Genomic DNA, 144,179 nt, shown 5'->3' with positions numbered 1-144,179 from the left:
CAGGCCCCCTGACAGCTCCGAGCCCAGAGAATGTGCAAAAGAGAAGGGGAACAGGAGGCTTTGATAGGTACGGCAGAAGGCAGGGGGAAAGAAAACTCGGTTTGATGTTTGATGTTTCTGCATGAGGTTTGGCTGGAAACGCTATCTTTGTATGTTTTGATAATCAGAATAAATCAATAGTCCAGTCCGTGACTGGGAAGCAGGAAAGCGGCCACCCGTGGGCTGTTTCAGGGGTTTGCTAGTAATTATCACATACTCCAGCAATCCTAAAGGGGAAAAACAGTCAAAAGAAGTCAACAAGCCTTAGAAAGGAAATCTATGCGCACGTCCATAATGATCACCCACATCTGCTTTCGTACTCAAGACCTGGACGAATTACTGTAGAACTGAAACGCTCGTGCTGTATCTGACACGACCTGTATTTATACAGTGGAGCGATTACTGTTTCGGATCTGCAGTCTGCTAGGAGATCTGACAAGCTCAATGTAAAGCTGAGGTCTACGACGCACGTGTTCGGCGTACAAACCTCTCTGCGCTGCTCTTCCGTTCACTGCACACGGCTCACACGGATCCCAGGGGCTTGTGTGCGTGGACATCAAAGTTGCATGGGTTGCATGTTTTGGATGCGAGGTGGGCAGGTATCAGGGGCTTTGACACAAGCCTTCCTCCATATGGTGCCAACTGCAAAGACCTCGCATTTTAAAATACTTGACTTGACGCTCTTGTGACTTCGTGCATGGCAATGTCCCACTACTGAAGTATTACTCGCTGTCACGGTGAAAATACATGGTTTTAATGGATAGTTGACCCTAAAATGAAAATAAAGTCATCATTTAGTCACTCTGGTGTGACTTTCTTTCTTTTTCAGACCACTAAAGGAGAATTTTTTTAAAAAAATGTTCTGCTCACGCTCGTCCTTATAATGGCAGTGAATAGCGACCGGCATCAAGCTTTTAAAAAAAACGACACAAAAGTATCACAGAATGATCCCATGCGACACATGTCATGTATTCCTCATGTTTTGGGGGTATACAGTAGGGTTTGGTGAAAAACAAACCAAAATTTAATGTATTATGTAACAAAAACGCTGACCTTGGCCGTTGGTCTTCTGTGCTCGACTGCGTTCATGAGACTCTATTAGCACCAGTTCACTCCGACTCGCCCAGAAAAATCACACAAGTTGTGAAAAATCAAGATTAATAAAAACGCAACATGAAATTCAATCCATGTATCTTCTTCTCTGAGGTGAATATGTCTGTTGAGTTCGTCGCAACAAGAAGTTATTGCGTTCACATCTGTCAACTGTCATCAGACAACCGGAGTATTCAACTTTTTTGGGATTTCAAGGCGTTGTATTCCATGTTGCGAGTACACAGGGCCGTCGCCCGAACATATAGAATAGGGGGCATTTTGTTTTCATAGCTGGACACATATTTTTATGATCTGAGAAACAAAATCCTATAGATAGTCCATCCTACAAACTACACCAAATCCTTTTGCATTATCCCTATATACTTTGTAAACACGAGGCACAAAACCTTTTTTAATTCCTCTGAAAACACAATGATAAAAACAATATTCTAATATCTGTAGCATATTGATGTGTAACACTGGCTATGTTTCCATCTACCTATTTTTATGCGCATTTTGGGATATTGCATCAAAAACTGCCGGATGGAAATGCCAAGATGCGCATAAATTCTAAAAATGCGCATAAAAAAAACTTACGCGCTCATTTGAGTCGGATAAATTTTCTATCCGATAAGAAAACATGCGCATAAACTATGATGGAAACACATTTTGCATAAAAAAAAAATCATGTGACTTTGTGTGACCAGCAGAAAAATCTTGTTGCGAAGCATCTGAAACACTGTTTTGGTCTTTCAGAAGTCTGTCGTCAGTGTGGTTCGGTATAATTCCTCCCAGAACTGCATCCGCCTCTGAAACAAGATAACATGTTTATTGCGTTTCATCTGCACGCTCTGAGACATGAATAATTTATTTATTATATGAAATTTATTATATACAGTGGATTCTCCTACGTTTCTAAGTAATATTTAGCACCAGTTTATCAGGAAGTAACAATTTTGTTCTCTTTGACTCACTGGATGGAAACGGTGCTTTATTCGCAAATGTTTTATGCCATATTGCAATTTTTCGCACAAGTTAAATTCGCAACTTTGGATGGAAACATAGCTAAAAACTGTGACTGTACTCACCATTAGAATAGTTGAAGGCGGTGGGTCGAGTGATAGTCAATTATAAATATAACCAAATTATGTTTCAAGTTCCATTTTGTGTAATTTGCATTAAATATGAATTTTCTGATCATAAGCGGAGGGTGAACCAACTCCAGGGAAAGTCTAAGGAGATGTGCTTCTTGTTTAAAAACACATTTAAATAGATTTCCTTGAAATAGTTTCAAGTTACTTGTCACCGCACAACCTACACATCCCAACATAAACACTGCTGATAAATTATGCTGCAGTCCTTAACTTTTTTTGGTTAAAAATTATCCAAAATTAAATTAAACTACCTCCTTACCTTAGCTCGATTCACAACGGTAAGCTTGTAAAAATGCTTTATAATAAAATCGGTACTGGTGGGTTTCTGCGGGAAATTCGAGCATGCAGCCGTTCGTCTTTGCGTCATTACGTCACGTCTGTTTACATAAAGAACGAGTCTCAGCTAGCGAATCATTTATACTCTTTTCTCACAGCAGCTGGAATAATTAAACTTATCATTTTTATGGCGGACTGTAATCCAGAAAGGTCCAAATGACAATCATCAGTGACAGCTGGAGATTCACCTGTAGACAAAAGCAAAAGACTTCGGACTTTGGAGTGGCTACAGAAATTGAAATCTCCAGGTAACGCTAATACACACTAAATACACATAGTCACGCAATACTGATGTTGCTAACATTAACAATTTGAGAACAAAGTATAACAATAATAATCATTTGCAGGGTTTGACGTGATCTGAGCCAAGCGATCGTTAGATTTAATCATCATTGGCAGCGCAATTTATTGTAATGCTTCAGAACAAAAGTGGCAGATTTGTTACTTACTTGTTCAGATGACATTTTCCGGTGAAAATTGGCGATGGCGACAAAGAGGCAAAGCTTACGGACTGCAGCTTTAATAAAGTGTCTACGTTCACAAACCACTGTCAATTTTAACAGATTACATACTGTACGCAGGATTTGGCACCTCAGAAAGCGTGCATAGAGTGCTCCCTTTAGAATCACCAAAAAGCTGTCACTCATCTTAGTTCATTGCGATCTTAAAGGGTTAGTTCACCCAAAAATAATTTCTGTCATTAATTACTCACCCTCATGTCATTCCACAGCCGTAAGTCCTTTGTTCATCTTCAGATACCACTACAGTGGTTCAACCTTAATGTTATGAAGCAACGAGAATACTTTTTGTGCACCAAAAAAAAAATAATAATAACGACTTTATTCAACAATATCTAGTGATGGGCGATTTCAAAACACTGCTTCATGAAGCTTTACAAATCTTTTGTTTCGAATCAGTGGTTCGGAGTGTGTATCAAAACTGCCAAAGTCACGAGCCCCAGTGGTGAATTATTGAAATTTCGAAAGACTTTTGACGTAACAAAACCTCGTTTACTGAAATCACGTGACTTTGGCAGTTTGATACACGCTCCGAACCACTGATTCAAAACAAAAGATTCGTAAAGCTTTGAAGCTTCATGAAGCAGTGTTTTGTAATCACCCGTCACTAGATATTGTTGAATAAAGTCGTTATTTTATTTTTTATGCTCACAAAAAATGTTCTCGTCGTTAAGGTTGAATCACTGTAGTCACAAGAACTGATTTAAATATGTTTTTATTAGCTTTCTGTGCACTGAAAAAGGGAGTGTTATTGCTGTCAATGCAGGCCTCACCGAGCCATCGGATTTTATCAAAAATATCTTAATTTGTGTTCTGAAGATGAACGAAGGACTGACGGGTGTGAAACGACATGAGGGTGAGTAATAAATGATAGAGTTTTCATTTTTTGGGTGAACTAACCCTTTAAGCAGTTCTGTTTCAATAAATGAAGCTGACTGCACAGTGAATCCCTTATTTACATAATTGTTTGTTATAATGAGAGGATATTTGCAAGCGCGCAAAACTCTGTATCCACTCACCGCGCAAAACGGCAATGCTAACTTAAACACCTCTGATTGGTCATTGCGTTTGTGATTGGCTACATTGCTCAACAATGAAAAAAACGGGCCTGATTTGCTTTCGTAGCCTTCCTTTTGCACATTATTTGGAGGAAAACATTAGGCAGGATGTGAAATTAACAATTAATTGACCGGTTAATCAATTATCAAAATAATAGTTTGCTTCCAGAGAACATTTTGCGATGTGTTTCTGTACGAGGTCTCTGGATTATTTCACTGATCTTAACTAATCTCTTTCCGTGTGCAGTGTAGCTTTCTGTTTAAGCAACAAATTTTTTGTTTAATGTTTCACTCTAATGTTTTCTTTTGTTTTGTGATTTGCATTTGTTTTTTTTTCCTGTAAGATAAGTTTAGTTTTTATTTGCAGCCCTGCAGCAGTCTCTGCTTTCCTGTCATTATGACCTCCCACGACCTTTTGGCATATGCCACTGGAATATTTTCTATACTTTGTTTTGATGGTCAACTTCAAGGCAAGCGTAGGAGAAACATTGTATCATGTTGAACATAAGCAGCGTGGGCCTCCTGGACGAGAGGAAACTATGCATGCATTTAAGGGCATTCCATCACCGGGATTATTCAACACGGACCTTTTGCGGTCTTATGTGGAGTTGCCATGCCATTGTTTTCCATTTCATGAATGTCAAGTTTGCAAAATATACAGAAGTTCCTTAGACACGGGGGCCACAAAGTGAAAGCAATGGGTTTTGAGACGTTTTGGCTTGGGCACTCTTGAGGTGTTGGAATGCGAGCGGGAAGCTTCCCTTATATACAGTGTGTTTTCTGGGAAAATGGCTAAATCATTCGTTCGTTCAGTCCCCCTTTTCCTAGACCTTCCCTCTGTTGCCCATTTTTTACTGTTCCCTCGGGACGCACAACCCAGACACGTTTTGCTGTTTTGATATGTATTTTGGAACGTGTTAAAAACTGATGTGAGCCTACGACGCATGTTCGTCTAGCTCCAGAGTTGCTAAAATTGGAGGTGTCAAATGTTGTTTTTACTGCTTGCTCTTTTCTTGTCCGCTTTGCCTCTTAGGTTGTGCTGGGAACTGGGTTTAGCAACTGCCTCTGTATGATTTCCCTAAAAGCTGACTTGAATATTTTCTCATTTGTTAAACTGGTATTTGCTGGAAATAAGGGTGCAACGATATAAATGGTGATACAACAGTATAAATGACACAACAGTATAAATGACACAACAGTATAAATGGTGAAAATGTCATGCACTATATGTGTGCCATTTCCTTTCAGGTCTAACGTAACAACACATGATTTAATTTCCTGCAGGATTATAGGGACAGTTCATCAAAAAATCAACATTATGTCATCATTTAGTCAGCAATTTTGGGGAGAATATTCACACTTCTTGTTATAGTTTATATATATAAACAATATATATATATATATATAAACTAATTTGAAATATTGCCAGTATATTGTAGCTTCATGCATTCTTTTTTATCAACACTTGAATGTAGGTAAGTTTTATAAAAAAAAGCATCTTTTTGAAAAAAAAACGTGGGAAAAGTGCATTTTTGTCAAAGACTTATTCCGGATCAGATTCAGAATGATCAAACACAGACTGAGTAGATCGAATCCATCAACACCCCCAAAGCTTCACATTTGTTTCCTCGTCCATTTCATTCTGTAATGTTGGGCGGTTTTGATTTATTTGCTGTTGAATGTTTGATGATCACATTATTTTGCATGTGTGTCAGCAATGCTTCTATCGCTTGTTTCTGCTTCTTTTTCACTTGTTTTTGGATCTGGAGATTCTGTATTCTTTCAGAAGATGCATACTAGCGTCCCCTACCGTATAACAGTGAAAACATGGATTGCTGGAAAATTCCATCAATGGCGGGGGAAAAGTTAACTCATTATATTGAAAATATCAATGTATCAAAAAATATCAAAAAGTCTTATACAGCTTTGGAATAACACCCACTGTCAGAAAAAAAGTACCTTAGAGTACTAATATATCCTTAAGGTACTACCATGAACCTTTTAGGGGTGAAAAAGTCAACACAATCACGGCAATTTGTAACTATTATAAATTTTGCCGAATTGGTGGCTAATTGACATGTTTTCGTACAATCTGCTTTTACAGATTGACAAGTATGATATAATAATAACAATAATAATATTTTGTTAAATTTTTATAGCGCTTTTCTGGGTACTCAAAGTGCTTTACATATGTAAGGGGGAATCTCCTCAACCACCACCACTGTGCAGCATCCACCTGGATGATGCGACGGCAGCCATATTGCGCCAGAACGCCCACCACGCACCAGCTGATTGGTGGAGAGGAGACAGAGTGATGAAGCCAATCAGTATATGATTTGTCACTGGCATTAGCGTAGTCATTGCTCATATATATATCTTCATGAAGTCTTCAGAACAGTGGTAACCACAGCATCTTCAACATAACAAACTCTTTAAATGTCAAACATAACAGCATTAAACACTAACAGGTCTTTCCCTTCACTAAAAACAAATAAATTAACACTTAATTTGAACATTTGTTATTCTTATCCAGTGCTGGGAACTAGAAATCCACTGCCCAGTTTCCAAAGTTATCAAGACAATTTCATTAAGTTACAATTTAATAAAAAATGTAATGATCAACATTATGTCAACAGAACTCAATAAAATAATATTTGCTACTTAAAAGTTATAATTACATTTAAAAAAAATGCATTTATTTAAGTTGTGGTAACATGTCCTCTGAATTACTTAATGAATTTAATTTTTTTGATGAACTAGTCCTGTATTAATGTGAATGTCCCGCTCTCATACTGTATGTCTGTGTTTTTCAGGAGAGGTTCTAAGCCTCATGGACGATCTTTTCTCGGGTCTGGGCTCCTCGTGTGTGGTAGCAGGACGGAGAAGCGGAGAACATCCTCACAGTATGATCTACTCTCTCGTCTTCAAGTGCCTGGAGCCCGACAGCCTTTATAAGTAAGAGCCACAGCAACCAACAAAGGTTGAAAAAGTCATCAGCTCTTCATTTCAATTAATACTTTGCTACAGTTTATTGCGAATATACACTATATTGTCTTGTGTTTTTAAGGACAACGTGCAGCAAAGTAACACCCTGTAGCTATGATATTTAGGAGTGAAAAAATTGAGAGTTTCACTTTATTCCGATGGTCCACTTTATCAGAATGTTGCTTTCTAGAGTTCACTTTTCAAGCTGACTAATGAGTTTATGGTCACTGAATATGTTTTTCTGAGGTAAATGTGACGTTATGTGACATTGTTTACAAGCTGTTTTATTGACGTCTTTCCGAGGTTGAAACACTGATTGAGCTATTACACAAGACATGATACGGATTTCGGTAAGTTGTACTGTATATTTTAACATACCTTCAGATGTTTAGTCATATTTATTTCGCGCTGTAACTGGTATTAAAGCGGAGGAGAGGATGTTCAAATGCGCTCGTGCTGCCGCTTCTCTTTAACTGAGGCGCTAAAGCGATCTGTCACGCCACATTAAACAGCGCCAAAACGGTATTTATTTTTTGAATCTCATAATAAGATGGACGTCATTTGAAATCTGAGACTTTGTTTCATATCAAAAGTAACAAAGCACAAAGATTATTGCGATTTATTGGATGAGAGGCACTACATATTCTGCTCATTCATCAACTGAAAACAGACTAGACTAATCGATTCTTGGGATTTAAGAATTGATATCGGTTTGTAAAAATGAGAATCGATTTTTTTTTTTTTTTTTTACCCAGCCCTACAAGATAGGTGACCTATAGAGATGATAAAATAGTGCTGATATGATCATATTTCTTGGTTCTAGTTTGCATTTTTAACTCTTTCCCCGACATTGACGGAATTTTCCGGCTTTCCGTGTTTTCGCAGTTATATGGTAGGGGGCGCTATTACGCATCTTCTGAAAGAGTACAGAATCTCACGATCAAAACACAGGCAAAAAAGATTCAGAAACAAGCGATAAAAGCATCGCTTATGCATGTTGTAGTCTTTGAAAAACTATGATTTTCTCAGGTTTTTGTTTAAAATGTTGCTTTTTTTATGAAACTTACCCACATTCAAGTATTGACAATAATAATAATAAAAAAAGAATGCATGACGCTAGAATAACATTTTTTGTGAAAATGATGAAAAACACTGGCAGTGACTGGCAACTTTAGAAAAAAAAAAAAAAAAAAAAAAGAGTTAACCAACTGGAGTTGATTTATAGAGCCAGCAGGACAACCGGCGAGTTGCACAATACGATAATCAACTCTAATCCACTCATAATACTTACTGATGTTTGTGGATTTTGTTAATTAAAAGGATTTTATAAAAGACCAAGAGGAAGAAAAGTGATATTGACGACAACAGATTACAGATTAAAACAATATTCCAAAGACAACCTGTTTGGTTTTAAAGATATTGATTAGTGAAAGAAAAAATAATAATAATGTAAATGATAACATTGAGATGGGGACATTCAATGCACTGCAGCTGCAGTCTAATGCAAGTGAGAAATCAGCACAAATCTGATATATTCAGTCTGGATTCTTTGGAAGGACAAATCCTTCCAACACCGACTTAATAGTCCAAAGACCACCGGAAAGTAAATTGATGTGGTTTGGAGTTGGTAATTTAAGTTTGCTAAGTGTTGTATTACTCATTGTTATTTCTGTAAGTTGTGTTTATAGAGCTCTTTTTGGAGAGGGCCCAGACAGGTAATAAAATGGCTTTTTCTTTGTTGGTTGTTTAGGCCTCTCGTGACAAGACATGTCAGAACATGGTTGAGTTATGAACAGGATGAACCTCATCAGTGTCGAATTTAATTGTGCCGCCTTCTTCTATTGAGGGTGAGGGGGTTAAAGAACACTGTGTGCATTTTTGTTCTTTCCTAAATGTTGTGTGATTTTCCGTCTTATTGCCACCTTGGTTCCTCACCAATCTTTCCCAGGCCTTTGGTTTCCATTTCAAGGAATCGTTTACCCAGAAATGAGCATTTTTGTCATCATTTACTCACCCTCAACAATAGATATAGTTGTTGTTTTCGTGTCAGCTCTTTTCCGTACTATGCAATGGATGGAGACTTAAAACCAAGCTTGTCAGACAGTATTTGTAGTATGCGGAGCCATAACTCAACACTTTTTACAAGGGTCATGTTCGTAGATGATCTTTATAAACTTGCACCAATTTGTTTTGCAAAGTGCATGCAATTTTGTCAGCATTCTGTATGTTAATAAGGAGAATTTGGTATTTAGTCATCACTAATTCAGTCAAGGTCTCAAAACAGGTTATGTTTAAAAAATTACTTAACAATCAACCTAAATGAGCAGCGTAGCATGGTTGACTCATGGGAGAAGGTTAGTGGTGAAACTTTGAGAGCAGACCCTGAAAGAACGATCCTTTGAGGACAGAATAAATCACGGCCACTGACACAGCGAAGCATGATAAACCTGGTATGACCCATACCGTGGCGTGAATTATGAGATGCCTGAATTATGCATATGCTCTCTAAGGTTCAGGGTCCAAATCTCTGTTTAGCTGTAGACTTGCTATATCTTACGTACATCTATCTTCTCCTCAACCACGTCTGATTGCTGTTCTGGTATATTTCACAGTTTGTGGGAAGAGTTGAAAACAAACCCTTCAAACTGAAGGAAATATCTGTTGTTTTAGCTACTAATGCTTTTGATGCCTGGAAGGCAACCCATTACGAGAATACTGACTACAAGATCTTTAAATGCTTCCATTAAACCTGATTTCTGTGTCCTAAATAGCTGATATTAAGATTAGCATAGAAATGAGCATTTTACTTCCAAAGTATTTTCTTAAATGTGTCTGTGCTTCAGAATAGCCACATGTTTGGCCAACAGGATCAGCCCAGATGCATATTTTCAAGCCCCAAAGAAGTCCTAAAAGCCATATGCAGTGATTTAGCAGAGCTTCACTGTGAAAATATCATCTCAGAGTTCATTATTGTTGGTGGAAAATACATAAGAAAAGCTTTAAGGTATGGACTGAAAGGCTTCCACAGAATCACAGTAATGGTAAAATGTTTGATTTAACTGCACTGACACTATCAGATGAGAACAACATTTAAAATGAATTAAGCAACATTGACGCTGTTATTGAACTAAACTGAATCAACACTGAACTGAATTGAGCTGAATAATCACACTATTGTCTTCTGTAGAGATGTCTTAAAGCTTTATTTCATGAATTTCATGAATATTAACACTGTTGTTTTCCTGTTTATTGCTGTGAAGCTGCTTTGAAACAAGCTGTATTGTATAAAGTGCCATATAAATAAATGTGACCTGACTTGGCACACCAGCATCTGTAATTCTCGTGACATCTCGTTTGTTCTCGAGATTAAATTGTGAACAAATGGCGATTTTTGCTGAAGTCTACAGAAAACAGCTATTCATCTATCTTATGTGTCTTAGAAAAGATCTCAACAGTGTCTCAATCTGTGCTCAGATTTGCCAAAAGCAACTCATTTAATGGCTGAACTATAGGTGCCAGAAATCAAAACAGCCATGAGCTGAGAAAAGCCAAACATACAGGAGTAACCAGAGAATGGTGAAACTGAAGTGAGAAAAAGAGGGATGTAGAATGTGTCAGCCAGGCAGGGGAAGAGAGGGAGACAGAGAGAGAGAGAGAGGGATCGTTCCTGGGGGGCGAAGGGGAATGTGTGTTTCACCGTCGTGTTTTGACATTCCCAGCGATGAGCCAGACCACTTCGCCTTTGTTCTCCTGGGTGATCTTTATCACTGCCAATTGTTCGCAGAGCTCCTCAGACTTGGAGTTGGATTTAAATGGCATGTGACATCCAGAGAGAGAAGCAAAGATAAGAAACATGAAGTATTCTGAAGAAAACTACAGCACCTAAAAAAGGCATTTGAAAGTCTAAAGAGCTGCACACCATTCTTTATTTGCATCGAATGTTCCAAAAAGAACCTTTTTCATCCATGGAACATTTCCATTGAACAAAAGGTTCTTTATAGTTGAAAAGGGTTCTTTAAGGCCCGTTCTCAGCTATATCGATAACTATATTATACCGTCCACACCAGCGCATTGTCACGTATCGTGGTATCAAAGCTCACGAAGACGATGACTCTACAGAATAATCTTTAATAAGAACACACAGGAGATACCCAGGAGAAACACCACTGACATTAATGCTTACACTGACAAGAACGGACCGAGAATGAGAGAGAACAAAGTGTTTAAATAATCAGGAGAACTAACAAGATGATTGACAGAACAGGTGAACATAATGACTAATTAGACACACTAGGAAAACTAGGTCACAGGGGAGAACCAAAAACAAAGAAACACAACATACACGTTACAGAACATCCCCTCCCAAAAAGGTGTGTCCTCGCAAAAGAAAAAAAAAAACAGTCCGGGGAACCTAATACAGTCAAAAGGGGGAGTGGAGGGTGGGAGGAGCCAGGGGAAAGCCAGCAGCAGGAGGAGCCAGATGTTGAGTCAGAGGCCAGGTCGGAGCCAGATGTTGAGCATGAGGTCCCAGGCTGGAGTTAAAGGTAGGAGAAGCCATGGTGGAAACGATTTAATGGAACCTAACCCTAAACCTGACCTGGGGACGACCGACAGAGAAGCAGCCACCAATGATAGAGACCCAGGTGGAGACGATGAGCCATAGAGCCCATGCGAAACCAGAAGGACTGGAGACCACAGCGACGAGCGTCCAAGGTGTAGCCATGGAACCAGAGGACGGGGCAGAGCCGGTGGGACCGAGGACGAAGGCGCAGCCAGATGGAGCCGAAGGCGCAGGCAGGACGATGTCCGACCAAGGCGGAGCCGGAGGGACGAGCGAGCCCAGTGGAGCTGTATGGCTGATGGATTCCGGTGGAGCCGAGGGAGGGAGGAGCCAAGGCAGAGCTGATGTGTCGACAGGCCGAGGTGGAGAGATGGGCACAGAGGATGGAGGTGAAGACAGGGGATCCTCTGTGTTGGATGGAGCTGGTGGCCTGAAGACACTGGGCAGGTCCTTACAGAGTGGCTGAGGGACACGAGCGAAGGCGGGGCTGAGGAACTGGCAGTTTGAGGAGGTGGGAGAGGGAGGTTGGGTGGGCAAACTGGAGAAAAAGGAAATGTTGGAGATACAGGGGACGCTGGAGAAACAGGAAACGCTGGAGAAACAGGGGAACTGGAAATGATTTCTCCAAAAAGGTCAATTAAATTTTCCTCAAAAATGTCCTTTAGTTCCTCATCATATCCTCCAGAGGCCAGATCGTACTCACACATAGCGGCGGGAGTGTGGGTGGGGCTATCCTCCAAGCCGTCAATCTCCATTAACACTCCCTCTGCAATCCACGGTGTTGCCAGCTTGCGCACCTGGTCAGACACATTATGTGGAATGGCTCCTTGGATGACTCCTTCCGACCTCTTCCTTGGTTCAGGCTCGTCCATTGTGGCGGGCTGGTCTCCGCAGTCTGTAGTGGGCACATGCAACTTCTCCATCGCGTCACTCGCTGGTGGAAGGCTGGTCTCTGGAGGTGCTGGGGTGGGGCTGGTGACGATGTCATCCTCTGCGGGGCCGACAGTGAATGGTGAGTGGTTGTTCACCAGCACCCACTCTAAGAATGAGGAAATGAGCGAAGAACACTCCCTGGGAGGCGTGCCTGGATAGTGCGTCTGGCACGCAAACTCCAAAAAATCCCTGGTGTGAGGCTCCAGAAAGCTGTTATGCTTCAGGCATAAAAGATGGATTGGTGGATGGATTCTAAAGGATAAAGGATGGATTCTGATTATTATTTTGAAAGTGATTCCAATGATATTGTTCCTTTGTGTCATTATCATTATAGTTGTGGTGTATCATCATAAAAGTGGGATGATTATTAAAACTCTATAGTTATCGTTATATATACAGGCCTTTAGACTATTAAGATATTCTTCACACTATGAACAAAAAGGTCCGTTTGGTTCTCTGGGGAACCAAAAATGGTTCTTCACAGTCATTGCTGCAAAACCCTCTATTGGGACCTTTATTTTTAAGAGCGTAAGGTAGAATGAGAGACCGTGTAAGCACAAAAAAGTACCTTTGGCATTTTTGTAACACCTTAAACAACCCAAAACAGCAACTAGTCTAGAGTTCCCCTTCTAAAGTCCTTAAAGCAAACTACAAATTGTCTGATTAAAAAAAAAAAACCACTCCAATAGGCAACCACACAACCACATAATTCAAACAATGTGATTGTTCAAGCCAGTGTTGTTCTGATGAGATTGGCAGGGGATGGTGGCTGGCCTGCATTTGGAGTGATGTCTTTTGGTGAGGTTTAGGAAAGGAATGCCACACTCCTTCGATGAATAACAAGATCAGGCAAACTATGCAAGCCATGTATAAACAGACCGTATTACAAACAAAACAATCAGCTGGTGGTTATTGAAATATGGATTTCCAAACAAAGGAAGAGTCAAAGTGTTGAAACCTTGCCGTGTAAAGAAATGTCTCCTTGGAAGTGGGGAAAAGACATCTCTGGCATCCTTCCGTTGACTTATGTGTAGTCAGAAAGCGTATCCATTTCATCGGATTCATCAGATGGCAGCGATGACTGTTATACAACAATGCTGGAATGAACAAATGTCTGCAACTGGCGTCTTGGGTTGGATGCATCTGATGTTGGTTTACGGTATGACTGCACAACACCATTTCTGGTAATGAAGGAATTTTAATAAATATATAAAATGTGCTTTGCAATTTAATCTGATGCTGGCACATTGCATTTAAACATGGAAAGTCTACTTAATGTATGTTTACAGTGCACTTGATGTTCTGTACAATACCACTACCCAATACCTAAACTTAACAACTACCTTACTAACTATTAATAAGCAGTAATTAGGAGTTTATTGAGGGAAAAGTCATAGTTAATTGTTAGTTAAAGGATTAGTTGACTTCAGAATGAAAATTTCATGATAATTTACTCACCCCCATGCCATCCAAGATGTTCATGTCTTTCTTTCTTCAGTCGAAAAGAAATGAAGGTTTTTGAGGAAAACATTCCAGGATTTTTCTCCATATAGTGGACTTCACTGGGGTTCAACAGGTTGAAGGTCCAAATGTCAGTTTCAGTGCAGCTTCAAAGAGCTCTACATGATCCCAGACGAGGAATAAGAGTCTTATCTAGAGAAACCATCGGCCATTTTCTAAAAACAATAAAATTTATATACTTTTTAACCACAAATGCTCATCTTGCACTGCTCTGTGATGCTCCACGCATTACGTAATCATGTTGGAAAGGTCACGCGTGACGTAGGCAGAAGCACCGATCCAGTGTCTACAAAGAGAACGTACAAAGACTAAGTCAAACGCCCTTTACAAAAAAAAATAGTAAAACAACGATGTCTGACGATTTTGAAATTGGAGGAGAAAACGCCCTACCACGGTACTTCCGCCTACGTCACGCGTGACCTTTCCAACGTGATTACGTAATGCGTGGAGCATCACAGAGCAGTGCAAGATGAGCATTTGTGGTTAAAAAGTATTTCATTTTTAATTTTTTTAAACTGGCTGATGGTTTCTCTAGATAAGACTCTTATTCCTCGTCTGGGATCATGTAGAGCTCTTTGAAGCTGCACTGAAACTGACATTTGGACCTTCAACCCGTTGAACCCCAGTGAAGTCCACTATATGGAGAAAAATCCTGGAATGTTTTCCTCAAAAACCTTCATTTCTTTTCAACTGAAGAAAGAAACACATGAACATCTTGGATGACATGGGGGTGAGTAAACTATCAGGAAATGTTCATTCTGAAGTCAACTAATCCTTTAAGAGTGAGAATTGGACCCTAATCTAAAGTGTGGCAAATATGGGATTTTATTGTTCTATTAAGACATTAAAATATTGGTTGGTTTTGTACAAAACAAGAGTAAGCGATTGTCAAAATGAAAATAATATATTTTTATACTTTCTCAGGTGAAAAGTCTGAAAAGTCTGACACTTTGGCACACGCCAAATAGCATCTAACTACTATTTACACTTGTGGTGTAAAGAAAATATTTTTCAGATGTGCAAAAAAAAAAAAAAGCCTAAAAATAATAATTAGACATAGTCATGTAAACTACACATAGGCAGTCAAACGTAGTCAGATAGTCACCTCAATGACCCGCGTGTCATTAGCAGCAGAGCCAGGCCTGTTTAGTGCAGGTTGATCTGGGTGGTCTGAGAAAACGCTGAGCAGCAGCTTTAATGTGTTTTGTATTTGCCAAACGGAACTCCGTCATTAGAGGAAGTGGGAGTCCCATTTAAGCTGCTATTAGCCGTAATGACTGTTTTTTTTCTTTCGTTTTTTTTGCTCGTCATGCACGCAATTTCCTAACGTAACAGAATCCGCTGGAATCCCTGCCTGCGTGTTTTAGTGGTCTGTGGCTCATAAACAAGAACTCCAGAAACACTCTTTCAGGGACACCTTTCGGTTTTAATGATTTTGTCGTAAGATTCAGTGTGTTTATTTTGCCTGAGCCCAAAGTTATTTGGGTTACTTTGCTCTATTTGTTTATTTGCGTAAATGTTCCATGTAAATGTTTCAGTTACATGGAGCTTAAAAACAGAGATTAGGCAACACATTGAAACAGACTTTTCCTCACGTCCACCCCATCCTCTCTTCCAGGTTCACTCTTTATGCTGTGGACAGCCGTGGTAGTCGGTCGGACGCGAGTTTTGTGGCCGTCCGCACGTCCTGTCCGATGGTGGATGACAGCAAAGCAGAAGGTACAGAGCCATTCTCCTTCACTCCATTCACACGTGTGAGTGAAGAGATGTGTCATCATGTCATCATCGCACCCATCTGAGGTGGCAGCTTTTCGTGTCCTGTCTGTTTACGATTACGTCATCCGTAGTGGCTAGAAGATTTTACTCGAACAGAATTCACAGGTCTGGCAGCAGTATGAATCACAGGGAAGTAAATCGATAGCAAAGTAAAAATGGGATTACAGAAAGTTCACTCAAAGAAAAGGAAAAGTAGGACTTACCGTGCAAGTCATAAAGTGATAACATGTTAGCAAATCTCATTTTTAGTCCTGATTCTCTTGTGAAAAAGAAGTGTGCTTACTTGTATTAAATGTGCACTTGTAGTGTACTTCAATTACTGAAAGTATATTAAAATCTGTACTTGTAGATATGATATTAATGAAGTAAAAACTCTCACTTAAAGAGAGAGTACACTTTCATGACATGATGTTTATGCTACTTCTTTTTCACAAGGTTTCACAAAATACAGGCAGAATTTCATTTGTCACCAGAGATGAAAGAAAACACCAGAAGATTTTGTTAAAATGTTTGTTTTTTGAATACTATGGAAGCTTTTTTTCCGCCACGGAATAAAAAAATGCAAAAGGTAATTGCGACTTTATCTCACAATTCTGACTTTTCTTTCTTGCAATTGCGAGTTTACATCTCACAATTCTGACCTTTTTTCTCCGAATTGCAATTGCGAGTTATAAAGTCAGAATTGCGAGATATAAACCTGCAATTCTGAGAAATAAAGTCTCGATTGTGAGAGAAAAAAAGTCAATATTGTGAGAAACTCGCAATTGCGAGAAAAAAGTTGCAGTTACCTTTTTGATTTTTTTTATTCAGTGGCAGAAACAAGCTTCCATAGAATACAGACAGTTCAGATTTGGAAGTCAGACCTTCTTTCCCCTCAAACAGAGATCGCAGACAAAGTGTACAACCTGTACAATGGCTACACCAGCGGGAAGGAGCAGCAGACGGCCTACAACACCCTGATGGAGATCTCCCCACCGCTGCTGTATCGTGTGCAGCATCACTACAATTCCCACTACGAGAAGTTTGGAGACTTTGTGTGGAGAAGTGAGGATGAACTTGGACCCAGGTGAGGAAGAGAATGACCAATCACTTCTGCAGTACTTTGTCTGTCATTTGCTTTCATTCTCTCATAATCTCCATCTCCCACCCTTTACTCACTTCTTTGCTAAGAACAATCTACAGGTGATGATACATGGGGCAACTTTTTCAGCAATGTCGCTGGGCAATTTTGCAGAGTGATGTTGCTTGGGGACTTTCCCATTGAGAATAGGCTGGATACTTTAGATTGATATTTGTTGCCTATTCTCAATGGGAAAGTGCCCGGCAACATTGCTCAAAACGTTGCCCCGTGTATCATCACCTTAAGAGACATTTTAAAGCAAGATAGCACACTTTTCAAGCCAAACGTTTCACAACAAGAAAATATGTTTAGTGTACTTCAGGTTGTTCTCACTGTCATCCAATTAACAACACCAGATCACATTGAGCTGCAGTGTGAACGCAGCCTTTTAAACATCAGTGGATCATGTTGATAGTGATGACCCTTGTGAAAAAGAAGTGCACTAATATACCTTAAAAAAATACACTTAAGAACAAGTGAATGTAATGTTTTCGGATGCTTAATTGTGTGTTAATTGCACTTACATAAAATGTATTATATTTTAAATGTTTATTAAATGCATTTAGCTGAACTTTAGAGTTCTTGTTTCATCCACTTAAGTAGGACTTAAGTACTTTATATGGTCAACTAAAATATACTTCAGTGTCATTTCTAATGAAACTTACAGTATATGTCATGCATTCCTATATAGTCGTAATTACACATTTGTAATGAAGTTGCAATTTAGTACATTTAAAATAAGTGAACTTTAATGCCCGGTTTCACAGACAAGGCTTAAGTCTAGTCTTGGACTAAAATGCATGTTTGAGCTATTTTACAAAATATTATTCAAAAATAATGCTTTAAAAAGTACAACTTTTAATTTGACTATATTACAGAGTGTACTTAAGTGTGTTAAAAACTTTCATAAAAATGTACTCTTAGTACACTTAAGTTGGCTTTTATTTCATTACTATTATATTTTATGCAAGTATAGTTTTTTTAAAATATACTTTTAATATTTGAAGTAAACAAGTGTGCATTCAGTACACTTACTGTAAGTGCACTTGTTCACAAGGGGAACTACACCTGTGGACACCTGCATGAACTTGAGAAGAACTGACTTACTGAAATAACTTTTAAAACGACAAAAATTACTTCAAATGTTTTTGATTGAAGACATTCTCAATTCTTGATTACAAAAAATGACTTGAACAATGAAGATAGTTTAGGTTGCAGAGGCTACTTGAGTGTTGTTTGAGAATTAGTAGGTTTTTATGGAACAGCTTGTGTATTTTTAAGCAATCACGAAGAGGAAGTGTGCGCAGTCCCTCACACGGGCCCCTGGTTCAGCTCTTGGCTGGGGCCATCAGAAGGTTGCCATCCTAAACTCTCTGTGAATGTTTGTGTAATCTGTTCTCTGGCAGAACTAGCAGGGGAATGAAACAGAGACCACCAATTACAGTTCATTTTCCCTTTTTCGTAAGAATCCAATAATCTTTATGAATATCAACACAGGCTTTGCATTAGGATTAAATATAGTTGGAGCAGTAAGTAATGCTTACTAAAACAAATCACTTCAAAACACATTTAGATCATATTGCGAGTTAAAGATATATATATATATATATATATATATATATATATATATATATATATATATATATATATTGTATATGGGTCATTGACGGATAAAGTTTTTAAAACCAAAACAAATGGAGATATAATTCATTTTGAAGTTTTATTAAGTGTCAACAATAAGATTATGTGGTTTTTATAATCAATTATCACTGCTTTTGTCATTTTTTACAAGACGGACAACATTTGTCACTAAAAAGTCATTCGGTTTAACCAAAATTTCGGTTTTACCGAATGACACTTTTGGTTATACCGAATGACGATATTTTCAAACAATGCTAACAGGCTGATATCTAGCTAGCTAGCAAAAGGATAATCAAACATTTTATATTTAGTACAAGTTTTTAAAATATTACAACATTTTCCATGTTTTATAGCGGTTGTACCGAATGACCTGATGTTTCGGGACATGCGTATGATCAAGTGAAAACATGAATTATTCAAATAGTTAAGAGAGAGTGAGTTACTTTGCTTCACGACCATGTGGTCCTTTGCAGGTGTCTGAATGTTGTCACATCCTGTCACATGATACTGACCGCATGACTTGATCCAAAATGGTCCCTTTATATTGGTTACTCCGAATGACATCAGTGAAATTAATTTTTCCGGACATTCTTTCTCATAACAAAGCAACGACTTCTACACATAATTTTAATATCATTTTGCACTATGTTGATATATGATGTTATAAAATCATGCCAGAATAAAAAATATGTACATTTATTACATTTTAACATATTTTAATCACAAATGAAATGGCTGTATTGGCCTTTGGACGGTTAAACCGAATGACCTTTTGACACTTCAGAATCTTTAAAATACCTTTATATGAAGCAAAATATAATTAAAACCTTTTGGATTCAATAAAAGAGATCTAGTTGTACTACCTTACATACTTTAGATGTCATATATTTGTTTTTTATTGTTATTAAGGCCTTTGGACAAAAAATGACCCGTCACATCATTGACCCATTTATATATATAATTGCTGAGCAGACACAGTTTTATAATGTGTAGTTTAACCACTTTTTACCACATTAAAATCTTTCTTTTTTCACCACCAAGCTCATAGTTTTCATTATAAGAAATAAAATAACAATTTATTAGGAATTAGGCATGATGTATATATAGTATAAATTAAAGATAAATATATTTTAATGACGTCAAGATGACACTTTTTACAGAAGACCATTTTTCCCCTTACACTTTGAAAACCCGTTCACATCCTATTACATATATTCAAATAAGTTTTCAAAATTTTTAAAGTTATTATTATTATTATTAATCATTGGTAAAAACATGACTCAGGTTCAGCAGAAATGTTGGCAGAGCGGTGTATCTCCTGACAGCACTGACAGCTCTCTTTCTGGCCACCACAGGAAGGCCCATCTGATCCTGAGACGAATGGATCGGATCAGTCTGTTCTGCCGCTCGCTGCTCCGCAGTGGCTTCATCCAAAGCCGAACGGAGAGCGTGCCGTACATGCTGTGTCGCAGTGACGACACGAGACCCGGTGGCACGCTATGGCACAGTTCACTTCACGAAACCCGGCTAGCCTGTCTGGAGAAAGTCATATCAGTGCAACGCAACATATACGGAAAGTCAAAGTTACGATGAGACTTGACCTTCTCTCTTATGGTCTCCAGCTTGGCTGTTCTTTTTCTAAACCCAAATGACTTTGAGACTGTGAGAGGAGGTTTTGTTGTTTCTTTACTTTTCTTTTCTTTCCTTTTTGGAGTTTTCCAAATGCTGACAGCAGCCTCGGATGGGAAGAATCGATTTATTTTAAATTATTTTTGTTCATTGTTTCTGCTGCAAGGACATCACTACTGAAGGACTGTTTACGAATGTAAGAATTTAACTGCATGGTGCTGCAGAACTCCGAACCAGGTTCCCTGATGCTCATTTTGCAAACATATCTCTTGGAATACCTAGCCAAGCAAGACGAGAATATGATCTCTCAGCGGTTTTCCTTCTTTTCTATTCAACCCTTTTTGACATCGAGTCTATTAATCTTTTTATAGTTTTGCCACAATTAATTGAGAAAACTGTATAAGAATATCGTCAGGGTCACAGAAAATGCTTTTGAGAACAAGTATAGTCCTGTCACACATATTATATTTAGCCAAAAGAATGTTCCTTTACAGTGTCCAAAGAAATGAATGGGGGTACTGCTGGCCAATGAGACCAATAGATTTCATCAAAGTGAATCATCTAATGTATTTGGCGAAGGGTTGTGGTACAAAAGAAAGCATTGTGCAGAACTATTCTGTAAATGATTGTCCGGGAACAATGTGTGTTTGTTGAAAACGCAGTTGAACGAAGGGCCTCGACACATTTTCAGTAAGTAAGTTGCTATATTCCATGCTATATTCATTGTGATAGTTAATTATGCTATTGTACATACAATTGTAAATGCAGTATGTAATAAGTGAATATGATTTTTTTTGTGTGTGGGGGTGGGGGGAAGGGTCTATTAAATATGTATATAGAATCTCGAGAAGTTTTCTCAGTTTTATCTAAAATATGTGAAGAATCAATTAAATATTTAAAAATAAAAACCTGTTACACTACCTCACTGGCAATCTCTAAGACAGCCCTGAACTCGACACCTGTAGCAGAATCTGTAAAAAACTCAAATACACTGTTCATATGTTAAAATGTCCTTGGTCCATAACATTGTCTGTTGCCTCTTGAGCATTGGTGACTGTTTACGACATTTGGGGATAGTTGCAAATGAGTTACTTGATTGTCTTAATGGTAAAACTGGTTGCCATTAAGTCCACCGTCATTGAGAGGGAAGAAATCGATTTGTGGCGGAAGAGTGACGTCTGACCCGATGCATGACGCAGTGACGAACGTGAAAGCTCAGAGGATAGAGCAAAACAAAACACCGGTCATGAGTTAGAAGTCTAAAACGAGAAATTTTATTTCGATATAAGAGAGGAGGAGCTTGAGTTTGATGCACAGCCCTATCAATATAACCACGAGAGGCGTCTAAGCTTACAATACTCCAACATCCTACGCCATACATCGCTTCAGGGGTTACTCTTGTGCCGCAAGTCGACTTGCGCAGTATGCTACAGTCAGGCTATTTTTGTGGCGTGTTCCACACGTCGGCCCTAGTCAGACCCCCGTCGTCAGTATGTTGAATCGCCGTCGGGTTGCCGGTAAGAGAGATCACTCGGATTGGCTGTTCGGTTTAGCCAACGAGTCAGTGCACGAGAATTAAAGTGAAAGTGATGAAAGCGAGCAAAGAAGTCGAGACGGCACAGACAGAAGTCTGTTACCTGAGCATTGCAATACGCAAATATTTTTCATACGACATGAGCCGCCTGGAATGAAGAAAGTGATCAGCACGATTGATATTCAAAATGGTAAGCAAGTGCTGCTTTACGGTTTGTCTGCAGTCCTAGTTTCAGTTTCCCTTTTTGAATGACGAACACTACTGATTCCTGCTGATGTACACAGTTACTTACATGCAGGTGCAGAACACACATGCTAGCTGACAGACGGATGTAGTCTTAGTGGTGTGTTCAGTCGCAGATTTTTGGCCGAGACACAGCCGACGCGAGGCGACAACACAGTTGGCTTTCGTCGTTTGGCTTGGTGTGTCCTGGCCTTAAGTCTGAAAATATACACATAAACACTACATATTCACAACTTAACATGCAAAACATAATGTTCTGTGTTAATACAAGTGATTTGCACATGCATGTGTTGAATCATTTGAAATCTCTCAGTGAGACTGGAACAAATGGTCTCATTCCCACAACAGCAAATATCTGAGAGTTCAGGGATATTTTGCTTACTGTAAATGGTGTCCTTTGTCAGGGCCTTCCATGTAAAATGACCTCCTGTACCCTGCGTGAACCCATAGGTCCAGGGTCCTGTTTATTTATAAGCTCTAATTGTTAGTTGTCTCGATTTGAAGGATGTGTTTTTTGATCTGGGTATTTAAGGAAAGCAAAAGGGTTGAAGGAATTTTGTAAGCAATTGAACTCAACATAGCATTGTTTCTTCTAAATTCCTCACACTAAGCCATTTGACTTGAGTTGAACAAAAGTCAAACTTAATTTCAAACTCTGAGTTTCCCCCTAGGATGGGACAATATTGTTTATATCGATATACTTGATGTTGCGAACATATTTAAGGAAGCACACAGAGCTGCTGCCTAATAAGTGCACGATCCAAGAGGTCTAAAACATGAGACATGCTTTACATTGAGTGCTTCAAACTAAATTATAAACCTACATGGCTTGCCCTACTTTTCTTCAGCGCACAACGTACATATTACATACATATAATATGTATGTTGTGTGCACATAACGTACATATTGTGTACTTTTGATATATTGCATGTTCAGATATTCATACAACAAAATATTCTGGGGGCCATGGACGTTTTGTGAAAATGCTGGCAGTAGCTGGCAACTTTTCTAAAAAAAAAAAAAAAAACTCTGGCAGGGAAAGAGTTAATTTTGCGTCCTTTTTTTCTTTCTTTCTATTGAGAGATCCATCTTAAACTTGAGACTTCTCTGTCTATCATTATAAAGTGAGCAAGCCCTCATAAATTAAAGGCTTTTTAAATTGCTCAAGATGAATTTATAGGCTCAAATATCTACATTTTTTTCAGTACGCATTAAGAAGACACAAAAGGGTTATATGACCGAAGAAAAGGTAAGTGATCAATCATTTTCAGTTGATCAAAGTTCTTGCTTCTACAGCCATGCCAAGTCTGTGTGTTAAGAGAAGAAATATCTATGGTCTGTTTCTCATTGTGAAACATCTCAGGGACCAAAGCAATGAAATCAGTGTTCCTGAATCAGAGTTGCACTTTCTGTAGTGAGTTTTAAAAATGGCTGGTGATTTATGTTCATTCATTGAGTACCCTAAGAATATTCTGCCTGCCTATGTCAGTGGTGTTCAACCCTGTTCCTGGAGCATAAGTCACTAGCATGCTTTAACACATTGATAACATGTTTTTAGCAAGTTGCTAGCATGTTTTAGCACTCTGTTAATGTTTATGACGTTTTAAAGGGTTAGTTCACCCAAAAATGAAAATAATGTCATTTATTACTCACCCTCATGTCGTTCCACACCCGTAAGACCTTCATTCATCTTCGGAACACAAATTAAGATATTTTTGTTGAAATCCGATGGCTCCGTGAGGCCTACATAGCCAGCAATGACATTTCCTCTCTCAAGATCCATTAATGTACTAAAAACATATTTAAATCAGTTCATGTGAGTACAGTGGTTCAATATTAATATTATAAAGCCACGAGAATATTTTTGGTGTGCCAAAAAAACAACAACAAAAGAACGACTTATATAGTGATGGCCGATTTCAAAACACTGCTTCAGGAAGACTCGGAGTGTTATGAATCAGCGTGTCGAATCATGATTCGGATCGCGTGTCAAACCGCCAAACTGCTAAAATCACGTGACTTTGGCGCTCCGAACCGCTGATTCAACACGCTGATTCATAACGATCTGAAGCTTCCTGAAGCAGTGTTTTGAAATCAGCCATCACTATATAAGTCGTTCACATTATAACACACATTATAATAACACATAACACATTGCTAACATGTTTCTGGCATTTTACGTTAGCATGTTTTAACAAAATTATAACATGTTTTAGCACTCTGTTAATGTTTATGATGTTTTAGCATGTTAGCATGTTGTAACCCATTGCTAACATGTTTTAACACATTGCTAACATGTTTCTGGCATTTTATGTTAACATGATTTATCACACAGCTAGCATGTTTTAACAAAATTATAACATGTTTTAACACATTGATAACATGTTTTAGCACTCTGTTAATGTTTATGACGTTTTAACATGTTAGCATGTTGTAACCCATTGCTAACATGTTTTAACACATTAACGATTTAAAACCTTGCTAACATGTTTCTGTCATGTTTTCACATACTAGCATGTTTTACCCATTGCTAACTTGTTTCTGGCATTTTACAATGTTAGCATGTTTTATCACACAGCTGTTTTAACATGTTAGCATGTTGTAACCCATTGCTAACATGTTTTAACATAATTAAAACCTTGATAACATGTTTCTGTCATGTTTTTACATGCTAACATGTTTTAACACATTGCTAACATGTTTCTGTCATGTTTTTACATGCTAACATGTTTTAACACATTGCTAACATGTTTCTGGCATGTTTTCACATACTAGCATGTTTTAACACATTGCTAACATGTTTCTGGCATGTTTTCACATACTAGCATGTTTTAACACATTGCTGTTTTTACATGTTATCATGTTGTAACCCATTGCTAACATGTTTCTGGCATTTTATGTTAGCATGTTTTATCACATAGCTAACATGTTTTAACAAAATTATAACATGTTTCTGACCTGTTTTAGCATGTTAACACATTGTTACACAATGCTAACCTGTTTAAACACATTACTAACATTTTAAAACCTTGCTAACATGTTTCTGACATGTTTTAGCATTTTAGCATGTAACACATTGTTAACCTGTTTTAGCACATTACTATATATGAAATGTGCTAAACTTGCTAACATGTTTCTGACGTTATAGCATATTTCAAAAACTTGCTAACATGTTTCTGACATGTTTTAGCATGTTAACATGTTTTGACACATTGTTAACATGTTTCTGGCACTATACAATGTTCGCATGTTTTAGCAAATTGCTAGCATGTTTTAACAAAATTATAACATGTTTTGGCACATTGATAACATGTTTTAACACTGTGTTAATGTTTTTGACATGTTTTATCATGTTGCAACACATTGTTAACCTGTTTTAACACATTACTAACATTTTAAAACCTTGCTAACATGCTTCTGCCCATTTCTGACATTTTACGTTTGCATGTTTTAGCACATTGCTAGCATGTTTTAACAAAATTATAACATGTTTTAGCACATTGATATCATGTTTTTAACAAGTTGCTAACCTGTTTTAGCATGTTGTTAACGTTTCTGGTGTTTTAGAACATTAGCATGTTTTAACACATTGCTAACATTTTTTAACACGTTACTAAAGTAAAAGGTTTGACCCACTCAATGTAACTCTATGGGATTGTTCATAGATTTGATCGCCCAATTAAAAAAAAAAAAAAAAAAAAAACATAAATCTGATCAGTTAGAAAAGATATGGCATAGAACATTCAGGTGGAGTTTGGTGGTTACAGATTGAAAGCTCTGGGAAGAGCAACTGTAATAAATTTGGTCTCAGAAGAAGAAAAAGAAGCAGCAGATTAAATAGTAGATCGGTACACTGGCTTTGTCAAGTCAACATAATAAATGTAAACATGCATGAGTGCATTGAATTTCTGATGTTCTATTAGCCACAAAACAACAACCAACCATTAACAATAATGTTTGCGAACCTGAATTTCTTCAGGAAATGCTTCTTTAGCATTCAATTAATGTTCAGGTTCTTCCAAGTTGGATGAAACCTAAATGTTTATTCCTGTTTATTTTGAATGTCAACACTAGTTTACATTTTATCTAAATTCCACATAGACCACAAAAACTGAATCCAAACCTGAAATGCTGAAATGGTCAAAGAGTGGACGATACTTTTGAGTAGTTACCAGCGCTTTATTTATACACAATACATGACGGAGAAATAAAGTTACTTGCTCACCATTTTAATTCATTTTTCAAATAGTGATATGTATGCAATAATCCAGAGCACCAAAGTATAACCTTACAAAAAATTAGTGCATTTTACAACAGCTTATTAAAACAACTGCAGCATTTAATAATCTAAAGTATTGTTAATTTATAAATATACTACTGTTCATTGTTATGTTTGTTCATAATGTTAATTTATGCCACTGTAAATGTATTAGTATACACTAGATTAATGCATTCTGTAAAACTATTAGTCCTTGTTCTTTCATGTTAGCGATTGCATCTAAACTAATGTTAACATACAGAACCTTACTGTAAAGTGTTACCCCAAAAAACAAGCGTGTCACAGCATATAATCTAAGGAAATGTGGCATGTGTCCTAAAATGCATCTTGTTTCTTGAGACGAGATCTCTGTGTGAAATCTGAATAAATTCAAAACTGCAATTCTGTTCGACTGGATTGGGAATCCCCTCAACTGAAAACAGCTATACATATGAATCAAACAAAGATCAGAATATTGACAATTTTGGTCATAATTTATTAGCAATATGAGGTCAAGAGCAGACATGGCCAGCATCACCAAACACAGATGGGTTTAACAGGCACAATCACGTCTGTTTCAAGAGAATTTGAACACTGGCTGAAATTAAAGGACACTTGAAGTACAAGACTTGATGCTGATGTAACTATGGCGCATTTTCAGATTTAAATAACTGTCATAAATGTATCGTTGTGTCTAATGAATCTCTTTAAATATACAAGGCAATTTACTTTCACATCACTATTTACATCTTCATAATTGAGACATTCATATTAAACCGTTATAAAACTCTTGATACAATTCCATTCGTTTGTTTTCATAGGTTTTTTCTTCTTCCCACCAACCAACCAACATCTCAAAGACATATATGTCACCTTTAAGGACTCCCAATAGTGAGCACTAGTCAGGGAAGAAACTCTGACTCATCGAACACTGATGTTTTACAGTCGTGTCCATATTTTGACACCTGGACAAACACATTGGCAGGCCAAAAACAGCAATATGTTTTCTTCACCTGTCCAAAGCTGATGCATGTGAGCTCTGGATGTTTGAAAGAGACATTCGAAATGTTTGGTACAGAAGTTGATTTTCATTTTTTTAAAACTCCCATTCTCCTTTTGCAGGGACTGCCATAGAATAAATGTACTGTGTTAACAAACAATTACATACATATATTACAACATTGTAGTTACAATCATGTCCCGACTGCATCAATGGCAGTATTTCCAGAGTGACTGAATGACATTTTGTTTTCTATTTGTTTTTTTTTTTTAACTCTCTTGCAAAAAAAAAAAAAAAAAAAAAAAAAGTGATTATTGAATTTATATTTCTGAGTTATTGTATTTGTTCTTCAACTTCAGCAATGGATAAAAGAATAAAAGAAAAAAAAATAATACAAGAGCCCCTATAACTAAATTTTACATTTATAAGACCATTGTACAAATAACTTACATAATAAAAAATATAACTTACAAAAGTATAACACTCTCAATAAATAGTTCTACTATGTACACTACTATATGTCGCTAATAGACGCAAATCACTAAAATATGGAAGCAGCAAACATTACAGGCATGAGGTACAGCAAGAAATCCTATGGTGCATACAGTAGTGTGTGTCAAACATCCCACTGAAAACTTCATTAAACAAGCCAACGGACACTTTTAGACCTGTACGCGGATGAAAATGAGGATTTGGTGTAATTCCACTCCGGGATCTGATTTGCACGCAGTGATGGAGAAACATATAACAAGTGTGAGAAGAGTGAGAAAATGACTAAAAAAGGAAACAGTACATTTCGGCAGCATTCAAAACAAACGAAGCATTGGCTGACAGGCCTGTCCGTCACAAGCGCCGTCAGAAAGTTGGCAAGTTACGTGATGTTCGTGCTAATTTGGCAACGTTGATGCTGATCAGTTTTGCTGTCCATCTTGGCAATAAATGCTGAATATTGTTATCTTGAGTATAATATCAGGTATTTGTTCTCCCAAGAATATATAACAAACAAAATCTTCATACATTTTCACTATTATAAATCTTGTACTCTCGTGCATTGTATAGTATTTGATTTTCTCTCTCTCTCTCTCCGTGACATTTTTCCTACACTTATTTCATCTTTGGGTGCTGTAGTTCCTTAATAATAATAATAATAATAATAATAATAATAATAAATCTTTTAACCTAACTCATGAGATGGCTGATAAAACAAACAAACAAACAAACAAGAAACCACAACATACATATAGACATACATATATACAATGATCCAATCGAAGACTTAATTTTCACACTTTCAATAACATAAATATTAAAGCCAGTTTTCCATGATCCCAAAGGCTTGTTCTGACAAGGAATATAAATCCAATAAAATCCACACTGTGTCCACACGTCACATTGCTCGATAAAACCAGACGTGAAGCAAGTGGAACCACAATAATCAATCACAGAGGCATATGATAATATCATACAGTAAAAATGAACATAAAACATTACTGTTTCCACCACAAACACTCTCCCTCCCAAATTTTCCTGCCTTTAAATAGCAGCCATTTTAGAAGTTTTGCCTTTAATTCAATGGGCTACCCAAAAGTGCAGCAACTGAGGTCCATTATACAAATACTGACTACTGGTACATACGATTATTAATTATTATTATTATTATTTCTTTCTTTTTTTTTTCTTTTTTTTTACTTTTTCATTTTATCGTTTCTTTAGAAATATAAATAACTGCACCTGTGACACTACAAGCACAATAAAAAGAAACTATTGACTTCGGCATCTCATGATGAAGTCTTTATACATATGAGGACTCGATATTACTGTAAATGCATTAAAAAAAATAAAAAATAAAAAAAATGATATGGTTGTCCGACTTTCTACTAGGTGTTTTTTTTTTCTTACTTATAAATGTCATAAAGTTATTATACTTTAACTACGATATCTACAATTGCACAAAGTGATGCCCGTTATTAAAACATTAGGCAGAATAATGCTTTAGCATGTTTCCATGCCATGAAAAGTGTTTTCTTCAGACTTGTGTCCCGATCGCATTAAATTCATAACCTCAAGGACAAGAGGACAGACCTGATCAGAAAAGATTAGTTGTTCAGTAACACTTTACAATAAGTTTCCACTTGTTAACATCAGTTAAATACATCTGTTATATGAACTAAATGAAAAACGCATCTAAAGCATTCATTAGCTACTACATTATTAAAATCAAATGTTGTATCTGTTAATATTATTTATTGGCCTCAGCTAACATGAACTAACAGATGTATTTTCATCACCTAATGTCATCAAAGATTAAATACTGTAACAAATGTTTTGTTAGTTCATGTCAGTCAATGCATATACTAGCAGGACCTTATTGTAAAGTGTTATTAGTTGTTCTGCATAAGCGTGAAGTTTTGCACCTGGCAGAGGAATACCACAATGACTTCTTTCTTTACCACGTGTCTCAATATTATGCCGTGTGGCATTTTGAAGGAACAGCCAATGCAATGGGGCATCAGTTTAGATCAGTGTGTCAAATTCAGCTCCTGGAGGGACACTTTCCGGCTACAACCGTTATTAAACACACTAGAACCAGCCAATAAAGGTCTTCAGAATTACTGGAAACTTCCAGGCCGGTGTTTGTTGCAACCATACACTCTAAAAAATACTGGGTTAAAAACTCAAGTTGGGTTGAAAATGGACAAACCCAGCGGTTGGGTTAAATGTTTGACCCAACCTGCTGTACAGTTTTATTTAACTCAACTATTGTTTAAAAATGACTGTATTTCTTGCTTAAAATGAACCCAAAGTATGTTGGAAAATAACGTTTATTAATATGTTTAATGAATAAAAATTAAACAATAAACATTTATTAAATTGCTTATTAATAAATGTTCACCTTTTGATTATTATTGTTGCCTCTAGTAATTATGTGTCTGATTTTTAACTTATTTACAACATATTTTGGGTTCATTTTAAGCCATAGTCATTTTTAAACAATAGTTGAGTTAAATAAAACTGACCAGCAGGTTGTTGTTAATCGCTGGGTTTGTCCATTTTCAACCCAACTTGGGTTGTTTTTAACCCAGCATTTTTAGTCTTCAGGAGCAGGTTTGACACTCCAGATTCAGACAGTGAGAAACTAGTCAAAACAGTTTAAGGCCATGAGGGGAAGAGGTCTGTCTGAAGGAAAAGTTCACAGTTGATAGCCAAATATTGAAGAAGAAGAAAAAGTGTACATATATTTATACGCTGCTGAAGTTCCTTTTTTCTATACATTTTTTTCTATATGTAATAATAATTAGTGCTGTTTTATCATGATTTTGTGTATATCAAGTCATTCTGATTATGCTGAAGCTATAATATTTTCAGGTTTTTTGGCAGCACATCCATGGCACAAGCGCCCATTGCATTTTAACCTCAGTTTCAAAGGGGCTAAAAACACTTACAAGTGTTTAAAAAGTTGGCACATGTGTTAAAAAGTGGTTTTGACTGGCAACGTTCATTGAGATTAGAAATAGTGTGTTTGTTTTCTGTATTAGGTTAGCAGGGTCAATTTAATAAAAGTACCACAATGGCACTCGTGTAGTCTTCTGAAGCTGATGTGTTGGGTTGTTTTTAGTTGCTGAAAAGCTTCCCCTTCATCACAAATCTCTTTGGTGCTTGCGGTCAGATTTAAGTATGGCACCTTTGGATGTCATTGGCTCCCATGGGTGTTGTAACCAGAGAATGAGACATTTGAGAACTGCAGCAGATGGAAGGATTTCCTGTGAATAAAATCACACAAAGCTACAGCTTCGGAAGACTACTTGTATGATGCTTTTGAACTCATTCTATGGATATGCTTATTTTTTTTATGTTTTCAAACTCAAAAATCAATCAATAAAAACCGAAAGTGAGTAAATGATAGTGGAATTGTCAGTTTTTGGGTGAACTAACCATTTATATTAAATAAAAGGTTTCTGACAATGGCCTCTACATTCAGTATGTTGTGTCTATGATGCAGATGAGTTACACTTCAGCACTGGCCCGGCGCTGTAACGGGAGGTCTTCGGTCATTGGCGGTCATATTGATCAGAGGTAAGTGTTAAGGCAGACTGACGACACACTAGATCATGGCCTGCGTATTCCTGTTGTCTGTTGTTTGACTAATTAGCAGCAATCGTAGCAGCAACAACAGCAGCAGCCATGCTAAAGAAACCAATTCATTCTCACCGCATTTATGCAACGACCTATCCGTGTGCATTTTACATAAACCTCAAATTATTTCATAAATAGCCGTTGCGTATTTATATTTGATGGATTGTTTCATCGTAGGAACATCAAAAGAAGTGGTGATTAATCTTTAAAAATGACCTGTGATCATGTGAGCCAACCGTACCATCCCAAGTCCGTTTTACAAGGGACGACTGAGGTCAAAGTAAAGCAAATCAAGCCCACTAAACTGTGGTGTTTCGGCAGAAAGTTCTTTCTTCTTTTGAGATGATGCTTTTTTGGCCTTTGGTCAAATCACATCAGTATCTCTTGCTTCACTTGCTTTATTTTTGGGGGGAGTCGTGAGTGATGTTGATGCTTCTACACAAACCAACTTTGGTCCTTTTTTGGGGTCATGGCATTGGGATCCTTTTCCAAACGTATTGTAAGAGATAGCAGGTAGACTTGGAAAGGATGAACAGCTCTAAGAGGAGAGGTACAACTGTGAAGCAGCAGCATTTCTGGGAAGAATATCTCGTCCTGTCCCAGTCCGAGCGATTTAACCGAGTGAGTGCAAGTGCTCGCCCTTTCGGTTCTCCAAGGCGTTGGGGTCCCGGCAAGCGCACTCTCTTCGGATATCACAAGACATGGGGAACGGAATCACCTTGAAGGAGAAAAAGAAACACATGTTAAGACATTGGTCAAGATGTGCTCTGCACTTGGACTTGAAAAGTTGACGAGCCCCTTGGAGGGAATGAAAATAGAATTTGAATGGCGTTTGGCACTTGACGTCACGACTGAATGTTGGCAGTGCGTCACTGACACCAGCTGCTGCGGTGCGGCCTCCCTCGAGGCAGGCCTCAGCTGCTTTTCAGGATAAAATGCGTCTCCAGTCGCTCAAAACTAGGACCATATGTGCAGTTCGCATTTGCGCATTCGCTTAACGATTTGTCTTAGCCGCAGCGGCTGAACAGACTGATTTGTTCCTGACGTGAATTCATATGCCAATTTATCTTGTTGCACAACAAAGTGAAGTGTCTAATTCATAGCATCGATTAGGGAGTAGGATCCTGTCTATTTGTACCAACAGATGAAGGTTTGTGGAGTCACCTCAGTGTGAAATCTGGCCAAAACTAAAGCATTCGTAGGTTGAAACTGTAAACAGTTAATTGTGATTATGTTAATGTGATTATGCTCATAATAGGAGTGACGATATGTGGATTACTGCAATTTTAATCACATTATACAGGTAAAGAAAAACATAGTTCATCACTGTGTACAAAACAATCAACCTGCAACAAGTTGAAAACTGCACCAATATTACAGTAATGTTAATGATTGTGTTCTCAAAGGTCTTCACTACAATCAATAATGTTTGTAAGAAACCAGTGTTAATTTTGACAGCAGATTTTGATTTAGTTTTAGTCATATTTTAGTCATCTGAATTGTTTTAGTTTTAGTTAACTAAATATCATAAGATTTTAGTGGACTAAAATTAGATTTAGTCGACAAAAATCGAATGGGCTGGGTTGCCAGGTTTTCACAACAAAACCTGCTCAATTGCTACTCAAAGGTAGCACAATCACGTTTCAGGGGGGTCCCTCGGTAAAAATTGCATTCCGGGGGGTAAAATCTGCATTTTTGGTGGGGTTCCCCTGGTAAAATTCGCATTCCAGGGGTTAAATATCATGTTATTTGGGGTCGCTTCAACTCGCGGACATGAAAAACAACCCGTGGCAAACAGTGTTAAATGCAGACTTTGCAACACTGCTAATGAGTTTAGTTACATTTTAATGCATTAATCAAGAATTTCTCTAAAACTCATTATATACGTCTGGAGAAAACATCTATTAGCCTGTTAATATGAATGATATTAAAATTTGAACATGCAATATAGACACAGATTTAACTGCTGTGACATATGAAAGAAATATTATCTTAAAAATAAAACCACTTCTCCTAAAGGTCTTCTTTTCAATGAATGACAGGCTATTCTTTATAACAACTTGCATACAACATTATTCTTTTAAGCAGACATGTTTATTCGTTTAAAGGAAATATAATGAATCCTTATTAAAGCTATTAAAGAGCAGTGAGTGATTTTCTCTGTCTTTTGTTGTTTGATTAATATTAAGGGCACAGACGGCAGCAGGTTTATTAGGCTACTGTCACTTTAAGACCGAAGGCACGGATCCAATACACTGATGCACATCCGATATTCTCATAACGGTTTACGTTTTAAGACATAACTGGCCATGTTTATGTGAATACTCTCCATTTTGACAATGTTGTATGTATTTATCCGTTCAGGCGTTAAAAGACACAAAAGAGAACTCACTTCAGTACTCGTACGCTGTCTGAGAGGCTGCGCTCCGGGTGTGTGCGCTCTCGTTTGTGTCATCACATTTTTCAGATCTATCTATCCATATGTCTGCTCTTCCCTTTCTCCCAGACGTTTACATTTTTTAATGTTTTATGAGAATGCAACAAGTGTATACCAACTTGTGTTCCGCCGGGTAGATCAGCGCGTTTCAGTTCAAATGTTCACATCTACAGCGCAGGACATCATTCTGACTGGATCTCTTCCCAAATTGTCCCTTCCTAACATTTCCATCTTGTATTTATTCATTGATGAAAATGCCAATAGATTTGGTATAGTTATTTGGCATTCAAAGCTGGATTTATTTAGTCAGCGAAAAAATGTCATTGACGAAAATTATTCGTCAATGAAATGAACACTGTATGAAACGAGAGAGAGCGAGTCTGCAGAGTGATTTGAGAGGCATTAAACTTGCACTAGTTTCAGTTGCGACATAAATACTGGAATATTATAATAATGTAATGCAAAGTATAAAAGTATTACAGAGAGCTTCATAATAATGTGCTATTTTGATTTGATTTTCATTATTTGCATATAGCCTATTAATATAGGCTATATGACTGCAATTCATTAACTATGAATTAACTAATAGTTTGCAAATTATTTGTAAATATTTTATTATAAAGGTATAATAGTATACTTTTATTTTAGTTCTAGTAATCTTAGTACTTTACCAAGGCAATATTTCTCAAGTTTAGGCTTTTCTTCTAATACTTGTAGTTTAATTTATGTTTAGCTTTATTTCAAATACAGAAAACAACTTTTAATAGTTTTTGTTTCAATTTTAGTTAACAGTAACTACTCTGATCTTATTATCTCACACAGTTGTGCTTCTAAAAAAATATGTTTACATGAATAACAAGACAAAAGTAGTGGTTAAGAAAAAGCTTGTAGTGTGAGAGTGCAGTGATCCAGACGGAAATGGCACGTATGAGTAAGTAATGAAAACAAAACATGTTTGTGTGAGCAGCTCTTAGTCGTTCCAGAGCCTCTTACCTGTGAAGCTTTTACAAGCATGAACCGGACACATATCAAAACCAGCCGTCACTGCCCTGCATGGCATTTCCTGTCCACCCGTTCGAACACATTCAGACTGGCTTTTGCTAACTTTGCTGAAAAAACACCCTAAGGTCGTTTACTGGCCAGGCTGGTTTCCCATCCTGACCAGCTGACAAGTGCCCTCTAAAACCATCAAACAGACCAACATAACCAGCTCTGGGACGCCAACGGTTTCAGCTGCTTTTTTAAATCAAGGGATCGTTATCAACCACCCTAATGAAGGTGCACACTTTCATTTTTTCATGTTTCTTCCCTGCCATCTCATGACACACAACCTTTCCCAGTCCTCGTTTGGCACCCTCTCTTTATCTCACCATCAGAGTAAGATGTGGGTGGCAAATTTGACATGGTTTCCTCTGCCCTTGACCCTAGGGTGGCTGGACCAGCTGCCACATCTGGGGCTCATCGATGGTGGCTGAGAATGTCAGCATGGAGCAGAGGCCAGTCCAGAACACACACACACACACACACACACACACACACACACACACAAGTTCCCTGACAGACCGTGTACGTCACGGCGCACGACCCCCCACCTCCGCAGGAGCCTGGCAGAACGCATGTATGTGTCAGACTGCAGTTGAAGGGGGCTGGGGATCGGGGCGCAGACGGAGAGCTTCACAACACACCACAGCATAATGTTGGTCTGCCGCTCAAGAACATGATTTATTACATTCAAAACTGAGAGAGGATTTGAATGACATGTGTTTATTGTTTGAGAAGCAACAATAATTTGTTTTACTCTTGCTGTTTTAAGATTATTCATCTATTTTTTATCAAATGAGAAATATAAGTTTCACTCAGCTTCCACCGTAAACTCAAGTTCATTATCGTTAACTAAAACTAAACCATAAAAATTCTTTACTTGAAACAAAATAAACGTTTCTTAATGAACTGAAATGTTTTTTTTTAAAACTTAAAACGTATTTTATTGTTATATAGCTTTATTGTAACACTTTACAATAAAGTTTAATTAGTTAATGCATTTGTTCACATAAACTAACTATGAGCAATATATTATTACAGCATGTTACCCTTTATAAAAAACACAATAGTTCACTAATCATTTATGTTAGTTCGCAGTGCATTAACTAATGTTAACAAATACAACTTTTAATTTTAAAGATGTATTAGTAAATTTAGACATTAACGTCAACTAACATTAACAGATGCTGTAGAAGTAGTTTATTGTTAGTTCATGTTATCTAATGTTAATTATGAAACCTTACTGTAAAGTGTTAGCAACTAAATAAAACAAAAACTATATAGACATAAAAAAGAAGATATAAAACTAAAATCCAATTGAAAAATTAATTAATTAAAATAAACAAAAACTATAGTAGTATATCAATGACTAAAGTAAGTATCTAAAGTTAATCGTCTACAGTAATTGAAGAAGTCAGAAACGAGTTGTTTGATAAATGTGTTCTAGAAGTTGTCTGAATGCAGTAACAAATCCTGATCCACTGTATTATTACAGAATATGACCTAAACCGAAATTTAGTAGAATAAAGTGTATTCGTTCACAAAAATGCAACCACAAAAAGCAAATGTTTTGAAATGAAGAGGGTTCAGCAGATTCACCAGCAGGAACTCTTAACATTGTTAGAGCGTCACAATAAAACAATATTTACAACATTAAATATAGCTAAACCTCTATTAATTCTAAATGACAACCATTTGCAAATCACCATCAGCCCCCATGCTTTAGTTAACATTTACTGACCGATGAACACTTTATTTTACAGTATGTGTACTTAAAGTGTACTTACCCAAGAAAGCACTGAGTGATATATGTTAATTACATGGTCTTAACATGGGTTAAGGTTACTTTCAGGTGAAAATTCCTACGTTCTTGTAATTACATTGCATGTAACAATATGTACTACTCTTTATTTTACAGTCTTGTTCCACATGCAAATACTATGTACTTATATTAACTGCAATAACTGGGTAATAACTAGGTACAAACCCTGAACCTAACCCTAAACTTAACCCATGTTTATACTTTGCAGGTAAGTAACAAATAAGTGCATGTTCTGTAAAATAAAGTGCTACCAGGATAGTAAACAGTACTCTTCTAAATGTATATCCATGAGTCAAAGCTGATAATGTTCATAAAATGCCCCTTCCACTTCTTTCAGATAGTTCTTACATCTCTGCAATTAACTGATCTTAAACGCACACCTGTGACCACATTCATTTCCACCTGGCTTAACAGGCCACAATTAGGTAGATGAACTATACTATTTGGTGGCAAATTGGTATATTTCGATTATTAATATATACTATGGATTGATCATTGGTTTGCTGGTGTGTCCATAACGCTCACAACATGCTTTCCTTCGCTTGAACCTGGTACTCGTGTGACCAGGCCATTAAACATGGAAAGTGGAGTCATGGGAGGCACAGCCTTCAGTCTCAGCCTCGATAGGGAAACCTTGTTGTGAAAGTCTCGGAAACTCTCTCACCCTCATTTTTGCTGCAGAAACAGCAATCTTGCCCCAATCTTGCACGGTTGGCACTTCATTGACACTTTTCCCTAAAAGGGCTTAGATTAAAGGAAAGAATTTGGAAAACTGAAAAGCTCATTTGGAGATGTGGTTTTATAGCCATAAACTTTGCAGGGCAAAAACCAACATGCGTTGATAATTATGTCTTATAAAAAGGTAGGAGACACACATTTGCGAGCGCCACGACTGCAGGCCGGCCCCTGGAGGAGTTCCCCTCCTTCCATTTATTACCTTGGCACAGTTTTGGGTGTTGGGAATGCAAACAAGAACCTACTGAATTTGGGTTGTCCTTCATACACCTTAAAAGGCCACTGAGAATCTGAATTTGGTAGTTTAGAATTGTTGGTTTTATTATTTTAATGACACCTGCTGCATTATTTGAAGATAAAATGGAATAGATTGCACAAAATTATTTTTCGAGGTTGTAAATTAAACAAAGATTATCTGAGCATGTTATACAAGAATATACAATTTATTTTTTTGTACTTCAAAATGTCATGTTTAATGCAATGTGTCATTCCGGAGTGAAAACGGTTTCATGGTAAATCCTACAACAAATTGTATTGAGTGTAGATGTACAACAAGCTATGTGTTGAAACGCAATGTTTAGGGATTTGTTGACATTTCTAAACCATCCATATAATCATGAGTAAAAGTCATCAATGAGGCAAAGCTGATCCACTAACCTTGTAAGCGATAACATTACAAGGTTAAAGGGTTAGTTCACCCACAAATGAAAATTTCTGTCATTAATTACTCACCCTCATGTCGTTCCACACCCGTAAGAACTTCGTTCATCTTCAGAACACAAATGAAGATATTTTTGATGAAATCCGAGAGGTTTATGACTCGTCCATAGACAGCAATATAATCAACACTTTCAAGGTCCAGAAAGGTACTAAAGACATCGTTAAAACAGTCATGTGACTGCAGTGGTTCAACCTTAATGTTATGAAGAGACGAGAATACTTTTTGTGCGCAAAAACTAAACAAAAATAACCACTTTATTCAACAATCTCTTCTCTTCCCTGTCATTATCCTTACACAGGTGACGCAGTGAAGGCTTCCATGTTTACGTCCGAATGCCGGCTCAGTATTGGCTAAAGCTGATCACATGATCAGCACGACGCATGCGTGTGATGCTGACGCAGGAGCCGGCCAATAATGAGTCGGCGTTCTGACGAAGAACCTGGAAGCGCTGGACGTAAACAACGTATGAGAATGACACAGAAGAGAAGAGATTGTTGAATAAAGTGGTTATTTTTGTTTTGTTTTTGCGCACAAAAAGTATTCTCGTCTCTTCATAACATTAAGGTTGAACCACTGCAGTCACATGACTGTTTTAACGATGTCTTTAGTACCTTTCTGGACCTTGAAAGTGTTGATTATATTGCTGTCTATGGACGAATCATATACCTCTCGGATTTCATCAAAAATATCTTCATTTGTGTTCTGAAGATGAACGAAGGTCTTATGGGTGTGGAACAACATGAGAGTGAGTAATTAATGAGAGAATTTTCATTTTTGGGTGAACTAACCCTTTAACCTTGAGAGCTTAAAGGTGCAATAAGTAACATTGACAGCTTTTAATATGCCTCTGGTCATAGACATATTTAGATGGATTCCGAGGTTTTTTAAATCAGGTAGAATCTGTTATCTTTGACCCAGCTTGTTTGTTGGCTTTCATGGCTGCAATAATGTGTTTTTCACCAACTGGCAACCGGGGGTGTTGAAATACTATTGGATAAATTGGCAGTGGGCAGGATCACACAAACCAAAACAAAACAGACATTCCAACACGGAACGCACATTTCAAAGTAGAATAACTGGCTGTACAATTGTTTTCGGAGAAACAAGAATGTGAACTTAGCATGTCTCCTAAATATCTGCAAAAAATATTATGGTATTTTTATGCTTGACTACTTAAAAAAAAAAAAAAAAATACATACAGCACCTTTAAATTGAAAACCTAACTTTTGACTCATTAAAAACCTCCCATCCTCAGCCAGAAAGGAATCTCCTCTAAAGAAAACTGAAGGCTCTCTCTTTCTTTGCCCTAATATGCCCACTGGCCTCCTTCCTCATGCCAGCAGCTTGTAGTGATTAGTAAAGCATCCTGCAGTGACCTTAGATGCTGTTTGACTCGCACCTTCAAAGTCCCTGAGAGGAATAATACACAGCCAGCCATCCAGAACATCTTAATACGCAAACCTTTCAGAGAACACGACGAGAGCCGGGATAAAGTGAGCAGGGCAGGGTGAGATAAGGAAGAGAAACAAACACACAAGTGCCTCAGCTTCCTTTGCTTCAGGGTCATCGTGGTCAAAGAGAGGATCGCCCAAAGAGAGACATACCTCATTGCGGGCATTGCTTCGTTTTTAATGCGCTTGACGAGAACATGGCCAAGAGTCTGGCTGAGTCCACATTAACTATGCATTTATCTCTGCATTATGTAGCTGTTGGAGCTTGGCAGATATGTTCACTATGAAATGTCACTCTATGAAAAGAACCAGACTTGCAGAAAAGACAAAAAATAATAGCATTCACGTTTAGAACGACAAGAGGATGAATAGATGGAGAAATTTGGGGAGTATCACTTCTATCGCGATTATGCCAGTGTTTCTCACGGGCTGCATGCAAAGATAAACACAGTGTAAGTAGCCCAATTCATGAACAAATGCCTCATTTTCACTTACATTACCGCTTTGAATCAATCTGACAAATCCATCACTGCATTAACTCACTGAATCACTCCAGTTCAGTTCCTGAATCTGACCCATGTAACTGCAAGTTATCATTACTCTCAATGATGTCTATCTCGAAATGTGCTTGAACTGATGCTGTCGAACACAAGCTATAATTGATCACACTGGGTAAATGACCTCAAGAAATGATGTGTATATCTAGATTAACGATGCATTTACATCAAGAAATGCACATATAGTCACCAAACAGGCTATCCAAAGCGTGAAAGTTGGTGGGAAGTAAAAAGAGAGAAAAAAGTTTGCATGTGTTATGGGTTAGCTATTAACTTCATGAGCACTGTGCTGTTTTGTAACACATTCCCACCATTCAGGGGTGCGTTTTTTTAAAAAGCATTGTTAGTCATTTATGGTCGCAAGATCCCGTCACTAAACTAAGTCAATGATTTGGTGTTTCCCAAAACAAGCTGTGGTTAGAAGGATAGTTTCTTGTTAAAATGACATATGGACTTAAATAGGTCATGCTCTTGGGTACAACAATGCACATGACGTCATTAACAACAGTCCTATTTTGTTGAACCAACGTGGATCAAACGACGGAGGTGCGACCATGATATTATGGTGTCGGGAAATGGTCGTGACTAACTAGTTTGTTTCTACAAAGATGCATTGCACTATGGTGATTAAGCAGTGAGTTCTGTTGTTGCACAGGAAACAAACCGGAGCAGCTAGGTGTTCACATAGACCTTCACGCGGATCTGGAGAGACATAGACTTGAACCTGCTGATTTATTACCCAACGTTTTACCTCCTGAGCCACTGTTGGCATCTAAAGCTGGGGTTTCCAAGTAACATGAAAAGTAGAGAAAATGCTTTAAATCAAGTATTCTTACCCAGCACTGATTTGAAATAACTCGACCATGTAGATTAAACGAGCTGTTGTTTTAACCCAGCATATGTAGAGTGAAACATTTGGATAAATGGCTAAATAAACACCTTATTCCATACAGAGACCCTGTAGATATCTCTGTTAATGCCTTTTCTAATGAAATTTCCCTAATTCGATCAATTCTTCCGAACCTCAGATTGTGTTGTACTGCAATTTCCTCTATAAATCCTAAACATGTTGGTCTTCCCGATTTCAGTCGCTCTTTACAAAATTCAACTGATTTTTTTTTTCTCACAACCCCCAAGAAATCCTTGTCTGTTCTTGAGATAAATGAAAATCAGGTGGTGAGGTCACAAAAGTTCTTGGTTGGGATGACTAGGAGCCAATTTCAAGGGACAACAAACAGTCGCATACTATCTCGAGTGATTATCTCATCAAAATACTCCAGGAATGGCGCAGAGAAGTTAAGTGCAATTTGAAATCAGAGGCTCATAACAAAGCAGGCCGCTGCTTATCTGTGCACTAACGCGTGAACTCCATTGATCTGCACTTGTGTTTGTGGCCCTGACCAGGAAATGTATGAATAAGTTTGGGAATTTAAACAGATAAAGCTAAAGTGGTGCAAATATAGGACACATTGGGGGGGAAAAATGGATGTGGTGAAACTCCTGGAGCCAACAGTCAGATGACCGACAGTAGAACTCAGATGATAGTTGCTGAATTTCCCCTCATCACATCCAACTCTGGCAATCCATCAATCACAATATGATTGCTTCTTTCAGAGTCATTTTCTACAGTTCTTCCCTAAACCCTGCCTATTTCCAGGGACAGGATGTTTTGCAAAACCCTGCTGATATAATTTGCTTCAAGGACTGCCAGGACGCCGAACAAGGCTCAGGATTCCAGGTGATTCTCATATCATTTGCAGCTTTCCCAACATCAGACACAGACTCAAGTCTTTTGAGTCCAGAATTTTGGTTTTCAAGGGGTATAAGTGGGCATTTTGGCTTTCAAGTTCCCAAAAGCCACTGGATTATCTAAAATGAGAAATATTTACAACAAAGTTTCTCAAATAAGTATCTAACACGTGCTTGACATCAGGAGCGAGTGACTAACTGAAGACTATCTCCGGCTACGCAAAGCAAACCGATACTGTTACAATGCGATGCAACGCAACCAAAAAGCTCTAGCTCATCAAAAGATGACTTTATCTCGTCCCATCCTGCTGTCGTTCGCCTGCCAAGTGTGTGACATACTATCAGAAGGAAGGAGGCACCAGCAGTCTGGCTTATAGCTGCAGAACAATTTAACCTTCTATCAACACTGGCGCATGGTCAACTCCCGCTAAGATCCCTGTCTGCTCATTGACGTAGGCTGAAACTCCCAAAAAGATAGACTGGATTCAATGAATCATCGCTGTCCATGCATATGCCAAATATTTAAGACAATGACAGTGCCCAGAGCCGCCTAACTAAGCAGACAGAACCACGGTGACAAGGCAAAAGGGAAATGACCCTGGATGAGGAGTGACTTTGAGAATAAACAGAGCAATAACAGAGCCTTTTCTCTCACAAAGCTAATGCCCTCGCTTCAGACAATGAAACTTGGGAATATTGTAGCTGCTCATATAAAACATTAAATACATTTTGATTGGCTGTGACTTCGCGTGAGCATTTCACTTTCATTGAACATAATTTACATTTCACTAATACGGAATAGTCCACGTTTACTAGCGGACAATCTCGATCATGTGACGCCATAAACAGCGCTGCGAGATCCAGTGAGAAGCACTTGAATTCACCATTGAATTATCTGTTACAAAGACCATCCAAACGTGAAGCGAATCTATCCAAAGTTCACAAAAAAATAAAAAACAAACAAACAAATGCGAATTAGGTGCGTTTCCATCAAGTTGTTCGAGCGGATGACGGTGGTAACCTAGCAGCCAACAGTGAATAAAACACCATCAGCGGAAACAGATGATTAGTCATGTGGGTTTAATGATCTAGGTTATATTAATAAATATCCTGACGCATCCAAGCTTCATAATGACAGTGAACAGAACCAACGAGTATGAAGCTGAAGAAGGTGCCTCCATCCATCATAAACGTACTCCACACGGCTCCAGGGGGTTAATAAAGGACTTCTGAAGTGAAGCGATGCATTTGTGTCACATCAGTTCTGCTTTAAATACGGAAGTCGTAGGATGTAGCGTAAGCGTTTTGAACTGTTACACTTTCTTCGTGAGTTGAATATGGAAGGCGGTCTGGCGGAAACTAGATATTTTACTTTATAACTTGTTAAATATGGATATTTTTTCTTTCACAAACGCATTGCTTCGCTTCAGTAGGCCTTTATTAACCCCCGGAGCCATGTGGAGTACATTTATGATGGATGTATATACTTTCTTCAGCTTATATTCATTGATCCCGTTCACTGCCATTATAAAGCTCGGATGTGTCAGGATATTTATTAATATATCCCAGATTGTGTTTATCAGAAAGAAGAAAGTCATATACGCCTAGGATGGCTTGAGGGTGAGTAAAGCTTGGGGTCATTTTCATTTGAAAGTGAACTAATCCTTTAACTCTTGTAATACTTTTGTTTCATTGGACTTTAAACTAGTTTAAATAATTTTAAAGCGAACTAATCCTTTAAGGAGTATAATTACAGTGTTTATTTATTTTTTGCATTTGTATTTATGCCAAATGAGTTGTAATTTTATAGTTTTATAGAAACTATATAGTTAGAAACCAATGTACAAAAGTATGGATACTGTGGAAGAACAGCAGCAAATTTCACTGAAATGTCACTGTTCTCAGTCAGAATATTCAAATTTTACACTTTGAAAATGAGGTATTTATACTTTTTACATACAGTTGAGCTCAAAAGTTTACATACCCCTTGCAGAATCTAGAAAAATGTGAATCATTTTAACAAAATAAGAAGGATCATGAAAATTGCATGTTATTTTTTTATTTAGTACTGTCCTTAATAAACTATTTCACATAGCAGAAGACAAAAAAAAAAAAAAAAAAACAGAATTTATAAAAATGATCCTGTTCAAAAGTTTGTGAACCATTGATTCTTAACACTGTGTGTGGTTACCTGGATGACCCACGACTGTTTGTTTGTTTTGTGATGTTGTTCATGAGTCTCTTGTTTGCTCTGAGCAGTTAAACTGAGCTCTGTTCTTCAGAAAAATCCTCCAGGTCCTGCAGATTCTTTGGTTTTCCAGCATCTTTTGCACATTTCCAGCAGTGACTGAATGATTTTGAGATCCATTTTTTCACACTGAGGACAACTGAGGGACTCAAACACAACTAATAAAAAAGGTTTAAACATTCAGTGATGCTCCAGAAGGAAACACGACACATTAAGAGTCGGGGGGTGAAAACAGAATGATGGATGAACAGAATAAATTGTACATTTTTGTCTTCTGGGAAACATGTAAGTATCTTTTGTAGCTTCCAAAGGGCAGAACTAAATGAAAAAATATGTTCTTTAAACAAAATTTAAAAAAAAATTTGCACATCAACTTCTTGTTCAAAAGTTTTCACCCCCCGACTCTTAATGCTTCGTGTTTCCTTCTGGAGCATCAGTGAATGTTTGAACCTTTTTTAATAGTTGTGTTTGAATCCCTCAGTTGTCCTCAGTGTGAAAAGATGAATCTCAAAATCATTCAGTCACTGCTGGAAAGGGTTCAAATGTGCAAAAAATGCTGGAAATCTGAAGGATCTGCAGGACCTGGAGGATTTTTCTGAAGAACAGAGCTCAGTTTAACTGCTCAGAGCAAACAAGAGACTCATGAACAACATCACACAGCAAAAAAAAACAGTCGTAGATCATCCAGGTAACCACACACAGTGTTAAGAATCAAGGGTATGTAAACTTTTGAACTGGGTCATTTTTATAAATTCTGTTATTTTTTTGTCTTGTGGACTTTATGTAAACAACTGTTATGTGAAATAGTTTATTAAGGACAGTACTAAATAAAAAACAACATGCAATTTTCATGATCCTTCTTATTTTGTTAAAATGATTCACATTTTTGCAGATTCTGCAAGGGGTATGTAAACTTTTGAGCTCAACTGTATGTTACAGTTTTTAATGAAAGCAAATTTACATCTGCGCCCCAACATAAGCTCAGTGCTTTTCCAAGAGACAAAATGTGCAATATTACCAAAGTGAACACTTATTTATTATATACAATAGTTATTTTATGATTATACAATAATCACCATCTGTAGAAGTTCGTGGCACTGGTGCTATTGCTCTGTTTAGTGTTTGAACTGAAAGGGAAAATGATGCAAAATCCAAAGATGTCTGATATTTAATATACAGCTGTGTGGATGTGAAACCAGAAACCAAGCAATTGTTAAAATGTGCTGTCAGTTGTTGTGGCTTGTTAAGATGAAAAGATAGATGGATGAGATAGGATTGTCACTCTTGTCACTTCATGCCATTTCCATCATTTTTAAATATTAAATGAATGTGTGTCACTTTATAAGTACAGGAATTCCAGTGTGTGGAATCTTGGCATTCACACTTTATTTTAGCACAATGCTGAAAAACACACCGCCAAATCCTAGGATAACAAAAGCCAGTTGAAAACAAGACGTGTCTGAGAAGGAAGCAAACGTGTCAGCTGTACAAGAGAAGCTTATCAAAGGGCATCAAACACTGCTTTAAAATCATGACAATTGTGAATTAAATATTTATTCTAAATGTTTTAACAGGATTTCATGATACATGTTCTTTCCTTTTAAAATATTATTCTGGCTGTTCTAGAAGTTAAACATGAAGTATGACTTGTAAACGGACCGATCACAGTTTGTTTTTACAAGTGGTTTAGTAGTTTTATCTTAAATAGATGATAGCATAATAATAGACAAGTGTGGAAAAAACTCATTCAACTCACTCAACTGCTATCCAGTTCATGTGCAAAAAAAGAAATTGTGGGAAATGGGAATGTGAAAAAGTGTATCAAACAAAACTCTGAATAGCTTTTAAAGATTGCATGCCACTAACCTGGCAGACATGGGTAAATCCAGGGATTAGTTTCTCAGAAGTGGTCATCGTAACAACATGATACTTTGTAAACATAACTATACTTCCAGGCGCACTGATAAATACAAGTCCAAGAAATTATGTATAGGCAGCCAATCAGATTAGAGCTTGCCAGAACGTGTTTGCCGTTTTTGTGTGCAATAAGTGTCAGACGGTCAGTGCGTAACATCTGGGATCTCATACTTGTCAGCAGCTGTTTCCATCCAAATTTGTCAATTTAACTTGTGCGCAAAATTGGAATGTCACATAAAACATTTGCGAATAAAGCAGCGTTTCCATCCAGCGATTCGAAGAGAACAAGATCGGCCCTTGCTGATGAACTGGGGCATTTTGGAACGCAGTTGTGTAAGACAGTTCTGGAAGGTAATTATACCGCTTTGATGACAGACTTTGGCTCAGAATGACCAAAACAACTTTTCAAATGTTGTGCAATGAGATCGGTCTGCCGGTTAGTCCAGTTATCTCATCCAATCGCGTTGACTTTCACATGACTTTTTTTTAGGCGCATCGAGGAATTTATTCAGTAAATGTGTACTTTATGTGCCTGTTTTCTTATTGGATAAAAAAAATGTATCCGTAAAACTTGAGCATATACGTTTTTTATGGGCATGTTGGCATTTCTGTCCAATGTTTTTTTTTTTTTACACAATATCCCAAAATAAAAATAGGTGGACTTTCGTCTCTAAACTGAGTCAGTCTTGGTGAGGTTTTGATGTTAGATATGCATAATAGACATGAAATGTATAAATGAAAAACTGCTGGGAGAAATTAGTCACCTTCTTAGTCTTGACAGTGGAATGACAGCAGTCACCTCCATCGTAGTTGCAGTAGGCTCTGTTGTTGATGGCGTCACAGTAATTGTCACCCATGAAAGGCTGAGACAAAAACAGAGAGAGAAACTCAGAGCACCACTAACATGAGAGATGGAGAGACACTGATCTGCTGTTGGGTGAATTCAGGTTGATTAGGACACTTTTTCCCAGTCATCTCAATGGCAAAATGTGTCCCAATCAACCTGAATTCACCCCATAAGATGAACACAGCTGTTATCAAATGAAATATATTCAATGCTTCATCGCTTGTGTGTCATAAGTACGGCCGTGGGCTCAAGTAAGGCCTGGTGGGTCATCTTCTCCAACACCCACTATTTTGAAGAAAAACAGACTTACTTGAGCTTGAACTCAAAGCTTGAGACTTTACACTTCAAACTAGAACATATGTCTGCTAGTGGGGTAAGAAAAATAAACAAGTAAAAAGGAAAACTATATTATTTTTCTTACCGCAGTTGCAGATATATTTTTTAGTCACTTTTTTTCCTCAGTAAACAAGACGTAATATCTTAAGTGATTTTGCTTCTCAAGTTTGATATAAGAATGTGTAGATGTTTGTAAAACAAGAAAGGATGAAAAAAAAATCTACTAAGGAAGAAAATATTTTTTGTAGTGTTTATAGCAGTACATCCAATTGAAGAGACTGCATGCCTTATAGCTTTTATAGGCTTTTTTAACACACTAAAGCATAGTTGAAATTATTTTGTGATAAGGATTTTGTCAGCATGCAGATGTGTTTTGTCTCCATCCAAAGTGACCAAAGCTGTAGTTAACCTAGGATATTTCTTTAAAATAGGACGTCTTTTCACCCTGATAACACATTGTTATAATATTTACATTACCATATTAACAAGCTCATGACAAGCTCACATACTTGTCCTAATCTGTACATGTATTTGTGAATGATGAGAGTCTAGAATCAGATCATGTGTCCTTATAATAGAAAAGTTTACCAGTTTGGGCTAATCTGTGGCTAGTACTTCACAGGCTAGAATGCAAGCCAATTAGAAGCACATTAGGAAAAAAATGCTTTAGTTATGACATAAAAAAATTAAAATGATGAGATAATAAGTCGTCATAATGAGATCAAAACTTAAAAAAAAAAAAAAAGCGTCATATGTCATAATTATGAAATAAAAAGTCTAAATTATGAGCTAGAAAGTCAAAATGATGATACCAAGTCATAATTATGAGATAAATCAAAATTATGGCATACAGTAGTGTCAAAATTATGACAAGAAGGCAAAATTATGATATTAAATCAAAATTATGAGTCATAATTATGACATTAAAAGTCAAAATGATGTGATACTATGTCAATTACGAGATAAGGTCAACATTTATGACATAAGTCAAAATTATGAAATAAGTCAGAATTATGAGATAAGTCAGAATTATGCCATAAAAAGTAAAAAAAAAAAAAATTAAAAAAAAAAATTAAATACCGTAGTGTCAAAATTATGATACTAAATCAAAATTAAGCAAAAAAATTCTGTCATAAGTCATAATTATGACACAAAAAGTCAAAATTAAGTCATAATTATGAAAAAAGTCGAAATTATGAGCTAGAAAGTCAAAATGATGAGATACGTAGTAAATTATGGAATAAAAATTATGATCTAAAAAGTAAAAATTACAACAGTAAGTCATAATTATGACAGCTGAAATTATGAGATAATAACATACAATCAAAATGATGAAATAGTATGATGAAAGTCATAATTGACATTTAAAAAAAAAAAATCAAAATTAAGACATTGTAAGTCAATTATGTGTTTGAAATTGGCTTCCATTAGCTGATGGACTTCTTCCAAAGTGAAACTTTTCATTGGCAGATCCTTTCTTATCAAACAAGAAAGAGCACGAATGGTGCCGGTGAGAATTACTTAAACATTTGTAGAGATCCGTACTACAAACAGATTGCACCAAGTGACAGGTTTCCACAAGCACAGAGGGGAAAACAAAGACAGGAAGAGCACCGTACATCACAGTCACTTGTACATGTACTGACTTTAGTGTAGAGTTCCTCTACATCTTCATCTTCATAAATCTTCTTGGGCCTCTGCAAATGGAGGTCAAGGCAAGAGTGTCGCCAGTGAGGGAGGGAAGACACAGGATAGAGAGCCATTTGAGAGCATTTGGACGGATGTCTTACCTCACAGCCTTTAATGCAGCGCAGGACTTCCGGATGAGGGTACCACCTCAGGCCCATGGTGCAGACTATGAGCTGAAAAGAGAAACGAAACAGAGAGGTTTTCAGAAAGACAAGAAGAACATGCAATTTTGGTGTACCATTATCATCTGTAGAGATGCTTTACACAGTTATTGAACTGAATAGAATCAACACTGAACTGAACTGAGCTGAATAATGACACTATTATCGTGCATTTCAGCTGAATGTGAATCCGTCTCATATTTGAAGTTTGGATCCTGAAAGGGATGGTTCACCCAAAAATGAGAATTCTGTCATCATTTACTCTCCTCAAGTAGTTCCAAACCTGTGTGAAGATAATTCTGTTACTGTCCTGTTTATGACAGTGAAGCTGCTTTGAAACAATTTCTATTGAATAAAACGCCATAAAAATTAAGGTGACTTGACCAATCCCAGGAAAATGACACACAATGATGCTCAGTTACTGTAAGTATTGTGTTCCCCTCATACACCAACCACAAAAAAAAAAAAAAAAAAAAGCCAAAACAAGAATGTTTACCTTTACAAGTCTCTCAACTCTGGCCAATTCGAAGAAGAAAAAAAAAATAATTAAAAATGGAACCCATCCAGATTCAACAACTTGTGAAACGTTACCAGTTTCGAAACATGTATAATTGCGTATAATAAGTTTCCAGCATGTTCATCATCCAGTTAAAGGGGGGGTGCAATGCTATTTCATGCATTCTGACTTATTTACACTGTTGAAGAGCTGGATTCTCATGCTAAACATGGCCAAAGTTTCAAAACACGAGTTGGACGTATATGACGGAGTATTTCTGTGACAAATGACTACTTCCGGTTTCGGTACAGGATTCGGAGAGTTTTCTTCTAGTATGGCCTTTTATCACGTAACAAAGGGCAGAATTCCTTGTATAGGCACTTCTCCCTGATAAGCGTGCACACACACACACACACACACACACACACACACACACACACACACACACACAGAGCAAGAGCCGCCCATCAATGCGTTTCCTTCGGGATACGGAAGCCAAGAGATTTTTCAACAATGGCTGTGTCCCAGTTAGGGGTGCAAAGGGGCAGAAAGTTTCCGGTAAATTTCTGTAAACTTTTCGGAAACTTTCCACGGGAACCTGGGGAATTTTGGAAATATTCCAATTTGGAAACTTAACAGGAATTTATGGGAATTTATGGGAATTTATGAGAATTTATAGGAATTAATTGGAAATTTTGGGAAATTTATATACATTTATAATATTTATATAAAATGTATCATATAAAAACATAAAATAAACATTTTGTTTGGTCAAAACATTAAATAACAGTTATTTATTCCATTAATTCTAATTTAGTAAATATGTAAAATAAATATATTTTTATTGCAGCAATTGTTGCGTGTTATTTATTTCAGTGTCACATGATCCTTCAGAAATCATTCTAATATGCTGATTTGATACTCACTTATTATCAATGTTGGAAACAGTTGTGCTGCTTAATATTTTTTTGGAAGCTGTGATACTTTTTTCAGGATTCACTGATTAATAAAAAGTTAAAAAGAACATAATTTATTCAAAATAGAAATCTTTTCTAACAATATCACTTTAATATCACTTTTTATCAATTTCACACATCCTTGCTGAATAAAAGTATTAATCTCTTTCAAAAAAAGGAAGAAAAAAAAATTTACTGACCCCAAAATTTTGACCGGTAGTGTATATTGTTACAAAAGATTTCTATTTTAAATAAATGCTGTTCTTTAAATTTTTATTCATCAAAAATCCTGAAAAAGTATCACAGGTTATTAAGCAGCACAACTGTGACATTGACAATAACTGAGCATCAAATCATCATATTAGAATGATTTCTGAAGGATCATGTGACTCTGAAGACTGGAGTAATGATGCTGAAAATTCAGCTTTGATCACAGGAATAAATTATATTTTAATGTATATTAAAACAGAAAACCATTATTTTAAATTGAAGTTATATTTCACAATACTACTGTTTTTTCTGTATTTTTGATCAGATGTGTATGTTATGGGCAGTGCATGCAGGAGGTGTGGCCTCAACAGCCCTGCAGTTAGTAGTGTGCTGTGTGAATGTGATTTAGGAATCTGCAGGGTAAAAAATCAACTGAAATTGCATTAAATCTGGTTGTTTTAACCAAAATTATGCTGCAAGATACTATATTCAACTACTCCTGTTATAGGGTAACCTGCAATTTTGCAAATTCCCTGTTTATTCTCATTAATTCCTGTTAATTCCCATATATTCCCGTTAATTCCCATGGAAAGTTTCCAGCTTTGAAAATTCCCGGAATTTTGCAACCCTAGTCCCAATTCAGGGGCTGCACCGTTTGAAGGATGCATACATCATCGAGGTATTCTCATTTAAGAAAAATAAGCGTTAGATTGCAACGTAAGGAAGAAATTACAGTGTTTTACACCTCACAAGGAATATCAGTCAATTTTATTACGGTTACTTTTCTTAAATATGACATCCTTGATGAAGTATTCAGCCTTCAAATGCGATCTCCGAAGGACACAGGCTCCGAATGAGATGCAGCTCCTGTAAACAAAGGAGTGTGTTTTTGGTTGTGAGGGAAAGATTACCTTTTTCAGCTTCCCAAAGAACCCAGCGTTAAGGGAACAGTGGATGAAGTTTGTTTTTCCAGGGCAGCAACGGAGTTTCGCACATATGTTTGTTTGTTCCCGGGAATTCGGTGATGAATACTTTGTAAACAAGTCCCAGTTCGGCGCTGGATTTGCAGATCGCGGGCGGTGAGAAAAGCTGCATCAGATGTCTGTGTTTTGTTGGCAATCGGCGCGCAAGTGCATATAATATAAACAACACGAACGCTTTTGTTCCCTTTTCATTATAATGATGTCTCAGCTAGCAGACGATCTCTACGCAGAAGCTGCGCGCGCTCGTGACTCTTTAGCTCCGCCCACGGCACTGACGGCAGACACGCCTCCAGGAGCTCGGCTTTTTCCCGGAAAGACTCGGTTTAGCGTATCTATCTTTTATAAATATGACAAAACTAAAGACTTTAGATATTGTTACTCTAGATGTATCCAAGATTAACATGAGATTGGCAGGAACTGTGTGTGATACCCCCCCTTTAAGGAGAGATATTACAGAGAGAGATGTGTTCACACATATATGTTCATTAGCACATGCTCTCATGAAATAAACCTGACATGAGGCCGGCCAAAACTAAAGGACTGTCTGACCTCTACAGCTCCTAAACATTCCCTGTCCCGGTAACACACGCACGGCACAAAGCACCTGCCTCTTCTCTCGCTGTACCCTCCACTGCAAACTAAGGTGTTTCTCATTTCATTCCAGTCAGCAAATCAATGCAATGAAAAAAAGAGAAAAAATAATGGTAGTGAAGGAGAAGGAACAGAAAACACTGAAGCATTTCAGGACAGATGGGAAGGGTTTACTTGCTAGTGCTAATAAATAAGCTGCACATGTAGGGGTTGAACATGCCAATGGGATAAATGCAGGAACAACAGGAAACCACTGTATATAATGCACACAAAGTGCGTTCAATACATTTAAGTGCACTTATTTTTCACAAGGGCTCAAACTTTATTGAACCCCACCCCTTCAATCAATCGTTTGACAATCCAAATCAATTCAGCCCAATTCTTGAAGAACATCAGACCGCAGAAGAAACAAGGATTTTCACCATCCAGTATGAAGACGAGACTTCACAGAACTGACCCTGACTGACCGGTGGGGAAATGTACAGTTTTTCAGTCTTGAGTTTTTCCCTCTAGGGATGGTGGTGAATAATGGTGAAGTCCATGATCCAACCCTTACTGGGGTCTGAAGGGTTACCAGCCCAAAATATCACGAGATTCTGCACGCAGCAGACTTTAGTGAACACATTATGTGCTGTTAGCCTGAGTGACCTCACGTATGATAAAATGCAGGTCGCTTTGTTTCCCTCAGACTAGCATGCCATCTTCGTCTATATCATATCAGATGGCCACGCTTTGTTCTCCCGGAGCTCCTGAGATCACATTTAGCTCTCAGGCCTTTAATAAAGGTTTGGTTTATTAATTAGAGGTTAATATTAGTACTCCCCTCAGCGGACCCAGCATGAACAATCGACTCTACGAAGAGACGCCGACATCACGTAAAGGCCACGGTCTGCCAAGGCAGCCTAATGCATCAGCAATGTGCGCAGTCATTTTGCTGATGTCAGAGAAGCAAATAAGTGAGAAAATAAGATGAGCTTCTTAGTAGGGCAGCGGTGAAACCTGAAACGAATCGCTCTCGAGGGCCGATTCGTCACAATAAGCGATTCAACCGACTCAGCAGGAAACATAAAACAAAGAAAGTGAGAATGGGAAACGAGACTCTGGATTTGTACGGCTACCAAAGCTTCAGACAGTTTGCTTTTCCACTTCTCCTCGACGCCTTGGCCGGTGTGGATTTATAGGACGTTCTCGCAGCACCGGCCAACAAACACAGCACGACCATTAGCATTAGCGCAGGTGTCAATCAGGGCAGTCCCGGGACGGATTGTGCCCTTGCGCGGCGAGCAGAAGGGAACAGGTGCTGTGGAATTCAAACAGCATCGATTGACACAGGCTGCTGAGAGAACAGTTATTGATCTGACCTCAGTCAACCCCCCTGGAACATTTCAGTCGCATCGATTTGGCCTCCTCTTCCCCTCACACTCTGTCTCCAGACTCGAATTACCACCCAGGGAAGATCATATCAATTACACAAATCAATCAGAAACGTGTTGTTTCATTTCTCTGCCGAAAACCACCTGACTAGACACAAATGCCCATCTAAACACAACAGCAGTGGGGGGACGCCGTTCAGTTTGATCACAGAGAGTTTGTTTCCAACTTTCTAGCATCAATCCTGAAATTCCCTCATCTCAGGGTGTGTTCACACTTGTAGTTTGATTCTCTTGATTCATGATACATCAAGGCTACGTTCAGACTGTCAGTCCAAATCCGATCATTTGTGTATCCGATTGGAATCTGATCTAAAATTATTGACGTCCACACTGTGTATCGCAACTGTTCAGATCTGATTTGTGTGTCCATGCTGTGTGATGGGCAACATCACGACTATGACAAGAAAACCCAAGTATGCTGGAGCATTCTGTCCTTTTTAAGGTGGCATTTTGTGACATCACGTCCTGTTTTACATGTCTTTGGTGCATGTTGCGTTCATATCTCAGTCGAACCGCACCAGAGTTCATTTGAAAGCAGACCGAGACACATCTTTTCAGGGGTCTCGATCCACTTGTTTGGTGTGCACCAGGGTTCAGATGGCAACGCTCACACTTCATCAAATGAACCGCACTAACAGAGCAATCGCACCAGAGTTCGTTTTCATCTAACCAAACCTGAAAAGTATGAACACACCCGTAAAGGGATAGTTCACCCAAAAATGAAAATTATCCCATGATTTACTCACCCTCAAGCCATCCTTGGTGCATGTGACTTATGTATATGATATGATGTTCTTTCAGACAAACACAATCAGAGATATATTTAAAAATATCCTGGCTCCTCCAAGCTTTAAAATAACTAGCCTCCGCCAAACGACTGGATGCTGCGAGAGTCGACTTGCACGAAAAGAGTAACCCGTGACGTGACGCAGTATCGTAAGCTTAGACGCCTCTCGCGGTTCAAACAAATACAGCTGTGCAACAAACTCAAGCTCCTTTTCTCTTACATCGAAATCCTCCAACATGTCTCATTTTAGACTTCTAATTCGTGACCGGTGTTTTGTTTTGCTCCATCCTCTGAGCTTCCGCGTTCGTCATTACGTCATGTGTCGGGTCAGAGGTCATTCTTCCACCGCAAATCAATGCGTACGGCCATCTGCCGGAAGCTAGTAATTATAGTTAATAAAGTTTTAAGCATGGATATTTTTCTTACAAAACCCAATCGCTTCGCTTCAGAAGGCCTATTATGGATTATATAATAATATATATGGATTATATTTATGATGGATGGATGCATTTCTGGGGGCTTCAAAACACTACCATTATAAAGCTTAGAAGAGCCAGGATATTTTTAAATATATCTCTGATTGTGTTCGTCTGAAAGAAGATATATACACCTAGGATGGCTTGAGAGTGAGTAAATCATGGGATAATTTTTATTTTTGGGTGAACTATCCCTTTAATGCTAGAATACACTACACAAGATGCTACGGTTCCCTATCCACAAAAAAAGTTGCATTATTATTTCTACTCGTTATAGTATTGTACTGTTAAATGTATTATTTATTTGTTTATTTATTTTATATTATATATGTAATTTTATTATACATTTGTTCATATATAATTTTAATTTATTTATTTATTTTAATCAAATTTAATCTATTTAATAGAATAATAATTAAACATTTTTCTCTAAACTTTCCTGTGGACTTGAAAACCCCTGCACTACATGACTTTTGACCTGATTTACAGTCTGGAGGAGTCGACAGTTGGCAAAAATCTGAGTCAGTCTACAGATAACGGGCAGTTGAAGTTGGCAGATTTCACTGAAAATCGTGCAGTATATGATGGGCACAGACTGAGTTTAAGCTTCAGACTATGAATCCGTCAAACATTTAGAACACTTTTAGAACACATATTGTTTGTATTTGTCATGCGTCTAGGCCCATATTTCTGCGTGAGGTTGGAATGTGATCATTTAAATTATGATGCCCAGTTTTTCTCTGTAACCATTTATAAAGTCAGCAAGTATATGATGCCTTCAGTAGTGTTTTAAAATACGTTCAGACTTTTAAAGTCATGTAGTGTATTCCAGCCTTTAGATTAATTGAGCAAGGATCGAAGATCGAATGTTCCTGACAGGTGTTCAGCAAAACAGCCATCATAAAACCCCTAGTGAAATCCATCAGTCACCGCTAAAACACTGCAATACTTCTGACAGGTAAATTTATATAAAGTCTTTCTACTAATGTCTGTAACAGGGTCATTGTTGAAATTATAGTGATTACAGATGGCTTTTTAAGTTTTATGACTTGGCCTCAGCCTCGTTGCGGTTCAGATGAGTTCAGAGATTACTGTAATCATACCCTGTTTTACCAATGCCAGGTAATTGGGAAAGCCATGCATGCCTGAGTCTGTGGCTAATGAGCAGTAATTGGAGGACTGCGACATTCAACGCAAAGTTACAATCGCTGCATGTGTTCGCTGAGCAGAGCCTGAACTTCACTTTTTACAAAGGACGTGAAAAATGCAATGCTGAACATATACAGTTGCTTCCAATATCCTGTGTGTGTGTGTGTGTGTGTGTGTGTGTGTGTATACTGTATATATATATTAAACATTTTGGTGAATTGGTGGATATAATTCATATGAATTTGCTCTAGCATTGCCTTCCTAGTATTATACATTGCCGACTGAACTACCAAGTTTATCCTGAATGAACTTTTCGGAGAAAAGAAATACTATGGTAGTCAATGGGGGCGAGATCTGCTCGGTTACAAACATTCTTCTAAATATCTTCTTTTGTGTGCAGCAGAACAAAGAAATTTATACAGGTTTGAGTAAATGATGACAGAATTTTCATTTTTGGGTGAACTATCCCTTTTACGAAAGCATCTGATCATAGTGATGTGGATGTCTGCATGAGCTCTGCAATTCGGCGCCCCAGTAAAGTCACGTCATGTTTATTTATTCACCACTTTATACAACAGATTGTGTATAAGCATCCAACTTTACAATGTTAAACATGAAAAACAGTGTCAGTGTCTCTGTTGTAATTAGAATTACAACTTCATTTTCAACTACAAAGCAGCTCTTCAGTTTGTTCATGTTTTTACTCGTGGACGTCTGACCTAGATGGACTCAACAGAGGAAATGAACAGGAGAAGAAGGCGGAGTCTCAGAGCCACACCCACCTATTACATAATCGCCACAGGACCAGTGGTAGTTCAGAAGTGTTTACCAGCCAGAAAGTTCACTTCGGCAATCTGTTCTGAACTCCCGAAACGAAAACAAAATGACGTCACATCAGACCGTTCTTCAATTTCGCTTGAAGTATATCGGGGCCTTTAAGCGGAGTGTGAAAAGCCATATAGAGGAACTATATGAATGGAATCACTTTCAGAACTTTTTTTTTTTCAATTGATGAATGATTAAAACATTTAAAAGCGGCAGACAACATAACTGCAGTGTACGCTTGTAATAAACAGAAAATTATTGTCCGTTGGTATACTGTAGTTACTAGGGCTGGGTGATTTTTCTGATTTTTTCTATTAATTCGAATGTAATGTTTTGCCATGATTTTATTATTTTGAAATTGAGAAATTGCGGTTTTGAATAAAAATGTTAGCAAACGTTACAATTAGACAATTCAGCAATGATAACCGTTAAGACAAGAAAATGATCCGACCACATGATGGCGCCCCTGATCAACCGCTCTCGTAGAACACATCGCTAGTCTTAAGTGGCTGTTCGCTCAGAAATGCGTTATTGCGTTGAAAAAAACGAGACGCGGGCAGTGGAATGGGAAAAAAGCAAAGTTATTAGACGCAAGTTTAACTTTTTTTTTAACTCGACTGTTTCATGGGTGAGACGCTGCAAAAGACACGAGACACGAGTGGAACAGCCAAACTCGTCCACCAAATATAAAACAATAGGAAAATTAGCTCAATGGAAAGCAAAAACCTGTAAAGAACTAATGTTTCATGTTTGCATGATGGTGACAGGTGTTATTTTCTGTTTTTACAAAGCATTTGCTGTTAATAATAGCCTATTACTGGTGTTATTTATTGCTTTTACTTTTTGGCTAAGAAATATTTAGCATTTTTCTTATTTTTATATTATTTCTGAGTATATAGGATATGTTTAAGATAAGTTTGTACAATATTTGCCTTCATATTTCATGCATATTTATAAGTCATTTGTTTTACATTTACACCATGTTAATTTCCAATGCAATAAATCACATTTTAGAGGTGAATTCCTCATAGACAATGCCTCTGTCTGACCCGAAAGTCCCGAGCCTAGACATTGACAAATGACACTGATGAATCATCAGGCACAATCCAATATCTGCTGTCCGACCTGTGTCACCTCAAACATCGAGTCACTCTCAGGATCAGCGTCCCGGTGCGACATTCCCTGCCAGTAAGCTGAGCGGCTGCACACTGACTGAAAACACAAACCTTGACTTTGGAAGGGTTCATCCAGTGATGTCTCATAATGCTGCTGACCGTCATGTTACTCGGCAGAATGACCACATCATTGCTGATGTCCCTGCAGGACAGCTCGCACTCCTCTCCTGTGGGAAACAGACGGAGGAAATCAGCTCGTCTCTACAAACACTGAAGAAAGATGTTCTAGACTTTATTATACATTTTAGATCAATATTAATGTTCTGATGATACACTTTCAAACTTGAGATGAGTTTCCTGAACTCTGATGGTGTGACAGGCTGAACACAACTAAATTCTGCATCATACATTCAAATCCCAACGTGAAAAGCTGCACAGCTCTGAATGATTCGGACAAAGAAAGAGACGATGTTTCGGGGAAGAGTTCGCACCTATGCCGTGGCCCTTCTTGCAGCTGATGCGGATGCTGGGATGCAGGTTCTGAGGTAGAGAGCATTGGCCCTTCAGCTGAGGGCATAACCGGAAGCTTCCGGTCCAGTTCCCGTCCTTTCTGCAGCGGATGACATTGGTGCCAACAACCTGTGGAGACGGCAAAAGGCGCACATCAATACCACATTATAAACACACAGCCAATAGAAATGGCAGATAAAGGCACGCATTTCTAAACGCACCATCTATGAATACATAATTAAACACTTGTTTATATAGCGCTTTATATAATACAGAATGCTTCAAAAAGCAGCTTCACAGTAATAAAAGAGAAAATAACAGTGTTAATGTTGTAAAGTTCTACAAATATGAAGTGAACAGAATTTTGGCTCTAAAAAATTACCATTCAAAAGTTTGTGGTCAGTAAAATGTTTAATAGTTAAAAAAGAAGTCTCTGTTCACCAAGGCTACATTTATTTGATCAAAAATACAGTAAAAATTGTGAAATATTATTACAGTTTGAAACAGCTGTTTTCTATGTGAATATATAGTAAAGTGTAATTTATTCCTGTGATCAAAGCTGAATTTTCAGCATCATTACTCCAGTCTTCAGTGTCACATGATCCTTCAGAAATCATTCTGATATGATGATTTGCTGCTCAAGAAACATTTATGATTATTATCATTGAGTGCTGCTTCGTATTTTTGTGGAAACCATGATAATATTTTTCAGGATTCATTAATGAACAGAAAGTTTAAATAGAAATCTTCTGTAACAATGAATTGCAATTTTAAGCATAAATTGGTACTTTATATCTCAATTTATGTTTAAAAATTGCAATTCATTGTTACAGAAGATTTCTATTTAAACTTCAACTAATATATATATATACACATATATATATATATATATATATATATATATATATATATTACATTTTTAGACATTTTTAAGTCATTTTCCACCTCAATCAAATGATTTAAGAATTTTTTGATATTTGTACTGGAAAACAAGATAAAAATACTATGTAAGAAAATCATTTTTGCAGAGTATAAATGTATTTATTGCCACTTTTGATCATTTTAATGCATCCAAGTAACTTTGCAACTACATGTCAATTAACTCTCATTAGAGTATTAGTAGACTGTTAGGTTAGGGTTTGAGGTTAGTAGAATAAGTTGATATGTAGTTGCAAAGTTACTTATAGTCAGTAGAATGTCTGACCCCAAACTAGGTCAGTCTAGGTTGGTCAAACATCACAGGGCAGCACTAACCATCATCAGCCATGACCTTCATGAAAATACATATTGGCCTAAGCTGGTATTTTCAGCAGGAACATACAGTAAGCCATCAGGAACGGAACAATAGAACAAACAAAAAAATAAGTCAGACCTGTTTGCATGGTGGCGGCTGTCTCAGAGTGTGGTTGGTGCGATCACAGTGGATCCAGCAGGTGCTGTCGAACCTGAAGCCGTCTGTGCACTGGTACATGCCATAGAAGACCGATGGAGGAGGAGGACAGGTCACCGGCTCACACGAGCCCTCCAACCAGCGGCCGTCTTCTGTGCACTGCCGCTTGAAGGCTCTCCTACGCGAAAAGAAACATGAAAGATACTGTTGTTGATAAAACACAACTCATGATGGTATGGACCGAGTGCATGAGAGTGTTATTCAGTTCCTGTGAATAATCGTATGCACACCTCTTTGGTTTGTTGGCCACATGGTATCCAGGTTTGCATTTGTATTTGCAGAGGGTTCCCACTTTCAGGCCCGTTTCATTGCAGCGTTTGGTCTGCAGCATGGCGTTGGGCACGGGAGGCGGCGCTGGACAGCGGAGCTCACACAAAGCCTCCGGGAACGACCACAGACCGTCCTCCATACAGGTCAGAGTGTTATTAGTGCCTGCAGATGAGCGACAGACAGAATAACATGGCTCATTAAATTAAAAAAAATCCATCACAGTTTTCATGAAGCAGCACAACTATTATCAACATTGACAATAATAAGAAGAAATTGATAACAGTTTAGTTTAGGGTCCAATTCTCACTATTAACTAGTTGTTTATTAACGTGCATATTGGCTGCTTATTAGTACTTATAAAGCACATATTGATATCTTACTCTGCATGACCATATTCCACATCCCTTAACAACTACCTTACTAACTATTAATAAGCAGTAATTAGAGGTTTAATGAGGCAAAAGTTATATTTAATAGTGAATATGTGTTCCCCAAACTACAGTGTGACCAAGAGATGTTTCTTCAGCAGCAAATCATCACAATAGAACGATTTCTGAAGGATCATGTGACACTGAAGACTGGAATAATGATGCTGAAAATTCAGCTTTGATCACAGGAATAAATTACACTTTACTATATATTCACATAGAAAACAGCTGATTTACATTGGAATAATATTTCATAATTTTTACTGTATTTTTGATCAAGCCTTGGTGAGCAGAAGAGGAAAAAAAGAAGAAAAAAAACCCTTTTAAATGGTAGTGATTGTTCATATCACTGCAAAATATGATTTTCTTACTCAGTATTTTGGCATTGTTTTCTAGTAGGAACATCTAAACACTCTTAAATATAGATACATTTACTTGAGAAGCAAAACGGCACCAGATATTAAGAATTATTTAATAAAAAAAATATCAAAATTAAGTGACTAAAAAAAAAAATAATAATAATAATAACAAAATCTGCCCAAAAGTTTATTTCTCTTTTCTTTCTTTCTCTTTTCTTTCTTTCTCTTTCTTTCTTTCTGTTTCTTTCTTTCTTTCTTTCTTTCTTTCTGTGTTTAAACAAACTCACTCACTTCTGATGTAATGCCATGACATCACTTCTTAAAAACTACATAAATCCCAGTGCAAATGTTTCCTGACTATCAGTATTAGCTGGTAATAGTTGTTTACTGAGAAGACTTAAAGTCTTATAAAATCGATAGCTCCTCTAAATTCTGACTGGATGAGTCACATATCAAACCTCTGAGAAATACCTGTGACCGCACATAACTGTAATTCCATCTTAATGCGCTATGTTGCAATTGCAAACAGCTGCAAGTCACAATTTACTTGGCGGAGGAATGGTTTATTCTGATTATTACAATCAGAGTTGTTGTTTTAAGTTTTATTCTTCATTTAGTTCTCGTCATTGCAATGAGACATTTATCCTGCTTCGTACCGGGGAGGCTCATAAGAACCGAGTACATACATTAATGTGCCTACATGGAAATTAAAAATGGTCAAGACCCAAGAGGACCTGTTTTACCAGGTAATCTATTCACTGCAGCAAAGATTTTGCAGCGTTTCTCACCCACAAGCTGAGCAGGCTCCTTGCACTGGAACGTGCTCTTCTTGCCGTAGGTGGTGCCTTCTGGGAAATCAAAGTGGGCAGGGTGCACATGGTACTTATCTGGTAGCCCACAGTCAACCGGCTCACACGATACTTGCTTGTTCCATTTCCTATCAGCACAGGTGATGGTCACGGTTGAGTCCGTCTGCAGAGAAAAGACGTCAGATTTTCAACTAGTTCAGTAGAGTTCAATATGTCATGCTGACCACACAGTACACTTGGCTGATACCACAGTAGGGAGAGGTGGGACTGCAAAAGGACACATTTGTTCCTCTCATGCACGGGTCTGAAAACAGTGCGTTATTATTTTGCAAGAGGTTTGAAGTGCCGATTAGTCATGCATTGCACCAAACACCCTTTGCAAGTGATACTTGCAAGTGATACTCCTTGAATCTATAGACATACAAATAATTCATATTTATCATTTTATTTACTCTGAATTGTCCTGCAGATAACAACATGGCAGTAGATCTCTTCCAGAAACCTACCAAATCAGACAACATTTCTTCCCTATATAGACAGCTCTATCATATTTGATACGCAAATGGCCTCTAAAATATCAACATGATGAAATCTTTACTGAAAAAAACTTCAGACTACCTACATGCCTTCTGTCGTCTGATTGATAGTTTTTACTTTTTAAACAAGTAAAAGGCCTTTTGGTATGATTGCAAAAACACCCCCCTTCAGCTCATGGTTAAGCTTCACTTCTTCACTTATTTTTATAAAGTAAATATAAGAATAACGTTTACTTGAGTAAGAATAGGTCTGATTATTTATTATCCATACATAATTTTTTAGTAAAATCATGTTAAAATGTGAGTATCAAATATGATCATTGGGCTTCTGAGGAAGGTTTATTTGTTCATCTCTCAATCATCTTTGTATTGCATTGTATTATACACCAATCAGGCATAACATTATGACCACCTTCCTAATATTGTGTTGATCCCCCTTTTGCCGCCAAAACAGCCCTGACCCGTCGAGGCATGGACTCCTCTAGACCCCTGAAGGTGTGCTGTGGTATCTGCACCAAGATGTTAGCAGCAGATCCTTTAAGTCCTGTAAGTTGTGAGGTGGAGCCTCCATGGATCGGACTTGTTTGTTCAGCACATCCCACAGATGCTCGATTGGATTGAGATCTGGGGAATTTGGAGGCCAAGTCAACACCTCAAACTCGTTGTTGTGCTCCTCAAACCATTCCTGAACCATTTTTGCTTTGTGGCAGGAGCATTATCCTGCTGAAAGAGGCCACAGCCACCAGGGAATACCGTTTCCATGAAAGGGTGTACATGGTCTGCAACAATGCTTAGGTAGGTGGTACGTGTCAAAGTAACATCCACATGGATGGCAGGACCCAAGGTTTCCCAGCAGAACATTGCCCAAAGCATCACACTGCCTCCGCCGGCTTGCCTTCTTCCCATAGTGCATCCTGGTGCCATGTGTTCCCCAGGTAAGCGACGCACACGCACCCGGCCATCCACGTGATGTAAAAGAAAACGTGATTTATCAGACCAGACCACCTTCTTCCATTGCTCCGTGGTCCAGTTCTGATGCTCACGTGCCCACTGTTGGCACTTTCGGCGGTGGACAGGGGTCAGCATGGACACCCTGACTGGTCTGTGTCTATGCAGCTCCATACTCAACAAACTGATGCACTGTGTATTCTGACACCTTTCTATCAGAACCAGCATTAACTTCTGGAGCAATTTGAGCTACAGTAGCTCGTCTGTTGGATCGGACCACACGGGCCAGCCTTTGCTGAGCCTTGGCCGCTCATGACCCTGTCGCCGGTTCACCACTGTTCCTTCCTTGGAGCACTTTTGATAGATACTGACCACTGCAGACCGGGAACACCCCACAAGAGCTGCATTTTTGGAGATGCTCTGACCCAGTCGTCTAGCCATCACAATTTGGCCCTTATCAAACTCACTCAAATCTTTAAGCTTGCAAATCAGTCACTTATGGTCCCATTTCAGTTCGAAAGCTGCTTATGTAAAGAGTAGTCATCTTCATTTAACGCTCCACGTGATGCAGTGTTTTGATAATGTGTGTAGTTTGGACACTGCTGTGCAAAAATGCTGGCACATACTCTTGACCAAAACTCTGTTATTCCAAAAATGCCCCAAAACGGCCTGACATCTGGTTAGAGCGCCTGAAACATCTTTGACCCAGGTTTTTGTTGTTATGCCTCATCTCGTAACTTCACCATATAATGTGCTTTTGAAATACCTACAGAGACTATCTTGTGGGATCTGACTTCAATAAAATAACAAGCAGATAATATCCTTCCTGGTAGCTTTCAGTTGCAAAGAAGAAAATATGACAAAAATGTGACAAAAACATCTTCTATCCATTATTTTGATTAGTTGCACCAAGATAAACCTATAAGAAAATAGAATAGAAGGTCTAGATAATATGGATCGGCTCCCTCCTTCACTGTAAATGGGAAAGCTGTTCGATTATGCGTAGACTGTAAAAAATATATATTTTTCTCAAGTTCATGTAAATCTTTGCAACATTTAAGCAATTTAGTAATATTCATTACTTGCAAATGTTGTTCTATCCCATAAAAGAACTTATACTTTGATAATAAAGCACTGAAGAGCCGTTTGCTTGAGTTGGTAAAGGAGGAATACACCACTAAACACACAAGTTATTGATAATCTCGGGCAGATATTCTTGCTTTCTCATATAGTTCAGCTTTTTCTTTGATTATTTGAAACACCACAACACTATCTTCTTACCCAGCCATTACTCACTTTCGTATTTCTCCACATAAAACATATGCTTTCCACATGATAAACTCAATCAATATGTTTAGAATATCTGCACAGAATTCCCATAAGTGCCTGAACTGAGAGCAAGTGCTGTATTACAATAAATTATCACATCAGACAAGGTCATTTATACTCTTGTGAAGGACACGCGGGTGTATGCAGGTAACTGCTGACCTTTAGGCATGAGTGAATCAGAGCGCAGCTGAAAACAACTCACCAATGGAAAAAATAGGCTTTATCAACATTACATAATATCCTGCCCTTTCTGAAGAAGTCTGAATCATGCAAGAAACTTTTCCTGTTCGGTATCTGTTCAAATACAATTCAATTCAGTACATCTGGAGTTATTATAAACCAACCATAAAAAAAAACAATTGTGTTACTAGAAACAAAATAAACGTAAACTGAAATAAAACAAAAATACAGCCACTTTATTAGGTACCAGGTCGGACCTCATTTTGCCTTCAGAACTGCCTCAATTCTTCTTGGCAAAGATTCAACAAGGTGCTGGAAACATTCCTCAGAGATTTTGGTCCATATTGTCATGATATCATTCATCACGCATTGCAGATGTGAATCTCCAGTTCCAGCACATCCCAAAGCTGCTTTACTGGATTGAGATCTGCTGACTGGAGGTCATCTGAGGTTAGTGAACTCATTGTCATGTTCAAGAAACCAACTTGAGATGATTTGTGACATGGGTCATTATCCTGCTGGAAGTAGCCATCAGAAGACAATTCTCAGATAGTTGGTTCTGCATCAAGCATGGACAAGTTTGTGAAAGGATTCAAACGTCACAACTACAAAAACAATGTCTACACCAGACGCGAGCGAACAAAAGCAAAACCATTATAATCAGTGATGCCGTCTACACTGGATATTGCACGATACGACACGACAAATCCCGAAAGTTGCACTTGCGCAACTTCCGACACAAAGGACAAACGGATTTGTACCGTTTGCTTTGTTGCATCCAGTAGACAGCCTCAAGCTGTACACACGGTGAAAAGACAAGAAAATATGATGAGGCATATCTCGCCCTCTGATTCACCAGTACAGCGGTGAGTAAAGAAGAGAGATATTCACTTCTGACAGTATGAAGCCGGGCTGATCTGAAGAAACTCTGTCCACTATAAAGTACATTTTGTGCAATGGAAAGGTTCTATGGTTCTTCATGGAACCATAGATGCCAATAAAGGTTTTTTTTTTTTTTTTTTTAAATGGCCGATGGTTTCTCTAGATTAGACTCTTATTCCTCGTCTGGGATCGTGTAGAGCTCTTTGAAGCTGCACTGAAACTGACATTTGGACCTTCAACCCGTTGAACCCCAGTGAAGTCCACTATATGGAGAAAAATCCTGGAATGTTTTCCTCAAAAACCTTCATTTCTTTTCCACTGAAGAAAGAAAGACATGAACATCTCGGATGACATGGGGGTGAGTAAATTATCAGGAAATTTTAACTCTGAAGCGAACTAATCCTTTAAGCACTGATCAGATGAGATGCATTTAATCTTGTTATTGCTGTTGAAGAGACGGGATTTCACATTGGTTATCCATTAAACATCTGAGCATAGTGTTTGCAATGATGAAAACAAACAAGGACACACAAACAAGTGGAGAGAACAGATCGTTTTGAAGATAGCACCATCTAAGGCAGATTTCCTGGAAGCCTCGTGACACAACTGAAGCGAGTGCACTTTCTAATGAAGCTCGACAAGATGCAACTTGATAGCACTGTCCTTGCTCCCATGCTGATGCCACAGAAACACACTGTTCTGACATTCTATTGCATGACCTCGTCATAATCACTGCTGAGATGAAGAATGAAGAAATCAAAGACGAGGGCGTGATCATATCGCTCGGGGCAATGCTTGATCAAACTATTACGTCACAGCATTGACAACCGATGAAACCCTAAGGGGACATTGTACCTGCATGGGAAACAGAACGCTCCTCGATGTTTTGGAATATATGTTTGCGTTCACAATTGCAGTGAAAAAGCAACCGGTTTCAGTGACAGTTGGCGATCTGAGGCATCTTGAACAGGCCCACAGAGAATTGGCACAAAGAAAACAGAAAAGCAGAAATGGAATAAATTGGAAGTGCTACACGTCCACCACTCGTTAGCAATGTTTCCATGCAAAGTTGTGAATTTATCTTGTGTGCAAAATTGGAATATCACATAACAAATAAAGCACTGTTTCCAACCCATGTGTTCAAGAGAACAAAATATCTCTAATAAAAAAAAAAAAAAAATGGAAGAGCCATTGTGGCTCTTTTTCCTTCCATCATAAATGAGTTTGTCTCACAGCGGCAGATGAAACACAATAAACGCTGTCATGTTCTCTTGCGTGTTTGGGAACGCAATCGCGTGAGACGCTTCTGGAGGGAATTAAACCAAATCATTCCGATGACAGATTTTGACTCAGGCGTTTCACAACCACCAAACCAACATCTGAGATGCTGCGATGCGATTGGTCCGCTGGTTTGTCCAGTTATCCAATCACAGCCTCTGTTGAGTCATGTAAGTTTTTTGTTGCACATCGAGAGATTTATTTGGTAAAGGTGTTTCCATCATAGTTCCTGCACGTCTTCTTATCAGATATATATATATATATATATATATATATATATATATATATATATATATATATATATATATATATATATACACCTTAATCAAGTGTATACGTTTTTTTTTATGCACATTTTTAGAATGTATGTGCATCTTGGCATTTCCATCCATAGTTTTTTTTTTTTTTACACAATAACCCAAAATGTGCTTAAAATAGGTGGATGGAAACAGCTATTGTTTATTAAATATTTTGGCTAATTCAATTATGCTTTCAGAAATAAGAGTGTAGTACTCTTAGCTCAGGTTTTACTATTACATTTATTATGCAGATTACTAAATAACCAATTTGCAACGAGAGTGAAGACTATGGACCACATCGTATTAGAGGACCAAATTCAAGATACACCTTATTGAAGGACACCTAAAATGCCCCTTTCACAAGATGTAATATAAGTCTCTGGTGTCTCCAGAATGTGTCTGTGAAGTTTCAGCTCAAAATACCCCACAGATCATTTATTATAGCTTGTCAAATTTGCCCCTATTTGGGTGTGAGCAAAAACACGCCATTTTTGTGTGTGTCCCTTTAAATGCAAATGAGCTGCTGCTCCCGGCCCCCTTTCCAGAAGAGGGCGGAGCTTTAACAGCTCAACAACAACAAAGCTGGAGAATCTCACGCAGCCAAAATGAGGATTGTCAGTAACGGTGTTCAGCCTTACATTGTTCAAACCGGAGTAAATTTATGTAGTTGCTGTGGAGTTGATTCAACTCATCCACTAGCATGTGCCATCATGTTAATCTTCTGTGCAAATCCAGCATTGAATTGACACTCGTTTGTGAAGCAGTCCGGCGTAAAATGACGGCATGACAACAACACTCTACTACAACAGCTCTTCCTCTTCTCTAAAGCAGCCCAACATGGCCCCGCCCCCTTTGTTGTGTGTTCTCGGGGGCGGGGTTTATGTAAATTTTAGGGGTTGTGATGTCACTAACCCAGGAAGAAGCTTGTTGTAGTCCCTACCAGCCGTTTGTTGTAGTCCTTAAACAGAGAATTATTTAAAAGAAAATATCTCCCTTTGCATTGAACTTTGAGTGTCGTAAGTTTGCAGATGTTGTTTATGATCAAACAGCAACATTACACACTAACTAAAGTTACAAAAGTGAAATCATAATCAACCACCCCTTTAATAAAACACACATACAGGCAAGCAGATGACTGCAGAACATCAACCCAACGCGCAAAGTTTCACAGTGAGTGTTTTCCCATTACAAAGAAAACGCTTAAGATGCAATGTAGAGCATAGCGTTCATATTCTGGGCTCATCTGCTTGCCTGTATATTGTATGCATCATCAATAAAGTGCATATTTAATTTGGTCTTTTAATATCACTGCCTTAGTACATTAAGTTACTTAGTACGTTTGATATTTAGCGTTTAACAATGTCCCACTGTTTTTAGCAATTGTAATACTGAGACAGGTGCTTTATATGAATCGCAAGAGCTCAAAACTTGCAGTTTGTTCACATATTTTTGCTTTCCTTCTTTTGAGAGGTGATCAAAATATCCTTGGCTTGAAACAAATGGAGAAGTGACAGGCCTGTGCTGCAGTTCTATGGATGTTTTTACCCTGCAGGGGTCAGTTGCACCAGCTGTGTATGTAAGTTACAACGTAAAGGGACACTTACACACTTTTAATGTTTTTGCGTTGTGCCATTAAACTACAAAGAACCTCCCTTGCATTGTTCTGTGCGACCAGCTTTAGACAAACCCCACATCTAATCTTCCTCGCTCTGTCTATACCTGGCTCTTGATGATGTCATCGTCCCGGTGGATTTGTAGGACGTATCCGCTGTTGCACATGACAGTGCAGCGCGCGCCGTTGAAGTATCCCCCGTCGCTGCACTGCACCTCTGCGTTCCGGATCAACGGCTCTTGGCAGTCAATGGCTTCACAGGAGTAATGAACACAACTGAAACCAGACAGATGCAGAGGAAGGGAGGAGGTTAATAAATGCACTACAATCTGTGATTCGTGACAATATTTAAATATTTATTTATGTATTTATTTATTTATTTTTATTATTTATTTTTTTTTTCCCTCCCCTGGGATATCAACATTATTAATGCAGTAGTTCTCGTCCATTACTCCATTATCTATTAACGCACCTTATAATGCATTGTATGATCTTATGAATGATTATAAACACAGTTATAATATTTATCAATTCATTGTAGGGCTGCAGGATTAATCAAAATTAAACCGAAATCGCTATTTGGCTTATGAATTCGAATTATGAATTTGGATTATGAAATCGCAAAGGCTTTTTTCGGTTTTTAATTATGTACACAGTGTGTTAGTGAAGAGCTGATCTGTGATCAGCAGTAAAAGACGCTCCATCTAAACTGCATTTGCAAAAGCAACAGAAGTCAAACAAACATGAGAAGCGTTTATGAACCTCTTGTCCAACAGAAAACAACATTTAATAACGTGTTTTCACTCCAAACTCACTTCATAACTTCAGTCGAGTGTTTGAAATAGCATTTTGATTAGCATTGCATTATAAATACACTTTATAATTATGAAAGTACCTGAGAAGGCTTGAAGAACACAGATAAACGATGTATTGTCGTAGTAGATTGTTTATTATATTCATGTTTAATCAATCAAAGCGTTTCTATCTTCTTTTTATTCAGTTACAGCGACAGTATGATGTCCAGAGGGGATTTCCTGGAGAGACGCGTTAACTGTTACTTCTCAGAGGCATATTTGGAGTTTCTGCTCAACGGCGCCATCCTATTCTGGGTGAAAATAGGAAAAATAATACTTCTCTCTGAAGAACTGTGAGGGAAACAAATACTCAGTATTTTCTTCTCCAGTGTACAGGAGGTTTTTTTCGCAGTGGATGCGTAAGAAGCACATGTTTCATATTAAATAATCCATTTTTGATTTTGCATAACTCCTGACAAAAATAAAGAAATTATTGTCACGGATTTGTATCATAATAATAATAAAATATTTAATAATAAATAGACCTTCTAATTATTTATAGTCATATGCTGCTTGCATATTAACAGATAACCCCGCAGTTTTTCATACAAGTTTTCTGTAAAATAAAAATATTATTATTATTTTCTAATTATTGCAGTTATATTTTTATTTTTAATAATGAAAGTTATTACAATAGTAATATTTCTTATTTGGTTTAATATATATTATATATATTATATTTTATATATATATATATATATATATATATATATATATATTTTTTTTTTTTAGCAACAATGATAATAATAATAATAATAATAATAATAATAACTATTCGTCGTCAAATTAATATATTAGCATGACATTTTGGGTCAAATTGCGCAGCCCTACAAACAAGCAAAACAAACATGGCATTGTTTATTTATTTATTTATTTTCATTTGTTTTATAAATGCCATTTTAAATCACCAATTGCAATTTTAACCAGAAAAATTGCAATTCGATTTTCTTCTCCAAATCATGGAGCCCTGTGACAAACACATGACAAACATCCAGTTTCAGATGTAACAAGGGATCTGCTAATATTATAATGCATTTTAACTTTGGTAACGATTATTTATGAAAAGACAAATTCTAATAATTCTCTTTATAATGCATTATACTTAAAGGCTTCAAGTAAAGTGTTACCACTTTTCATTCTGACTGAGAAGTGCAGACATTGAGTCAGAAATTTTTATCGAATCAGTCAGCTCTGGATATTTATTATTACTTACTGGGGGTTAAAAAAAAAAAAAAAAAAAGAAAAGAAAAGAAAAAGGTAATAACAGTATTGGTACCCGTTCATGAAACCACAGATTTTTAGCACATTTACAGTAATGCAGTTTGACCGGATGCCTTCAGATGCTTTCATACACTTATATTTCACATCAACACTTTTCTTTTCTTTTTTAATGAAAGTCAATATCTATCTTTCACAAGACAAAAAAATGTTTGTTAGGAAACTGAGAGGATTGTGGGGGAGTTTTGGTGTCTGATGTCTACACGGTTCTTTAAGAGTAATTCATGTGGCCAGATGAACAATGCTGGACAAATTGAGAGCTAAACTCTATCCTCAGAAAGAGAGAAAAAGCCAGTGGGAAGGAAAAATAAATCTCTACTGGAGTCAGTTTGTAAATGCAGAGTTGGCATTTTTCAACTCTTAGCTGACCAAGTAGAATCCTGGCAGATCTGGTGGTGGTCATAGGGGCAAACATGAGGCACTGGACCTTTTCAGTAAGCAAGAAATGAAGAAACATGGTTTAAGGTTTCAGGCACATTTTTTTAAAGCAGGAGAACATGAAAAGCAGCTCCTGTCCTGTACTTGGAATCACTCAATTGTTTTATGCAATCCAGTTGTTGTTTGAGCCATGTGTTTAATTACGTAATCAAAATCTCATGACATAAAATGTCACCTATAAAAGTTCTTTGTCTACCCATTTACTCCGATAGCTTATTTTCTCAATCATTTTGCGTCTTAATTCTTATAGGTACAAGATATCAAAGCACACATAAAACACACATGATGCAACATTTTGGCATTCAAAAGATAAATTGACTCGCATATAAACCGCATGTACGCATGTGTTAAGCAAAGATTCCAAAACACTGAATTTTTGAGTTTGCCATTGTTAGTATTGGCCTAAAATCCTCTTATTAGTTTGCAAATTAATTTATGGTACACCCATTATCCAGTGAGCCAATTCCCAGAGCCAAACACGGCCCTCTGAACGCATTAAACTAATGCTTTAGTGGCATACAGTACTGAAAAGGGGAGGGACACATTAAACCAAACCATGTTAATGGACCCTGTTGTTAACAACACTGGGAATAGGGACATGGTGTTTCGTATCGGACGGTATTACGGGAAATATGTTGTTAGTGGTCAAAGGCCTCCGCAGATGATTCCATATGAGATCCCGGCTGGTAAATAGTTTGCGAGTTCTGAATATTCAGCGTGCCTCTGAGCATTATTTGAATAATATCAGTCACTCAATAAAGTACGCTGTGGACCTGAAGCAAATCAAACTGCTGTCGATACAGTGTCACTTCACATTCGAAGGGCTTTGGGTGGCAGATTATTCATGACCAACAATTCAAAATTAGCTCATTCTATAAATCAAGCAAATTATGTTTATTGCACATTCTTACATGAGCTTCAGAACAGAATGGATGTATTCAGAGTGGAACGACATATACATGAGTAATTTTTATTTTAGAATTTATTTGTTTAGTTTTGTTGTGTTTTTGTAGTAGTGGATTGAAAATGTGATACAGCCAGATTCAAATGAAGGTTATGCCTTGAAAAACATCAGGAAACAATGTAAAACAGATTCTCTTAAGAGTTATAATAACTAAAATTCATATTTTAGTTGTTCATGACCATTTTCCAGCCTTTCTCGGACCAATTAAACAGGCTGAGCAACAGTGTTTTGCTTGCTGTTGGGTATAATACAGTTAAAGCAAGATATTTTGGCAGTGGGGTAGAATAATAAACTTGTTTTCCCTTTTGAATTATGTTTATTTCTCTTACCCCTTTTTTCCTTCTTGTATTAAGCATCAATGTTTTGTTTTAAATGTCTCTGAAAACCAGACTTTATTTCATTTTCCTTCTCTAATATATCTATATTGTCTACAGATACTAATTTTATTTTACTCTTCTACTGTTTGGGAATAATTGCATCTGTCCTGCTTTTATTACCGACTGGGCCAAGTTTCCGAACATGGTCATAAATATTAATGTGTCTGTGACATCAGAAACTTGAGGATTTCAAAACCTTCAGCTTTGTTTTCAGTGAATGCTCTTTTTGGACTAGGGAGAAAGTTCTGAGTTTTGAACATTACAGTGTACTCTATTAAAGGTGCAATATGTAAAATGTTCTGTCCGCTAGAGGTCGCTAGAGGCCTATTCAAAACAAAGGCGTAGGTTGATGACGCCAAGTTTGAGCGCGGAATCTTGTGACATGTGGTCTTCACATCACTGCCGGTGGAAAATAATCGGGATAGGACTCAGGAAGAAATCATGTTCATGGATGCGATTATTAACGTTACTGTAGTATGAAGCAGAGCAGGACCGAGTGTTGTGGGAGCTGAACGAGGCCGCTGGAGCGATTGCGCAACACACGCCTCACGAGCAGCGGGACTTTTATTATGCCACAGTCGCCGGCGCCGCTTCCGCTTTTCCGGTCATGAGTATGAGGTAACACAGCTCTGTTTATCATATGAGATACATTTGAGAGTGTTGAAAATGATGTTATAACGTTACTCTGTGCGTTCGCTCGGCGGCTGCTGTGAGACACTGTTACACACTGCAGTAAGATAGATCGATTTTAGAATATCATATTAAATGCTGGATGGCTTGTGTTGATAAATGGCATGCAATTAATTTTAAAACGTATAGCATGATGGAGAAAATGCTGTATTGCTGTTACTAAAAATAAAGCTGCATCTGATTATGCTATGTTAGCTACTTGACAAAATAGTGTTTTTCTCTGAGGCATGGTAAAGCATGGTACTCGCAAAAAATCAAGAAAATTAGATTTAAACAATAAGACTAAACGTGTTGAGCTATATAAAACAATTAGTTTTCTGTCTATAAATGTATCAAAACAGTTGTTCTCTTGTCTATTAAAACATGTAAATATTAAAGCGTCTTTGGTGTTTCCATGGTTTCTACAAAATGAAACCGAGGGTAACGCGGGTATGACGCAATTGACAGGCGACTCCTCACACGTCCCGGAGCCTTGGTTAAAATTGCAATTTTCTCACGATTTACAAATAGTTGGAAACATTTGGTATATTGTAAGTACTCAAGTGAACAAAATATATAACACTGGCCTAGTGGTTTTTGGATATTTTACTGCAAATATCTTACATATTGCACCTTTAACACTACAGACTGAGCAAATATATTTCCTCATAAAACTCATTTAACATTCAAAACCAAATTCATAATTCATGCTAAAATGTTTCAGATTTTCTTCATTATGTTGGATTGAGAAAGTCGACATACTGTTCTACTATTTAAAATTACAATCCATCCACCAACCCATCCATCCATCCATCCCTCCATCCATCCACCCATCCACCCATCCATCCATCCCTCCATCCATCCACCCATCCCTCCATCCATCCCTCCATCCATCCACCCACCAACCTACCCACCCACCCATCCATCCATCCATCCATCCATCCATCCATCCATCCATCATCTACTGTATCAATCCATCCATCCATCTAAATTTTTAGTGTTTACAACTAAAAACTATTTCAAACTTAAAATCTTTAAACTTAAAACCTTCAGAATTAAAACTGTTAAAACTACTTCAAAAGTTCTGTCTAGGCTTTCTCAAGCCAACATCAAAGTTTGTGTACACACTCTACTGTCTAGTTTTACTCTCTATTTTAAACTGCATGGATAGTGAGGAACACAGGAGCACCTCCTACACTCTTAGAAATAAAGGTTGGGGTTCTATACAGAATGCGGTAGGGTTCTTGACTCAATTTTAAACAACTCTTTATTGCCAAAAAGGTCTTAAATATCTGCACAATATCTGCATGTTTAATGGGATATTTCTTTTTTCTTTTTTTTTCCAACTGTTTCAATTCATAAGATGTAATTAAAATTAAATTAAATTAAAACTAAATCCTTAAGATGATCCCATGTTGGGAACCTCTAAAAGGTTCTATATTTGCAGCAGCTGGCTGAACTCTTTAAGGTTCTATATAGAACCTTTTCTTCTAAGAATGTGAGAGGTCTATGAAAGCAGTCGTTCGACTCCAGGCCTGATTGCTCACCTCTGCCCCATGGGGTTGTATATTTCATTGCTCTGACAGCCGCTGATGGTGATTGGGTCAAAGAACTGGAAAGAGCGCAGGCCGACACCGGAGATGGCCACGAGATCAGAGCGGAACATGAGGAGAATGGCTTTGGTGTGGTAGAAGGCCATGCTCAAGTCATGACTCACTGGGATGACCAGAGGATTGGTGCGGCAGCTCAAACGCCAGTCACCTGAACATGTCAGGGGAAGGAATAGACACATGTGGCAGTGACCGGCATTTAGGAAATTGTCAATATTAGAATCCAAGTCAAATAGTTAGACTCGGCAGCTCTCACCTAAGCTGTGGATGCCCTCTTTGGTGTCGATCAGCTGGACTGTAATGTTACACTGGGCTTGATCGATGTAGCTCGTTCCATCTGCAGCTAAATGGATGATAACAGCCGCAGCAACCATAGGATGTGAGAAATATGCCTGCCGGAGACAAGATCTGGTTTACATTCATGCAGAAGTCTTGTTCTACACTGTAGTAAGAGTCACTAGCTGCATATAAGTTGAGACTTGGGTTTAACCCTTAGAAAACCACTGTATGCTTTAATGTACTGTGAACTGGGGAAGTATAGTAAGTACAGTAATAATTTAAAAAAAAAAATTATCCTATTCACCGGTGGTGTCTTGCCTTAAAGCAATTAATAAGCCTTTAGCTCAAAATCTGAAATGTATCAACTACTGTACTTTGACTTGAAACATATTAACATTTGAAATCTCCCAACATGTCAAATAAAATGATAATGATTAAAAAATAATCTCACCTTCAACCAGTACTGGGGATACCAGGAAACACCCTGAGCTTCTCGACATGGAAACCAGGCATACTGAGACACTCCATCAGAGAGGTCAAACACCTTGGATTGGCATGTCTGGGGACAGGCAACATAAAAACACAGGAAATGGCATCAAACCATTAAAGTTCAAAGCTTTTTAAACTTTTCTGAAAGACTTTTTTCTTGCAATTACGAGTTTATAACTTGCAATTCTGACATTATATCTCACAATTCTGACTTTATATCTCGCAATTCTGACTTTATATCTCGCAATTCTGACTTTATATCTCGCAATTCTGACTTTATATCTCACAATTCTGACTTTATAACTCGTAATTCTGACTTTATAACACGCAATTCTGACTTTATAACTCGTAATTCTGACTTTATAACACGCAATTCTGACTTTATAACTCGTAATTCTGACTTTATAACTCGCAATTCTGACTTTATATCACACAATTCTGACTTTATAATTCACAATTCTGACTTTATATCTCACAATTCTGACTTTATATCACACAATTCTGACTTTATAACTCGCAATTCTGACTTTATATCTCGCAATTCTGACTTTATAACTCGCAATTCTGACTTTATATCTCGCAATTCTGACTTTATAACTCACAATTCTGACTTTATAACTCTCAATTCTGACTTTATATCTCGCAATTCTGACTTTATATCGTGCAATTCTGACTTTATATCTCGCAATTCTGACTTTATATCGTGCAATTCTGACTTTATATCTCGCAATTCTGACTTTATATCACGCAATTCTGACTTTATATTTCAGAATTCTGACTTTATATCACCCAATTCTGACTTTATATCTCGCAATTCTGACTTTATATCACGCAAGTCTGACCTTATATCACGCAATTCTGACTTTATATCTCGCAATTCTGACTTTATAACTCGCAATTCTGACTTTATATCGTGCAATTCTGACTTTATATCACGCAATTCTGACTTTATATCACGCAAGTCTGACTTTATATCACGCAAGTCTGACTTTATATCTCACAATTCTGACCTTATATCACGCAAGTCTGACTTTATATCTCGCAATTCTGACTTTATATCTCGCAATTCTGACTTTATATCTCGCAATTCTGACTTTATATCACGCAATTCTGACTTTATATCACGCAATTCTGACTTTATATCACGCAAGTCTGACTTTATATCTCGCAATTCTGACTTTATATCACACAATTCTGACTTTATAGCTCACAAAAAAAGTCACAATTGCAAGATCGCAATTACCTTTTTTTATTTTTTTATTTCATGGCGGAAACAAGCTTCCATATGTTGGTAATGTTAAACTTCTGGAAAAGTGTAAAAATGTTACACTTCTGGGGGGGTATTGCTAGTTTTCTGGTTTTACAGTAGCTTGTCCCCCAGACAACCTAAAATACAGGATGACTGTTTTCACTGCAGTTCCCTAAGAGTCTTTTTTATGCCTTTTTCTGTTTGTTCCTCTGTAAATATGCAGGGCCAAGGACCAAATTAATTTTACGGTCTTAAACACGTTTTGACAAATTGACTGGTAAGGAAGAAGCATGTGGTTGGTATCAGTGTTGTTTTGCTGGCTGTAGGTGGACAGCTCTGGAAACAGTGTCTACCCTGAACTGATCTGCATTGTGTAATGTGTTGAGAAAACTGTGAAAGTGATTTCATCGAACATCACTGAAAAAAAAAGAGCTGTACACATCATGAAATTAGACAAGGACACCATGTTTCGCCCAATCTCCTGACCATATGAAATATGATACATGTAATTGGAGATACTATGGAAACTGCACGAAAAAATAAAGAAGCATCTGACCAAGAGATCTGTTGATGTGTCATGTATGATCTGGTCCCTCAAGGAATAAAGCTATATTGCATTTCCAAGCACTGCAACCGCAGGTGGCACTTTTTTCCCTGAATGCAAGGAATGCACTTTTTCATGTTCGTGCAAAGCAAGAAAACTTGGATAAACATCATACGCTAGTGTAATGGAGAGAAAGCCTTTGTGATGTGTGCTTAATTGTTTTGAATGTGCACATGTAGCTTCAAAACTGAAAAAGTATATTTTAAAAACCTGTACATTTTAAAGAATGTAAGGACCCATTTTATATTAAGTGTCTGTAACTATATGTACTAACATTTGAACTAATCATTTTATACAATGCAGTTATTGTGCACATACATGTTTTTACGTTGTGCTTATATTGATACCTGTATAAAATACCTGTATATCTGTAATTAATTTCTATAATTACATCAATAATTACACTGTTGACCCTTCCCTAAACCTACCCATATGAAAAGGTTATTAGTCAGAAATGCCTTATTTTCAAAAATGTCACTTTAGTCAATTCATTGGTATTTAACAAATTTGACTGTCTTTTTCTGCACCTCTTTGGACAACAAGACATAATAAAACATCTCTTTCTGTGAGTTTACAGCAGCAAACGGAACACTGTTGTGTTTACTTGCTACTCGCAAAATTGTTTTGGCCACTTAAAGGTAGGGTAGGCAATGGACAAATGGACAAAACACCATAAAAACTCGCAGTTCTGCAATTGAAAGCGGCTCATACGCACACCGTCATTCATCTTGAAATCATATGATTCGATTTGCGTCTTCCGATTGATTAGTCTGTGGACTTTTGCCATTTAGCGGTTTCTGCCAACAAACCAGTATTTCTGAATGGGCTGACGCTGGGATTTATCATTTGATGAATGTATACTATGTGCGGAGAGCATTCACTCAATATCATCATCTCATTTTTGATGGAGGTGGCACTTTCTGAACTCTTCATATTCTTTTAAAAGTTTCCATAATGAGTATGCTAAAATGTACTTGTTTTCCACAAGGGAAGGTACAAAACTGTACCTTTACCCTGGCTTCTGGGCTCATCCACGTGTATTTATCATTGATTTGATGAGGTCATCGGAGGAACAGCTACCTATCAGTGGGTGGTGGAAGTCTCCCTGCGGATGCATAGCAGGCCTGTGACATCACTGTAAAACCACAACTCCACCGCCAGGAAAGACCACCGATAGCCCAGCATGAGGGGCTAAATAAACCAATAAAACAAATGATCTACAACTTATTGACTCAAACCACAGGTTACTGGAATGCGAGGACAGGCTGTAAATTATAAAAGGAGCTGGAAAAATCAACACTCAGTGCCGGTTGGAGAAAACCGATCTGAAAAAACTCGATTGAGATCTTGTGCAGTGAGGCTGGTGTCGTCAGTAAGGTGGATCACTGACAGCTGCAAAGCTGAACTCGGTGCGGTTTGCCAGGGCAGTCTCGAGTGCAGAAAGTTGTGCTGTGATGTAATTGCGGCTGTTTTTACCACCACGTCCCACACTGTGTTAAACAGAGCAGGCGACGTGCAGAAATACTGCACTTATAACCCAGCTCCAGGGTCGACCCAGCAACTGGATGTTTCGATGTGAAGTTAATTATAAGCAAACAACCTCAAGCGTTCACTCCTGAAAACAAAGTAAGCTTGGGATGGTTTGACAATTGTGTCCAAGAGCTAATGTGTACCAGCTGTGTAGTTCTGGAGTGGAACGCCCCCCCTACCACCACCTTACTACAGACACATATACACAGAACCACAACCAAACCCCAAGATTTTGTTTGTAAATCACCACTTAAGATAAAAGGGAAATGGAGAGGAATCATTGGGAGCCACAGGGGGAGGCCTCCTGCCTCCTGCCTCCTCTGACCGCACGGGCAAAACTCTTCTTGCTCAGTTCAGTTAAGGCTTCACTGTCAGGTTCCAGCCTATGTTAAAAAGCTCCATATGGACTCAGTGGATTCCTAACAAAAGTTTGGGAGGAACATGTTTATGCAGTCTGATCAATCAACGCCTGAACAAGCCACTGCTTCTGTCCTGCATCCGCCATCCTTCCGCCACTCCACCTTCACCTTTTCTTGGCTGGTTACCACAAAAACCAATCAAAAGAGACCTAGGGGGTACTCCGGGCTCGGGTGGAGTCTCAAGCTTGAACCCTCCATCATAGACAGCAAGACAAACATGTATATCTCTTCTTCATTAAAAAAATGAATGAGCATGAACTAATCCAATGATTCAGGCCTACCAAAGTTCACTAGTGTCCATGTTTGCTGCACCAAAGAAGAGCATGTTTTCAACAGTCCTTCAGAAAAGATGTGGATATGCAACAGGTGTCCTCTGCAGAGGTAAAACAAAGTACGCAGTCACCGCAAACCCCAGGATTCTCAGAGGAACCCATGCTTCTCAGTGCAACAAACACACAGTCAGCAACAAATCAGCCCCTAGATAACTTGACTAAACCACTATAGTTTGCAGATTTGCAACCAGCTTTGTATTGTTACACTGTATGTAGTGTAAATTAAGATTGTGCAGTCTTTTTCTGTGTTACCTGCACTCAGATATCGCCATTTACAGTGTTTGTCTGCAAAAGTCAGTCGAATGACATCAAACGTATAATTTTGAGTCATCCACCAGACTTTTGACAACTCTGGGGCTTTTGTTAAAACTACAGCTCGAACTTTGGCATTTTTTAGTATTCCAGTCAGATTGACAAAGTGATCAAAAGTGCAGTATGGGTGTTGAAGTTTTTGGTAAAAATGAACAACACAGCCCTTTTCTCTGTGTTTCTACTGCGTAGACAGCCAAGTTTTATTAAAGCCCATCTTGCCAGCGGTGAACAGTGTGGCTTAAATGAACCAGAAACTGTTGTTTTAAGTATTAAGTGTCATTTTGTCTTTGAGCAAAAATGCATTTTTTAAGGGAAAAATCATTTATTTTGCAAGATCGCTCAAATGAGAAGCATTTCCCTCAATTGGCTACAAAGTGATGTCCATGAAGAGTGTTCATGCTAACTATTAAGCACATTTTGGCTTCGTGTGTCACTCTGAACATTTAGAGGCATTTCGTCTTTGTTTTCCAAGCTTAAAGACTTTTTAACTGTACTATTGCTAAAGGATTTTCCTCTGCATACACAAACCATTTTAAGGGAAACGAGTGTTTCTTATTTGGAATCTATTTGCATATTTGCTTGTTTATTTTCCCTGCCCACATTGGATAAACTTAAACTTGTTTTTCCAGCAAAATTGGGACAAATATGATGAGGCTTTGCCAACTAGCCAACTAACATCTGCAAGATATTCATCGAGAGACCTTTGTGAGGTTCAAACCACCATCCCAAACATGAGGGAATCCTGCGCAAAATTCGCCATGTGAGGTTACATCCTTTAGTAGCCATGCAGAAAGGCTCAAAAATGTGCCACGAATGTGCTCACAGAATAAGGGAAATGTGTTGGGAGTGGGTCCACATCTAGGTGCAACCTCAGCCATATCAAGTTCTCCCAGATGAACTATGACAGTACTGATCTCATAACTGGGATTGGGACTGCACCGGCTATGGCTTCATCTAGGGTGTCAGGCCTGAAGCGTTGGCTCTTGCCTCTGTGGGCATACAAGGAAAATGTGCGGTTGGCCAAAGGCTTCCCAAGAGCACTCCGTCTGTGAGCTACCTCCACATCACATAAACAGCCCTAGTTCAACAGGCTCCCAAAAACCCTGACATGTTAACAGCCAGCAGTGCAAATGGAGGTTGCCCTTTTAAAGTCCAGTCTTTACCATCTGGAATAATTGAAGCAGGAGAAGACTCAACAGCGTATGGCAAATCCTTACATTTACATTTATGCATCTGGCAGACGCTTTTATCCATCGCATTTAATTCTATCATTACATGCAATCCCTGGGAATCAAACCTTGGCATTAGCGCTGCGCTCTACTGGTAGAGCTAGAGAAATCAATGGCCTCTTTTCTGGTTGCACAGAGATGACTGCATTGCAGCAATCAAAGCATTGCTGAAGACGATTAGTGACCCAACAAGAAATGGGCGTGACTCATCCGACTCTCCCACCTTGCAAGACCTTGCCAGCATTTTGCGGTAGAGTCTGTTCACACGCAGACTCCAGCAGCACAGTGCTCTCCTGTATGCCGTCATACATCTCCAGGGCAATGGAGTTTGCGTCATCGCTCGCTAAAGGAACATGGGCGCCTTAGAGATCAGCTGGCTGTGTTATGTGACCTCACTATGCTAACATGTGCTTACTTACAGTTAACTGGTGAATTCCCTCTGGTCCAGCGTCAGCTAAAAGCAGAATCCTAATGGTGCCACTACATGAACAAGATGTTCTGTTCAAGCATTATTACAGCGGAGTCCCATTTGTGCTTTGCCAGGTGTAAGAAGTACCTCAAATGACCCCGCTAGCAGTTTGCCCAGGAGACAGGTAAAATTAGGAGCAGGTAATTATTTAAATAATTCAACAGTAATTCTCATGCCCGATTAGCTGGTCTGTGTAACAACCCGAAGACTTTCTTCCTATGCTTTTAAGCACGCACTGCTGTGACCATGTACTATATAAAAGCAAATGCAAACACTTGCCAAATTATAGTAGTTTAAGTCATTATTCTTACAAAATACAAGTAGCACACACATTGCATGCTATTATGCAAAATAGGGATGTGCCCAAAGCTGAATACCCTATTCAGAAAGGCACGAATCATGCCAACAAAATAAATAAATAAATTAAGTTTATATTGGATTAATGCATTGAAATCTCTTATTAATGTGCATGTTTTTAGAAATCTGAACTTGTCAATAGTAACATTAAATAAAGATACAAAGATACTACAACAATTTTTACAACAATCTCGAATTACATCTAAAAATTGGCTTTTCTTTTAGTTTTGACACATCTAAAATTGGTATATTAAAGATATACAGTATATAGTGTCTATATAAGTCTATGCATTAATATTCTTCATTTTTAAATATTGCCTTGCAACAATGCACAATGTGCCAATTGGAGTAATTGCAGTTATTGTGCAAAAAGTCTACTCAGAAAATACTGTCCAAAATAAAGTATTTAAGAGCATTTTTTTCTAATACCCAAGATTAATCTTAATGCGTATGAACATTGTGAAACATGAAACAAGATAACTGCTTTAACTGAAACTGCAGCTTGTCAAGCTGCACATAATTTACGCTTCCTCTGCACTCGTGATGTAGAAGAGAGATGATTGACTGTTCACTGGAATCTCTTTGATTAATTGGTATTAAATGTTAATTAGAGTTCAAATGGATGAAAATGGGGTAGTGTTACTGCAAATGACCTAAATCAAGAGCATCTCTTCCAGGCCACACATAAAGAAAAGACATTGTGTTCTCTCTTGTTATAAGATACACGGTCTTTAAAATGTCAGGTGGTGAGCAGAGACATTACAGTGTGTAAGTTTTCAGATGTGGCTTTCATGTGAATGAAAATGTGCTCCCTTGACCTAAAGATTGGTTTGTTCTTCATGGCAAATAGTTTGAAGCAGTGGCTCCAGGCCCACTGGCATCTGATGCTCCAGCACAGACCCATCCTCCCCTTCTGCGCTCGTCTTCTCTTCTCTTCTGAAAACATCCCAGCAGATCCCTATCGGCTACACTCATGTCCCTACAGGGGTGAACGGGCCCTTGAAGGTACAGGACATGTCCAAACCCTTCTGAAGGAGAGGACACAACAAACAGCCGAAGAAAACAAAACAACACAAGCATTTCAAAGCATTCAAGAGCTCTTTAAGTAGCCCTGATAGAGGTGCCTTGGGTTGTGTTTACTGCAGGGCCACTTCAGACCGCTCCACAGACGGCAGATGGCACTCTAAGAGCCAGATGAGGCTAGAGCCATGTATGAATTAAATGGATCGACCCATGAAAACATGTTCAGAATATATTCTACCTATTGATATTTTTGGGAATGTTTACTTCTTGGACATTTTAGGAAACAGCCATTCCTCAGAAATACTTTACACGTTCTGTTCTTAGAAGGAAACAGGCCAGGACATCATGCACGAGGGCTGCTTGACACCGAGGTCGGCGTGTAACTTTGCAGACATCTTTACGGTCTACTCAGCTCTGGAGATTTTATCTCCAGTCTTACGGAAGGAACTACGGCAAGTATTTGTTGCAAGCCAAAGTTCTTCCATGAAAAGGACCATATTTTGCAAAAGTCCACAAGATTTCCAAAAGGCCCAATTTTGAAAAAAAAAAAAAAAAACAGATGCACACAATTCTATGCCTTTTGTCACCTGATCTTTTAGAATGACTGTAAAAACGTCACTCTTTAGGTTGTGGTTCACGTGCCTTTCTGCTGTGAAATCTTTACTGATTTTTATAAAGTAAAGAATAACTTTTATATTGTTAGTAATATTTCAAGTATTGTTTACTTGACTATCCATACATCATTTTTAATGTGAGTTGAGTATTAAATTTGATGCATCAGGCTTTTAAGGAGCATTTATTTGTTCATCTCTCAGTCATCATTGCATTGCATTATATGTTTTGCCAGCCACAGTAAAAACTAAACAGTAAGATGATATTTAAATGCTTAGTTTTATGATCAGTGCGGTTTAGTTTTTATTGTGGAGAGCAAAACTTATAATGCAATGCAATACAATGATGTTTGGGAGATGAACAAATAAAGGCTCCTCAAAAGCCTGATGGATCAGATTTGATACTCAACAAAAACACAAACGCAAACTTTTTTTAATATGTTGTCTAAAGGTTAAATAAACTTTTCCATTGACTATTAATTCATATGGCAGGCTTAAAAGTCTCAAATAGTTTTAGACCATTTTGTACACAAACAAATTAGATATAAACTATTTAATACATTCATGTATGTTAGAATATAAGAAAATATGAATGGTGTTTTTAGGTTATTGGATGTCTGGATGTGTTGGATTTTTCTGGCATTTCTATGCATTTGCTTGCATCTTCTGAATTGTTACGAGGGAGTTTCTAGGTTTCTAACTTGTTGACACATTTACTATTTCCTGTATGAGGAATGTCACATGCTGCACTAAATAGAGGATAGTAAATGTTTCATACTGTAAATATGCTTTCTATTGGGGTGAAGGAAGTCTGTTCCCTTTCGAGAGAACTCGAGCTGTGTCGAAGACGACACTTTGGGGAACGCCTCCAAAGTAATAGCGTCTGAAGCACGTGTGGAACTAGTCCAATCTCGATTCGTGTTGCGTCATAACATCACATGTGACGGCATACATGGAAGCTACAAAAGGGGAGCACAACTGTTAACTGCTGCTTGTCAGCAAGTGTTCTTTAGTCTTATTTGGTGTTGTCTGTTCCAGTTGCAAATCATATCTATATATTTCAAGTGAAAATAATGCAGTGAGGCAATATAAGCAGTGTGCGTCTCCCTGTCCTAGATACATCATGGATGGGGATGCACACTCTCTCTGTGTCATGTGCCTCGGAGCGGAGCATGCACGGGCAGTGCTCGAGGGTGCTGCTTGTGAGTTGAGAGGTGCTGCCGCTCAGAACGCTCCACTCCCGTCTGGCCCTGTTTGATGAGATGGGCCAGACTCGTGCTCCCTGTGGTTCCCACGTCTGCTGAGGCAGTGCGGCGTTTACAATCATAGGGATCGCAAATGAAGCTGTTGCTAGGTCGAGATGGCTTCGGGCCTTTCTCAGCTCTCATCGGCCAGCTCTATTGTTCCCATTCGGGTGTCGGAAGCCTGCGCTGTGGCGTCTTCCACCCTGGATAAGAACCTAATGCTTGAATTATCTAGGTCGGAGAATATAGATGTTCTAAGCATCGAGGCTGGAGAGATTGAGGATTCGCCACCTCAATCACCTGCTTTTGGGAAGCTGCTGGAGGTTGTGACCAGAGCAGTGGCCTAATTAAATATTAAATGGCCATCAGAGAAGCAGGAAACACAAAAGAAAACTTGATGAGCGCTTCCTGCAGGCTTGGTCACAGCCTTCATGTCGGGGTCTGCCTTTCTTTCCCGATCTTCACACTGAGGTGTTGAGATCATGGAAAAGGCCATTCTCATCAAGAATTTCAAGCATCGGTGAGTCTGCCAAGGAGCAGCCCCACATATCAGCCGCCAGCTCCTCCTCACACCTGCAACAGCAGAAGGAGAGTGTTGCTTTTCGGGCCTGCTGTACATGAGACCCCTGCAGTGGTGGCTCTGGCCCAGGGGTTTTTCCCAGAGGGAAACCCATTCCACATTATCAAAGTAACATGCATATGCCTTTGTTTCTGGCTATGTAGAAGAAACCGTGGTTCCTGTCCCTGGGTCCTGTGTTGGAAGAATCCTGTCAGCGTCTTGACTATGGACGTTTCCCTCACAAGCTGGGGAGCGGTCATGGAAGGCTGCTTTAACAGAGGTCTGTGGAGAGAGCATCATCTTTCATGGTACATCAATTGCCTGGTGATGATGGCTGTGTTTCTAGCCTTGAGGCACTCCCTCCCAGGCCTTTAGAGGCCATCATGTTCGGTTACGAACAGACAATACGTCGGTGGTCTCCTATATAAATCGGCAGGGGGGCCTAAGGTCACACCCTCTGTGCAGACTGGTGCATTAGATTCTTCTCTGGTCCTGGGGACCAAAATTTGGGAGCAGACATCCTGTCGAGGCAGGGACTGAGGCCCGGGGAATGGGGACGGCACCCCGAGACGGTGGAGTTGATTTGGAAGAAGTTTGGCCAAGCGGAAGTAGATCTGTCCGCCTCTCACAAGAACACCCACTGTCTGCTTTGGTTTTCCCTCATGCATCCAGCTCCCAGTGAACATTTCCACTGATCGCTCTGCTCCTGGGAGTTCTAGAGAGAGTCCTTCAGGACTGGGTCTGTTTACTTCTAGTAGACCCATGCTGGCTGGCCAGAGTCTGGTTCTCAGACATCATAGCGCTCTTAGCAGGCACCCAATGGGAGATCCCCATCAGGCAGGACCTGCTCTCGCAAGCCGGGGGCCTAATTCACCACCCCTGGCCGGAGCTGTGGAAGCTATGTGTCTGGCCCCTGAGGGGGACCAGCTTCTGAGCATTCTAAACTCTAGAGCTCCCTCCACGAGGAAACTTTACGCCTTAAAGTGGAATGTGTTCACTTTATAGTGCAGAGAACGGCAGTTGGACCCAGTTAACTACTCGGTGGCTTCAGTGCTGGAGTTCCTCCAAAGCCGTTTCTCTGATGGTCTTTCCCTGTCCACACTTAGTGTCTATGTGGTCTAGCGGTGGTTCTCTGGGGAAACACCAACTTATCATTCGTTTCCTTCATAGTGCTCAGAGGAAGAGATCTGTCGCCCAAGCCAGGATTCCTGTTTGGCCTGTCGTCCTTGAAGGGTTATTCCTGGCACCCTTCAAACCTATTGACGAGGTGTCAGAGAAGTTTCTCTCTCTTAAAGTGGCCTTCCTGCTAGCTATTACGTACCTTAAGAGAGTTGGGAACCTGTAGTCTCTTTCTGTTGCTCCCTCTTTCTTTTCCACCCTATGCCAGGCTACGTGCCCAAAGTGCTGTCTAATGTGGGACGGTCGGTTATCATTCAGGCCTTTCATCCTCCACCACATGTCAGCTGATCAAGGAAGGCTACACCTATTATGCCCTGTCCGAGCTTTGGAGGCTTAGGTATGTAGTTCCTCGGGTTGGAGGAAGTCGGATCAGCTACTTGTGTGCTTTGGGTCACTTAAGAAGGGTTCCCCTGCCTCTAAGCAGACAATTAGCGGGTGGATTGTGGAGGCTATCTCTTCATGCAGTTTTGTCTCACTTCTGATAAAAGCCCACTCGACTAGAGGAGTGGCATCTTCTAAAGCCGTGCCAATGGGGGGGTTCCCTTCAAGCGGTCTGTGATGCAGCTGGCTGGGCCTCCCCGCACACCTTCATAAGATATTATAGCTTTAATCTGCCCTCCACACAGGGTTCTTAAGTCCTTAAGTCCTGAGTTGAGCCTGACAAGCTTCACACCAGGACAGACACTAGTAAGTGTGGCGCAGTGGGTATTTCGTTCCCCAAAGTGTCATCTTTGACGCCTCGAAAGGGAACGTCTTGGTTTATGACTGTAACCCTTGTTCCCTGAGAAGGGAACAAGATGCTGTGTCCCTTTGCCACACCTTCTGAATGCCTGAGAATGACTTGCTTCGACCTATGAGAAGCTGACACTGTTGTGTGCCAGCTCCCCTTTGTAGCTTCCGTGTACGCCGTCACGTGACGTCATAATGCAACACCAGTTGAGATTGGACTAGTTCTACACGTACTTCATACACTATCATGCTGGAGGCGTTCCCCAAAGTGTCGTCTTCAACGCAGCGTCTCGCTCCCTTCTCAGGGAACAAGAGTTATAGTTGTAACCCGAACAGTTTCTCATCAGTGTCACAAAAAAAAAAACTCTAAAACAATGATTTTTGACTGGTAAATATCTCTTATCTTAGCATAAGTTGTGACAAGTCAGCCAATAACATTAGAGCTTGTCAAATTAAGAAAGGTTTTTTTTTTTTTTTTTTTTTGTGAGAAACATGCATCAGATAGCTGGTGAATAGACTGTGGCTGGTCCATGAACATGCAAAGCGTCTAAAGGTAATTCAAGCTGACCCCACTTTATAGCAACAAAGCGACCATTCAATGTCAATAAGAATTGTTCATTTGAGCAACCGTTGGCAATACAAAGTTGAGCAATACAAATGCATAATGATGTGATGCAGTGATGACAGTGAGTCGACATGATTGGCCTCCTTATAAAGTCAAGCTGAAACACCCACAAGCAAACAACCTCCATTGCTGTCGGTGTGAATGCATCTTAAGGAGGAATATAGGTGGACACAAACACATCTATATATAGGAATATAGGTGGACACAAACCTTAGTAATAGCAGGATATCCCGCTGCCACGTCGGCTGGGCAGTACAGCCTTTCTTCATGGGACACTTCCACTGTGGTGGCCCACTGGTCCAGAAAACCGTTTGGTGTGTACAGGCCACAGTCCTTCACGCCTGTCTCCCGCTCAAAGTCTTCACAGACGCCGTCACCGTCATAATAGTAACACATGCTCGGCTCATCTGCACATACACATACACACACAGGTGTACATATTCATGTTTAAGAAAGACAAAGTTTTTCATGTAAGCATCAAATAAATTCTCAACACTATGGGCCAGATTTACTAACAGCTTGCACCAGCGCAAAGCCTCTTTTGGCGTTAAAAAAGCCACTGTCAGGATTTACTAAAGACACGCAGTGAAAAATTAGCACTGAAAAAGGTGTGAACACAGTTATTTTTGAGGCTGACCTTTCTGCATATGCATTTGTAATAGTTTCCCTTTCAGACCTAAAATTTATGGGAGGAGAGTATTTAAATGAATCATGCAAGGTGTTTTAGGTTTGCGCTAGTCAATTTACTGGTATTTGCACCATTAATTACCACCCAAAAAAGCATGTCTTAAACCAGACGTGGTTTGTGACATGCTCTTTGTAGATTGCGTCATTATGGAAATGATCCAGCTGCGTCTGTGTTCTTTAATTTGCACGCCATCAATAGATCATGCGCAGAACTTTCCACTTCCATCGGCACTTTTTTGGAATTGCGCTCTCACACTAATTTGCCCTATTCGATAAATCTGGTCCTAAATGTAATGTACATTTTTTTTTTTTTTTAAGTTATAGAAAAAAGTACTGTTTAATGACCGTAAATAAAGCCTGAACCATTGACTCAATTGCCAGAACAAAAACAGCAGAACTTGTTGCTTTTCTGGAGTTTTCTCTTGTTTTCCATGTGCAGGGATTGAAAACCTCTGTCCTCACAGTTCCATCTTAATCCGAATAAAATTCAGAGGAAATAAAGATTACAAGGGTATATGTTGAAAACAACTGGCATTTATAAATTTATTTTTTCAGCAGATCTATCACATGGCCTTTTTATTCAAGGTTATTAGTTTTGAATGTAGTTTTTATTTTTATTTTATTTTCAATTATTCATATCAATTTAGTTTAGATTTAGTTATTTTCACACTAAGTTTTTGGTTTCCTATTTGTTTTTTTGTTTCTTTAGTTTTAGTATTTGCATGTTTACGTTTTAGAAAAAGAAGGAAATAATCAATGGCCTTATAGACCTCCTGTAAACAAAGTCATTGACTGGTTCCTCTCTCTTGCAGTCTATCCCGCTTTTTCTAACAAATGGAAAACACACTTTGTATGTAGTGTTTATCATCTGAGATAATCTGGCAGTAATGTTATGCAGGGGGCTTCAACAGCTATTACTGCATTCAATTCCATTGTCCCTCTGACATTACATTGCACCAAGTAAAAGTCAAATTTAATGCATGATCATATGACTCAATTAGATATACTGCTATCACTATATCCCATCAATAATAATTATTTTAATGGCTTTCAAATGTAAGTATCATAAATTATGTATATACCTGTTACTATACTCATGTTCTTATGGGACAGGCTAAAATGTTACTCTATCCATCAAGGGATCCTTGGCCTGAAAAAGGTGTCCTGTTTCAAATTACGAGTACCAATAAAATGAGTTGGGTTTAATAATGTTATCAAATGTAATAAAATGAATAGGAAAATGTAAATTAAAAGTTATGTTTACTGCACTATGTGAGTATATTGCTTTAAATAAAATTCATGCACCCCAGGCTTATTGTAAAAATGTGCCAGTGGCAACATTTCTGCTAAATGATATCACGCTGCTGCTTCTTTCCACAACACAAATATCTGGTGAGTAGCGCTAAAAGCATGTTCAGTTTTATCCAAAACAGAAAGCTATTCTGTCAGTGTTTTATTATGTTGGTTGTTATTATACGCATCAGAAATATGTATTTCCATTTCAGAAATGAAACTGGAAATACGGGATTAGGGGAAGCATGTACAATGAAAATAACAAGGGTCCTAAAATTGACCCTTGAGGGATACCATATTGTAGCTGAGCCAATGTAGAAGAGAAGTTTGAAATAGAAGTTGGTGGTGTTTTACTGCCACTAGTATTAATTTCAGCTGGAAGCTGCAGTGAATTGCATGTAGGCCTATAAGTGAGACAGTTTATTAAAATGTAGGTATAGACACTTTTTCCCATTAGCCTATAGGTTGAAAGTATGTATATATTAAACAAATTATTATGGTGAAAAAAAATGGTGATTTTGTGTACAGAAGTCAACTGAAAATATGTGATGATCTGTTAAAGTTTAGTACTAAGAGTTGCCCAAAAGTGAGTTTAGGAAATCACGATAATGTATTTTATGCGTTTCCAATTTCGCTTTAGCTTTGGCTAACTATAATGGCCTTGTTTGTGTTCTTAGACGACGCACACACGATTGCTGGATATCATTAGGCAGTGAAGTAAAGGACACATCCACACCTGCCAATGACGAGTGAATTCAAAAATAAATATTTCTACTAGCCATGAAACGGTATTTTGCATTTTGAGGACAAACAGGTCATTGTGTTACACTCGCATACCCACTTCAAGAATGTGAAGACTCGTGATTTTTCTCCGAAAATGTTCACTTTGATGGCTTAATGTGAGCAATATTCAACATATGTGTCACCACATGGAGCTCCAAAGAATGGCAACAGATGTTTTGTTTAGCAGACGGCTTGCATGCCTGATCTGAATCACTCACGTAATCTACAACAGTGAGGGTCAGACTGTCCTTCTCAAATATAACTTAAACCATCACGCTGCAGGTCCTAATAAGGTTACCGGCCAATTGCAGAGTAGTTTCTCAGATTTGCCACTGACGGGTGTTAATTTTGGACCCTGGACACATCTATACTGCCTTCAGAATCCGGGCAGATGAAGGCATCTTAGCAGACAGGATGTTGCGCAAACATTGGTTTCAGATGTGCCTTCATGCTTTCCTACCTCCGAAGGCAGCGTTTTTCAGGTTTCGGATACATCAGGTTTTCCAGGGCCGTGAGTAAGACAGGAGAGCTGTTGAGTTTTGGGATATTTGGGATGAGTTTTCCAGGCCTTGCAGCCGCTGTTCCTCATTCAAGAGTTTTAGCCTCTCTCCTTCAATATTCCTCCTCACTATTTCTCATTCTCTAAGTTACATTTTCTCTCCCACATTGTGTCTCCATCCACTCCTACTCTGTCTGTCTATCTGGCATTTTATCAACAAACTGAATATTAGTTCTGCAAATAAAATGATTTATATCAACAGTGCGCAATACACTAAGAAAGAGACCCTTTACAAATTTACAGAAATGAACCATTTTAAAACAAATTTAAACAGAATTGAATGGCAACACTACACAATAAGGTTCTGTTTGTTAACATGGACAAATGATGAACAACACTTCTAAAGCATTGAAGGGGACCTATAATGCCCTTTCACAAGATGTAATATAAGTCTCTGGTGTCTCCAGAATGTGTCTGTGAAGTTTCAGCTCAAAATACCCCACAGATCATTTATTATAGCTTGTCAAATTTGGCCCTATTTGGGTGTGAGCAAAACCACGCCGTTTTTGTGTGTGTCCCTTTAAATGCAAATGAGCTGCTGCTCCCAGCCCCCTTTCCAGAAGAGGGCGGAGCTTTAACGGCTCACGCTTCGGTCGCTCAACAACAACAAAGCTGGAGAATCTCACGCAGCCAAAATGAGGATTGTCAGTAACGGTGTTCAGCCTTACATTGTTCAAACCGGAGTCGACACTGATGGAGAGACTCAGGAAGAAGTTACAACTTTTAGACGTTTCTGAATGGTTAGTGGATAAATTTATGTAGTTGCTGTGGAGTTGATTCAACTCATCCACTAGCATGTGTCGTCATGTTAATCTTTTGTGTTGAATTGACCCTCGTTTGTGAAGCAGTCCGGCGTAAAATGACGGCATGTCAACAACACTCTACTACAACAACTCTTCCTCTTCTCTAAAGCAGCCCAACATGGCCCCTGCCCCCTTTGTTGTGTGTTCTCGGGGGCGGGGTTTATGTAAAATTTAGGGTTAGTGAAACGGTTCGATGAAGGATTCAGTTTCTCTAAACTCCGCCTTTCCGAGAGCCTGCTCTGCTCTGATTGGTCAGATGGCCCCTCTGCTGTGATTGGTCGACTGTTTACAGCGCGTGTTGAATACCAAACCATATCTGAATTTCAGCTCCGGAAGCTTGATAAATGCGAACAGTTTTACAGTATCAATTTAAGCGCGAGTCTCATCCTTTGGACGTGCGTCAAAGTGGATTTGCTTTGGCAGCAGAAAACAGCGTCTTCTCGACATGAACTAAACTCTTCCAGTCTCAGATACAACTACAGTGTTTGAGGGCGGGGAAAAGCAGACACTTTTCAAAGGCAGCCAATGAAGACCATAGGCTGGCATTATGCAAATGCGTTACAAAATTACATGGGTTCATGCAGGAAGTGAGACTGGATTTACTGACGACTCGTTACTTTCTTTTCAGAGACAATAACTCTGTTTATCTGCACTTTGATCCTTGAAACTTTGCAGACCTTTTACATTCACAAATAAATATATTTCACATTACACAAAAGGTAATATCAGAAAAAAAGCATAACAGGGACACATTAAATGTTGATTAATGCAACGGGACCTTATTGTAAAGTGTTACCAATTTAATCAATTAAAAAAGCCATGTCAGTCGAGCACATAATAAGAGAAAAATGAACTATGTACAGAATAAGACCAAGCCAAAAATAGTGATAATGAGCATATATTTAGTGATAAAGAGACACAGGCTGTCTCTCTTTCTGCCTGTCTGTCTCTCAGTGTAAGGGTTTCCAGCAAGGAGGACGGAGGCATGCCGTGCCAAGTTGGCTCGAGCCTTCACATAAATTCCATAGCTCCCCTCTGCTCAGCTCTGCTGATGTTGAAACGAGGGGCTGCAGAGGGGGACAAACACACACACACACACACACACACACACCTAGCGTTCACGTGGCCTTGCACACAGCCATATGCACGTCTGTGCCACACCGACCATATACCCGTGATACCGTTATATTCCTCAGAGACAATGAGACGAGCAATTGTGCTGTCTCTGGACAACCTAATTCAAACACAATATTGAGATAAGGAAAACCAAACGCTATCTTTTGGTTCAGCGGAATCCAGCTATAAAAACAATCAGTTGCACAGTCAGAAAGACAAACGGTTCATTCATGATGGTGCCTGATGGTTCCACACAAAAACACAAATATTTCAAGCTGCCACACAGATGTGGCTCCTTCAGCAAATGGTAGAAATAAACTCTCAGACAAAAACGTCAATGCCTGATATTCTGAAAATGGTGCTTGTATATCACTAGCAGTCTGAAAAGAGGAATCATATCAATCAAGTCTCTTCTGCTCACCAAGGCTGCATTTATTTGATCAAAAATGCAGTAAAAACAGTGAACTATTATTATAATGTAAATCAGCTGTTTTCTATGTGAATATATAGTAAAGTGTAATTTATATCCTGTGATCAAAGCTGAATTTTCAGCATCATTACTCCAGTCTTCAGTGTCACATGATCCTTCAGAAATCATTCTAATATGATGATTTGATGATCAAGAAACATTTATGATTATTATCAATGCTGAAAAAAGTGATTTGTATTTTTGTAGAAACTGTGATGCAGGATTCTTCGAATGATTAGAAAGTTCAAAAGAACAACACATTTGAAATAGAAATCTTTTGTAACATTTCCATGTCTTTACTGTCACTTTTGGTCAATTTAATGCATGCTTTCTGAATAAAGGTATTAAATTCTTTAAAAAAAAAAAAAAAAAAAAAAAAAAAAAAATCATCTTACTGAACAAAAAAAAAAAGTGTATTTATCATTTTATTAGCTGTATTCGTGTTTATAAACTCTCTCTCTCTCTGACATTTGGGATAAAATGGCCTTTTTTTTTTTTTTGGTACTGTACCTTTAAGACTTCTACTGAATATCTAAACATTCTGTGTTGTGATTGGCTAACCCTTTCGCATGTGAAATAAGTAAGTACGTCCACTCACAACAAGTTGGCTGCGCTGGTCCATGGCGAGCCAAGCTGCTGAACACTGATGTGCTCTATATCAAGAACAGTTTTACACTTATGAGAGGCTTTGCATTTGTTTCTAACAGTAAACAAAATTACCCTACTGCTGTCTTTCAGTGACGTAACCTCTCCTTTCAGAGACCTGAAAGCATTCTATTATTATTAATACAGAAATGGAGAATGTGCCAAGACATCCTTCCCCAATTTGATAGTGTGTTCGTTTTGAATTAAATGTCTTACAGATTTTACAAGGATGTCATAATGCTACAGATAAAAAATAGCTTTGGCTCTGGAGGGAGCGAATAAAAGAGCTCATCTAAGCTATAACTCCTAAAGTGCTGCTCTCAGAGATGCTTTTCTCTGAGCGAGACGGTGACACATCTCGCAAAACCGTCAACCAAAACTGACGTACAGCATTGAGTATGTTTAAAAGTGTGCCACGCTTTTGTCGTAGCCGTATGACAGATGGCTGTAATGAGCTGATGATGCACTTACGGTTTCTCTCGACACTTACCAATACAGTTAAAAAACGGCTCCTTCTTACAGTGGCCGGAGCAGCCGTCTCCATTCATAGTGTTCATATCATCACATTCCTCTCCCTGGGACCTGAAATAAATCAATGTATACATAATAAACTTAATATTGATGATTTCCCTTGGTGGATATAAATCTATGTTGCTAAAAGCATGAACCTTTATATGAACATTTAAAGCGTGCAGTGTGTATATATGACAGTATGTTTCCCAACAACTTTAAAATGTTTTGTTGAGGCACTGGACGAGCCTCAAGGTTAATGTGAGGATCCTGTAAATCAGAAGTTCTCATTCTTTTTGACTCGAAGGCCCCCCACCATCCAATAAATACAAAATATATTAACAGATTCTGGGAGAGTTGATAAAGGTAAATTAATTAACCACAATTCATTTTGTGATTCCAGATTCTTCAAGAACTTTATATTATTCAACAGTAGCTCAGGGTAAAAAGTCTTGATATGCTCCAGTTTACGTTTTGTATGTTTTGTATGTCTGATCTCACCTCTGGATGAGACCGTCTCCACAGTACGGCGCTCCAAGGCGGTGTGTGAACGGAGGTGATGGCTCGCTCTCGCTCCGACTGGAGATGGTTTGGACCTGGTATGTGTACACACCACCATACTCAACATCCCTGTGGAAAAATGCAAGAAACCATCACACATCTGTCCAGGGTCAGGAACGTACTTTGGATTAAGGGGCAATATTTGCCACTAGGATTGATTCTTCTTGTAGTGTGAAATACTTTGATTTAATGAATTAAATAAACAAAATACTATAGACCGCTACCAATAAAATTAGATCATCAAAAGCAATCTTTACACTGCAAAGGTGGCACAGAAGCTACATCTGACATGGCATTTATTTTTATTCACACAGACAGCATAATACTGCTCAAAGGTGGCATTCAACATGTAATTATTAAAAGGGACCTATTATGCTCCTTTCACAAGATGTAATATAAGTCTCTGGTGTCTCCAGAATGTGTCTGTGAAGTTTCAGCTCAAAATACCCCACAGATCATTTATTATAGCTTGTCAAATTTGCCCCTATTTGGGTGTGAGCAAAAACATGCCGTTTTTGTGTGTGTCCCTTTAAATGCAAATGAGCTGCTGCTCCTGCCCCCTTTCCAGAAGAGGGCGGAGCTTTAACAGCTCACGCTTCGGTCGCTCAACAACAACAAAGCTGGAGAATCTCACGCAGCCAAAATGAGGATTGTCAGTAACGGTGTTCAGCCTTACATTGTTCAAACCGGAGTCGACACTGATGGAGAGACTCAGGAAGAAGTTACAACTTTTAGAATGAAACTGGACATTTCTGAATGGTTAGTGGATAAATTTATGTAGTTGCTGTGGAGTTGATTCAACTCATCGACTAGCATGTGTCGTCATGTTAATCTTTAGCGCAAATCCAGTGTTGAATTGACCCTCGTTTGTGAAGCAGTCCGGCGTAAAATGACGGCATGGCAACAACACTCTACTACAACAACTCTTCCTCTTCTCTAAAGCAGCCCAACATGGCCCCGCCCCCTTTGTTGTGTGTTCTCAGGGGCGGGGTTTATGTAAATTTTAGGGTTTGTGATGTCACTAATGCAGGAAGAAGCTCGTTGTAGTCCCTACCAGCCATTTGTTGTAGTCCTAAACAGAATTCTTTAAAATAAAAAATCTCCCTTTGCATTGAACTTTGAGCGTTGTAACTTTGCAGATGTTGTTTATGATCAAACAGCAACATTACACACTAACTAAAGTTAAAAAAAAACTGAAATCATAATCAAAGACCCCTTTAATATAATTATACCAGCCTACACTGTAAAAATTGTTATAATTTTTCAAAGTTTAATTCAATAATGACAACTCTCAAAAGAGTTTTGAATTGAAAGTCATTGAATATGGCAGTGTTAATGTATTTTATCTTGGCAGAATAGATCTGCTGCTGCTGTTGATTATTGCTGCTGCTGCAGATCAAGTATGGAGTTGATACTGCTGATAGATACACGTGATCATGTAAGATCTGCTGCTGCTGCATAAATAAACATACATCGATCCTGCAGCAGATCTAGACAGGTGGAGCTGGGGAGGTGGAGGGTTCAGAGGAACTCTGATAGAGCTGCAGGACTAGATTACAGCAAACACTGAACCAGACTATTTAAATGTTGAGCAAACAATCTCATTGGCTACAGGATCAGCAGAGGCATATACAGAAAACAAGCCAAGAACATTCCCCATCACTGAAGCGGTCAATGACTTGCAAAAACTCCTGTTATAATCACTGAAGCTGTCAACACTGCAGACTGAATCTCTTACTAGTACTGTATTGGCACATTGCTGTTTATGATGAGTGTAGAACTCCACGCACTTAACAAAACTCAAGCATTTTCAGTTGATTTCTTCATCAACAGATACTCTATGTGTGTGTCAAAAAACAATAAAAAGAAATGTAATGCAACATGAGAAGATCTAAATGTAATTTCGCTTTAATCACGACAGTTGTAATACATTTTGTTTAACAGTGCAGGAGCATTTTTGAGCCATTCTGGAATACCTCCTTGAAGTTGACACCCCATAAAATGAAATAATCCCCAAAACTATGCCATTCATTTGTGATACTTCCACAAGCCCTGATTAATTTATGACCCTGCATCTGTCTTAGACCAACAGTTCACTGACTTTAAGGCAGGGGTGTCTAAACCTGCTCCTGGAGGTCCACTGTCATGCAGAGTTTAGCTCTATCTTGCCTCAACACATCTGCCTGGAAGTTTCTCTTGTTCAGGTGTGTTTAATTGGGGTTGGAGCTGAACTCTGCTGGACAGTGGCCCTTCAGGAGCAGGATTGGACATCCCTGCTTTAAGGTGTTCCCTTAATGCACAATACAAGTGCAAATAGCTTCTCAGACACCTCATAACAGTGGTCAATGAGAGCTCTCTGATCATTCCTTGCTGAAAAAGTCAGTTAAGGATGCTAACACAGCAGAGTTTACACTACAGGTAACACTGTCAATCCGACCCAACTCCTCCTACACCCTGAAAACTTGTAGTACTGGTTTAGTGCTGATTCTAAACATATGAGCTGTCGCTTTGAACCATCAGCTGGTGGTGGTTGAGATCAGAGATAAGAGACATCTGATCTTGTGTCAGTCTGAAGAGGAAAGTGGATCTATACTCAAGCTGAACCATGTTGGATGTCATGAGGGATGAAGTTGTGCTGAGACAATGTAACCAAAACCCGCTCAGTTAGCACTGAGCTTTGAGGAGAGGGTCACGGAGCTCTGGTGGTGAACGATTGCGGCGGCTGATAATCAGCAAAACAGGCCAGACATGTTTCCTCCCTCACAGGACACCTGTAAACAAGCACAAGTCGTATCTTCTCTGAGTGAATTGGAGGGCTGTCCACCTCAAATGTGTCTTGGAGGACATTTGCATTTGGTCAGTAAAACTGCATGAAGAGACTGAAGGTAAATACCCTCTCCACTATGATACTCAATAGAAGCTAAGATTTACTGTCGGCCCTTCACAGGAACCAAGTGAAAAGAGCCCATGCTCAGGTCTCTGGGGTCCTTGTGCAAAAGAAGCACACTTTAGCTTACTTTTAAGTGCAAACTGTAATGGACACAACTAAATGAAAATCTATTATAGTTTAAAATGATATTAAATGCATTTAGGTGTTTAGAGTGAGTTGTTATGGAAGCTTGTTTCTGCCATGAAAAAAAATAAGAAATAAAATAAAAAAAAAAATGTAAAAAGCTAATTGCGACTATATATATAACGCAATTCTGACTTTATATCTCGCAATTCTGACTTTATTTCTCCAATTCTGGCTTTGTATCTCGCAATTCTGACTTTATATCATGCAATTCTGACTTTATAATTCACAATTCTGACTTTATATCTCACGATTCTGACTTTATAATTCACAATTCTGACTTTATATCTCGCAATTCTGACTTTATATCTCGCAATTCTGACTTTATATCTCGCAATTCTGACTTTATATCTCACGATTCTGACTTTATAATTCACAATTCTGACTTTATAACTCGTAATTCTGACTTTATATCACACAATTCTGACTTTATATCTCGCAATTCTGACTTTATATCACGCAATTCTGACTTTATACCTCGCAATTCTGACTTTATATCTCACGATTCTGACTTTATATCACGCAATTCTGACTTTATATCTCGCAATTCTGACTTTATATCACGCAATTCTGACTTTATACCTCGCAATTCTGACTTTATATCTCACGATTCTGACTTTATATCATGCAATTCTGACTTTATATCACACGATTCTGACTTTATATCTCGCAATTCTGACTTTATATCTCGCAATTCTGACTTTATATCTCGCAATTCTGACTTTATATCTCACAATTCTGACTTTATATCACGCAATTCTGACTTTATATCTCACAATTCTGACTTTATATCTCACAATTCTGACTTTATATCACACAATTCTGACTTTATATCTCACGATTCTGACTTTATATCACGCAATTCTGACATTTTATAACTCACAATTCTGACTTAATATCATACAATTCTGAGGAAAAAAAAGTTAAAAAGTGGCAATTACCTTTTTTATTTATTTATTTTTTTAATTTATTGGCACAAACAAGCTTCCATAAGTTGTTGTGACCCTCTTGAGTGGGACATTAATCTTTATATGTTATTTCATAATTACTTCTATTGTCTTTGAAATATACAAATATATAAAGTCTGGACAAACCCCACCACTAGAAAGGCAAAGAAAGCCATACACACAGAACTTCCATCTGCATTTTTTCTACACTCATATCCACTAACTACAAACTAATTCTAAACTACAACCCACCCACAAAGCTACAAAACAGCATGTGCATTAACTACTAGACAGGAACCCCAAGTCTCTCAGCTTTCCATCTCCAAAACTACACATACACAGGTCATTAATAAAAGAGCCAACATGAGCGAGAGGAAAATACACAAAGCCTTCATTATTTGCATTTACGTTGGACACGTTCCCTGAGAGAAACGCAAGCACATCTCTGCTGATTAACAAAACAACACTGCCAAATTACCAGAGTGCCACAGACATTACGTTTATTATGAACGCCGCAGGTTCACGTGAGGCCAAGTGTTTTTGTGCTGCCGTCAGCAGAGTTATAAGGTGCCTGTTCTAATGGGCAGGGAAGCAGTAACGTTTAATGAGAGGCAAAACAAATCATTCAAATTAGCACTTGACATGAATGACACCGGCAATTTGCCTGTGTTTTGGAAAAGAGGAAAACGTCTGTGAAAGTCCCATAAAATGAAACAAGAAAAACACAAATAAGCTTTGCACAGAGAAAAGCAACTTACTCAATATTCAACATTCACATGAGACATATATACACAAATGGAGTGTATGTATATGTATGTATTATATACATTCCCGTTGACAGTAGTTAGCTTTGCCACATTAAAAGTTCATAAAGGTAATTTAACTATGTTACCTGTCATCTTCAGTGTAGAAGTTGTCTATGATTGTTTAATTAAGCAATGTAATAATGTTGGATTACATGACTCTGTATATTTAAATGCTGTATGCGCTCAAAAACATGAGTAAAAGAGAATGAGGATAGTTGCAATTAACACTTCAATTTATTAACATCAATTAACTTTGATATAATATTCCCACATTTTTCTGGAACAAATTGAAGCTGTTCTGAACATGTCTAAGTGTGTAAATAAGTTTTAATTTAGTTAACTTAGTTTCATCATACAATATTTCCTCTTTAAAGAGGGACATTGATTTTTGCTGGAATCTTGTCATATCGCACCTGGTTAGGCCATAATGTGAAATGACATGGCATTTAAGGGACAAATATTACACCTCAGCCCTGTTTAGCTAACAGACACGTTTAGGCGTGAAAACTAAATTTGCAAGATGCCAGTTGCAATATGAAGGCTGTACCATGTGTTGTTGAATGAGGTTTCTGGGATGAGTCAGGCCAGTTGCCACACAGAGATCACAGCATTTTCACAATAGACCTTATTCCAGACCAAAAGTTCAAATGAGGCTTCCTTGATACTGTCTGCCAAGATCAACAAGTCAACATTCAGTCTGACATTTTAAAAAAAAAGAAAAGAAAAAAGCTGGAATAGTCAAAAATAAGAGTGTGCATGCAATGAGGGAAAGACAACAAACTGAAGTAAAAACAGAAATATGTGGAAAAGAATACATAAATAGGAACAGAAAACAGATTTTAGGGAAGGCAACTCTCGATGTTGTTTGAAGAGCACTTTCACAGTATGGTCCTGTACACTGTGGCCCTCAGGCCTTCATTCAGGGCTGTGTAACAAAGCTTGTACTTCATACGTTCGTGTACTACCTGTAGTTTAGCTTACTCCAGCAAACACACAATTTAACCTGTAAATTTGCTATTTAAAACAGCTTAAAGTAGTTCACATTTTGGTGAAGTCCACAGATATCGGCATCAGCCATTAAAAAAACATCAATATCGGTCGCCCACTAGACTATAGTAAATGTTGCGTTGCTCAGTGAACAATATGTAATAATGTGTTAATGCCAATGCAAGACCTTCTTCTTACTAAGCTTTAAGGAAAAAAACACCCTTTGTATATAATACTCAAATTCACTCCCTACAGAGCGTCGAACCGTGTTGCTGCCCCGGATTGAAAGTTACCATGTGCTGTCTGACAAACTGGAAAATGCATTTTATAATTCAACTAAAAAGCGATCAGATCATTGTGTAAATGATCCTTGCTTTCACTTCTGAGTGCTCATGCCTATTCCCATGGAGAACCACTTCCTATTGCATAAAAAGACATCTGCCTCCAGACTTTCTATGTCACACATGTGCTGAGGTGTTGAAGAATGCAGTCTCAGAGAATGCCATCATCGTCTGCTCAGCATCCACCCTTCAACACAACTTCATCTGTGTCTTATTAATGCACATGTCTCATTGTATTCTCAACTGTTCTGAACTGGTGCAGCTGATGATATGTCATATGATGTCATGTGAGCCTTTCACTCTTGACAGATCAACAGGCCCGCCAATACGCTTATGGCATTTTTGTTGATGACATGGCATGAAATAAGTTAACACGTCAACAGAATCGCACTCGCAGCTCATCGGTCAAACGCTGGCGGAGTTCAACGTGTGATGCTACCATCTGTTTGCACCTCAGTGTTTAACTTATAGAACCCGTGTTGAAGTTATAGACGGGAGGAAGAGAAAGCTCAGGAAAGCTTCCCATTCAGACAATACTTCATTTAATAGAAAGCCAACCTGGAATTCTTGATTGCAAAGAAAGAGGCTCAGTACTTGTTGGAAGACTTCCACAGATACACATCAAGACTTATGAAGTGCTCGAAGACAAGAGAAACAAGAGACCTCCTCAAGAGAAACACCAAACGCAAGCAACAATAGCACGAGTGTTTTCTGCGAAAGAATAGACAAGGTTTAGTTGCTTTCTGGGCGAACGGCAAGTGATGGTCTTAAATGAGATGCCCTCATCTCGGCAGGCCGTCAGGAGTTCTCTCTAAACAATCTACACTACAAATAACTCCAAATCCTCCTGTACCCGCATGTAGTCATATTTCCGAAACCACAGAAGATTTGGTTTTCCTTGTATTTCTAGGGATTCAGTTGGGGATGATGACACTGCAGTAATAAAGTGAACACACCAACGAAGATAAATCACTAGTTGGGTCATCCCTAGTTGTTCTGGTTGAGAAATGATGTCAATCACGTATAAAGGAGATCAACTCATATTGCTGAATTTACAGAGAAACTCCAACATTTCCACAGTGCAAATCTTCCCTCGGAACATGACTTCTGGTAAACAGGGATTACTGCGGTCAGCTATGACGTCAAAAGCTCTACAGCGGTGTATAGCACATGCACATTCCCTATGCAACTTACATCGGTTTACCTATAATCTAGGCCAAACTCTTGTACTTAATGGAACGTTTTGGTCCGAAACCAATTAGGAGTTAGGGGGATCTTCAAGGAAACGTGAAAGTTGCCTACACAAGCGCTTATGAAATAACCGTGTTCGAAAGGTCACCTTCTAGCACCAAAACCATTGAAAAACTTCAAAAGTAGTCAAAGGATGCGTTTTTCATAAGCGGATCCAAAATATGCAAAAGCAATGACTTGCTTTTTAAAATCTAGAACTGTAAGTTGGTTTCGATGCAAATTGCTCTCAAATGTACTTATCCCGTAAGCTGGATAAAGCAATTTTACAGTGAGATTAAAGGGCACAACCTCAAACCACTGAAATCATTGCATCATTAGCTGGTAGGAGGTGGAGCTTCTGGAATGCCATAACCAGTGGACTTGACATGATAGTGTCATGAGGTGAGAGTCTTAAACCAAGGGGGACCAGGATCCAGGAGGTTGGGGCCCCTAAAGCGGATGAGTTGGCCAGTTGTCTTGGCCTCTTTCTCATTGGCAGGGGGGTCCTGTCAGCTCAAGGCAGGGGTGCCCTTTGAAGCCATGACAGCAAATAGGGCCAGGTCAGGGAGAGGAATAGCAGATGGCTGGGGGGTTTCGGAGGGCCAGTGTGTCGCACACATGCAGGGTCAACACTTTTCCGTGATTTACTCCTATGTTTTAAAGCTTCAACCCTACTCTCATATTTCCGAACAGACCTTAATGTTCCATATTGTACAAATCCAAAACCAAAGACTTTCTATTCAATTTAACGAGCGAGTGCCAAGAGAGACATGGGTGACCCAAATTAGGTAGAGGTGTCAGAACATATTTACCAAAGATCAATATCTTTCTTGGATCAGAGCTGAGGTAATGAATGCATTCAGCATGGGAGCTCACAAGAAGTGATTGTAATTGATTCAGATCTCAGAATTAACGTCACTCAGAAAACAGACTCTCAAACCCCAGCTGTGAGCTGACCACAGTTTACTCGAGCCAAAACCTTACCTACCTCAGATCAGATCAAAAACACGTCTGCTTTATTCAGCTACAGTATAGCAAAGAAAAATTCCTATAAAGTGGAAAAAGATGCATCTGCAAACCTGCACCACGCAACTTGCACAGTGCTGTTGGTGCGTATGTTTATCCTAGGTATTAAACGTGGCTGCAGGTGGAAAGATTTGGTCAGTGGAACAGACAGAACATTTGCTTAATAAGCTGTTTTAATATTTTTAAACATATCATCAAAAACAGCAATCATGTTTGAGGTTAGTTGCAGTGACAGACGGAATTTGGTGGCTTTCTCTATTTCTGAACTGACAAAAGATGTTTTGTTCGGAATAGATGTGATGCACATGTAAATTGATGCAAAGTTTAGGGTAGTACATTCGAATTGGATTCATTCGGATTGATGAAAATCAGTGCATGTAAACTTTTGCACTGTGAGATGTGATTGCATTCAATTTCTACAGTAAATGCTTAAACCAACAGCATTAATTGACCCCATGTTACAACCATCCCAATCTCCGATGCAGGTGTGAAGAAGAATTTCGTATTTTGTTGCTCACTAAAAAATAAATGAATACAGAAGATTCAGCATTACTGTTCATTGTGATAATTGTCTGTGCAAAGATAAGCAATGCTGGTAGTAGATAAATCTGTGATCTGCACATTTTCACATAGCAGTGGGTGGCAAGTTAAACTCTTAAGTTCACATGCAGAAGTGGCCAATACAGAAACGCTGACCAGAGACCCAATATCTGGCCTTAAATAGGGAAGCATTAGTGTAATACTGCCCAAACCAGAGGTGCCTGGTCGAGGCCAGAGCAACCTCAAGATGGCAGAGCATGTAACTGGCATTCTGATGCCAAGCGCTGGACTGAAATCAACCAGCAGCTGCATCTTTCTCTTTGTTTCTTTTGGCTTCATTCGAGAATTGAAAAAGAACAGAGAGACACCACAAGATTTGAGCGGGGATTTGCTGTGCCTAATACTGACCAGGCACATTTCGCACTCCAACTTTGAATTACGTTAGTTTTGTTCTGTGGTAAAACAGTTCCAAAATCGAAGTTCCAAAGTCAATACGACTTTTTTTCTGGCAGGACAAGAGTATCTAAATACTAGCCAGGACTTAGAATCATGTCATAACAGTAAATAATTAACCAGGAATAGAGCAAAAAAACATTTTGAAAGAACTGTTCAGTGTGTCAACATTCATTAATGCATCAGGTGTAAATGAGCAATTTGTTGCAGCATTAATGAATCCAAAAGACTCACCTATCCACGTATCTTCGCATCGAGTCGCTCAGCATGATGCCCTGGGGTGCGTGCATGAACGCCGGCTGCCGTAGAAGCCGATAGTGCAGCGGCTCACATTCTCGACAGAAAGGACAGTCAGGTTTAGACGTGAGCAGAGTAGCATCAATTTCCAAATGTTGCTCCATGGTGAAAAACTGCACGCCGTACACCTTCTCATGCACATCCAGCTTGATGGTCAGTGGTGTGTCGCAGAACAAATTGCTGGGACCCAGAGACAGGTTGTTGCCACCTACAGTCAATAAGATGATATTGTGGATGGCAGGCAGAACTGTTTCCTCCTGGGAGGAGAAGGTCACCCACACCGTGAGGGAGTCAGGGATCACCGGATGTGCAAACTCCAGCTGTAACATGCAGCCTTGCAGAGGGCAGGGAGGGGGCACCATGCCCAGATCCATGCCGTTGTGCGGACTCCACGTGCGGACGCTGGGCTCGCATGCCTGCTCCACATCTGGTGGTCCTAAGAGAAGCATCAATTGCATTAAAATCTATTAGAGTATTTCAAAGCAATGCTTAGTTTGAGAGAGCTTTAACTTGTGGTACGCTGTCTCCTTTTCAATATTCTTTTACCAGTTAATGACAGGAAAGGCTACTATTTACGATACAGATAAAAATGAAGCAGTTCTTTTGATCTTGTAGAAGGGGGGACTAACTTGAGGCTTGCAGATTTCCACAGTTTATCTTGTTCGGTGAAGGATATGAACCAGATTTTCAAACAAGAATAATAACTCTACGGCACCGAAGCCAAGCTTTTGCAAACAGAGAGTACCGGCCTTAAATTTCGTGGATAGGATCGCATACAAATTCTAGAAATATGCATGCAAAGCACATTTCATTAAAATCACTCCAGTCTCAGAAGGAAACAAAAGTGCAAAACTTGTACATTTAACTGTACAACATCTTGTCAATGCGGCAGTACCCTTAAAAGGACAACTTTGTATCTTATTTGCCCATAAAAGTTCATAGTAGTACCCTAAAGGGTATGTGTTACTACTCTAAGGTACTAAAATGCACCTTTTAGGGTCTGACAAGGTACATAGTTGTCCTTTTAAAGGTACTACCCCAGCGACAAGCTATTGGACCACCTAAAGGAAATACATTTCTGACAGTGTACAGTGCTGATGTAAGTAAACATTTCAAGGGAACATTGCATCATATTATCAATAAAATAAGACCAGTAACCCGGTGCAGGAATAGTAAATCTTAAGGTACAGCAGCAAAAGGAGTTATGCATAATGAGAAATGCAGTCACACACTTGATGCATGGAGTTATATGTTGTTAAACTTCATCTTGTCTGTCCATTTCTCCTTCACATTCTCGCTCGTTTCTGTGGCAAGAACCAGAAATCCGAGCGACCTGAGGATGAGGCCCGCACAAGGCTTTCGATTTCAGCCTGGCAATTACCTCTCATGTGCTGCAGTCCAGCCATATTTGGAGTCAACAGCAACTCATTTTACGGGGAGTGACGTACCCCAACATTCATCAAATGTGGGGAGAAGCCAGGGCACTGTAGACAGTGTGTTCTCCTGCTTTTCCTTTGTGCACTTCCAAACTGGAAACAGCAAAAGCCATTTGCTAACCTCATTTCTGGGCAGTGCACAAAATTCCAGTGTTTAATCAACTGAGCACTGAGTTTTTGGCTTTCCAGGCCACATCATCTCAACACGTTTATTATTGTGAGTATGTGTGTGGCCAGAATAGAAGTAAACATACAATAAAAATGTCTTCGATACCGCAGGTTTACGTTCTAACCTTGCTTACGCTGCATTTGACCGGCCACAGAACTTTTCAAGATGGGAGCATATCTTCTTGCGAGCACATTTAAAAAAGAGTGTATAAACGGCTGCAGTGAATGTATCCATCAGGTAGTCACTTCACAAGTTGAATAACTGTCATCTTTTATCTAAATGACTCCATGGTGGACTAATAACCCTGTCCCGGGGTATTCGAGTCAGGGTTCAGCCGCCACAGCAGCGGTGGGCTGATTTTCAAGGTGACCTGACAATTCGCCTATGAATTAGTGCCTTGCATTTTCACTTGATTAGCTAATCCCATCAGGGTATTAGCTTGTCTAGGAAAGTGCTCATTCATGGAAAAAAGGGAAGGTGGGGGGGCTGGCGTTATATGGCTGAAAATGCCCCGCTTAAGGTAATTGCAGTACGTTGAACTGTTAGCACAGGTTTGCTTCAGTGAGCCTCCCAGTACGATGTTGGAACAAGCCTAGTGCAAACATCTGAGATCAAGCTGAGTAAATGAAACTGATAAACAGTAAACAGATTCTGATTGAAGTGAGCTGCATATTTCCTAGAGCCATGTGACTGATAGTGACCAGTATTAATAAACTAAAATTATAAATACATTAAAACCCTTAAGGCCCCATATACTCATGGCGAAGTTCTTTTTCCAGAAATGAACCAGAAAAGAGTTCCACATGAAAGAGGGCGGAGCCTCAGCGCACACCTACCTACTACACAATCGCCACCGACCAATGGGAGATCAAAGGTGTTTATCAGCCAGAACAAACTTCTCTGAAATGTTCATTTTGGCAAGTCATTTCGAACTCCTGAAACGAACACAAAACGAACCTCGTTTTGGCCTGATTTTGTTCGAAATTACGTCAGTTTGTTCTTCAATTTTGCTTAAAGTATACCGGGTCTTTATTCTTCACTTGAAATAAAATAAACGTTAACTGAAATAAAATAAAATATATTAAAAAAACTTAAAATTTTATTTCAGCCAGTTGCCAAGGCAACATTTCTCATTTGCATTTTGTGTAACTTAATGTACTAAAATAAATAAAAAAAAATAAATAAAAAAAAACTATGACAAAAAGACTTGTTGCCGAAATATTTGTGAAAATAAACTTTTAAGTCTGTGCGCAGATATATTTTTCTTTATAAACAATATCAATGCCAAAATGAATCTGCAGTAGTCATGTTGTTACAGAGTGTAGGTTGCGGTAGAGACGAGACGTTTACGGACTTAATAAACAGGGTATTTATTATCACAAAGGAAACAGAGAACCATACACACATATAAACTAACAATAAGAACGGGCCGGGAGTGCTAGGAGTGAGTCCAACTAAAAGGGAGTGCTGACGATGACAACAGGTGCAGGGAATCCAGGAATGGCGGGAAGGCTGATGAGGGAAGTGCAAACAGGTGATGAACAGGGAGGATTCTGGGAAACGGAGTTCGGGACAGGCATGGATGTAACACGTGGTACAAGGCAGAACTTTCAGAAAATTCCAAGTCTACAAGTTGTAATTACGAGTTCTATGAGAATGCTTTTTACAAGTCAGAATCTCGTAATTACGGTAATTCCGACATGCCATGAATACACTTTTATTATTGTTTGCTATTATTTTCCTTAGGATTTATTTATTTATTTTTCCTGGGTTTTTGGGGGCCCTTAACATGCTCAAAAACTCTTAAAACTTTGCACACGTGATGGAAAATACGATCATTATGGCCGGTTCAAAGCTGGCACAAGTCATATGCTCCGCCCAACAGGAATTCCTCCATTTTGGATTGTTTGAAAGTAAGTGCATGCAGTAAACATTTAAATACTCCTAGGGGAATCATGCTTTCATCACTAAACTTGATCAGTGATGGCCAGCCAATATAGCCCTACATTTAAACAGGGTTGTGCAATACTTTGTTGCTAAGAACAATGTTTCAGACATAATTACTTCCTTTTATTAGGTATTGCATTTTGAGATTTTACACCTTTGAATGTTTTAGAGTTTATCCAATTCATTGCTGTACACTTTTTCCTGCATTGTGGCTGAATTAATGTTTTTTTTTGTTTGTTTGTTTTTGTTTGTTTTATGTTTTTTTTTTGTTTGTTTTTTTGCAAAATTTATTTAAAAATGTATTGATTTATGACATGACAAAAAAGGGAAACAGGAAAAGGCTTATATATAGTGCATTATCTGATTTAGATCAAACTTAAGCTGTATGTTTGCTCATGGGGCTGATGGGTGTGTCACATCATAGCGCCACCTACTGGCAACAGGAACTGAATGTATATATATTTTCATGCTCAGTTATCATCTATTATTGGTGCTCATTTATTAATAATGGTTATTATTATCAATGTTAAGACTAACAATGTTAAGAAATTTTAAAAAGAAAATTCCAATTAACATCAAATATTTTAAATATAAATTTTTGTAACATTATAAATGTCTTTACTGTCACTTTAGATCACTTTAATGCATCCTTGCTGAATAAAAGTATTAATTTCTCTTTCTTTCTTACCCTAAATTTTTTACCCTGGTAGTGTATCATGGTTTCCAGCAGCAAAAACATTGTTTGCAGCATTGATATTTATAAAGAAAAATGTTTCTTGAGCATCAAATCATCATATTAGAATGATTTCTGAAGGATCATGTGACACTGAAGACTGGAGTAATGATTTTAAATTGTAATATATCTCCCTGTTTTTACTGCATTTTTGGTTAAATAAATGCAGCTTGGTGACATAAGAGACTTCTTTCAAACTTTCCAAACTCTTGACTGGTAGTGTACATTAGGTATATATCAGAGCACAAGCATGGAGGAGGAGCACTGCCTGTTTGTGCTCTGAGCCATGATTAAAACATGCCTTAAACATATGGTCAAATTGCTCCACAATGTAGATTGACCAGATTTCACTCTTCAATCAGCCCAACCAACCCTTCAGTCTGGTAGTTTGCATCCTTTGTCTGCAAACGGCACAAACCGCATGTGCCTTTCTGTGGCCTGAAGTGCCAAGAGTGGCTTGTATGGTTTCCCCAATCTGCAGTTTTTTTCCCCCTCTAACTTTCTCTCGTGCTTTTTTCCTCTGGCTGCCATAATTCTCCTGGCCATAAAGATTTACGAGAGAGGCACTCCGACTCGTGTAGGCTGCGAATACAAACAGCAGGAGTGGCTTGAGGACATGAGCCACAAACCCTGTGAACTCCACGGCCGGCAGGTGGAGCGGCCATGCCACGGCAATGCCATTGGGAAGAGGCTGAAGAGGGTGGACGCTGCAAAGCCGTCCCCTGGCCAAGAAGCACAAACAAACAGATCGCCAAGCAGCTGTGCTGGGGTCTTCGGGGCACGTCACGCAGGATGAGTACTGGCGTAAGAGGGGCGCGTTGAGGGGACTGCGATTAACAGGGCATCATTCCAAGAGGGAAAACAGAGAGCCGTTTACACGCTGCAGCAGCGGCAAGCCCAGGCATGTCTCCGCAACACTGCAACAAGTGCGGCATGTGTTAATGTTTGTGTGAGAGAGCGCGTGTGTTTATTTTTAAGACTGTGAACGTGTGCTGCCTAAAAAGAGAGAGCCATATCAAGGAAATTATGAATTACGCTCTGTAGAACGTTTAAGTAAAATGATGGGTTCTGAAGTGAAGTGCTCTCTGATAAGGTTAACAGCAATCACTGACCCGCATCCATCACTGTCTGTGTGAGTTCATTATCATCAAAGCAGATTTTTGAAGAGGAAACACTCCTCCAATTGATGATGAGCCTTTCCTTCTGCTAGAGATATAAATCAAAACTGCAAGACACCAACTCACCAAAAAGGCATGAATGAACGTGTCCTGACCGTGGGAATCGTTTTAATTGCAAGGAAACTCACCGGCTCCTGAACAGCACCGTTAGAGTTTGAAGTGTGTAGGCAGCGATAGGGGTTACACGTTACAAGTAACGTAATCAGATTACTTTTTTCAAGTAACTAGTAAAGTGGCACATTACTTTTAAATTTACAACAAAATATCTGAGTTACTTTTTCAAATAATGCAAGTTCTCATTTATTGACTGACAGCTCTCCTGTCTCAGTGTTGAGAGAAATCACGAGTAAGTGCAGAGGCGCTGTTTGTTTGAGCTGCGCCCTCTACTGTACAGGTGTGAATATTTGCCAAAACAAAAAAAACCTTTGTGTTTTTGTTATTAAAAGACAAACAAGCAAGCCCAGCCCAGGTGAGAAAAAGTTACATAAAAGTAACGTAACGCATTACTTTCAATAAAAAGTAACTAAGGAATGCCATTAGTTACTTTTTAAAGGGAGTAACGCAATACTTTTAAAAGTAACTTTCCCCAAAACTGGTCATAGGTTTTTACGTCTTTTTTTTTTTTAAGTCTTTTCTGCTCACCAAGGCTGCATTTATTTAATTCAAAACTGCAAGACACAATCTCATGAACGAAAGCGTCCTGACCGTGGGAATCGTTTTAATTGCAAGGAAACGCACCGTCTCCTGAACAGCACCCTTCTGTTCCAAACAACGGCCGTAATGCTTTTGAAAGAGCACTGACTTGAGCACAAAAACGTATATGCTATATATCACCAGCCAAAAAACAAGAACCCAGAATGCTCTGATTTGCAGAGTAAGAACATTCCTCTAAGATGTGACTGGAACTAACTGACACAATGCTATTTTATGCCAGCCATGCTCACAAACAATAATTAATAAAGCAGCTGTCTGCAAATTCTGGAGCAGCACAGCTGTGTAGACTATTTATAAAGGAAAAAATTTCCACCGCCAGCTAACCGTACACTTAGCTGTTCACAGTTACACTGAGAACAAGCATAAGACGTACTGAGAGGCAAAAAAAGAAACAAAAATAGAGAAAAAGTATGCATTCATTCATCCAAGATTTAAAGTGTTGTTATAGGAGATCCAGGGCGCTTTGATGAGATCAGTGTGAGAAGACAGTGTCACAGTGTTCTGACAAGATGAGGTGAGGATTCATTTAAAATACACGTACATTAAATCATTCTTCACTGGACAAGAACAATGTAAATTACCAAACCAACTATTAGTAGATTGATTTCACCAAAGAGTGCAAACACCATGGCACTATCAGGACATTCCTCTGTTCTCTATGTTACCTGGAGAAAGCCTTCCATGCAATTCATTCACCTCAACGGCAGTTGCTTGGGAACTTCAGGATACGTGAGCAGAAAATAGTAGTTTGTAAAAAATAAATAAATAAATAAATAATTTCCAAATGGTTTTATAAGCAGTTTACACTATTTTTGCTTTGGAAAATCTCAATATCTCCACTTTTTCTGTATTTGAGTTGAGTTCTCTCAAAACTACAAACTTTAACTGGTTAGTTCACCCACAAATGAAAATTCTGTCATTAATCACTCACCCTCATATCGTTCCACATCTGTAAGACCTTCATTCATCTTCAGAACACAAATTAAAATATTGATGAAATCCGAGAGGTTTATTTATCTCCCATAAAAGCAATGAAACTACCACATTCAAGATACATAAAATTAGTAAAAACATCGTTAAAACAGTCGACGTGACTGCAGTGGTTCAACCTTAATGTTGTGAAGCGACGAGAATACTTTTTGTGCGAAAAAACAAAACAAAAATAACAACTTTATTCAACAGTTTCTTCTGCAATGTGTCTTCAACGTACAACCCAAATTCTGGAAATGTAGGAAAAATTTTTTTAAATTTGAATAAAATGAAAACTAAAAGACTTTCAAATCACATGAGCCAATATTTTATTCACAATAGAACATAGATAACATAAATGTTTAAATTTGAGAAATTTTACAATTTTATGCACAAAATGAGCTCATTTCAAATTTGATGCCTGCTACAGGTCTCCAAGTTGGCACGGGGGGCAACAAATGGCTGAAAAAGCAAGACATTTTGAAAAGATTCAGCTGGGAGAACATCTAGCAACTAATTAAGTTAATTGATACCAGGTCTGTAACATGATTAGCTATAAAAGTGATGTCTTAGAGAGGCAGAGTCTCTCAGAAGTAAAGATGGGCAGAGCTGTGAAAGAGTGTGTAAAAAAGATTGTGGAACAAAACAATGTAAAACAATGTTTCTCAACGTCAAATTGCAAAGACTTTGCAAATCTCATCATCTACAGTGCATAACATCATCAAAAGATTCAGAGAAACTGGAGAAATCTCTGTGTGTAAGGGACAAGGCCGAAGACCTTTATTAGATGCTCGTGGTCTTCGGGCCCTCAGATGACACTGCATCACTCATCGGCATGATTGTGTCAATGACTTTACTAAATGGGCCCAGGAATACTTCCAGAAACCACTGTCGGTAAAAACAATCCGCCGTGCCATCTGCAGATGCCAACTAAAGCTCTATCATGCAAAAAGGAAGCCATATGTGAACATGGTCCAGAAGCGGCGTTGTGTCCTGTGGGCCAAGGCTCATTTAAAATGGACTGTTTCAAAATAGAAAAGTGTTCTATGGTCAGACGAGTCTAAATTTGACATTCTTGCTGGAAATCACGGATGCTGTGTCCTCCGGGCTAAAGAGGAGGGAGACCTTCCAGCGTGTTATCAGCGTTCAGTTCAAAAGTCAGCATCTCTGATGATATGGAGGTGCATAAGTGCATACGATATGGGCAGCTTGCATGTTTTGGAAGGCATTATGAATGCTGAAAGGTATATAAAGGTTTTAGAGCAACATATGCTCCCCTCCAGACGACGTCTATTTCAGGGAAGGCCTTGTGTATTTCAGCAGGACAATGCAAAACTACATACTGCAGCTATTACAACAGCATGGCTTCGTCGTAGAAGAGTCCGGGTGCTGAATTGGCCTGCCTGCAGTCCAGATCTTTCACCTATAGAGAACATTTGGCGCATTATTAAATGAAAAATACGTCAAAGATGACCACGAATTCTTCAGCAGCTGGAAACCTAAATCAGGCCAGAATGGGACCAAATTCCAACACCAAAACTCCAGAAACTCATAACCTCGATGCCCAGACGTCTTCACACAGTTTTGAAAAGAGGAGATGCTACACCATGGTAAACGTGCCCCCGTCCCAACTATTTTGAGACCTGTAGCAGGCATCAAAATTGAAATGAGCTCATTTTGTGCATAAAATTGCAAAATTTCTCAGTTTAAACATTTATGTTATCTATGTTCTATTGTGAATAAAATATTGGCTCATGTGATTTGAAAGTCTTTTAGTTTTCATTTTATTCAAATTTAAAAAACAGGTTGTGAACTGCTTAGGAGAATAACAGGCTGGAGAAAAAAATTGTTGAATAAAGTCGTTATTTTTGTTTTGTTTTTGCGCACAAAAAGTATTCTTGTCACTTCATAACATTATGGTTGAACCACTGCAGTCACATGGATTACTTTAATGATGTCTTTACTACCTTTCTGGACCTTGAAAGTGGTAGTTGTATAGACTGTCAATGGAAGGACAGAAAGCTCTCAGATTTCATCAAAAAGGTCTTAATTTGTGTTTTGAAGATGAACGAAAGTTTTACAGATGTGGAACGACACAAGGGTAAGTAAATGATGAGAAAATTTTCATTTTGGGGTGAACTAACCCATTTAAAGCACTAGAATTTGAAATGTGATGTGAAGTACACTACCGGTCAAAAGTTTAGAACAATTAATATTTTTATAATAATTAATTTCTAGAAAGAAGTCGCATATTCTCACACCAAAGTTGCATTCATCTGCTCAAAAATACAGCAAAAACAGTCATATTGAGTGATATTATTACAATATTAAAGAAATGTTTTCTATTATAATATATTTTGAAATGTAATGATCATGTGGCACTGAAGACTGGAGTAATGATGCTGAAAATTCAGCTTTGATCACAGGAATAAATTACACTTTACTATATATTCACACAGAAAAGTTATTTTAAATTCGAGTAAAATTTCACAATATTACTGTATTGTTTCAAAAACATTAAAATATATATATATATATATATTCCAAATTCTTGACCAGTAGTGTAGAGCTACAGGTTTGGATATCCTACTATACCAGAAGAATATGAAATGAGATTCTTACTCTTGGGATGCAAATTCGTCATGGCAACAGACAACAAACATTTCCTTTGGGATGCTGCCGCCATGAACTCATGAGACTTTGGCAACCACATGCCTCTGACCAGGAGAACCTGCACACTCGTTTGACTCTGCTGAGCGAGTATCCCACTGAGACGAACGGGCCTTTTTGTAAAGAGTTTCAATGGCCCAGAGACACTGAGGTTTTCTATTCTGGTTGCAGAGACAGTTCAGTATTACAAATGCTGGACCAGAAATTCACACAAGCGTCTGTCCAGGGAAATGCACAGACCACAAATATTTTCTCAAGGCTTTTGCTTGAGTCTAAATCACACTTATACGGAATGCAGACAGTAGACGAGTTAATCACCTCTATGACACATTCTCTATAACGGGATAGATGAAAAATGTGTAATATCCAGGCACTTTTGGCACTTGCATCTTAGACACAACACATGCTACAGCCTGTGATGCAGTCAGTACGTCGATTCTCTAAAGAAGCGTTGACTGGGTGCAGGACTAGCCAAAGGCAACCAAGTGTGTTTAGAAGAAACGATGAGACGGTAAACTCACCCTCTGCTTCTCTGGGGCTCCAGTGTCCAGACGGGGAGCAGGGGCGCGGAGACGAAGAATTGGAGGCGTACTGCAGAAGGACGTGACCCTCTGCACATTTATCACATACTGATCCCACTTCTCTAGGAAACCAACAGAGATGGACAAAATGCAACTTAGATACAGCAAATTCAAGTAGATGGCAAGTTAGATAGGAATCATCAATATGAGGCAAAAACTGTTAAGCATGCCAGAGTGGGAAAAATCTTAAATATACCAAAAAATAGAAAGTGAGCTTAATATCATTACCATTAATAATTTAGTGCAGTCAAGCTGCCCTTACACATCCCACAAAATCACATTTGAAAAGTCAGAAAACTTTACAGGGTCTTGGAAATATTTGTAAATATATTGGGGTTCAAGCACTTTAAGGCCTTTAAGCACATAAAAAAGGTATTATATTTTATTTAGCAAGCATGTAAGCACTTAGATGATAGATGGAAAAGACCATTTACAGCCAATACAGGCAATTTACTAAGGGGAAATATGACTTTAAAAGGTTTTTTGACAGTTACAGCCTCCACCAGTTTTTGGGTGTCCTCAGAGTGTGCCCATACATATGTGTGTCAAATTTGGTGAAAATATCTCATTTCATTTTGAAGTTGTAGACATATATACTGCATGAGAGCATAAAAAAATGACCCATGAGTGACTTTGGTTGGATTTTGACAAATTTGACATTTGGGCATTAGCACATAGTTTCGTATTTCCTACGGTGGTTTCGTCTCTATTGGACTAATGGTTTCAAAGATATTCGCAAAAGTTTATTAAGCGCTAAATGTTGCACAAACCATAAGCCGAAACTTGGCATGTTTGTATCATTGGACTCAGCAAGGATTCAGGAGTCTAATGATGTGATGCCCTTGAAAATAAGTCGACCACACACAAAGTTATAAGCATTTGAAAATTTAATTTTACCACTAGGTGGTGCTGGCTCGAAACTTCTCAGGCTCCTTCAGAGATCGTGCCGATGACCCATACAGAGTTTCGTTCCAATCGGCCTCCGTTAACCTTGTCTAATACGTGCGCAAACTTCATTGGCCGATGGCGGCCATTTTTTTCAAGATACGCCAATGTCCTCATAGATGGTCATGGCAACTTGGACCAAGACACTGCATGCTGAGTTTCAAGTTGATCGGACTAACTAAATGTGCAATTTTCTTGTTTTTAGCGTTGCAGCTCCACATACTTTGTCATCCTCTCCCCAAATTGAAAATCACAATCTTGGCAAGATTCAAGTCTCTAGCACTTACGGTTTGGTCTCAGTTAGAATGATATAAACAATTAAATTTACATTAAACATAATGAAAAACCTTGAAAACATAATACTGCATATCAGCTTTTAACTAACTATTTAAATTTCTAAAAAGCCTTCATGCAGCTCAAGCAGTAGAGCACTTGCAATGCCAAGATCATAGGTTCAATTTCCAGGGAAATAAGAACTGATAAAATGTGTATCTTGAATGCAACGTACTGTAAGTCGCTTTGGATAAAAGTGTCTTCCAAATGCATCAATGTTAAAAGGGTTTTTTGTTGTGCTACACCACTACTTGTTTGAAAAGCACGTTGTTACTGGAAAAAAACTACTGTAGCACTGTTTTGAAAACAGTTAAGCTACTGTCACACTGCTTAAAAATGTTACACCCCAAGACTGCTCTGGTGTGAGAATTCGCTTATCAGCCTCAACGACCCATTAAGCACTTTCTGTCAGAGGGAAATGACAAATTTGGATGCTGCTTAAGCAGTCAGACTGTGGTGTTAGAATGTTGTATGGATATACAGTAAACAATGTCACATGGTCCAAGTGGAGAGTTTGAGAGCGACATGTCTCAACATGCTCCTCTGAGGGGATTCCCCTGCCGCCTGCCTCAGTGAATTCCACCTGTCTCTCACATAACGGTCCCTCGCGGACTGTCTGCAGGCCCGCAAATAAATATCTCTGACTGCATTCAGCTCTAAGGAAACTGATGCAAAATAACAAAGAGACTCAACCCAACAAAGTTCCACTGGTCTGAGTCATGAAATGTGGATATCCAAGGCCAACAAGATGATTTTGGAAGGCAATATGAACAATTCCACTGTATCTACGACACAGCCAGTTAAACGCAGTTTAGAAATAGCGCTATTAATTGATAGCATGTGTTAGCGATTTGGCAGACGTGGAGAATTCTCTGTTGTTTTGCACTTCCTGCAATCTATCCTCTCACTGTACTAAAAAACTATTACAGAATGTCTCAGACTTCTCCTCTTTCAATATTTACTAAACAGAACGTGCTTAGACATGCCTACATCCACATTTATATTCCACGACTATTTTTGCATCTCTCAATTGCATCTCCCCAGAGAGCAATACAAATGCTCATATCTATACACTATATTGCCAAAAGTGTTGGGACATTTGCCTTTACATGCACATATTTATATGTATTGCTACATATATTTGTCCCTAGGGGATGTGCTATGCCATTGCAACCTGAGTTCACCTGTCGTAGAAGTGGCCAGAGATGGGCGGAAACCACTCTAAAGTAATGGAGTCTTGTTCCTGTTCTACTACTTGGGGGGCCATGGGGACTGGAGGGGGCCGGTAGCCGGGTTGCCAGGTTTGGTAGATGAGGTCCAGATAGCAGTGCATGCGAGCCACCTGGTTAAGGGTAAAGGAATCAGTGCAGTCGTCATCTGGGGAAAAATGGAGTGCAAGTTCAGTTATTTTGCATGTAAAGGCATTCCTGTCGAAAAGATATAAAGAAAATATTAATCGAAATAAAGAGTGAAATAAACCTTTTCAATATATATACTGTGCAAAAATAATTCCTATACATTTTTACATAGACCCTCAGGTAGTCAGTGAAGAGTCTGTTTGAGATTAAATGTGAGACATGTGATGTGACGTGATGTGTTAAAATAAAACAAAAAACATCAAGGCAAATATCAATTAATTTTATGTCTTTTACAATCAAGATCAAAGTCTTCAACTATGCAAAAAGCATGAAAATATTGTTTAACAGTGTGTATTTAGCATCACTAGTATGGTACTTCAGTGGCTCAAGTCTTTTCTTATAGGCAGATCTTTTAAAGTTTCCAGGAGAGAAGGTCACATTACTGGGGTGCCTCAAGGTTCAGTGCTGGGTCCCCTCCTTTTCTCGACATACACAAGCTTACGGAGCATGAAGACACATGACTCCTATCACCGCTATGCAAATGATTCACAGTTCACCTGCCGTTCCAACCTGACAGCCCTACCCTCTCAGCTTGCCTTTTTTAGGCAAGATCTTTCTGATTATTCAAAAAGCATAAAAGCGCTATTTTTTTTTAGTGACCATATCTAAAATGCAAACACAATGGAGAAATTGTGTGTGGTTCAAAATGTATGGATGCCTTGTAGTCTCTACAAGGCGTCTATATTGCGCGTATCTCAGAAATCCCATTTAGCCAAGAGTAAAATACTAAAATACAATATAAATTTTTTCTACTTTTGATAATGTCTGTTAATGTTTTAAGCCTTACGTTCTCGTCAGGCAGGCTACAAGCATGAGGTGAGACAGGCGTGAAGTTTCTGACCAATAACTGTTGTCAGATTTAAGCGGAACCTTTTACTAGGTTTTAATTTATATATATATATAAAATTATAGCAATATTTCTATTTGTTTACTATTTGGCTTTGTGATTCACTTAGTAAAAGATAGATTTAGAAAGGAGAGTTTCCATGTATATGTTCTTACCTGCGTAGCTCATGTAATTATTAAAAGGCGTGTGAACAAAGTTGCGGTTGCCACAGGTTTCGTTGCCAGGCTCAGGGTCCCTGCAGTGCTTGTATTTGGGTGTGGGGTTGGTGTCTGCGCACAGATCTCCGGTTTCCAGCGAGGGCTCTGTCTCTAAACACGCGTCGTTGCAGGACTCGATCTCCGAGATGCCCCTGAACACATGGTACAGTCCCAGACTGTGACCGATCTCATGGATCATGGTATGAGTGTGGCCAAATGTACCGTAGAAAGACGGATTTAGAACTATACCACCTATGAAAAGAGAAGAAACAGAGTGTAAACCCTGATGTGCTTGTACTTAAATATTAATGATTGTTTCTTGTCACTTGTTGTAGATAAGTAGTTTATACTATGTGGTTTGAAATACTAATGTATTTATGCCAAACAAACTTAAATATGGTTGTATGTTATGCAAATGACATCCCTAGAAATGTTAGACCGACAGATGACAGCACTGCTGTCAACTTTTCTTTGTAGATGAAACTACATTGCACAGGAGCAGATTTTGTTTTTGTAGAAAAATGAAGTTATAAAGAGCTAATCCGAATTAGTGGAATGAAGGTGTGCATTTACACTGTCAACCAGATCCAGTGGCATCTGGTACAGATCATATATTGTTGGAAGATCTGATATTTTGAAATCTGATTTGAATCTCTTTCACATTTGTTTCTCATATGTTTAATCAATCTGTGAAGTAATATAACAATCTAGTCAGTTCAGTCAAAATAAGAGTCTAGTTACAGAAATCATACAGCTGGGTTTCTCAAAAGCACTGTGAGCTGCCAGTGGTTCTACGATCTACTTAGGCTTACGATGCTTTTGAGAAACGCAGCCCTGATCATTGATCATAGCAAAAGTAAGATGTTTTCTCCTCTTCCTTTGCAATCATATGCAGTGTTCTGATGTTTTGTTGACCACTAACAATATTTTAAAAGCACTGACATGCAATAAAACTAAATGTTTGGTCGTGTTCATATTCAGTACTTAGACAGCACTCTAATTGCTTTGTACAAGTAATTGTAATCAGGCAGGACAAAAAGAGTGTCAAAAGATCATGGCTGCGTTTCCCAAAGCTGATCGTAGAGACAATTGGTGGCAATGATTCTACAATCAACTTTTGGGAAACGCAGCCCTGAACTGTGTCTTGCAGCTGAAATGTACTTGAATACTTTTCATAGCTATCATTGTTTACTCAACTTTCATTGTTTATTTATGTCTTTGAATCATTTACTCAAAGCCTCTATTAAAAAAAAATCAATCAGTTGCCCCATGATGAGCAAACGGGGAGTTTTGAGAATATGAAGCACCGAAATGGTATGGATTGTGATTTTCAGCATTAAATGACCGCAGGAACGCAATTCAAACTCTTGACCTGGACTGTGCTCATGCAGTAATTTCTCAGTACCTAAATGTGTCAGTGCCTCCTTGTCCCATGGCCATGTAGCAACTCCAGCCAGGTCTTCATCTGAGGAATTGGCGAAGAAGATATTGAGGTGCGTTGAACCGTCCAGCTTGAGGATCTCTTTTAGCTCCTTCACATCCAGATAGGCCCTGGAGCCAAAGATGGAGATAATTTATTTGGTTGATGCATCCATTTCTTATTTGACACTCATTATGACACACCCATGAATCTACATGTCCCTCACTGCAAAGTGACTGGAAGATTTGTTCTATAGAGGATGAAAGAGGATTGCTACTCCTTTGGAGTAAGATGAGAAGCTACATCAAAGCATTCCCTGCTGAAAAAGAAAAAAATCCCAGCATGAATTCCATGCTGGTCCAGGTTGGTTTATGCTGGTCTAGATGGTGGAGCAGCATAGTCATGATGTTCTCAAGCAAAACTGAGCTGGTGTAGCTGGTTCACCAGCACTCCCACTTCCCATGCTGGGGACCAGAAACCAGCAACCAGCATTCCATGCTGGTCCCATAATGCAAAACAAACAAACAAACAAAAAACACATAACTTATGATGGATTTTTCAGCAGGGATACCATGAGTTTCTGTCTATCTGTTCTAATGTATGAAGTATATTGATGAGTTGTTGCTACGAGAGTGATTACCACAATAAAGATTCCAGTTTGCGTAATGCTGAGCTTTTAATTGAGACACCACGAATCCTTAATGATATTCAAGACTCATTTTAGAAAAAGCAAATCTTGGCCTTTAGCTATAAAAGTTTAATTTATTAGAGTATCACTTTAATTATCACTACATTGCAAATTCTATGCTTGCAAGAGCAATCAGCACCAAGTTTCGTTCTTTCATTAGCACTCTCTCTACTGCGCCAGAGGAAAAGCTGTACAGCAACTGTTAACATCGCTCTCAAGAATCCATTACAACCTTGTTCTCTGTTTCCCCAGTCTGGTCCGCATTAACGTTTTAGCAGCAAGCTAGGAGACCAAAGCAGGTGTGCGCATGTAAGTGTCTTTCCAGAGACAGGTGCTTTTATGAGCGTGTAGCTCCTTTAACTCAATGTGCTAAGAGCTTGTTTTACACCAGAGCACTCCATTAGGGCAAAACCATTAAGGTCCGTTATGTTTATGGGCTTCATCGGCACTTAGAGTTCACACGACTGTAAAGCACCTGATGAAGGACCTCCCTGAGGTGACCCATGTGACAACTCAGGAAACCCCATTCATCAATGAACCCAACACACACAACAGCCAAGGGGGAAGCATGGATGTCGAGACAGAGGCAAATGATAATGTAGTATCACCTTTCACCTGTGACTAATCTTTGGACCAAAGCCATGACAGACATTTTTCTTATTGCACATCAACAACATGCCCAAAAAGGACAGCCATCCAAAGCCAGGGATGAATTAATGCATACAGCATGTGTACATGGTGAGGATTCACACAAGTGTTTGACTTTTGGCTTAGGGTTAACCACAACTGTGTCTAAAATTTTTGTCCTGCGACCGTCAGATCTGATCAGTGATCTTGTGAAGGTAAAAACACAAATCTCTCTCTACAGACAGGCTGTTTGCTTGCAATAACAATCTGGCACTGTATACATTCTTCAAAAAGCATGAAGAAATAACTTAAAACACGTGCCTAAAACATGTAAGACGACATAAGCAGATACCATTCACATTTTTCAGAGTCTCCAACCCGATGTCTCCCGTTAGCTAGATTTCCAAACAAGCAAAGTGGTAACAGGCTCCGGGTCTACAAAAATAAACCTCCGACCACACAGCCATTGTTGTGCCACGCATGTAGCGCAGTGTTCATCCAGAATTCCACAATTAAGAAGGAATGTTGATGAATGTTTGCGGTGCAGCCATCGGCCTGTCTCCCTAGACGTCCCATAATCAAAACAAAATAAACAACCACTTGGGGTGCTTATCTGGAAATTCTTCTTCTGTTCTCACTCTAATCTTTCTAAACCATCTTTCATCCATCAGTTGCAATATTTCCATTGAAAGCTCAGGTTTGGCCAACTGCTGATTTCTGTTACTGGATTGGATATCCAGTAATAAACAGTCACTTGATGATTGCGATGGGATAATATTTGGGAAAAACCACCTGCGTGTTTTTCGTGACTGATGTCACCTCATAGCCCGCACACAGAGTCATTTGAAGAGCTTCAGGAATACCACTGGATGCGTTTCTGCGGCCTGGAAAGCCTTCAAAATGGCTAATAGAAAACATTGCTTTTCCTTGAAAGAGAACCCTAATTAAGGCGTGATGAAATTCAAGGACAATCCTGGAATATTGGGATGAATCACACAGATCAAAACAAAGATGTAAAAAGGTTGTTTTCACTTATCAATTCATTCACAATTTTCTCACAACACGGACTGTTTAAACTTTCTCCACGAAGCTGCGTGCACTTCTGTAAACAAACGTTTATGACTACAATTTGAAAACAAATTTGTTGCTTGGAGACCACTCTAAACAAGAAAATCTTGGTTTTTACTTTGAGGTCCATCCAACTAAAATAAAAGCCACTAAAAAAAACACTTCTTAAGGCAACAAATCCTCCCTCAAACAAATCTCATAGCTTTGGATTACTACGGGTCTTTGGGCTATACATGTTTTTCGAAACAAATGAACACTGCTACCATTCACATAGAGCAAAAGTTAAACCAGACCATATCCATCCTGGTGGAATTGTAAACATGTTGTGCTTTCTATCCCGTGGCCTCAGGTACTCAGACTTAGAAATCTAATTTCCTTTTACTCGTTTTTTCTTTTGGCGAAAACACTGGTGTTTAAAACGTTGAGCAAATCATTGTACAGCAGACAAAATCCCTGATAAAAGCTTTTTTTTTTTTTTTTTTTTTTTCTGAAGTGCTCATGAAGAGCTAGAAAAGAACTGTAATAAATGAAGTGTTGTGAGAGACCGTAATAATCCACAATTGCCTTTGCAGATTACTTAGAGCAGTGCTTCCCAAACCTGTCCTGGCCCTCACTACTGCACATTCATAGATGTCTCCCTCATCTAACACACCTGATTCAACTCATTAGTAGAGACTTAAAGACTTGAACTGGGTGGGACTTGATCTGGGTGTGGGGGTCTCCAGGACAGGTTTGAAAAGCACTGGCTTAGAGCAGCGGTAGCCAACCCGGCCTACCTTCCTGCACACTTCAGTTCCAACCCTGTTCCAACACACCTGGCTAATCCTGAAGACCTTTATTAGCAGGTTTGGGTGTGTTTGATTAGGGTTGGAGCCAAACTCTGCAAGATGGTAGCCCTCCAGGTGCAGGGTGGGTTACTCCTGACCTAGAGAGACATGGCCACTAATCATACATGCTCTCCCTTTCAATACATTTTTAATGCTACCGAAGTGTTGAGATTGATCTGGAGATTTGGAAGAAATGTTTAGCTCCATAAATCCATACCAAGAGGAAGCAGTGGTATGAATCTGTAATCCCCCATTTTGCTCTTTTCCAGGGTCGTCCAGTCTTGCTCCTGGTAGGCCACCTTCCAGCAGAGCTGAACTCTAGGCCAATTAAACACACCTGAACCAGCTTATCAAGGTCTTCAGGATCTCTAGAAACTTCCGGGCAGGTGTGTTGGACCTAAACTCTGCAGGAAAGTGGCCCTACTGGAACCAGACTGGACATCGAATAAACTGCCATTTTTTCAGGATTGTTTATAGCAATACACTAAAGATAAAAAAGACCTAAAACTGGCAAATGTGAAGCCAAGCCGCTAGGAAAGTTGCCCTTGACTAGAAGTGAAGCTTGTGTAGGCCACCTGACCCGACCGTAATCTGTCCCTAAGATGAAGTCATTCATGAAATTTATGATGCAGTTGTTTATAATACCTTAATGCCTACTTATCCATGTTTAGCATGTAACTGAAGCACCCAAAGAAAACTGACACAAACATAGGGAGCAATCATCACAAACGAAGGACTTGAAATAAAATAAAAGACTTTGAAATAAATGTAAAATAAAAGCCCTTTATCTGCCCTCTTCTTCACTCACCCCAACAAGCTGAAATCTTTCTGACAAAATAATTTGTGCAGCTTGCTAGACAGAGTGGCTACTGATCTTAAACTCTTACCTTAAATGAGAAGCTGGATTGAAGCAGGTCTTGGTCACATCGGTGATGGTAGGATTACAGCAATCTCCATTATCGTAACCATAGTTCTCACAGTTGCACTCTGGATCGCAGATGCCATTCCCTTGTTTATGTTCAGGACATCGCGTCCGGGGCTTGCAGTAACCGGCGTCAAAGCCAGTCAGGGTGTGGTTGCATTCAGGGTCACAATCCTCATCACCCACCTTGCTGATGTCACAGTTGGCGAGCACCAGACGGTTATACAAAGAGGAATTGCTCACGTTGTGCACAGTCAACTCCCAGGTGATGTTGTACATGCTAAAGGCTTCATTCAGATGCTGATGCTGCAGGTGAATCTGTTGATCTGTCACTGTGGGTTTGCGCTGAAAGTCGTCAAACACGTTCACAACACGGTATCGCACTGTTTTGGGGCGACGGAAGCTCCAGAAATGATTGTAGTTGCGCACCACTTCTGTGTTATCGCACACCGTCTGTCCGCAGGCTGGAGGCTCCAGAGTGGTGTCCAAAGACCATAACCCGGCACGAGGACCCTCATCAGGTATCGGGAAGCTGCCATCCTTCACTGCCAGCCATTTGCGCGCCGGGTGTTCAAAGGTCTCACGGATCACCAGGTCAACCAGGTCCTCAGGGTCCTCTTGTCCATGCATGTCCCTCATGATTTGCCTCTGAGACAGAGCCTGTCGCCACAAACCGACCCGTTCCACAGAGCCTCTGTAGTTATGATTCAAGGCATTTCCACCCACCATCAGCACCTTGAGTTTTAGATCAGATCAGATCATTACATTTATCTGTTAACTTGTATTTTCATACAGTATGTGCATTATGTAAGATCTGACAGCTTTTCAAAGGTGAAGAGTGTAACTTTTTGTCTAATAAAATAATTTCTCCTATTCCAGTATGTGGAGAGCTCTGTAAGTTATCCTTGGTAGGTTGATTTCCCCTAGTGCACATTAGGGGCTTTCGCACCGGGTAGTTCTAGGAACTAGCTACCAGGGCGGTTCCCCGAGAACTAATTCCTCCCCCGGGCCATGTTCCTGGATGCATTTGCACCGGAAACAGGAACTCTGAAGCGACCGACAGCAGCGTCTTTAAGCGCGACATTTACAAATGCTAAAAACCCGTGGATGGAGGATGCCGTGATCGGAGCTGATCGGGTTTCATGATGATGGAGATGGAATGTAAACGCATAATTTATGCGACTAAAAGAGCAAAAAGTGGGGCTAAGAGATGAAATCTCCTATGACAACTTTCAGTATTACATATCATCAAGGCGGAGAAAAAGAACGCAATCCTGCAGACAACTAGTAAATTCTGCTATTGCCATTTTCCATGTTCGTGAAGTAAATATGTTTACATGGATTTTTAAAAATGCCGGGTGCTGGTATGCGTTTGACCAATCAACATACACTTACTTCACTGATAGTTCCTATAGTGCTGCTTTAGACCCTACTGTGAAGTAGGAGCTAATTTAGTTTCCCCAAAGGGAGTTCCTAAAACTGAAATTGTTCCTAGTTCTTGCGGTGCGAACACGGCAAAATCTGAGTACTTCAGCCAATAGTTCTAGGAACTATGAAAAGGTTCCTCCCGTGCAAAAGCCCCTCTAGTGCTGCTATTGGTAAAATTTGCTGGAATGGCAACAAAGGCTCATTGGGAAAAACTTGCTTCTTCCTATATTCCTATAACTCACTGCAGTTGACAGCAATTTCCAGCTGAAATGAACACTATAGTGGCAGTAAAACACCAACACCTTTTCACACAAATTATGATTACAGGGGCAGATTATTGATTAATAAAGACTTATTTTCACATGGTCTCTTGCACAATACTGTGCAATGACCTCAAAATACTCACCATAGTGCATGATTTGTACAATCTGAAGTTTGCATCACATGACCAGCTATGGTTTTCAGATGTAGTAAACTTGCTCAGAAGCTCACCTGGTACAGCATTGCACTTGTGATGTGGAATGCTTGGGTACGAGTCCTGTTAAACTTGATAAAAGAGCTCAAAAACGTGCAGAAGCAAACTGATATGGCACGGTTGCTTCAGAAAATGTGTTTTTTATCTCACGTTCACTTTTCTTAAAGGGATAGTTCACCAAAAAATGAAAATTCTGTCATCATTTACTCACCCTCAAGTTGTTCCAAACCTGTATGAATTTCTATCTTCTGCTGAACACAAAAGAAGATATTTTGAAGAATGTGGGAAACCAAACAGTTGATGGGCCACATTGACTTAAATAGTATGAGGGGGGAAAATACTATGGAAGTCAATGGGGTTCATCGACTGTTTGGTTAAAGAAATTCATACAGGTTTGGAACAAGTTGAGGGTGAGTAAATGATGACAGAATTTTCATTTTTGGGTGAACTATCCCTTTAACACTATTGGTTATGTTACACTGTTTTCGAAAACTACAGAGTATTAAGTTTTTTGTGCTACTCATTGGACATTTTATTTCCAAACAGCCGAAATAAGTACAACAACCAACGTAATAAACATCTGTTTCGGATAAAACTGAATGTGCATTTAGTGCAACTGGACTCATTGAAAACGTCACAAAACGTGCAAGAAGCAAAGTAATATTTTGCAGAAATGTTGCCATAGGCACATATTTTCCAATGAGCCTGGTTTGCAATTCAGGGCAGAAGAAGTTTTTGGGAAACCTATCTGAAAAAACATTTATATTTCTGCAGTTCTGTTTGTTTCACCTAGAGAAACAGAAATTACACACTTCACCTTTAACTAATAACAAACATGTATACTTATACTTACTAAAAAAATGGTTGTGTGTGATTCTCCAAGATATTGTGCAAAAAGTTAAACCCTGAAAGGCTGAAAGAATTAAACTTACCTTACACTTTTTAGTAAGGGGGCTGAAGACGTCACCTGACTGTTCCCTGCTAACAGCAGTCTGAGCACCATTGACATATAACTTCATATAGAGGCCATCGTAAGTCACAGCTACATGGGCCCAGCGGCTGGGCAAGTAGCGGGCGTTCGAGTGAATGGAGGTAACTTTGTGTGCTCGATCCGTCTTAAGGGAGAAGAAGAAACGCGGGTCACGGTTTCCCTGCTCACTCACAGATTTAATTCCCATCAGCCATCCACGATCACTGGAGGCATAGAAGCATTTGTCGAAGAGACCTATGGTTGAGAATGCACAAGAACAAATGCGTCAGGAGGGAAATACAATTGCAACCAGTCAGGAAACAATACTGCAACATTTTCTTTGAGGAGGAAGGGATAGGATTTGGAAATTACATATAGGCGGCATTGAACAATGCACCCAACAACAAGAATTTGTATTTTGTACAATGTAGGCTGTTGCTGTTCTTGGGCCAGTCCAATCAGTGAGAAAAGATCAGGGGGAAGCATTAGGGGGAAATGCATTAGCAGTACAGCATGTTAACTTTGTCAAGCCATGTTTTGATCATCTTGAAACATAAACGTCCTTCCTTTGGTGTCACCTAACCGGTCATGCTTGCAGTGTATCTCCGATCAGATCTGCTGTGTAAGTCAATTTGTATCTCATCATTATGGAAGATCAGTGTCAGCTAAGCACTTTTTTCTTGCTCTCACATCAATCTAACGTGTTGAACGCTCTCTTGAACCAGGTGGACGGTGTTAATCATCTGATAAAAAAGTCAACATAAGGTTTTGATAAAATCAAGACAATGTGGTTTTTCCTGTACGCTTTCCAAAGTTAAACCTCAACAATCTAAACAAGCTAGATCTTCTGTCCAATCTGCTGTCCGTCTCGAGTTCTTCTTCAACTGCCAAGTCATGACTGTAAATAATGTTCATGGTCTATAGCGCACTCGTCCAAATCTACCATCCATCCTGCAGACACAAACTCAGCGCTGTTCAGGGTGCTGAATTTACTGGCGTTAGGTAGAGCTGATGTTTCCTATGTCAAATGCTGTCAAACACGTTCAAATCATCAGCCTCTTTCCACACGCTTCAATCGTCTGCATTATGGAATGAAAACATGACTCGAAAAACAAAACAAGACAAAAACAACATTAAGTCTCGACATTAAGGCTAACGCTGACTGAAAACAACAACAAGAACAACGACTGCTGAAAATAAGCACTGGCCTCCCTCAAAACAACTGCCTTATGTCTTCATTCTCAGAGGCATTAATTAGATTTAAAAGATTAAGCATGAGTACATAAGCCATAGTCTTTTTCTTGTTTTGTTTTTCTTCTGCTTTTTATTATCCCAACACAACAGATATTCACTGACAAGGCTCCTTCACATACCTTGAAAAATGTCAATATTTTAAAGGAATTTGTTAGGTAGCAGCCCTCTCTATCTAAGAGTACAAAACCTACAGAAAAATGCATACTTACATCACACCCAAAAATAATTCTATATAGAGTCAAAACATCATTGCGCGTGGATTTATGATATCCATATTTAATTCCATCCACATTAGGGTCCAAAATCTAAAACCTTTCTGTTTGTTTATCATTACTTTTTTTTTTTTTTTTTATTTAATTCATTCATTCATTCAAGTTTAATTTATGGTATGTTCCTCTTTTCGCCATACTCTCTTAAATAATGATAATTCTGTCATCATTTACTCACCATTTCCAACCTGTATGACTTACTTTCTTCTGTGGAACGCAAAAGAAGATATTTAAAAAGAAAAGGTTGGTAACCAAATAGTAAAAGTTAAAATGATGACAGAATTTTCATTTGTGGGTGAAATATCCCTTTAATAGGCTCAAAACATGTTCAAATCCATGTTATGACAGCACGATTTGAAAACGTTCCAATTAAAGCAAGTCTTGTGCAGAATCAAGGAAATCTGACCTTCTGAACAAAAACATCTCACATGATCAATGTCATAAATATGCTTGTTTTATTAGTGACTGTTGAAATTAGAGAAAATTGTGCATCTTCATTTATACTCTGAGAAAAGTCTGTAAAAATACAGCTCAGGTGTTAATAGGAAGGATTTTCTTTTTGTATTGATTTGTCACAGGTGTTTTACCCCTACTTTAAATGACACGTTGCATTAGGGTTAAAGGTAATTACTTAATTATCTGTTTTTCTACAGATAATTTCTTAAGGTGATGATACACGGAGCAACTTTTTGAGCAATGTTGCCGGGCAGTTTTGTCGAGCAATAACGCTTGGGCACTTTCCCATTGGGAATGAGCAACAAATTTCGATCTAAAGTATCCAGACAGAAATTTGCTGCCTATTCTCAAAGGGAAAGTGCCCAAGCAACATTGCTCAAAAAGTTGCCCCGTGTGTAATCACCTTTACGGTGTGTAGGCTAATGTCATAACTTGAAAAAACCTTGTTTACAAAAATATTGAATGTGATGTCAGACTTTTGTATTAATTTTGATTATGTCACAGTACAGCATCATCATGCATGCATTTATGGATCGGATGCACGCGTGTGTGGGAGATTTTATACAGTTTATACAGGCATTCAGTCAAACGCAAACCCACTGCAAGCCTGAAACAGATGATGTCATCTCAGTGTGGGCGCGCTGACATCAGATCCCCCGCGTAAATCAGAGATGCCCGCTGCCGCATCACTAGTGGATTCTCACTCTGGTCTTTCCAGTCGTGCGTGACTGCGTTAGAAAAACACACCTCTAGCAGCCAGTATGTTTTTTCTGCTCATGACTTTCAGAAAAAGACTGCCCTAGTGTTGTGTCTTTCACGCTCTCTGTCGGCAGAAGGCGGAATCGAAAGCGATGCTGTAATGCTTACTCACTGAAAAACCAACGTCAACGTACAGAACTGTTGTGGTGTTTGCAAACTTAGAATTGTGCTTTCTGCAGGTACTGGAGGAGAATGCAATGCAATGCAATGCGATTTGGTAACGCGTGTAGCCGATGCGCGCACTTCAGACTTCTGCGCGCACTTTTCTCATGTGTTTCCCTCCGAGCTGAATGGAGGTGGGGGGATTTGGGGTCTTTCAGGGATTCGAGGGTCGTGCGTGTAAACCCGGTGCCTCTTCAAACGCGCAAAGACGCGCGCGCGCGCGCGCTCTCAGATCTCAAAAGCTTTTGGATAGGCTACACCAATGAAGGCATAATTTTCCCTGTCAAGTTGGCTAATATTAGAAACGAGTTTAAGTCTTGGCGTTGACGTGATTACTGGAACTGATTGATTGATCGATCTAGATGTTATCTGGAAGTTATGCACTTAATACTGTCAAAGCCACATTCACATGCATTACTCTTCCAGCAACATTCAAACTCACGTAAAATGCATAAATCTGTTCCTACCAGCTATAACGGTAGGGGAACGCTGCCCACCCTCCGCTTTGACCCACATCTGGAGGGTGAAATTGCCCTTTGGTATCTCCACGCCGGGCTTGAGTCTCAGCTGGTCCCCTCTGCCCGTAAAATAAACGGCTTTCCCCCGAGAGGAGCTCGCATCCTCCGCTGGAGAGGAGCGGCCGCGCTGGCGGGGGAGCCGGCGGTCCTGCGCCGGCAAGGAGCGCTTGCCCCGAGGCAGCCGGGTGGCACAAGCCCCCGGGAAGACCGCTTTGGCTTCTCTGATCTTCACCAGCTCGCGTTTGGATCGGGTCTTTCTCAGGACCGTCCCGCAGTCTGATCCCACACACAGGACGAGCAGGATGGCGAGACACTGGAGAAAAGTCCAAACTTTCATTTTATCCAAAACTAGAGAGATGATGATGGCGATGGGTATGATAATGTCCCAGAGAAATGCGCACGGACGCACTCTTCCTCTCCAAAGTCCTTCCACTTGTTATTGTTGTTTTTTGTTTTGTTTTCCTCTTCTTTTGTCAAAGACGAAAATGTTCCAGACAGACAAATCAATAAAGCTCTTAACACGAGCTGGAGTTTGTCTTTTTCCTGACGAGATCGAGGCTTAATTCATTGATTCGATCAGTAAGAGCTTCATTCACACTCGGTGCACTTCTGTCTTTCTCTACTCGCAAAACAATGTTTAAGAACAATTCGTGAAGGCAGAACACGTCCAAACATGACGGGCTGTCATATCTGAGGATGGAGCACATTCAGATGCTCTTTGTGCTGAAGTTGCCTTGGCGTCAGAAGTTGAAGTGAATGAGGTGGTCTGCAGGAGGTCCGGAGGTGTCCAGAGCATCGCGGATCCTCATGTGTGCTGTGAGCTCTGGTGGGGATCCTTCAGTCTTTTAAGAGTGAGAATGTGGTGGAAGCAGACCAGCCCATGTTTCTGTCCTACACGAGTTTTTCTCCTTCCGATCCTCCTCTCGTGTTGTGCTGAAGTCACAGGTAAAGCTCTGACGGCAGGAGCATTTTCACACATACGCTCCTCCAAGTGTTGGATAGTGTTCCAGAGTTGGGAAGGGGTGTGTGTGTGTGTGTGTGTGTGTGTGTGTGTGTGTGCGTGTGCGTGTGTGTGTGAGAGAGAGTATCCCTCTAGTGGCTACAATTTAAACCATTTCATTCATTTGAAAGTTTTCGCAGCACAGAAGAGTCGCACTGGATCAGTTGTTACAGTTGTTGTACACTCTAAAAATGTTGGGTTAAAAACAACCCAAGTTGGGTTGAAAATTGACAAACCCTGTGGTTGGGTTAAATGTTTGCCCAACCTGCTGGGTAGTTTTATTTAACCCAACTATTGTTCAAAATTTACTGTATTGCTTGCTTAAAATTAACCCAAAGTATGATGGAAATGAACATTTAGTAATGTGTTTGAGTATTAATTAATGAATATTAATAAATAAATAATAATAAAAAAATAAATAATAATAATAACAATATTAATTAATTTCAAATATATTTTGGGTTGATTTTAAGCCAGCCATATAGTAATTTTTAAACAACAGTTGAGTTAAATAAAACTGACCAGCAGGTTGGGCAAACATTTAACCCAACTGCTGGGTTAAAACAACTGGGTTTGTCAATTTTCAACCCAACTTGGGTTGTTTTTAATCCAGCAAAAAAAACAGTGTTTTTTTAGAGTGTTTTTTGTTTTTGCGATTTATTTATGTTTTAAGCTGTATTTTAACACATCCAATGTGTTGTTTTAACCCAGCGATTAGGCTGTTTTAACCCAGCCAATGTGTTGTTTTAACCCAGCGATTACGCTGTTTTAACCCAGCGATCGGGTTGTTTTAACCCAGCGATCGGGTTGTTTTAACCCAGTGATTGGGCTGTTTTAACCCAGTGATTAGGTTGTTTTAACCCAGCCAATGTGTTGTTTTAACCCAGCGATCGGGTTGTTTTAACCCAGCGATTGGGCTGTTTTAACCCAGCGATTGGGTTGTTTTAACCCAGCGATCGGGCTGTTTTAACCCAGCGAATGGGTGGTTTTAACCCAGCGATTGGGCTGTTTTAATCCAGTGATTAGGTTGTTTTAACCCAGCGATTGGGCTGTTTTAACCCAGCGATTGGGCTGTTTTAACCCAGCGATCGGGCTGTTTTAACCCAGCGATCGGGTTGTTTTAACCCAGCGATTGGGCTGTTTTAACCCAGCGATTGGGTTGTTTTAACCCAGCGATCGGGCTGTTTTAACTCAGCGATCGGGCTGTTTTAACTCAGCGATCGGGTTGTTTTAACCTAGCGAATAAGTTGTTTAAACCCAGCGATTGACTGTTTTAACCCAGCGATCGGGTTGTTTTAACCCAGCGATTGGGCTGTTTTAACCCAGTGATTAAGTTGTTTTAACCCAGCCAATGTGTTGTTTTAACCCAGCGATCGGGTTGTTTTAACCCAGCGATTGGGCTGTTTTAACCCAGCGATTGGGCTGTTTTAACCCAGCGAATGGGTGGTTTTAACCCAGCGATTGGGCTGTTTTAATCCAGTGATTAGGTTGTTTTAACCCAGCGATTGGGCTGTTTTAACCCAGCGATTGGGCTGTTTTAACCCAGCGATCGGGTTGTTTTAACCCAGCGATCGGGTTGTTTTAACCCAGCGATCGGGTTGTTTTAACCCAGCGATTGGGCTGTTTTAACCCAGCGATTGGGCTGTTTTAACCCAGCGAATGGGTTGTTTTAACCCAGCGATCGGGCTGTTTTAACTCAGCGATTGGGTTGTTTTAACCCAGCGATCGGGTTGTTTTAACCCAGCGATCGGGTTGTTTTAACCCAGCGATTGGGCTGTTTTAACCCAGCGATTGGGCTGTTTTAACCCAGTGTTTGGGCTGTTTTAACCCAGCGATCAGGCTGTTTTAACCCAGCAATCGGGCTGTTTTAACCCAGCGATTGGGCTGTTTTAACCCAGCGATTAGGTTGTTTTAACCCAGCCAATGTGTTGTTTTAACCCAGCGATTAGGCTGTTTTAACCCAGCGATCAGGTTGTTTTAACCCAGCGATTGGGCTGTTTTAACCCAGTGATTAGGTTGTTTTAACCCAGCCAATGTGTTGTTTTAACCCAGCGATTAGGCTGTTTTAACCCAGCCAATGTGTTGTTTTAACCCAGCGATTGGGCTGTTTTAACCCAGTGATTAGGTTGTTTTAACCCAGCCAATGTGTTGTTTTAACCCAGCGATTAGGCTGTTTTAACCCAGCCAATGTGTTGTTTTAACCCAGCGATTGGGCTGTTTTAACCCAGCCAATGTGTTGTTTTAACCCAGCGATTGGGCTGTTTTAACCCAGTGATTAGGTTGTTTTAACCCAGCGATTGGGCTGTTTTAACCCAGCCAATGTGTTGTTTTAACCCAGCGATTAGGCTGTTTTAACCCAGCGATCGGGTTGTTTTAACCCAGCGATTGGGCTTTTTTAATCCAGCCAATGTGTTGTTTTAACCCAGCGATTGGGCTGTTTTAACCCAGTGATTAGGTTGTTTTAACCCAGCGACTGGGCTTTTTTAACCCAGTGATTGGGCTGTTTTAACCCAGCCAATGTGTTGTTTTAACTCAGCGATTGGGCTTTTTTAACCCAGCGATTGGGCTTTTTTAACCCAGCGATTGGGCTGTTTTAACCCAGCGACTGGGCTTTTTTAACCCAGTGATTGGGCTGTTTTAACCCAGCGATTAGGCTGTTTTAACCCAGCGATCGGGTTGTTTTAATCCAGCGATTGGGCTGTTTTAACCCAGCGATTGGGTTGTTTTAACCCAGTAGTTGGGTTAAATGTTTGCACAACCTGCTGGTCAGTTTTATTTGACTCAACTATTGTTTAAAAATGACTATATGTTTGGCTTAAAATGAACCCCGAAATTAAAAATCAGACACTAGAGGCAACAATAATAATCAAAAGGTGAACATTTATTAATAAGCAATTTAATGTTTATTGTTTAATTATCATTAATTAAACTTAATAACAAATGCTAATTTCCAACATATTTTGAGCAGTACAGTCATTTTTAAACAATAGTTGGGTTAAATGAAACTATCCATCAGGTTGGTCAAACATTTAACCCAATCACTGGGTTTGTCCATTTTCCCCCAACTTGGGTTGTTTTTAACCCAGCACTTTTTAGAGTGTAGTTAATGTTAATTTTATCATTTTCAAACACATTATTAAAATCAAGTTTTGTATCTGTTAATATTATTTAATAGACCTAAGCTGACATGCACCAACAATGAACAGTTGACTTTATCATAAATAACATTAATAAATACTGTAACAAATGTTTTGTTCATGCATTAAAATAATGGGACCTTATTGTAAAGTGTTAGAAACTTTTGACAAGAAATGATCCCAAAGAGGCAGGCTACTGGAAACATTTGCTTTGATACAGAAAATGATTTGCATTATATAAATTAAAATTAAAGTAAAATGATAAGCTTACTTCTTAAGCACATATACTTGATTAGAATATCATGTAGACGCACTGTAACATGTGACTGCACTTAATTACTCAGCGAATGAAAACTTTACGTTTGCACGCACCCCTCTAAAAGAGGAAAAAATATGACGACGAGAACAGGACGGAGAAGGACAAAGAGTAGGAATTTGCGCTATTCTGCATGAAATTGTTGGCGAGTTCATTTCCTCAGTTCTTTGAGGTGGTCCACCTTTGTATGGCAGACCATCTGTGTGGAGCGTGGAGACAGAGCTGGTGTGGAATGCCACAAGAGCTTTTGTTCTCTGTTTGTTTGGTGTAAACGAACACGCAGACAGCAGAAAATTGCTACCTACCATTAAACAGGGCCAAACCAATGTTAAATATTTGTCTCAGTTTTGTCACATTGCAGTGGTAAGACCACTTCTTTTCTTTTTTTTTTTCCCTTTGTCCAGACAGAACAGAAGAATGGCATGGGTCTCAGCGGTCAGGTCACCAGAGGAAACCTTCAGTTCCACTAAATTCCATGTCACAAAATTTGGGTAATTGCGTTCAATAAAACCTGGATTATTAGACTAAAGAATGGTTAACAGATCAATCAAAATGTCATGAAACTTTAATACATTTGTCATACACTGAAATCTTCAATCAGTATTTTGATGGCTAAACATGCTTAAAATAAGATGTGTATTAAGGCATGATTTAAGATAATATATCTTGAATAAAGTTGCAAAACAACAACAACAAAAAACCCAAGTTGGGTTGAAAATGGACAAACCCAGCGGTTGGGTTAAATGTTTGATCAGCCTGCTGGACAGTTTAATTTAACTCAACTATTGTTTAAAAATGGCTGTATTGCTTGATTAAAATAAACCCAACATATGTTGGAAATGAACATTTATTAATGAGTTTAATGAATAATAATTAAACAATAAACATTTATGAAATTGCTTATTAATAAATGTTCACCTTTTGATTATTATTGTTTCCTCTAGTAATTATGTGTCTGATTTTTAATTTCCAACATATTTTGGGTTCATTTTAAGCCATAGTCATTTTTAAACAATAGTTGAGTTAAATAAAACTCCCCAGCATGTTGGTCAAACATTTAACCCAATCGCTGGGTTAAAACATACCAATCACTAGGTTTTGTTTTTAACCCAGCATTTTTAGAGTGTACACTGAACGTACTGATCTGTTGTGCATTTTATAATGGCTTTTAAAGGTTTAAGTTTTATCAAATGTTTGAATCTATTCAGTTTTGCTGTTGCTCATGATTCAGTCAAGTTGAGCATGTTATTAAACTGACTGAACTTTGTTCTGTTTTCTATTTTTGATATGCTACAGTCAGCAATAAATTCCCTCTTTTTATCTGTTTTCTTCTTCTTCATTAAGAAATATGAAAGACTATTTACAAAGACAGCGGCCAAACTTAAATGGCTCTGTGTTGAGCTCTCTAAGTTATTGAAGGTAACATGAATTCAATGGCAGTGTGACGTAATTTGTCCAATATCACTGTGGTAAACTCAAAACAGTACCTGTGGTTGGTTGCATTCACTGCTTAGACTAGTTCTACAAGTTAGTCATATTATTTTTTTTTTTTCTTCTTCAGGACTGGACATGACTTTTCAAAGAATTTGTCAGGCTCAAACTGTGAAAGAATGGTTGGGAGGGAGCATGAAGAGTCATTTTCACACATGAATTGGCACCTCTGAGTCCAAAGATGTTGTACTGACGATGTAAGAGGTGAGCACTCTGTAAAGTCTCCTCCAGCACAACCCAGTTTGAGGTCTGGTGCTCATTCATGTGTGAAAATGATTCTTCATGAACCATTCTTTCACAATAAAAGCAATGACAGCCAATCAGAATCCATCCTGCGTTAAGGAGCATTTAAAGCAGCGGATGACAAAACTGCAGCGCACGCTTGTAATAAACAGAACGCTATCGTGTGTTCGTGTGGATATAGTTATCTTTATAGTTATCATTCTTAGTGTGAACGGGCTCTTCGAAGAAAGTGGAGTATTGAAGGTTGAGATTATGTGCTCAGCTGTGATGGCATCCTTCAGATCATTTATAACCAATTACATTCCAGACCAATCTGCTATGGCCACAATATCAGGAGCCACATTAAATTTAGCATCATTACTCCTCACCTGTGCATGCCAGGGCATGTGAACCTTTCTGTGCTCTATTACTATTAAAAAAGATTACAGCTTTATTCAATACAATGTGTAGTGTAATCCGTCTAGGACCTTACAAAAGTAGAAATGCACACTCATACATGCAAAATTCTTTTGTGAATGTGTTGCTGATGTGAAAATACCTTAATCTTGTCATGGACCATACAAAGAGAGTTGCACATCTTATTGTAGTAACCTGTGCTGACAACACGCCATCATGTACGATTCAGGGCAGGATGTTAAAGAGAATAACATGATAATCCTCCAAACGTCAGTCTCTAGGCTGATTTCTGATTGCCTGGAGTAGAAAAAGGAAAAACACACTGGAATATAATCCATTAATGCATCCTAAAAAAACAATCTGTCACTTCGGAGCAGCTAAATGCACAGCCCTCTTTTTGAGCATGACTTTTTGATTGTAAACAATTATAATGGACACCTCACAATATAAAGTCTATTTGCATTTGGTTTGAAGAACAACCACATGAACATCAGAATGTCATTACTTCCCATTATTTACATTTGTTCCTTCAAACGTACTATCTGTTTTATAAAACTCTGTGGTTTTATTTATGGCCACGAATCTTTACACGAACTATGAAAAATCTCTGTTGTCTCGCTTTACGTGATACTATAACTAAAGACATTTCACATACATGTTTCTTAGTAAAGCTAAATTTAACATTATTAATTATGTCATTGATCCAATTTTTGCCCTTCAGCCCTGTCAACATTGTGCACTAAGCATTACTTACATTTCCTTCAGAAAATGCACATAAAATCCAGTTTTAATATATTGAAAACATTGTTTGAGGCACTTTGATATTTCATTAAGTAATTTTTCACCTCAAAGCATCAGATTCATTCATGCAAAACTCCCAGAAATGAACAAAACAATGTTCCTCTCCAAGTAAATTGTAGTTTATGCTTAATGTATTACATTATAATCAATAATAAATGAGTAAGAGTGCTGTTTGTCCCCAAATATCATCATGGTTGTGATTCGGACCAAGGTAGCAGATCATCAAGCAAAACCGCATTATTGCAATTGTTCAATAAGTAAGTTGTCAATATATTTTAGACATTATATTGCCAGTTTCTTTGTCTGTTTTTGCTCGGCCATCAAAAATAGTTCCAAACAAAGCTACAGCACAAAATCCACTACGGCACACAAAATCCACCAAAATCCCCTATGTGTGGATGTAATCCTGTACATCACTGGCCTACAGGCTGCGATGAGGTCCTCTTGAGCAAATACTGGCAAACCCACACCCATTCATTATGAGGAAAATACAGATACATATCCAGGAGATTTGTCTATTTTTAAGGAAATATATTGTGTTTTGGCCAAAGAATTTTCATTTCGGTGCATCACTACAGGGAACATTTTGAAAGCCCTTCCACTATTATAGCTGCCAAGTATGAAGCCTTTTCACATTTCCGGGGTTCTCAGAAGCAGAAGCCGTCATAGTCATCAAACTTGTGGTGAACGGGAGACTACAGCGAACATGATTTTGCTCTAATAGCAGAAGAAAGACTTTACTGCTTTTTCACAACATTTCAAAAAGAGGAAAAACATTACATTACGGCAGTCAGAAGATAAGAAAGATGTCAACTTTACTATCACTTCCTTGGCTGTTTTATTAGAGAAACCATGGCAATGCAAAGCAAAAAACGCGAGACGCGAGCAGTGGAATAGGGAAATAACGCATTGCCTTCCGTTTTGAATGCATCGAGACGCATTTTTAAAAATTTGAACTGATTTTAAGTGCTGCATTTTTAGAACACCGTCATGCATGAGACGCTGCAAAAGACGCAAGCGCAACGGTCAAACGCGTCAGTCTAGAACAGGTTTACATAGAAAAACAATGAAAAAGTAGAGCATTGGAATGAAAAATAAACGTGTTCTGTTTGAACGGCCAGTTAATGTGCCAGTTTTGACATGAAATGTAAATAGGTGTACTATTGTTATATATTATAGAGGTATTTATATTTGCTCATGTGTCGTGAAAAATCAGGTTTACCAGACAAATGAGCCATATCTTGCAGATATGATTTATGATATACAGTAGAGGCCAAAAGTGTTGTCTGATCTAGGAAAATTCACATTTGTTAGCCCTTATTCAAATATCACTAAAAACATTGTTAAAGATTGTGTATTTTAAAGATATTGCATCATTGTGCTTGGAATCAATTGTTTTATTTGTGATTAAATATGCTAAATTGTGTGGACATCATTTTTGGTCAGACTGTCATACAAAGAAATTATAAAGACATGCAAAACAAGAGAGAACCAACAAAATATTAAATATAGCTGTGAACAGCAATTATCAGGGTGTTTTAAGGCCTTTAAGCACATGCGTAAAAAGATTTTTTTATTTTATTTAGCAAGCCTGTAACCATTTTGATCATGGAAAAGACCATTTACAGCCAATACAGGCAATTTAGCATAGGAAATATATTGTTTTTTTTATGGTTAGTTCAAGCAAAAATTAAAATTCTGTCATTAATTCCTCACCCTCATGTCGTTCCACACCCGTAAGACCTTCGTTCATCTTCAGAACACAAATTAAGATATTTTTGATTAAATCCGATGGCTCAGTGAGGCCTGCATTGACAGCAATGCTACTGAAAATCTCAAGATCCATAAAAGCTTCATGAAGCTTCAGAGCTTCGAATCTTTTGTTTCGAATCAGTGATTCGGATCTCCTATCAAACAGCTAAACTGCTGAAATCACGTGACTTTGGCACTCCGAACCAGTGATTCGATTCGTAAAGCTCTGAAGCAGTGTTTTGAAATCGCCCATCACTACATTGTTGAAAAGTAGTTATTTTGTTTTTTTGGCACACAAAAAAGTATTCTCGTCGCTTTATAATATTAAGGTAGAACCACTGAAAGTATTCTCGTCGAAAGTAGAACCACTGAACTCACATGAACTGTTTTAAAATATGTTTTAGTACTTTTATGGATCTTGAGATTGTCAGTAGCATTGCTGTGAATGCAGGCCTCACTGTGCCATCAGATTTATTCAAAATATCTTAATTTGTGTTCTGAAGATGAACAAAGATCTTACAGGTGTGGAACGACATGAGGGTGAGTGATTAATGACTGAATTTTTATTTTTGGGTGAACTAACCCTTTAAAGCTTTTTTTAACAGTTATCAAGACTGAGCCAAAAACCTAGGACTAGTTCACCAAAGATGTTTTTTTAAATAATCTCCAATATTTAACGAACAACTTGATGGACAGCGGCGGTCCTAGAGGCAAAGTTGATCAGAATGAGGAGTTCTACCATGTGGTACTAATTTTGTGGGCACATGCGAAAAGAATTGTGCGATACACAATCGTTTGCGCACATGAAAAATGCACCGCAAGGTGGCCGATTTCTTTCGAATTTCTACGTCAGTGTCCTCATAGACAGTCATGGCACCTCGGACGAATACACTGCATGCCAATTTTCAAGTCAATTGGACTAACAGTGAAGTAGTTTATAGCCGTTTTCATGTTTTTTTTTTGTTTTTTTTGCTTTTATAGCGCCACCAAGTGGCCAGTCGCTGCGTCCTTTTTCACACAATCACAGAATGAGCTCTTACATAGGTGTGCTGAGTTTGGTGAAAATATCTCATTCCGTTCACGAGTTATAACCATTTTAGTAAAAGTGGCTCCACCCACTTTGAATGTTTTGGCGGCCCTTAGGGACCGTGAATCGGAATTTCAACTCTTTTTTTTGGATAACTATTGACAATCAGACTCCGGAGAATCTCGCTGCATCCAAATCCAAAATACTCAAAATTTTGCGGAACGACGAGCGAATCCGAGGCATACATTCCAACGATATATGAGACTTGAGCCTACGCCTAACGGATCAGGAGTTATGGGCCATTTGGTACTTTTCACTGCTGTAGCGCCCCCGTCAGGCCGATCAGGGCGAGCCTTGGTGATGTTGTAGATGGTGTGAGTACTACCAGCCCCCAAAGTTTCAAGTCTCTACGACTTACGGTTTGACCTGCCCGATCACTTTTAGGGGAGAATGCTGATCCTTGGAAATGTAGTCAATGTAAGATTTGTTTTTCTATGCTTTTTTGCCTAGTAAAATAAAACCTGAGGCTTGCCTTTTTTGCCAAATAATATTATCACACAAATACATTATTTTCATCATATTTTCATGGTTTAATTGACACTGTAGGGTTGTTAAAAACAAATATCACTTTTGGCCACTACTGTATAAGGATTTATTCAAATTTAATCTCCACTGTTCAGTGGGTGCAAATGAACGGAGGACACATTTCTGATAGTAAAGTTTCCTTTTTTTTAAGCTTAATTGCTAAACATATAACTTGAGGTGGATGTGCACATATAAATTCTCAATATAACACACTGTCGTTCAGGCAGCTGTTCAGACTCCACTGGTCACCCTGACGTCCTGAACTGAACAACAAGCATGAGCTCCAATCTCTAAAACAAGACAGAGGTGATGCAAACCCAGTTCTGCTGCTCTCTTGGTGTCATCTGAGAATGAAGTCATCCACAAATCCATCCCATTAAGAGGGGCTGATAACTAGAGCTTCATAACTGTACTGACTGACAGAGAAAAGAAACACGCTCTCTTTCAGTTTCTGAGTTTAAATGGGATTTTAAATAGAATGTGTCAAGCACCAACAGCATGTTAAAACTATGCAACTAACCCTAAACTAACAAATTAACAATTTCTATAGTTTACCTCACACATAAAATATTACCAAAAACACGTTTGAATGTAAACTAAAAATTAAATGGATATTCTTTTTAGTTATTTTTTCATTTTAATTCGAAATGCATTTTTTTTTTTTCCATTTGTTTGCTACCTTTCAATTCAAATTGATGCATAAATTGTGAGTGGCGCAAAACCCCGCTGCCTCGTCCTCTCGTGAAATTCACCTCACTGTTATGAAGCATTACTAAAAGCTGTAATTCTTGTCCCAGGGAGCGCATGATGTAAAACAGTCTCTCCTCATGCTTTTCCTTGTCCATATGGAGGTGGTTAGAGGCCTCATTAGATGGTTTGTGTTAAGCAGTTACAGTGATGTGCTACTATAAAACCCTGCGCTGATGAATTATCAGGGCTGAGACGTTTACAGCATCACCCTCTGGCGTCTCCGTACAGTACACACCAAACTCAAAACAGCCAACTACAGCAAGCTCTCACTGAGAGTCAAATATTCAAATACCATTATGAAATATCTAAAGCACATTAGGAAATCTTTCTTCTTTAACCTCTGTCTGATGACATAATGCAGCCATTTCAATGTTTCTGTCAAGTAAAGTAATAAAATGTATACAAATTCCCAGACACCACAGGTTTAACGCGATAAAGTTTCTAATTGGATCCAATTAAAAGCAATTCTGCCGTTCAATTTAGGCACATGCAACTTTTGCTATAAACCACCATCAACACCCTCATCGGGAGAGAGAGTCAGGAGAGTATCCTCGAATCTGAAGTGCTGTAAAAAGCACAATTTGGTCACAATCATTTGATACAGTTTGCTTATGTACATTTCTGTTGCTGCAATGTAATTTCATTTAAAATACTGTCATTCAGGGCCGTATAACCACCATAGACATTGAGGGGGACGAGTTGTCAAAATGGACAAATTGTCAAAATGATCGAGAATTCAGGATGGCCAATCAGATCAAAGGCGGCGGGGCTTACCTCCAGTGTTGCCACCGCGGAATTGGGCTACTTTAACACTGTTGCCGCAAAATAACAAAATATTTCGCCCCAGGAATGCCACTTTTACTAGGGAAACCGTGTCAAAAATGCGAATTTTACCCCCCGAAACATGGGGGGGTACCTACCTGAAATGCGATTGGGCTAGTTTTTAGTAGCAATTGGGCAGTTTTTCTTTTTGTGGAAACCTGGCAACCCT

General features: G+C 38.8%; 2 protein-coding genes and 1 long non-coding RNA gene across 4 annotated transcripts in view; 2 read left to right on the top strand and 1 right to left on the bottom strand.

Annotated features, from left to right (window-relative positions):
* Positions 1-21,283, top strand: part of LOC127512990 (astrotactin-2-like) — a 423,953-nt gene extending 402,670 nt beyond the window's left edge. Inside the window, exons 20-23 of the mRNA XM_051894406.1 lie at positions 7,011-7,152; positions 15,816-15,916; positions 16,856-17,039; positions 20,090-21,283. Coding sequence (XP_051750366.1) covers positions 7,011-7,152; positions 15,816-15,916; positions 16,856-17,039; positions 20,090-20,327 — 665 coding nt within the window. The 3' untranslated portion in view covers positions 20,328-21,283. The remainder of the gene's footprint in view (positions 1-7,010; positions 7,153-15,815; positions 15,917-16,855; positions 17,040-20,089) is intronic.
* Positions 21,284-26,874: 5,591 nt separating this feature from the next.
* pappaa (pregnancy-associated plasma protein A, pappalysin 1a) lies at positions 26,875-132,757 on the bottom strand. 2 transcript variants are annotated; one of them, XM_051894404.1, is made up of 24 exons: positions 131,640-132,757; positions 128,235-128,527; positions 125,365-126,134; positions 121,253-121,398; positions 119,806-120,099; positions 118,570-118,762; positions 116,048-116,169; positions 105,648-106,146; positions 95,951-96,079; positions 95,430-95,521; positions 88,795-88,991; positions 76,076-76,183; positions 75,602-75,737; positions 75,283-75,496; positions 69,263-69,431; positions 62,071-62,254; positions 60,456-60,657; positions 60,148-60,343; positions 58,757-58,904; positions 58,377-58,492; positions 49,185-49,256; positions 49,041-49,091; positions 46,976-47,074; positions 26,875-32,251 (listed from the first exon to the last, which is right to left on the bottom strand). In XM_051894404.1, the coding sequence occupies exons 1-24, from the start codon at positions 132,025-132,027 to the stop codon at positions 32,147-32,149; spliced, it is 4,923 nt and encodes a 1,640-aa protein (XP_051750364.1). In that variant the 5' UTR covers positions 132,028-132,757; the 3' UTR covers positions 26,875-32,146. The 2 variants fall into 2 exon arrangements, with proteins under 2 accessions (XP_051750364.1, XP_051750365.1); XM_051894405.1 differs by lacking the exon at positions 49,041-49,091.
* Positions 64,876-70,483, top strand: LOC127512999 (uncharacterized). The gene is made up of 3 exons (XR_007930298.1): positions 64,876-69,119; positions 69,219-69,464; positions 70,156-70,483. It is a non-coding gene; the product is annotated as an uncharacterized LOC127512999 (long non-coding RNA).
* Positions 132,758-144,179: the final 11,422 nt, after the last annotated feature.

The sequence above is a fragment of the Ctenopharyngodon idella genome, chromosome 5, assembly GCF_019924925.1.
Source record: "Ctenopharyngodon idella isolate HZGC_01 chromosome 5, HZGC01, whole genome shotgun sequence".
NCBI classification, from domain to species: Eukaryota; Metazoa; Chordata; class Actinopteri; order Cypriniformes; family Xenocyprididae; genus Ctenopharyngodon; species Ctenopharyngodon idella.
Note: the sequence above shows the minus strand (reverse complement) of the source record. Positions and strands in the feature narration are given on the sequence as shown.

Bases quoted from the DNA above. Each gene is read 5' to 3' on its own strand.
- pappaa (XM_051894404.1), bottom strand. From the start codon at position 132,027: ATGAAAGTTTGGACTTTTCTCCAGTGTCTCGCCATCCTGCTCGTCCTG. The intron at 75,738-76,075 runs GTGAGATTATTT...TGTCTCCGGCAG, and splicing joins ATCCCCAGTACTGGTTGAAG to GCATATTTCTCACATCCTAT. The intron at 58,905-60,147 runs GTCTGACTTATT...CCGTCTCCACAG, and splicing joins AGCCGCCACCATGCAAACAG to GTTGTTGGCACCAATGTCAT.